At 38.9% G+C, this 115,426-nt stretch overlaps 1 pseudogene; it reads left to right on the forward strand.

Annotated features, from left to right (window-relative positions):
- The first annotated feature begins 9,269 nt into the window (after positions 1 to 9,269).
- Positions 9,270 to 90,382, forward strand: LOC139826553 (uncharacterized; annotated as a pseudogene).
- The last annotated feature ends 25,044 nt before the right edge of the window (positions 90,383 to 115,426 follow it).

Here is a 115,426-nt window from a genome sequence, read left to right on the forward strand (position 1 = left end):
CAAGGGTGCAGTTGGCTTTAATCTTTTTGGGGCAGTCTCAGGATGATATTCAAAAGAAATTACAGAAACTGGAGGGAGCGCAATTACGAGATCTGGATGTTATGTTAGAAACAGCCTGGAAAGTTTATAATAATAGAGAAAAGGAACAGTCGAGGCGTCATCAACAAGACTTGTTGGCCCTAGTCCAAGGACAAGGCAGGGGAGTAGGAATGGGAGTCCGTGGTAGAGGAACTAGAGACAGCCGAGGGCACGGTTTTCAGAATGTTCAGGGAACTCCTCTGAGGCCTGTTGTAAAGCTTGGTTTAAATCAATGTGCTTATTGTAGGGAGGAAGGACACTGGAAAAATGAATGCCCAAACCGTCCGGGTCCCGTGAATCGGGTACCAAATGCAGTAGGAAATGCAGTACAAACTATGGTGTTGGGAGAGTATAGTAACAACAGCTGACTATATGGCAGCATGAAAACAGATGCCCAGAATAAGGAGCCCCTGGTGACAATACAAGTGGGGGACCAGGATGTGAGATTTTTAGTGGATACAGGGGCTACCTATTCTGTGCTAAATTCTTTACAGGGAACAGTAAGTCATAAAACGACGATTGTTGGTGCCACAGGGAAGGAAGAAGTACGGCCATTCCTACAACCATTAGATCTGTGTTTTGGAGAAAAGGAATTAACCCATGAGTTCTTATATGTTCCAGACTGTCCAGTTTCCCTTTTAGGAGGGGATTTATTGACCAAATTGGATGCTGTAATAACATTCGAGGATGGAAACCTGGTAATGAAAATTCCAGAATCTATGGTAGGACAAGTTCTGCTATTTAAAGAAAACCTGGTAGTGGAGGTACCACAAGCTGTGGAGGAGGCTGTGATCCCTACGGTATGGGAGACTGACATACCTGGGAAATCGAAAACAGCCCAGCCCGTTAAAGTGGAACTGAAGGAAGATGCCAGGCCAGTACAGTTGAGGCAGTACCCACTGAAACTAGAAGCTAGGTTAGGAATAGTTCCTCTAATTGAAAAATTCTTGAGGTATGGAATTCTAGAGGAATGTGAATCAGAATATAATACTCCAATTTTTCCAGTAAAGAAGCCCGATGGTAATTACCGATTAGTCCAAGATTTGCGGGCTGTAAACCAGATCACTAAGGACATTTATCCGGTAGTTGCAAATCCATATACCTTGTTAACATCTGTGAAAGAGAAATATAAATGGTTTACTGTACTTGATTTAAAAGATGCCTTCTTCTGCATACCCCTCGACCAGGAAAGCAAAAAAGCTATTTGCTTTTGAATGGGAAAATCCACACAATGGAAGGAAAACTCAATTAACCTGGACACGCCTTCCGCAAGGATTCAAGAATAGCCCAACCATCTTTGGAAATCAGTTAGCCAAGGACCTCGAGGAATGGACTACGAAAGGTCACATCGTGATCCCTCGACAACGGTACCTGTTGCTACAATGCGTGGATGACATTTTGATTGCAACTGAGACACGAGAACTCTGCATCCAGGTAACGATTGAAATACTGAACCAATTGGGAATGAATGGGTACAAAGTATCGAAAAATAAAGCTCAGATTGCATCCGAGACTGTGATCTATTTAGGATGCGAGCTCTCTCAAGGACAGCAAAAATTGGGTATAAACTGTGTGCATGCTATTTGTGCTATCTCAGAACCACGAAACTTACATGAATTAAGATCTCTTTTAGGAATGACAGGATGGTGCAGGCTCTGGATCATGGACTATGGACTTATTGCCAAACCTTTATATGAGGCACAGAAGAATAAGACCTTAGTGTGGGGAAAGCCACAACGAGAGGCTTTCCAAAAATTGAAACAAGCTTTGATGCAGGCACCTGCTTTGGGCCTGCCGGACTTGAGCAAAGATTTCCAGTTGTTTGTACATGAGCGACAAAGACTTGCCTTGGGAGTATTAACCCAACGACTGGGATCTTGGAAAAGACCTGTTGGCTATTTTTCTAAACAGTTAGATCCGGTAAGCGCCGGGTGGCCGGCGTGCTTATGGACAGTGGCTGCTACAGTAGTACTGATCCAGGAAGTCCGAAAATTAACTATGGGAAAAAGGAGAGAAGTGTTTGTATCCCATATGGTGACAACAGTATTGGAACAAAAGGGGGCCATTGGCTTTCCCCAAGCAGAATGATGAAATACCAGGTAATTCTGACAGAACAAGATGATGTTGTTCTAAAAACTACTAACTTAATGAATCCTGCTGAGTTTTTGGGTGCAGGTACTGAAGAAGGAGACCTGGAACATGATTGCGTGGAAGCCATCGAATACACCCACGCAAGTCGCCCTGATTTGAAAGACGCTCCGCTGGCAGAAACTGGCTGGGAACTTTTTACTGATGGCAGTAGCTTTGTGGAAAGTGGAATACGGTATGCAGGATATGCGATCACTATTGCCAAGACAGTAATTGAGGCTAAACCCTTACCACCAAACACCTCAGCACAAAAAGTGGAGTTAATCGCCTTAACCAGGGCATTGGAACTCAGTGAAAACAAGAAAGTTAACATATGGACTGACTCAAAATACGCTTTCAGAGTTGTTCAAGTGCATGGAGCCCTTTGGAAAGAGCGGGAACTGCTCTCTTCACAAGGAACAAACATTAAGTACCAGGAGGAGATACTGAACCTGATCAATGCCATTCAAAAACCATCACAAGTTGCTGTAATGCACTGTAAAGTTCATCAAAGTGGAACATCAAAAATCATCGAGGGAAATCGGCTTACTGATCAAACAGCTCGGTCAGTAGCATGGCAAGTAAGAACAATGGTGGGTCTTGTCTCCCAGAAGGTAAGAGCAATTGATTTATTACCTTCAGAACCACCTAAATACTCTACAGAAGATGAAAAATTGGCAAGTCTAGTGAGAGTCAGCAAGAATAATTCTGGGTGGTATGTAACCACCAATGGACAAGTTGTGGTACCAACTATTATGAGAGGAATACTTCAGACGGAACACCAGAAGTGTCACTGGGGTGCAGAAGCATTGATAGCTTATCTAAGAAAACAAATTATCTCGGTCCAGATGTTAACAATGGCAAAGTCTATTACAGCTAAGTGTGAAATTTGCTTGAAAAATAATGCTTTAGTAAAAAGAAAAATAGAAATGGGGAAAATTAAGACAGGCGTACAACCTGGGGATTATTGGCAAATAGATTATGTGGAACTCCCCAGAACTCGAGGATTTAGGTATATACTAGTTGGGGTAGATACCTTTTCAGGATGGCCGGAAGCTTTCCCTTGTCGCACCAACCAGGCAAAAGAAACTGTAAAATGGTTACTAAAGGAAATAATCCCTAGATTTGGGGTACCACTGGGGATATCATCCGATAGGGGACCGCACTTTGTTGCGCAATTGGTAAAGGAAGTCAGCAGATGTTTGGGAATTAAGTGGGAGTTACATACCACATGGAGACCCCAGTCTAGTGGACAAGTGGAGAAAATGGATCAAACCCTAAAAAGGCAACTTAGCAAGGTCTGTCAGGAAGCAAAATTCAATGGCCTCAGGCCTTGCCAATAGCATTGTTGCGTATTAGGATTAAACCTAGGAGTGGGATGTCAGTACGTCCATACGAGATTCTGTACGGCAAACCATATGAAACACCAAACCCAAACCCAGAGGTACATGTAAAAGGCAATCAGGACTTGTACAATTATGTGTTGTCTCTTGGCAGGACATTAAATCGACTCAGTTCCGCACTAGTGTGGAATCGTCCACTAGCGCTTGAGAATCCGGTACATGATATAGAGCCTGGAGACATGGTGTATATAAGAACTTGGAATGAAGAACCCTTGAAAGAGTGTTGGGACGGACCCTATCAAGTACTCCTAACTACATTCACCACAGTCAAAGTTGCTGGAGTAGACTCCTGGATGCAATATACCCGAGTAAAAAGAGTCCCAAGGCTGTGACAATCGCAAATAGTGGGTCCTACCATGCTCAAGATTATATCGCAGTTATGTCTGGTTTGCATTACCGAATTGTCACATCTGCCTAATCACCAATCAAATCATAGTAAATAAATCAATAATTGAAGTAGTTGATTGAGGTGAAAATGCATTGTCTAAAAATAGAAAAGCATTTTCAAAGGGGGAAACTGTTAGTAACAGAATCAATTTTACAAGATGTTCCCTTCTGGAACAGGTGCAAAACTGATCTATGCAATGCAAAACTGATTTATCCTTTGCATATTGTGTTTTATCTAATAAGGGATTTGAGTATATTCTTATCTTATCAACCTAGCATTTATCTTAGCCCAAATATGCAAATATACAAGGGGGTGGTCAGTAGATCGAGAGAGGTCCTCCTTCCCCTCTACTCCGCCCTGGTGAGACCCCATCTGGAATATTGTGTCCAGTTCTGGGCCCCTCAGTTCAAGAAGGACAGGGAACTGCTGGAAAGGGTCCAGCGTAGGGCAACAAAGATGATTAAGGGAGTGGAGCATCTCCCTTATGAAGAAAGGCTGCGGGAGCTGGGTCTCTTTAGTTTGGAGAAGAGGAGACTGAGGGGTGACCTTATTAATGTTTATAAATATATAAAGGGTGAGTGCCACGAGGATGGAGTCAGGCTCTTCTTAGTGGCAAACAATGATAGGACAAGGGGCAATGGGATCAAGCTGGAACACAAGAGGTTCCACTTAAATTTGAGAAAGAACTTCTTCTCAGTGAGGGTGACAGAGCACTGGAACAGGCTACCCAGGGAGGTTGTGGAGTCTCCTTCCCTGGAGACATTCAAAGCCCACCTGGACACATTCCTGTGCGACCTCACCTAGGCGTTCCTGCTCCAGCAGGGGGTTTGGACTAGATGATCTTTTGAGGTCCCTTCCAACCCCAAACATACTGTGATACTGTGCCTAGAATGAGAAGAAATATACAATACACAGTATCTCTGGAAATTAAGCTAGTCAGCAGTTATGCAATTATAGAGTAGTGCGCATGTGCAGTACCCAAAGGTGAAAAGAACAGAAGCGATGAAGACTACTTACTTCATCCTGAAGACCCCCTGAAAGACCACCAGGGGACACTGCGAATGATCAAAGTAATTCCAAGGTGTTGCAATCGATGTTGCAATAAATGTTGAGTAACTATTACATATTTTAATGATCCTAAATGAATATATGAATATGTATGTGAATGGACTGTATAAATATTGTGCAACTTAAACTGACCGCTGAAGCCAGCTTTGGGTGTGAACCCCTGGTTTCCCAGCGCTGAAATAAAGCACCGCATATAACTACACCCGTGGTTATGTGTCCTGATTGCTAACAGATCTGGCTCTCTTTAGTTTGGAGAAGAGGAGACTGAGGGGTGACCTTATTAATGTTTATAAATATATAAAGGGTGAGTGCCACGAGGATGGAGCCAGGCTCTTCTCAGTGGCAAACAACGATAGGACAAGGGGTAATGGGATCAAGCTGGAACACAAGAGGTTCCACTTAAATTTGAGAAAGAACTTCTTCTCAGTGAGGGTGACAGAGCACTGGAACAGGCTGCCCAGGGGGCTTGTGGAGTCTCCTTTCCTGGACACATTGGAAACCCGCCTGGACATGTTTCTGTGCGACCTCACCTAGGCGTTCCTGCTCTGGCAGGGGGATTGGACTAGATGATCTTTTGAGGTCCCTTCCAATCCCAAACATACTGTGATACTGTGTGATAGAGTCTGGAGATCACTTAACCTCCCTAAGTCTCAGTTTATCCAAGAGAGGAATGGAGTTTTCGTTTCTTTGCCTGGCAGAAGTATTCCTAGTACTCCTACTCATCAGTTTAATTAGATACATGCAAATGTATATCAAATATTATTAATTTGAATTAGAATCTGTGAGATGTAGAATCAAAAGAAGAGTCAGGCATGATGAATGAGCGATTTGACTGATATTTTGGGAAGGATTGTTTTAAACAGTGTAAAAGTAAAATGATACTCTGAAGTAATATAGTTACTTATATTGTCCCTGGTTTCAACAAAGTTGAGACATTGTTCAGCTGAACTGCAGTGTGAAAATTACCCTGGAAAGCAGAAATAGTTCAGAAGATATATGTAAGTTTAAAGATCAGGATACTGAAAGAACTGTTACCTCTTACAATAAATCTGATTCAGAACATCTCAATTTGAGACTGGGGACTTCATTAGTAAAGAAAGCTATAAATAGTTTCCTCTCAAAATAAACCTTTCTATTATTTTATTTGATTTACAAAGCTCTTTCCTGCTTCTGACGCTAAATTCCACTCTCTTTTGTAAAGTAAAACTTTTACTGGATTCTACAGCAAGTATATTTGTCTTTAAAGGCATAATCTCTGGCAGAAAAACTGCTTTCCAGTTACTTAATTTTTCCAGAGTAATTAAAGACACAATCCTGTCACAGGCCCATGACAAAATTCCTTGCCAGCTTTAGTGAGAGTCCGAGTAAAAAAATGAGTGCAAAATTAAATCTATAGTTATTTTTTTACAAAATGTGTTTCAGAGTTTGATTTGGCTTTGGATTGGTACATTCAGCTCTTTAATTGGTTTAATTTTGATATCATCTGCATAGTGATGGACACTCTGAAAGCACAAAAGGTAATCCTGAGGAACAAACCCAAATATCTCAAAAAAGAAGAATAAACAGAAAAGCTAGTAAATAAATAAAGTCTGTGACTCCAAGCTAAATGGTAACCATCCACCTTCTGATAATATGGAATCAAATAATAAATGGACCAGTTTCAAAAATTCACATATATCATAATAAATGATAAGCATTTCTTTTGGACAACTTCTGTAGAAATGTATTTTCAAACTGCAGAGAACATAACAGTTATGCACACCAGCTCAGGAAAGAAGCTGATTTATTATATATGTGACTCCATCAAAGCAAGTATAGAGATACTTTCTGAAGAAACAGAGATAAGCTGTCAAGGCTGACACCATTCCCCATCCTTTGCCTCCTCCAGTAAAGAAAAACAATATAAAGCAGAAAGAGACATAGTCTGTATTGTAAATAACAGAAACAAAGTTAAACAAAAATGAATGTATGCTGTGTCTTTTGTTATCTGCAATTCTTTTTTGAGACACCTAATCCTGTAGAATCTTTCATTATATGTACATAATCAGCAGTAAATCTTAGATAGACCCTTATAATTATCATGCTTTAATGAAGCAAATATATCTCCTTGGATGGCTCCTTAGCATGTGCACTTTGAACAAAAGAGTGTTTTCCAACAGATAGCCACAAAAGGAGAGCTTTTTTTGCCATTTAGCTAGCAAATTATGTTTTTAAAAAGTATGTTTATCCCATTTGAAACAGAAAAGCAATAAAGCCCACTACACTCCACTGAAATAAATTCACAAGTTGCAAGGTAGATGAGAATAGTCTTGTCTTGAATTCTAGAATACAAGATTACGCATATCAAAATTGCAGTAAATTGGCACTTATTTGGCTATCTAAGCTTTGCTATATGCTCCTAGTCCAAGGATCTGGGAAACTGTGGCAGAATGCAAACCCCCCTCTCTCCCCCCCCCTCCTTCAGTATGGAGGGAGTAGGCACATCTCCCTCTCTCTGCTACTTGAGGCTAACATCTTCTTTGGTTTGGCCCAGAGCACCCTGGCCAGGGCCATTAGGAGAAGGGATTGCCGAGGCGCCAGTGAGCCGCTGGGCACCTGTGACCAGTGTGGGGGATGTTTGGAGGCTTCAGGGGCACCCCACACACGGTGTGGGGGTGCAGAGAAGCTTCTAGAATGCCTACAGTCAGGTCTGATCAGCCAGTATAAAAACGGGACTCTCTCGTCGAGACTGGACCCATTGTCGCCGGTCTCTCGGAGCACGAGGAAGATGCTGCCGCCGAGACCCCCCCCTCCCCGGGATGCAGACCCCGCTTGCCTTGCCGCCACGGGTGTGAGTAAAACCCCTCGCAGGATTGTGAGTAGATTTATCCTTTCCGTGCACATATGCACGTGTAACTTCCCGTGCTTAATACAAGCACGTATAAAATTATTTCCTCGCACAATCGCGAGTGTATTTACCTTTATCTCTTTAAGAATAATCCCGCACCGTGTTCAGGCAAGTGTGTACTCCTCTGGGACTCGGGGATGGTTCCGGCATTGTTTTGGGTGAAGCCACGTGCATGCACTCTGTGGACCGCCTGTTGTACTAGTTACTGCCCCTTAATAATTTTCCTCAACTGATACCCGAACCTATATTTAAGTCACTTTTGGAGTGCTAAAACCCTGTTTCTCACCGGTTTAATAAAAGTTGTTTTGGACCCTGTTGTCCCTTAAATTAGCCTCGGGGTGCCTCCGTGACAATTTTGGCGCAGCGAGCAGGGTATCAGAGATGGAGGAATTATTTAGAGGGTTGAGTAATATTTCTGCAGCAACTTGGCATCTCGTGGTGTGTTTCCTTCTGGCCGTTTGCTTTAACTTGGCGTGGGATGTGCGTAAACTTGACTTCCAAATAGAGGAAGAAGTTTTGCGGCAAAACAAACGCGTGGGCTTTTTGAGCGAACGCCCCTTCGCCCCCCCGCTTCTCGACACTGAAAACAGTGTTGATGAAATAGAAAGAGAGGATGAGCGACCTCTCATTGAAATGGAGACGTGTACGTGCTTTGTTTGTGTTGTCCCGTGTGCCGAGGATGATCGGATATTGTTGGATGATTCCCCACCCTCTACCGAGGGATCCGGTACTGGTGGCGCTGCGACCGGTTCGTGGGAGCCTTGGTGGATTCGCTATAGCTGGCCGCTCCCTTCCCGACCGGCCGGTCCCGACTGCCCATCGCAGTCGAGACCGCGACCTGTCCCTAGCCGCGGTGCCCAGACGGTCTCTCCCCCGTATCGGCAGCTCGGAGGTTCCGGCATAGTAAAGCCCGACCTCGGGAGTGCCGGCGACCGCCCCGGGACTGGCGGCGCGAAACGGGGCAGCTTGAAAGAGCCGCTAGAAATACATATCCGGTACGGGCGTGACCCAAAAAACGGAGGCAAACTTCCCCCCGTAAAGCTTCTACAGCCTGTCTGCACATCTCCTCCCGGCTGGCCCCCCCCACCGTTCCTGGCATCCAAGTGCTGGTGGTGTGGGTCGGGACAGCCCGACCTCGCGGGCTCTGGCAGGCAACCACCTTCCCCGGGTTGGCCGCCTCCCCCTCCTCGCTGCGGGCGGCTGCGCCCCCCACTCTTTCAAACTGAAGAAAAAAAGCCGCGGCTTGGGACCAGCAACCCTGCCCCGGTTCAGTGCTCTCTCTGAGGTTCAGAGGCAGCTCGCATTAGGACCCGGCAATATGCCTCAGCACTGCTGCTTACTAAAAGTAGCTGCTAACATTACTTGCTATCAAAAAATTAACCGACACTCCACTGCAGCTAAATGGGGCATTATGGAGGCCATTAATGATTTTGATAAAGAGTCAATAACAGGCAACGACTCGATAAAGACCTGCCCCCAAAACAAAAGGTCCAGATATTTTCTGCTCAGAACCTTCTGAGCTAGTTCAACATGTTATTCCACAGAGGTAGTTTAAGCACACACAGTGCAGGCTTGTGAATGAAACATTTTGACCCAAGATGAAAACAAAGGGGAAATACAAGAAAGTGCTTGGGGACAGTCACTCTGGGTTTTGATCAGCTGTAGTATTGAATCAAACATCCTAGTCTGGTGTGTTTTCAATCAGTGGATTTTGTTGAAAATGTACTTTGCAGAGATTCTAGCTTCTTTTGGTCTCTCAAGTCTAGCAAAAAATCCAAACTACTGTGAGGCTGTCATATGTAACCAGATATTCTTCCTTGCTTATTGTCTATATTGTGATTAAGGTCATGACAGCTTTGCATAATGGAGCATCCTCCAAATACCTGTCAACCAGCTAAAACAGTACAGGTTTTTTGGACTGAGCTGTGGAAAAATTGATTGAATATCTGATCCACCCTATCACCCCAAAGAGAACTATTCCCTGTCTCCCTGCTTTGAACTGAGCACAGTTTCAAGATTCACAAAACTATACTTAATTTGATCGCCAACATTAGAGTCCTGGCTCATGTTTGGTGGTAGATTTAACCATAAGACACACTGTGAGTGTCTTCAATAAGCAGTCAGGAGCAGGGAACCCTAAGCACAGGGTGTGTTAGTTCATTTCCCACTCTGTTTCTCAGCTCAATGCATTAGCACAGGTCATGGTTGGTGATGGTTCATATTAATTCAACAGGCTAAAAATTTCAGCAATGCACGAGCTGGATGTATGTTGTCCTTCAGTATTGTGGCACTGCTGTCTTATTTTCTTCTTGTAATGCAAAAAATGAAAGCCCGGTTCCAAAGGAACCGAGGTCTGTTTTTGTGTTTTCTTGCAGGGCAAAGGACAATGACAAGGTGGAAGAGGATCCAGATGCCTTGGAAACGAAACGACACCAGCAATGACGGGGTGGAAAGGGATCCTGCTATCACCAGCAAGGGATGGAAGAGGATCCAGCTAACACCACTAAGCCATTCAGAAGGAAGGCAGTCACAGGAATGGAAACACTAACGAACTGTGACTGATGTTTGGGACTCAATAATTACCTTGGGCAATTGTTGATTGTTCTAATTATTTCAATTCTATTGTTGATTGTTATTAATAACTGTGTTGCAGGGGTAAGTCAACCCATGAGATATGGTGATCCACAGTGGACATTAAGGCTCACCAGCAGAAGTGTCCCCTTTTTACTTTGAAGGCAAGAGGTGACTGCACCACCACTCCAAAGTATCAGACCATGACTGTAGTCACGGGGTGGATTGTGGCAGAATGCAAAGCCCTCTCTCTCCCCCCGCCTCCTTCAGTATGGAGGGAGTAGGCACATCTGCCTCTCTCTGCTACTTGAAGCTAACATCTTCTTTGGTTTGGCCCAGAGCACCCTGGCCAGGGCCATTAGGAGAAGGGATTGCCGAGGCGCCAGTGAGCCGCTGGGCACCTGTGACCAGTGTGGGGGATGTTTGGAGGCTTCAGGGGCACCCCACACATGGTGTGGGGGTGCAGAGAAGCTTCTAGAATGCCTACAGTCAGGTCTGATCAGCCAGTATAAAAACGGGACTCTCTCGTCGAGACTGGAGCCATTGTCGCCGGTCTCTCGGCTCTTCTTTGGACATGCTCAAGCACTTTAATGTCTTTCTTATGATGGGGGGCCCAAAACTGAACACAGTATATGAGGTGTGACCTCACCAGCACTGAGTACAGGGGAATGATCACTTCCCTAGTCCAGCTGACCACACTATTCTTGATGGATGTCAGGCCTTTTTGGCTACCTGGCCACACTGCTGGCTTTTGTTCAGCCCACTGTTGATCAACATCCCCAGGTCCTTTTCTACCATGTAGCTTTCCAACCACTCTTCCCCAAGCCAGTAGCGTTGCATGGGATTTATTGTGACCCAAGTGCAGGACCTGGCACTAAGTGAATCTCATACAACTGACCTCAGTTCAATGATCCAGCCGGTCCAGATCTCTCTGTAGAGCCTTCCTACCCTCAAGCAGATCAACACTCCCACCCAACTTGGTGTTGTCTGCAAACCTACTGAGGCTGCACTCAGTCCCCCATCCAGATCACTGACAAAGAGACTGAACAGAACTGGACCCAATACTGAACCCTGGGAACACCGCACATGACCAGCTGCCAAGTGGATTCAGCTCCATTCACCACAACTCTTTGGGCCCAGCCATCTAGCCAGTTCTTTACCCAGTGAAGTGTACACCCATCCAGGCCATGAACAGTCACTTTCTCTAGGACAATGCTGTGGGAGATGGTGTCTGAGGCTTTACTGAAGTCTAAGTACACAACATCCACAGCCTTTCCCTCATCCACTAAGCAGGTCACCTTGTCATAGAAGGAGATCAGGTTAGTGAAGCAGGACCTGCTTTTCATAAACCCATGCTGACTGGGCCTGATTGCTTGGTTGTCCTGTATGTGCCATGTGGTGATACTCTGGATGATATGCTGCATAATATTCTCCAGAACTGCAGTCATACTGACAGACCTGTAATTTTCTGGATCATCCTTCTGACCCTTCCTGTAGATAGGTGTCACATTCTCCAACCTCCAGTCAACCTCCCTGGTTAGCCAGGACTGCTGATAAATAATTGAAAGTGGCTTTGTGAGCACCTCCTTCAGCTCCTTTAGTACCTCTGCACTGATCCCCTCTGGCCGCACACACCTGTGTGTGTCTAAGTGGTTGAGTGGGTCATGCCTCATTTCTCCTCGGATTATTGGGGCTTCATTTCGCTCCTCATACCTGTCTTCCAGCTCAGGGGGCTGTGTAGCTGGAGCACAACTGGTCTTACTGTCAAAGACTGAGGCAAAGAAGGCATTAAGTACCTATGATTCTGTGATTCTACTTAAACTGTAATTGTGCTGAGGCTGTATGTTTTTGTTGATAGAATGTTATGTGATTCCAGAAATGAGTTCAAATACACAAAAAAGCCTGGACAGATACTTAGATGTTCAGAAAATCTTCGTTACATAGGTACTTTAGCTGAACAATTTTATTGTAGTCAGCCAGTAGAAGGTGGTCTAAAGTTGTTAATATGAGTCTTTTAATTCAGGTATGTTGTTTTTTTTTTTTTGTTTTTTTTTTCTGTGCGTGTCTGTCTCTTGCTACAATCCATTCTCAAGAAGAAACAGAGTAAATATATTACCTTTACTATTTTCTGTTAAAGAGGTAGTATCTATTTGTGGTTGCTGTGCAATAAACTACATTATGTGCACAGAAGTCTGTATATGTGGAAAGTGCTAGTTAAATGTGAGAAATTATTTTTCGAACAATTTTTGCCTAAATCACTTTCCATTTTGTTTTCTGGATCTTCCTTTCATACTGTCTTTTAAGTGATTAAGAAATTTAAAATGTTTGCATTTTGAAGGGTTCTGTTCTCTGTTTTTATTTATTCTCAGAGCATCAAGTATAATACCAAGTTACTCTGGTGAATCATGCTTATGTGACTACACTGAATGATACCAAAGACAAAATTTGACGCACATTTTAATTGAACTTTGAAAAAAAAAAAAAAAAAAAAGAGATAGGGATCAACAGAGAAGCTTTTCAAATGATTTTTAAATCAATTAAACCCCCCAATTTTTAAAGAAAATCTCATTAAGCTACCATGAGTGGCATTTACTTTTTTCATTCCACGTTTTCCATAGCTTACTCTTAATGATCTTCTATTTTTCCCCCTGCAGCTTCAGTAATCATATTGGTTCTATAGCCTTCACTTCTCTGTAAAGCTGTTTAAGCAGCAGGACAAAAATCAGTCATCCTTGACCTTTCCTTGAATCTTACATCATTGGTTGAACCCAGCTTCCATCAACAAATTGTTATCTCAAAAAGTGCTAACATGTACAGTCCAGCTTTCCCAAAATACGAAGGGAAACATGAAAAATTAGATCTTTAGAGGTTTAACTGGAATCCAAATAATCTGCATCTATCAAGCCCAAATGCATAAAAAACCATGTCCCCAAACCCAGAAGAACTAGTTACAGGAGAGTCATGTAACATTGTTAAAATGAAGCGTCTATTTGTCCTGCAGTGTGTGCAACATTTGTGATTTTACGCCATGTCCTGCTTTGATCAAGTGGACTTTTTTGACGTCATTGTAATAAAGGGACATTTTAATTACTGAAATAAGAGATACATGGAAGAGAAGTGCCCTAATTTTGTAATAATTTCTTCTTGTCATAATCCAGAATGATTCACAGAATCTAAATGATATTCAAAATCAAGGAGTGTGGCCTATTTTTCTTATAAATATAAATAAATAGGAATTTAATGTGCTTCTCCCAGTAAGCCCCTAAATATTCTGAGTTCCTTCTATTCTGAGTTGCTAAGTAAAACCACATTGGAGACTGAGTATCTGTAACACATGATAAAAAATGGAGGCTGATCAAAATGCCTAGCAAATGTATTACTTGACTACCTTTTCCACCATAATTTTCAAAACAAAATTGAAATTTCTCAATTAATGAAGAAAACCAGTGATGGTTTAGTGAAAAGCAATTAAAAGTAGTTCTACAAAGGAGATTAATCTCCATAACTATGAAAAATTAGAAGAATATTATCCATCCCCAACCATGAAGAATTCTAGTATCTGTGATTCTGACTGTATCTATAAAAAAATCAGAGATTCTAGAGGTAACTTTTTATACATGAACTATTGCTTATGCACCTGTGGGGTCACTGTTTTGTGAGTAATGAAAGGAAGTATACATTCTGATTTCCTGTGCTTTTGTTGTTTTCCTCCACCCTTTGTCAGATATGAACAATGACACAATATTAAGGTAGGCAAGTGTAGTTTTAAAGTATTTACTGTGTTCTGAATGTCCAAATTGAGGTAACAAACCCTCATTCCATTACCACATCTCTTAATACCTATTGGCCATTTAGAACCTGTGCCACACTTCATTCCAATTCCACTGCTAAAATTCACCACTTTGTAAGAATAATTCATTTTAGAGTGGTAGCTAAGTAATTTTTAATTACTTATTAATACTTATTATTTGAAAAGGAAATATATATTCCTAAATACTTCCAAAGATGTACTGGTAAAAAATATAGATCTAAGTTATTTCAATGTTTCTTGGAAATATTACTTCCTCCCATTCGGTACTCATTGAAAATATGTATCTGAAGCTCCATAAGAGAATCATAATTGTTCTCTTGAGAAATTACCCTCTACACTCAGTGAAACATGGTGAGGCATGTATTTTTTCACTGTTGTTCATACACATATTTTGCACAGAGATGCTAGCTTTGCTACATTAAGATGTGAAGAATAAGAACATAGAAAAGTACAATTAAATGTTAAGTACTTGTTAAATTGGGCTAAGTAATCTTCAAGCAACTGGCTGTTAGTAATGCAGTCTGATTTAACATGATTCCTTCAGAACTATTCTTTTCTGTGTGACAGAAATTTCCAAGGCAGGTCAATGATATCTCTAAGAGATTATGACATATGGATTATGGATTCAAACAGATGTGCCTTTTACATGACCACAGATAATGAAATAGCTTTTGATTTATAGCCATTTTATTCTAATACCCATTTCTCCATATATATATGTTCACCTAAAATTAGGCTATCCAGGTGTATACATTCTCCATATTTTTCCTTGATTCATCCAGGAAATTATATTCTTAATATTAAATAGTACCACTGCTTAAAGGAAATATGAGATGGAGCTAGTATTACAGAACCAGCAGAAAGGGTCATGATAGACATTACTAATAAACAAAGTGTGGGCTGCAAGACAAGGTTTGAGATGGAGGATACCGACTTTGCAATTGAATTTGGAAATACATCAAATGCCATCTATTGAAATGTTTTGCTTGAATTTGAGGTCTTGTTTAGTTGATATTTAGTTTTTAACTAACAGCATTCTTATGCTTTTGTTAGCTTGTGCAGTAGCTATCAGTGTGGATTATTCTGTATATTCTAAAACTAGCATGGATGGGCAACTCAGGTTGAGTGAAAAGGGACACAAAGAAGGCAGGTGTAAAGTTTGGAAAGCAGTGGTCATTTCATGTCTTTGCATGTATTTAACAATTAAATAATCTTGTCCTGTTAATATTATCTTGATAATGCAAAGCCTTTAAAAACTTTTTCTCTCGTAAACTTTCATGGCATTTTGTGCATGTAGAGGTACATATGTGCAGATGTACTACAAAATTTTCTGTTGAGATCCTTAAGAACTAACAAGCATCAGAGGTGTCATTATGAGAGGGATCATTATCTCCTAACCTTCTACTTGCAATTTCTCCCTCTTCAGGCCATGCAGACAACTACTCTGTGCAAGACTTGCCTCACACATAAAAGTCTGAGATTTTTTCTTACTTTGGAGTAACTATTTTTTGAGAATCTCAGCAGTTGTTATCTTTCCAATGTCTTCAAGAGATGGCTTGGAGATTTTGGTGATAATGTTGAGTCTGAAATTCTTATACTTTCATGAGAGAAATGAATATGTATGTGAGCTCTTGTTGGCATAAAATATCCTCTTTAGGCAGGTTGATGTTAAGAATTTTGTAGTGGTCCTACTGTTGTACATCCAGGAGTTAGTGATACACCTGAGCAGACACAGGTCTACACTTTTCTGTACTGTGCCATGATGTACTGTGCACAGTACTTAGCACTGCACTACATATACCTCTTGTTGTGGGATAAGCTTGGGCTGGCTAATCATAATGGAAAACTCTGAAGGCAGTACCCACTTGGCACTGATGATGATGCCAATGGCATGTTTTTATCATTAAGTGAAGCAAAGTGTATTCATATAAACATTCTTTTGCTCAATAGTAGAAAAGATGAATAGAGTTGCTTACTTCTAAGAAAATTCTATAAAAACTCAACCGCAATGCCAGAAAAACTCACCACACACAATAACTGTGGAGCATGCTGTGTCCTTACCAGAGGTCCATTCAATGCTGGATCATCTCAGTGTTCCCAATATCAGAAAACATGTAAAATTTTATAACGTGTAGTCAGTTTTTCTCAGAGTTTAATAAAGCCTTTCTTGAGAGTGCCCTTCTTGCTGGGATTCAGAAAGAAGGAGAATCTGCTGGTGCAAAACAAAAGTCCTCCTAGAAAATGGATTTTCTCTGTACTTCTCTCTTCTTTGAAAAGCAAAAGGTACATAAAATTTCCATTGAAAAGTACTGAGGGAAAACAGCTATCTGAAAAGTTTGCATTAAAAATTAAAGTAGAAAATTTTAAAGGTTCTCTCCTATTTCTTTCGCATATTTATTATACATTGTTGACCAAAATTTTCTGGATTTCTGGCCATAAAACTTCCTCAGATTTCAATCAGTTCTCTTTTGTTGTTGTTGCAAGGTAACATTTTGCAATTTGATATGAGACATCGGCATCCAATATTCCCACATTCTCAGGAGAGAACATGACATAGCTGCAGCTAGAAGAAAACTCAGGTGTTAGACATTATTTCCATAGAGAAAAATATTTTAATATACAGTTGGAAGATACAATCAGGCAAAATATTACCCAGCATGACTGGAAAGTTGTTACGCTAGCACACCGCTGTTGTATCTTCTCTACAAAATAGCACATTTTGTAATCTCTCTCTTAGTGACTTACCACCCAGCTCTTCAAGTAGATAAGAAGGTTTAGTGAATAATTCAATTTATTTTGTTGATGTGGAAAAAACCCAACAAAACAAACCCCTTCCTGATTTTCCCGTTAGAGTAAGTTCATTTAGGAACGTTTTGGGGGTGGGTTTGCTAATTTTCTAAGTAGTTAAGTGGTAAAACATTTCAGTGTTAAATACTGAGCCTGAGACATAGTTTACAATAGGGAAAAAAGTAGAATACATTTATCAAGACACAAACTGAAGGCATGTATAAACATAAAAGCACTCTTTTATATAAACAGTGAGAATAATTTTAAAACAGCATTAAGAAAAATGAGTGATTTGGTCACGCAAAGAGCAATTCCTAAGACTGGCTGTATAAGGCAATGTTTCAAACAGAGGAAAACTAGACATAGATGAAGTCTAGAATGCTCTCTCATTTTAAAGGCAAAAGCATTCAGGAATATGTTTATATTTAGGCTCTGATTTTTCTGTCATTCTTATTTTGCCTTTCAACAGGAGAGATGAAGTGACAGTGTATGAAATTTAACCTATTTAAAAGTGGCTAACTCCATGATTTGTATAGAATTTATATGAGGAACAACCCCCTCACCCCAGATTTCATTATGAGCATAAGTTTTCATTTCTTTCAGATGTATTCTAAATGCAGTAATCTAGAGTCCTTTGGGGTTTTTGGGTAAAAGACAGTGCTAGACATTTTTCAGTTGGAATTTCAATCATTTTTGGAATCTGGTAGAGGTAGAGAGGAGTGAATGATGTCCTGGCAAAGCAGCCTCTAAGCAGTTTAAGATGATGAGATAGCCTGTTTGACCTTATGTACTACACAGGACTAAGAATAACTGTATTTTCCATCTGAGTTCTAGCAATTAGCTCATTCTCTCCCAGTTTGCTTTCCTGTACAAATCTTAACATCTAGTTTTAAGTGATAGATTTATTGTATTTTCCTAATCTTAAGAAACTTCACAGCATTAACCTTTATGAGTGCACAATTTTGTTCAAACAATAAAATATAGAGATTATGAAACTACTTTTTTCTTTTTTTCTTTCTTTTTTTTTTTTTTTGAATTAAAAAAAAATGCAACCTAATACACAGATCTATAGATTTGTGTAATTTTTATGCAAGAGCTGACAGGATACATTTGCAAGTATTTGACAATATTTTACAGGAAAGAGACATTAAATATATTCTGGTGGTTATCTGTATTCTTCCAGAGCTTAGTCAAACTCTACTCAGGAGATGCGTGTCTCAGTTGAAGCAGTGTATGTTAGCTAATTATACTTGCAGGATTTTAGTACTTTATTTAAACAATTTTAGGTTTTGGTTCTAAAAGTAAATTGAAACCTGGATCCAAGAAGTGATAAGCAGTGAGTAAAAGGAAGTGAGCAGAACAGGGTTCTACTCACTATAGGTTAAGTGGAAGGTTTATGGTAAAGCTAAAAGCCTCACATAAATATGAATGAAGACTTCACAGGCCTCTGGTCTAACTTCAAGTAGAAATCAGTAGACCATTATCCTTGTCCTGGTTTTCTGTAATGTTATGATCATAAAGAAAGGAGGGCTGTTATTGTTTTGTAGTATGATTTTCTCAGTTCTTCCTTGTCTTTACACCTTCCATCTTGTCTGTCACTGTCACTTGTTATTTCATTTCCTCCTCTCTGGACTAAACCTCCTTCATTTAGGTTCTTCTGCTTCAGAATGGTCCAGGACACAGACAATTGATGATGCATCATGTTTTCTTGAGTAACTGCTCAGATAGATGTGGATAAGGAGTGACACAGCCCTTCCTAGTGCTATTTTTGTATCTGGATGTGAAAATGTCATGTAACTCTACAAGGGCAATTCTTGCTTTTGCTGACATCTCTTTCCCATCTTTTGAGATAAAGACAGTCATATTGTTCTGGTTTCACTTGCAGTAAAGGGTGGGATGTCAGAGGTGGAAAGTAATGTTTTTTGCTGATGCCCACAACAGAATACACAGATCATCTTTTTGCTGTTTACTAGTCATCTGCTTAGTTTCTTCCCTTAAACCTGGAGATGATCTAAGATCTCTTTAGTTCTTGTGGTACACCTGTGAGCTGTCTGACAATTCCCTAAAAGACAGTATTTTCTTTCTAGTTTTCTTGAGCAACTAAATAGTTAGCATTAATAGATACTTTGATAGAAATTTTGTTTTTATTTTGTTCAGCTCTGTGTTCAATACCTATAAATTTCTTATCAGTATTCTTCCAGGATCTCTTCAGATTCAGACTCTCTATTGCACCATGACATTTTTTCTCCCAAAGACCTAACCCCTACCCAGTTAAATAAATTTGTATTAAATGTATCAATTTCAAACCAGTATTTGATGGTTTATCCATATCTTCTTCATTTTGTTTCTATTATCACCTCCACACCAGAAGTTGAGAACTTGTTAGTTTTCAAAAGAGGTACTGATCAAAAGAATTAGAGCTAAAGAAGACATTATTTCCAAAACAGAAGACTGAAGAAAAGTGCTGAGACTGCATATCGGCTTCACCAAATGCATTTATTCCCTGTTTGTTTATATGTTCTTCCTTGATTTGACCAATCAGAAAGTCTTGCCTTGTGTTTTCAGCTCTGGGAAGTCATAAAAGCTGATTCATACATCATTAATCCTTCTATTTGCTGGATAGAATGTAATAGACTACTTTGAGGTTGTAAATAGGTAATCCTTTTTCCTGTAGTTGTTAACTGTGGTTCTTTGTTTACGATTAAAATATCTACAGATGACAGTACCATATATCAGATGTGATGAGGATCTAAGGACTTGTGAAAACCTGTCTCCTAATTTCAAGGTACTGAATAAAGACATAATGCAAAAATAATATATAGAGAATAGAACCCTATCATATCACATGGTAGTAAAACTAACACCCTCCTCTACAACAAATTTGCCTGAAGTATTTTTTTAAACTGAGTGCAGTAACTATGTGTGAAAACCACCATGTACATAACTATGTCTTGTTTTCATCTGTAATAAAATACTGACAAGCAGTTTTGGCCTCAATCAGTGACTCCCTTGTAATGATGAATAGGAAGGGAAGGGTAAGATCCATTAAAAATGGATAAAACTTCTGCTCACGTTACAAAGAATTACATGTTTCTAAACATTTGAGAAAATTTGGACAATTATTTTATATTGAAAAGTCAAGGGCAATATAACTTGTTGAGGGCAGGAAGTTAAATTCTCAAGAAAAGACAAGGGCAATATTTAATTTGAAATATAACAGCACTCAGAAGACTTCAAAAGTGGACTTATGAAGGAATAACTGGTGTGAGATTCTTGCCCTGTGGATTTGTTTCAGGTGATGACAGTCAATTAGGAAAGGATGGTTTCATTTCCAGAGCACAGGCCATTTTTTTACTGATTAAAAAGAGCAAACAAGAAGCGTCTCCAAAACTTCTTGTCTCTAAACTGCACAGATAGTGGCTACACTAAATATAAGTATGTTAAGTCTGTTTTTACAAAGTTACTGGCAGGATCACGAGTAAGGAAGGGTCAAATCTGATACCACTGAATTCAGTATGGCCAGGAGTTTGCTCCAAGTAGGAGTAAGGAGATGAATGTTGAATTCATTAGTCAGTTGTTTTTCCAGCAGGTTCCACCCTAGAGAGAATCCAACCACTAAGTTTCAAAGATCTGTGATATTACAATAAAAAGAGGCTAACCTCAAAGGTACCAAAGTAAATAACCTCAAAAGAGTGGAACTGCTGTAACATGAGTCTTAAATCACGGTGAAATAATCAGTACTAGCAGAATTTGTATATTTGTTCTCTGGGTATTTCTAGATTTCTCTTTCCATACAAAATTCACCAGCTCTGGCTCCACAGTTGCAGCTTTTAATGGAAGAACAAGGGGACAGTGCAACTAAAAAGAGGAACATTTAAAGTTAAGTAAAAAAAGCAGACTATTTCTAGAATGGTTTTCCATTTCTCACTTTTGATTACACTGAACTTGGTGCTTACTTGCATCTGTAGAATTCACTGGCACATGAGTTAGTGACGTTCAAAATCTGATAACCTGATAAGATAGGAGATACTTCCTATATGTTTGCCTTATAAGAATATTTAGAGTTATACTATGTGTATGATAACAATTCTGATGCATTTCTTTACCTGCTGCAGGCAAGGGGGAATCTAGTACTTTGGACTTTGTGTATAGAAGCGTTCCTGCAACTTCTGATGTATCTGCTTAAAGAGAAGATTCTGGTCTGTCCAGCCAATCAATTAGCCCTTGTGGGTTTTTTTCTAAGTTCCTGTAGAAGATGGTATGCTAACTCTGCTTTCTTTCAGTGTCTCTGTTTTGGCTCTTTTTCTTTTCTGTTTTAGTTTAAAAACAAGTCACTTTAATGTGATGGGAAACCTGTTGCTTTCTGTGTTTTAAAACAGTTCAGTTACAACTGAAAGGAAAATAAGTCAGTTAATTTAAGCACTGCTTCTCTTTTATATTCTGAAACACATCTACGTTAGAGTTATGCTGCAGTGAAATCTAAAAACAAGTGGACTAAAAGTAAACTCTAGTCAACTCAGAAAGCAATAACAGTTCTGCTAGTGCAGTCTGGCACACAAGCAAGAATTAATTTAACCTGTTACCTGCAGCTGAAGTAGTCAGTACTGGACTCCAAACAGAGCTGACAATCAGATGAAAGGTTCTGTATGGACATACCCTGTGCTAATTTAAATATTATGTAGAATTTGTAATAGTAGGAATGACAAATTTTGAGATATATTTATTAATGAGTTGATACATAGGCGGTACCTAACGGAGGATCTTCGGGCACCCAATTATTACACATACTGACAGGAGGAAGAAAGATTGTAACAGGGCTACTGGAGACCTTCCTGATTGTAGCGGAGAGCTATAGGTGTGAAGTTACTGCTTTTCAAAGTTTATGAAGATGACAAAATAATCAAGGTAACCTCAAGTACTTTTTCAGTCTTCTGCTTTTGACAGTGTGCTAAGGTCTGTCTGGCCTATGTTTCTGTTTTCCTCCAAACTGTTTTGTTTGTTTGTTTGTTTTCCAAAGGTGGTAAGTGTCTGTGTACAGGTTCCTGGAATACACTAAACATGTAATGCACAGCTTCCTATCATTCCTGCATTTGTGCCTATACTTAAGTTTTTAGACAGATTTTCTCTGTAAAATGGAAGGTCAGACAAATTAGAGCTATTGATAATACTTCTGGTTATAAATGTTCTTTCTCTCCCTGCCTTTGCTTTTAAAACTTGTGTTATTCTAGACAGCAACGGGATGAAATTCGTCACCCCTTCAGAGACTGATCCTTTTGCAGAATGCCTTCCCTCTTCAAAAAGAATGATCTCTTTTAAGTCAGGAAACTAGTATGCATGTATCACTTCTCACATCTTATGTATGATCATGAACTTCTCAATTACTTTCGTGACCTTTATTCTGTGATGATGTTTTCTCTTTTTCATATGCAGCTGTCCTTACTCTATTTTCGCAAACAATGTGAAAGTCAAACAGGAAACAATGTCTTCAGTTCCCCAAGCAAATGAAAATGTCATCTCTGTAGCGAGTTCTCACTCGAGCAGGAAGTAAAAAATCACCAGTTGTGACTGGGGAATCTTGAAAGATTCAGAGTTTTAGTCCAGGTGATTTCATAGGACTTTTCTGAATTGTCTGTCTTCATGATCATTCTTTTCTCACCTAGAACAGCTGTATTCCAGAGTAACATAATTGACCTCTTCAAACTATTCCTTATTTTTAAAGACGTAAGATAGGTATCAGGCCTGCATAGTGCATATATGTGCTGAAAACCATAATATATTTTTTTTTTCTTGTTAGTTTTAAAACCTTTCTTATCATGAAGCAGGAATGCGGCAAGAAGCACTTCTATTTCTGAACCCGAGTGTCATAGGTTGCTCAGAGCTCTTTGGAAATGAAAGAGAAAATTCTTTCAAAACAACATTGGAATGTTTTAAGTGAAGACAAAAATAAAATCCTTAGTAAGGATTTTAAGATTTTTTTATTTTTCCTCAACAGAATCTCTTCTTCAACTCTTGCCCTTTTAGTTCAGCCTAAACCTGCAATGGGCTCATCGTGTAAATTCTTAATTTTCTCTTTAAATATACAAGGACTGTGCTGAGTTGCATGACCTTCAAAATATTTTCCTGTTGCAAAAGATGCAATATTTCCTATCAAGGAGATTAAAACATCGTTATTGCATTGCTTTGACCTTTTTTTCTCCTTCACCTTTAGCTATGTTTAAATCTGCTAATTTGATTAATTGAGGAAACTACAAGTAGACAGAGCAATGTCAGTTATCCTGTGAATACTTTTATTACTGCTTATGGCTCTGCTTTAACAAGGAGGAAAAGGCAAAAAAAACAACAGAGAAAGTGAAACACATCTTCTGGTAATGCAATGACGAACAACAGTAATACAGCCTTACTGTGGGACTTCTGTCAGGGGATGACAACACTAAGTAACAAAACAGGGAGTGACAGGAACAAGCAACAGTAAAAAGAAAGGAGCATGTGAAGAAGATAAAGGGAATGATTCCATAAATTCGAATTTAAGTTCATACTTTAATTTCTGTAAATTGAGATCCCCATGGTAAATATCTGTCAGAGTATCAGCTTTTGCTATTCTCTTTTATTAAAAACTCTTAAGGAGAGATAAATTTACTATTTTACTTTTTGGGAACTGACTCCAAGCCTTTGCATTTATTATTTAATTTATATTCCAAATCAGATCTTTTGTGACAGTCTTTAACAGACAGTATAAACTGCAACAGAAGAATCTTCTTTTTACAACATTATTAAGCAGTGTATTTAAGAACAGGACAGATTCTTATAATTTCTGTAGACTTTAGGATTCTTGCTGCTGTTAAGTGTAAACCAGCAGAACGGCTGCCTGCCTTTGCTGAAAGGAAAAAAAAAAAGCAAAAGCTTTTGACACCTCTGTGTCTTTCTGCTCTCTAGCCTCATATTTGTTTAGAATTTGCTCAACTATCACTTTCAGCATGAACTCGAATACCAAAACTATTTATACAGGGATTTTCAGTGATCCATTGAAGAGATATGAATTGTGAAGTTCACCATTTGCTTTATTTGCAGAGCTGCTTCAGTCTGAATCATTTTACAAAGATGTCTTTTCCTCCCTATCCCCCTGCCCCAGTTGCTCTGTGAGATGTAATGTATGCTTGCAGAGGTAAACATTTCAATTTCTATCATCCAAGCGCTCCTCTCCCATAGTAGTATGGGAGACTCATGGTAGGGCCTTGTTAAGATGATTATCTGGGATCTACATAATTTGCTTCTGGGTGTGAGATAAACTAACAAATGGAGAATTTTACAAAACGTACTTGCACAACTTTTCATATCTTATCTGCGAGACAAACAACACAGAAATGGCAATCCTTTGAAGACAAATCAATTTCCTCTCACCTGTGTAAAGGGCTTCTCAGCTGTAGAAGTAATGCTGCTTCCCAGCATGAAAAGCTCTGTGTTAATGGTGAAGAATACAAGAATTTGGAATGAAACAGCTAAAGGAATAACATTGGCTCTTTTCTTTTTATTCTTCACAACAGACCCCCCTCTGATAATAAGACCAGGGACTGAAGTGACAGCAAGTGGAAGGGAAGGAATGATTATTCTGTCTGTGTCTTCATCAATGACATGGACATTATGATTGATTGCACCTTCAACAAGTTCACGGTTGACACCAAGCTGAGGGGTGCACCTGAGGGGTGGGATGTCATCCAGAGGGACCTGAACAAGCTTGAGAAGTGGGCCCATGCAATCAACAAGAACAAGTGCAAGGTCCTGTGCCTGGGTTAGGCAACCCTCAGTATTAATACAGGCTGGGGCAATGAAGGGATTGAGAACAGCCCTGTGGAGAAGGACTTGAAGGTACTGCTGGATGGTACTGGACAGGAGCTGGCAATGTGTTCTAGCAGACCAGAAGGCAAATCAAATTTTGGGCTGCATCAAAAGGAGCCTGGCCAGCAGGTCGAGCAAGCTGATTCTCTCCCCTACTCTGCTCTAGTGAGACCTCACCTGGAGTATTGCATTCAGCTCTGGAACTCTCATTACAGGAAAGACATGGACCTGTTGGAGAGGATCCAGAGGAGGGTCACCAAGATGATCAGAGGGATGGAACACCTCTCCTATGAGGACAGGCTGAGGGAGTTGGGGTGGTTCAACCTGGAGAACAGAAGGCTCTGGGGAGACCTTATTGTGACCTTTCACTACTTAAAAGGGGCGTATGAGAAAGATGGGGACAGACTTTTTAATACGGCTTGTTGCAAGAGGACAAGTGGTAACAGCTTTAAACTAACAGAGGGGAGATTCATGCTAGATATGAGGAAAATTTTTTTTACAATGAGGGTTGTAAAACACTGGCCCAGGTTGCCCAGAGAGGTGGTAGAAGATGCCTCATCCCTGGAGACATTCAAGGCAAGGCTGAATGGGGCTCTGAGCAACTTGACCTGGTTGAAAATGTCCCTGCGCATTGTGGGAGGGTTGGACTAGATGACCTTTAAGATCCCTTCCAGCCCAAACTGTTCTATTATTCTGTGATTCTATGATTTCTCTTTTGCCTGGCACTACCATTGGTGCTACATCCTCTACTCTGTATTCAAACATCTGACCATCAGCTCATTCTATATGTATTTAACTACTTGTTGAATGAGTGAGATAGCAATATTATCAGATTCCCGTTTCTTTATGCCTTATATGGCCTATGGGGCTCCCAAAAGTAGCTGATTGGTTTCTCATGTATGTAGAACAATTACAAAAATACCAGTACTACTAACCCATGTCTTTATGCAGTCCCGACGTTAGTAGAACATCCATCTGTTAGGGCTGTGCTAAAAATTATTTGGGAAGAGTCTTAAAGTAAACCTCTCTGCACACTACTTTCCACTGTTAGCTTCTTCTTTAAGAATGCTTATCTTGGAGATTTTCAACTGTGTGGTTGTTCAAATGAACTCATGTCTTAGGGTGCATTTGCCTAGGACTTGGGTCTGCAGAATACATTTCCTGAAATGCTCTAAACTTCCTGTCCTTGAGAGCTTGCTTTCATTGTGCTTTCATTCTTCATCAATACGGTGTTAGCAACAGTGTTGTTCTGCCTTCTACAAGCAAGTTAAAGAGAAAAGTTGTACTAATGAAAATTAAAAAATAAGTGTCTAATTATAGTTAGAAAAGTGAGTGTGTTTTTTTTGTTTGTTTGTTTCTCTGCATCTAAAATGTGTGCAGGGAAAAGTTGTGATTATGCCTCAGTAGTTACAAAAATCAGAATAATTTTCAAACCTATGTCTCCATTCATGAAGTGTGGAATCCGTGGTCCTATGTATGAATGTCACAGTCAGTGTTGCACGGTTGTTCTGAAAATTTGAAACTGGCCATGCCAGACAAGGAGAGGGAGTAGGAGGCAAAGTATAGAGCCACAAGAAGAAATACTTATTCATGCACATGTGGAGTTTCATTCATATTGAGGCACACTGAATGTGGTTTTACACAGGGTTCTTGTGCCCTTCAAACACTGAGGTACAGCATGATTAGATTAATCACTGACACCCACATTAGTGATTACTGACTGTAGGAAAACTTTGCTGAGCAACTGTGACAACCTTGAAGTTCTTCCCGTCCTCCATCCTTAGCAGAACAAAGGACCTTGTTATGCCTGAAACGTCTGGTTTTTGTTACTTTGGGAGAAAGAGATAGACAACACCTCATTTTATCTTTCCTGAAGTTTTATGGCCATGCAGGTAGACACCTTGGAAGATAAGGACAATTAACAGTGTTGCTGTGAAAGGCCTCATGGCCTAATTGGGATGATCGACGTGAACCATCTGTCGGACAACCAACTACCAGAAGAAACCACGAACCAACAGCTACCCCTGACGGGCAAGACAACTCACTTCTGGTCAATATCGTGAACTTTCCCCTAGTTTGAAGACCCCAGACCCATTTTTAGAAGAGTCTTCCTAATTAGCATGAAGAGCAAGCAGAGGGAAGAGATGAACTGCCCACTGTAAATGAACTGGGTTATAAAATGACCCCATGAATGGCATCAGGTGTGGTGTGTATATGCTGTGCAGCGTGACCAAAGTCTTCAACGCGTCCACCCTCCCTTCACCGGACCTCGCTGGATCGATAACCTGTGGAGTGGTGGTATCTTACTCTCTCTCTCTCTCTCACATCTTAGTTTATATCTTTCTCTCTCTCTCTCTCTCATATCTTAGTTTTCCTTCTCTCTCTCCTTCTCTTTTGTTTTTTCCTTTTTTCTTGAACATATAAACATAATATCATTTTAAGTTAAAGTCTTGTTAAGTTTTGTATTATAGTTACTAATTGTTGCTAATCCATCATTTGTAGAAGTACTTTTGCTGCCAATGTATTGATAAGTTTTGTGATATTATAACATACTTTTGCCAAGTCACTAATCACTGTAATTTGTATTCCACTATGTGCTTTTAGTAAATTTGTAATTGGACGCCCAGAGTGATTGTTTGTCATTCACTTCACATTGCCGCACAGAATTACCCGGAGTTAACTCACACTTGATCTCATCTATTGAGTCAGGGCACATGTTGCGTTCAGAGTTAGCTCATCCCTCATCCCATCTGTTTAGATGGGACAGCAACTATGTTTTTGGAGCATGCCTGCAAGCTTGTCTATTGATCCAGATGTCTCTGGGATCATTCTTTCTGTAGTGACTAATCTATGATGCCACATAGTGCTGGTAGGATTTTAGCGGCCTGTTACATGGGCTAAAATGCTGACATTATCTAAGTCATCCAGGGGTACACTTTGTCCCTTACGGACAACTCTAAGCTTCCAAGAAGCAAAGTCCTTATTTCCAGAGACAGGCTGTCTTTTAGTTTGTTTTACTTAAGCATGAACAATATCAAAGTCTCCAGTAAAGTTCCACTAACTTATTACATGGCAGTATCTGATGTGAACTAATACATATATTAACAAAGTTAACACATATTCATCCTATAAAGAGTGATTGATATAATAGTTAGGGAAGAGGACTTTAATAACACTGTAGAAAACACAGCTCTAATGAAAAAGCAGAAATATACCTCAGTAGATTGATATCTTTTTGCCTGAGATTATTCTTCAGTTGTCACAGCTGCTGCCACTGCATTTGTACTTGCAGGATATTTTTGTACCTTCCTAAAAAAAAACCCAAAACATCTTAAAGTCTACATTCCTCATTTCTGCTTGGCTTTGCAACAAAATTAGAGTGATTTAAGCTGATATTTAATTCATGTGGTTGCAAAATTCAAGTACAAATTTGATGGATAGGTCTTAAAGAAAACATATCATGAGGTGATTTACCCAAACAGAAACAGAAAATCTGTTAAAGTACAGGGTACAGTTTGCACCACCTAACACCAAAGACTTGTTTTTACCACAGTTTCTTGAAAAACAAGAGAACAAGGAAGGAAGAGGATTGTAAGACAACAATAAAGATGGCAAAAAGATGGATCATGTGAAGAAAAGTTAAGGAGTTTAGAAGCGAACAAATAATTTCTATGAGAAAACATTAAAAGATCTTAATATAAGAGGTTTTATTTTATTTTATTATCCCTTATGGATTTTCTTTACTCAAGATTTTCAGCTGTCTCCACTGTCTAATACAAAATTTCATCTCTATTTTAATATCCTTCAAAGCTGTTTGCATTATCATGCTCTTATTTTAAAACCTGTTTCATACCCTTTTGATCTACTAATTGGTGTTTATGATTCTGATCTCCTTTGTGTTTCCTCTTTATATCACTGTTTTCTCCTAATATGCATTTTTTCCTCATGTTTCTTCTTTCTTTCATCTTTGAATTGATATTGTGTCTCCAATTCTTCTTCTCTTTGGTTAAGCTTCGTTTTTATTTTATTTTATTTTATTTTATTTTATTTTATTTTATTTTATTTTATTTTATTTTATTTTATTTTATTTTATTTTATTTTATTTTATTTCTCTTCCTTCCCTGAAAATGACCCATGACCACAAATCTATCCTTTATTTTCTTTTTCTGTTTCTGAAGTGTATTTTTAAACTTACTTTTTCTTGTCCTTTTTTTTTTTTTCCTTTCTTATTTTTCTTTTCTCTTTTAGCAGGCATGTGTACATAGGACTAGCTGTTTTTCATTGTTGTAACTCAGTCAGCTCCAGAAGCACGTGTTATTCTGGTTGAAAAAAAAAATCAAACGGAATAAGAATTATAGGCAATCAAGTGCACTTTCTGGATGAGGAACTGCAGTAATTGAATTATTGCATAGCCAGTGGGTAAAGTGAAGGAATACAAAGTACATGAGATAGGACTAAGTGGAATCACAGAGTTGGTTAAATTGGATTTGAAGACTTAGCTAGTGAATAAAACCTGAAACACATTGAAAGCTCTCCTTGTGAGCTACCTGAAACAATTAGCATCATGTTTGAATGTTAAGTCTACACTTGCCAAGTGAGATCATGTATTGAAAAGCATCCTTATGAGAACTGTTCTGGGTGGCCATCTATAGAAGAAGACAGATCCATGTAAATTAATTTTATATAAATGTAGTGTCTTTTAAAGCTGTTTTTAAACAACACTCGTAAGACAATATGGAGAGCAGCTGTACTTTGAAAACAATATGGTCCACTTTTCCTGAAAATACTTGAGACAGTGAAAACACTTTAAAAATACACAAGAAAGGGTTACAAAGACTTTCAGTCTGATAGTCACACTCCCAGCCTTCATATGGAACAAGACATAAGGTCCACTGAATGCAGAACCTAAGAGCATTGCATAAAGACACAGTAAATCTGCTTGGGAAGTTCCAGGATCATCCTGTGGGCTCTTATTTTATGTTTAGTTCTGGGAAGTGTATGCAGATGTCTTTGCTGAATGTCATTTAGTAGAACCATGCATATGCATAGAAAACATATTCTGACATGACTTCAGACAGCTAAGGGATGAAAAATAAAGGGCTCACGGTACTGATCTTCCAGTGATCAGGTAGCTGGTTTTATGCTGAAATCATGTGACATTTACAGATATGTAACATTACAGATACTTACAGACAACCAGAATCAGGTGGAGAGTGCTTTCTGAGGTTGTTTCATCTGCACAGATTTTATGTATAATGGCCTAGATTCTGCAACTTGATGAATGTAAAAGATGCTGTCATTGATGTAACTAGGATAAAGGCCATTAAAGTGCTATTTGGCCAGACCGGAAGGTCTGGTAACGTGTTTAAACTGCTGTGCTCTTTACAACACAGTGAATGGAAAATATGTGACATATAGCTTTTCTAGACTTCAAGGCTATATTTGTCACGGTGACACCACTCATTTAAGTATGTTGTCAAAAATTTGAAAGGACACACAACAATGTTATGATACATATACAGCTATTGAAAGCAGTGGTTTTCCAAACAACTAGAAAGAAGCAATGAGTTTAAATTAATTGTCTAACATGTAATTGAATGAAATGGGAAGATTTCTTTTTAAGGAAATAAAGGAAAAGCTCAAGGCAGTTATGACTTCAAAGGATGATGAAATAGTCAAAGTTGAAAAGCAGCAGTAAATTGCTCACATATCAGGTCCAGCTAGAGGTAATCTCAACAGAATCACAGTGGGAGTAACATATCATTTAAAATACACAAACTTTCAAGCTCGAAAGGTCTTTTTAAAATTTATTTAAAATTGTTAAATACTTCACAGCATTTGTAGAACATTAATTCTTCACATTTGTGGGTAATCTGTCTCAAGAGAAGCTTTAAAATGGTTAGGATATTTGCTTGTTCAGAGCCCTTTGTAAACAATGTTGTTTTGCTGTCATCTTGTAGCTGGCTACAACTACTTTAAGTATTTAAACTTGTGATACCATCAACATGGGTTGCAAAACAGAGCATTTAGCCTAAGAGTTTGCCCTTCAGACAACTTACTGGTGTCATTACATTTATAGTACTTCATGTGTTCAAAGGAAGGACAGGTGGTTCAGTGCAGGGTTCCCTAGCCTACGGCTGGCTTCTATCAAGATTGTGTTGGTTTGACTAAAAGCGAGGTAGTTTTCTTCATGAAGTTAAAAACGTTTCTTCTTTTCATAGCTAGCATGGTCATTGTTTGGTTTTGGTTTGAGAACAAGATAAAACCCCAAGACTGAGTTAATGCTTTTCTTCAAGTAACTTTCCAGTGTTTTTAGGTTGGAACACAGAGAATATAAGAGCTTACTGTCATCTTAGTTGTTGTTGTCTCAGAGCCAAGGTCTCCGGGTGCTCTCTCTGCAGGTGTGAGGCAGCTAGGAAAGGGGGCATGGGTGGGGCAGACCTTGACGGACATCCAAACTGAACAATAAGAATATTCCATGCCACTGGCATCATGTTTCACATTCAAAGGCAGTTGGACTTTACAGCTAGGAGTACTGACATGGAATCAGTGACCCATTTTGGTTTCTGCTCTGTTTTGGTGGAGTTCTACTTGGGAGTTCTTTTAGTTCAGCCTTTTGCCATCCTGCTGTTTTGCAGTGGCCTCTGGACCTTTCTGCCTTTTTCCCTCTTTCCACAGGATGAGCTGTTCAGGACCAGGGTTCTCACTTCCTGGGACTGGCTGTTTGGTGCAGACCCAGTTTGTGAGGAATTGCATTGAGTATCTTTTACTTTATATTCTATTTTTAATTTTTATCCATATTATTAGTAGCAGTGGTGTATTAGTACTACTTTGTTATTTTATTAAACTATGTTTATCTCAGCCCACAGGTTTCTCTCAGGTGGCAGGGTGGGAAGTGAGTGAAGCGGCGATTGTGGTTTTGAATTGCGATCTCGAATTGAGCTGTGACAATACTACATGTGAATTCTTGTTTTACTGCAGCAATGTCAGGCAGCAACACCTTTCCGCACCAGCCAATGCAGTCTACAGTCTATTTAATAGCTTTCACCTGGATGAATCTTTCGCAGCCTTTCACAGCTCTGTGTGAGTGTGGTATGGGCTGGTCCCAGTTGTCTCAGTTTCTGGTTTTCTAATAGGGTTAATCCTTCAAAATGCATTGGGAGCTAAGATTTATTACTGACTGTGAAGTTATGAAGGCATGGAAATAAAAGATTGTACTGTATTGAACTAGTTACTTACCTTTTCCAAAGAAAGTTGCAAATGCAAAATGAATAGTTCCACATTTAGTTGGAATCATAGAAAGGCAGGGCTGAAAAGGGCCACAGGAGATTGTTTTGGATAGGTAGGCCATTCATATACATAATATTTTCCATTAGTTTATAGACTTCATACAGTACTAGTTTGCAGAATATAAGGCTGTCATACACTTTAGGATCTCTGGATGCCCTTTTTTGATGTGGTCAGGGCGAAAAGAGTAGACATTGTGTCTACATTGCATAAATACAACGTCCAGGACATACTCTACACTTTCCATGGGAATTTCCTGATGAGAAATGTGGGAACGCCTAACAGAGAAAGGTTGGCAAGTGCTGGCAGTGCTAGAGGAGTAGAAATTCAGTAAGATGAAGATCTTGTTGGTGTAATGAAAAGAACTTTAAATCATTCAGAGCTAATTTAGAGTGTACAATACTGCTTGTAATTTTCCAATTACCTCCTCCCAAAGAAGGAGAGATTAAAGCAGATGTAAAAGGTAAGAACACTGTAAAGTCTGTTCAGTGAGAAGTGCAAAATCTTGCCTTTGCCTTCTTGCTCCTGGAATACACATTCATGCATAAGAAAATCAGACAATAGTTATTGTCTGTTCTTATAGAACTTTTTTTTTTTTTTTTTTTTTTTGGTATGGTTGGAGTATTCAATTTAATGATGACATGGATACAGAAGAGAAGCGGATATATCAACATAAGCGTGGGGCAGACAGACATGAAGTAAGCCTTAAGCACAGGTCTCCAAAGGTGAAAAGCTAATGAATTAAAAACTGCTGTTCTTCCTGTCTTCCTGCTCTGACTGTTAATTGCAGAGATTTATTCACGACCTATACTTCAAGTGGGCAAAAGGAAAGTGAGCTGGTAAAGTGGTTGACAACAGTTAAAAATTACACTAAAAATAACCCAATCCTTTTACAATATATTATTTTCAAGTGCCTTGGGACATCATGTTACATGAAAAGCGCTGTGCTAATTGAAATTGCTATCTCCTTTCATAATAAATGACTTTCTGAGTCCCTTTCCTCCCAGCTGCTAGAAAGTGGAGGAAAAATAAGACAGTAGCCTCCCACTTCTTGCAATCCAAAAACAGGGAAAGACAGTGAGACAACTCTCTTGGAATACTATGGGGCAACATTAAATTTGAAGAAGTTACAGGCTGCAGGCACACATATGATCTAGATTTGTTAGATTCTTTTTGGTGGGTAAGAATTCAAATAGTAAGAGTGGCTAAGTAGAGCTGTAAGGATAGAGGCCCCTAGGGCATATTATGGGACAGTCTTGTAATTTTTAAAGTATTGTCTTTCTGGGGTCGTGTATGGTTTATGTTACTTAACAAAAAATCTTCTGTGACAGGTGCTGGAAAAGATAAATAATATCAAAAAGACATATGACTTCATTTGTAATCAGAGATGGCATTGGGATGGAGACCTTTCCCACAGTTGTGTTACAAATGTGTTATTGGGTTGAGAAACAGACGAGAGGAAGTTACATCATGGATGTATGCCCAGGACGGACAGCTTATTACAAAACTTACTTTGGTTCAAAGGCCAGAAGAGGAGGTTGTTGGCATGCATTTATTTTTATAAGAACATCTGCAGCTAATTTATTCATTTTTCAGCAGATTTTTTGGTCTTCTTTCATCTCAATCACTAAAACTAACCAAATGTTAAGAAATTTCTAAAGCTTTCCAATTCAAATATTGTGGTCAGAACTTGTTTGCTTGAAGAAAGGATCATATGTCTAAATGCCTCTCTTTAGATAACATATAAACACATTCAGTTTTTAAGCTAAACCAAATGTATTTAAGATACATTGAAGAGACAGTGAAAAAGGAGTGAGCTGGATCTCTCAGAAAGCTTTATTTTACTCAAAAAATAGGAACTGCATTGATAAACCACTATATTTATGGAGTAGTCTTTTAATATGTGCTGGTTTAGTTCCTGTGGCGATAGATCTCATATACTTTGTGTGAACTCAGTCACTCTGAGTTCTGGGTCAAATTACTCATACTTGCTTGAGTACTAAACAAATTTTAGTGCTACTTCTAGGCAAGGAAAAAGCTGGTAACATATCCAGTGTCAGATGTCTGACACCATTTGAACCTTGCAGAAGGTACTACAAAGCCTTTCCTTATACTGTTTGAACTACTGTTTGAACTGTTAACTGTGTTAGGATTTCTGCGAACATTATAAACTCTGTCAGTCATGACCATTTTGGTAACAATGTAATTTTGACAGGTGAATGAAAAGGAGACCATGGACACTGTTAAAATTGGTCGAATGATTAAGAATCTGAATTTTCTTTTCAAAATGTACTAACTGAATACTGAATACAAAAAGATAAATGTTATGGCTAAATCTTAAGTATTTTTAATCACTCAGGCTCTTTAACAATACTATGTGGCTTACACACCTAAACAGTAAACTGTCAGCCTGCTAAATAAGCTGTGATATTTTCTGGGCAGCAGTGAACATAGCAATGCCATTTAAATACTGTATTGTGTTCAAGAACCTTATTTAGAAAAAACATGCTCTTGTACAGTAAATCTGGGGATTTATTTTTCATGTTTTGTAGATGGGATTTGTGATAATAGCAAACCTGTCTGTCCATAATGAGCTATTGAAACAGAAAGTAGAGCATTTTTGTACTAAGAAACTGCATAAGGTGTAAGAAAAGGGTAGCTGCAGATCATTGTAGCTCTCAGCTAGCCATTGTTTGCTCAGCATCCAAGAGGATTTTATAAAGGCTTCGGGGCTTCTGAGATTTCGTACATATAGCTATAAATAATTCCTGAAGAAATGGAATGAAAGTTTCGCAATGCAAGTGTAAACTGGTTTGTAGACACTAATTTGTTTAAGCAGAACAGTACATAATTTTATATGACAAGTTCTTGTGAATGATCAGTATTTGCTGTACTTCGAAGTTTGTTGCTGTCCTTTACACATATTGGGCATCAGTTTGCTTCAGGTTAACTTCAGCATGTTGACTATCAGACTGACTATTACTCTCTTATTGATTCTTAGTAATTTCCAGATCTGTTATCATCTCTTGTCTATGCAGTATGTTACCTTTCTGCTTGTAAAGTACTGGTGTAAGAGGATTCTGCCTCAGGATTAGGGTGCTGACATGATACAGTATTGAAAGTATTTAAATAGTAATAACAACAGTAAATTACAATGGATAAAATTCCATCTTACAGATAAAGAAGAAAGATTTTCAATAACATAGGGTCATAGGATCCTAGGAACAGGTTGGAAGGGTCCTCAGGATCTTATCTATTCCAGACTCCTGTTCAAAACAGGGTTGGGAGACGTACTGGGCCTGGCTTTTCAACGATTATTTTATGTACAGCCATGGTGTTAACCATTTTAGCTTCATGTTACAAGAAAAATACCAACTGGATAGACTTTTTTTTTTTTTTCCCCTGGAGTAATGGAAATTACAACATATGTGCACAGCCATATGTGCAGGGGCTGCAGGCTTGAATCTGGCAGGTTTTGTGTGCCTATGTGTTTGTGTGTGTGAGAGTGTGTGAGAGTGCCATTGTAGCTTCCTAAAAAAATACTTAAGGGAATTCATTCTGTTTGCTCTCTGTTATAGGATCACTCTCAATGAAGAGTAATAGAATACTGTCTTATTAGTTACACTTTCATCTTTTCTTGGGAATAATAAAGTTAAAATGCATGAGTTCTGTGGTGCTGAATAGCTTTCCTGAGCTTTCTGTTTGCAGGATGTCTCTGACACAGGAGTTCTTCAAGTATATCACAGTTTTTGTAAAGAAATATACTGTAGCTTCTAACTTTAGGAAACTTTCAGAAACTGCAAATCTTCAAGCAGCTAGCCATTTTTATAGACCAAAATGCTTTGAGCATCTAGGGAAAAAAATGCTGATCTTCCTATAAATTGTTTATAATTATTAAAAAACTGGGATAGATTCAAATGCTGGATTTTCTGTTCAAGTCAATAATTCTCCAGTGTGATAGAATGAACAAGCAGTTGGGTGATATGTGCTATCCTCAAATTTAGGGGAATGCAAACAGTACTAATTCTACTTTTTTTTACATGATTGCTATGTTTTCAAAATGGCATTTTAAAACATTTATGATACAGTTTAATGAAATTTCCAAACTACCACATTTTAAAAGCATGAGAATAATTCATTAAGAACTTCATACTTTCCAACTACTCTTAAACTGAAAACAATATGCTACTTTTTGATGGTGCTTTTGTGAAATGCATTGTATCATGTGTACACGTGTACATGTGTACGCACACACTCTTCTCACTCACTTATATTTCAGTGTTGTAACTGTTTTGTGCCTTCAGTTCCATGTGTGACCTTTACATTTGTGGCAACAATTTAAGGTTATCAAGAGCCTTTGGTGAATTGATCTGTCAGAAAACAAGAGTGATTGATTAATTTCTTGGCCTCACTTTCTGGGGGAAAAGTCCACTTCTTGAATTACTTTCTAACCATAAGATTTTCTAAGCTGTCAAAAGCTTACTAGGAAAACTGATCAAAAAGTGTGAGAAGTAAAAGAACATGTACTGAATAGTTCTTTAGATGAAGAGAAAGCAGGTTTGTATGAGTTTATTTGCAGCCTGTTATTTGAGAAATCCCTGAACAACATGCCATATGGTTCCATTTAGGCAATTAAAGAGTTATTTCAAGGTACTGTTTGACAGAGTCTGTAAAAGACAAAATAAGCACACTAGCAAATACTGAATCTCACAACTGTGACTGACTGTTCTGTAGAATGGTCAGCTGCATGGAAAAATATATAATTCCCAAAACTTAGAGGCTTTAGATCAGAATTAAAAATTATCTCACTCCCAAGTCACAGTCAAACCTCTAAGCACCCTCAGAGCTGAGCAGAGTACAACTCATCTAGGTTGTGTTTGTTCTGATTGGTTTTTGCTCAGTGAGCTTGCTTTTTATTTCTACAATTAAGTAGCTGAAACTGCAGAACTCTCATTTCCTGTACAGCATATAAAAGTTAGCCTCTGTGCCTGTCTCTTTGTGTGCCTTCTATGTTATATCTGTATTTACTTTTACCCCATATTTGTTCTCCTTCACATTCTGACCCATCGTACTCCAAGCCTATAGAAAGGGTCATGCTTCAGACTGAATTCAGCATAAGAGCTGCATGGAGAAAACAGATAAAAAAGTTTTGAAACTTATTTTTAAAGACATAGGACATTTTAAAGAGCACTTTTATTAGAAATACTGTATTTGTAAGTTTGTTTATGCCTCGTGCAAAATAGTTGTTTGCTAGAAGATGAATGTGGACATTTTTCTATGATGCCCAGGACAATTAACTGTGAAAGGTGGGAAAGCCTGTATCCTTAGGGGTAGATGCTTAAAAGTGTGTACCTATGAGAGTATTAAAAGAATACAATCCCAAACCACACAAAAGCTTCATTACAAAAATCACCTTTATCTTGTAATTGTGAGGTAGGCTGCAGTGAACACCAGGAAACGTAGACACCTGTATGCACACACATAGAGACATCAAATCATTCGTCAGTAATTACTGGAGATCCTGCTTTGCTGTTTCCTGGTTACTGCAATTTAATTCATAGACCAATACTGAAAAAATAACTCAGGTGAGAAGTTGATGGCAAGCACTGAATTTTGGAACTAAACTTGCCTGGTTTATGTTGTAAAATCCTTCCTACTCACTGCCCTTAGTGACTATGTCTGTGATGCTTCTGGACATGAATGGTCCTTGCAGGGATTATAATTACTATGCTGTAAAAACAAAGGTAAACTACAAAAGCTGATTTTCTGAGTACCACTGAAATTACATTTTACTTACAGGCTTCAGAATTTACTGTAACATTTGGTCATGAAGGGACTGAATTTGCTTTCAAGTACTTCTATTTGGTTCCAAGAGTCAAAAAGACATAACTTTTGTTTGATGTGTTATTATAACATACAACAGTGAATAAAAGTTGTATTTTAAGCTGCAGCATGGAAGAGACAAGACTTTGATTTCAATGCGAAGACCTGGAAATCAGGAAACTAAACCTTTTTATTAAGCGAAAACATGCCTCTTAGGTTAGATATCTTAAGCTGGATCATTTGGAACAGATAGCATCTTTGAAAATCAGAGGTTACATTGCTTGGAGAGACCTAGGAATTGCTATTGCATATCAGATGAGTTCTTCAAATAGTGCAGTTTCCTATGTCTCACAGCAGCCAATGCCAAATACTTTAGCAGAAGTGTATCTACAAGGAAAGTTATGCCTGAAGGATGAATACTGATCTTTCCACATTTTCATGCTTACAAGGAAGAGGACATTTCTTATTAATTTAATGTCCATATTTTTTCATGTGTCAGCTGATTTCTTGGGAGTGAAGGACTGCTGAACAGGCTTTTCTGCAGCTGCAGTTCGTAGTTACTGGAGGATGACCTGTATGTCTGCGTTATGCCCTTACTCCTCACCTGGAACAAAGATCAGGGAAATGGCAGTAGAAAGGACATTTATGCTCAAAACATATATGACCTTGTGGCAGGATGCAAACCCCCCTCTCTCCCCTTCCCTCCTTCAGTATGGAAGGAGTAGGCAGATCTCCTTCTCTCTCTGCTACTTGAGGCTAACAGCTTCTTTTGTTTGGCCCCAGAGCACCCTGGCCAGGGCCATTAGGAGAAGGGAGTGCCGAGGCGCCAGTGAGCCGCTGGGCGCCTGTGGCCAGTGTGGGGGATGTTTGCAGGGTTCAGGGGCACCCCACAGCCAGTGTGGGGGTGCAGAGAAGCTTCTGGAATGTCTACAGTCAGGTCTGATCAGCCAGTATAAAAAACAGGACTCTTGTCGAGACTCCGCCCATTGTTGCGGGTCTCTCGGAGCACGAGCAAGATGCTGCTGCTGAGAGCCCCCCTCCCCACGATGGAGACTCCACTTGCCTTGCTGCCATGTGTGTGACTAAAACTTCTCGCAGGATTGCAAGTATACTTAATACTTTCCGTGCACATATGCACGTGCAACTTTCCGCGCTCAATATGAGCACGTGTAAAATTAATCCTCACATAATCGCAGGTGTATTTTTCTCCCGTGCTTCCACGTAAGCACATGTAACTTTCTGTGCTTAATACAAGCACAAGTAACTTTCCGTGTACATTTGCACACGTACTTTCCGTGCTTAATACAAGCACGTATACTTTCCGTGCACAGTTGCATGTGTAACTTTCCATGCTCGATATGAGCACGTGTATTAATTATTCCCTCGCACAATCGTGAGAATATCTTCTTCCCGTGCTTCCACGTAAGCACGTGTAGTATTCCGTGCACATTTGCACGTGTAAGTAAATTAACCCTCGCAGGATTGCGAGTGTATTATAAATTTACCCTCGCGGAATTGTGAGCGTACACTTTCCGTACTCACTACGAGTACGTGTATCTCTTTAAAAATAATCCTGCACCGTGTTCAGGCAAGTGTGTACTCCTCCGGGACTCAGAGACGGTTCCGGCATTGTTTTGGGTGAAGTCATGTGCATACACTCTGTGGACCGCCTGTTGTATTAGTTGCTGCCCCTTCATAATTTTCCTCAACTGATATCCGAACCTGTATTTAAGTCACTTTTGGAGTTCCCTTAAACTAACCTTGGGGTGCCTCCATGACAGACCTTCAAGATGGGACACTAGCCAGAGTTTCAGAAGTCGTCTCAGTACCTTATATGAAACCTCGGATCAGTTGTTTAGCTTCTCTGGGCCTCAGTATGTAATTTTTAAACTGAAGATAACAGCATTGGTATTGGATCTTTGGAAGGATATTTTGAAAGTTAGAAAACTAAAGATTGAAGAATGCAAGGAATTTGCATAGTCAGAGTTACTACATGACCCATGACCTAGGTTACACAGATGAATGCATATTTTTGCATGATATTCAGTTATTCTCATACGACCACAGCACTTTTATTTGAAGTAAATAATTATTAAGCAAATGTATATTCTGATGACACAACATGTCAGACATTTTTCTTGTCTGTAAGAGTTATACAGCAGGCATATCTTAAGTCCTACATAGCTAAATTTGGGTTTATGCCATTTTACATGTTCCTGAGCATGGATGCATGTTTCAGCTTTAAAAGGGCAGATCCTGTTGTAGATGAAAACATGAGAGACTGATGACTTTCTGCCTATACAAGACATCCTTGTACAATTGTTATTCACGAAACTACAACAGTAATAGAAAATTTTAGGATAAAGAGTTCAGTAAAAAAGGGTACAAAAGTTGCATGACTACTTGTTCCTGTACGATCAGTTTTTGCAAGTGGAAAGGGATATCAGTTTTTCCCCCAGTCAGACTCCTTTTCAATTCACTGTGAACAGTCTTCTCCAATATGCAGTTATTCAGATACCAAGTCATTGATGACCCTTAGACTTCAACCAACCCAACAGCTATAAACACCCTTCTGTGTGAGGAATTGGGTTGAGCCTTTAATCTTTCCTATGAAAAGGACATCAAAGGAATGTTAGCACTCAGTGAAAAAAGGGAAACTCAATTTATTCTTTTACTGTTAAATTCATATACACAGTTATTTCACATATATGGAATATATATAATGATACATAAACTATATATTAAAAACTCTATGTAAAACTATGTATAATTCATATATATATACAGTTATGCCATGTTACAGTGTGAGGGTTTTGGAGAGTGGAAGAAAGGACAAAATCAATGAGATTAAGAATTTTTGGATTTCTATTAAGCTGGGTAAATGTACATGAAATATAGGACAAACGGAAGAGAAAAAGCACATATTACACGTCACATAACTATGTATTATTCTATTCTGCTGAACAAATTGAAGATTTATGATGTGACACATACTAACATCTGTCCATAGTATGTCTTTTGTCCAAATGCTCCTTTGGTAACTGCGGACTAGTAAGTAAGTAAGTAAGTAAGTAAGTAAGTAAGTAAGTAAGTAAGTAAACAAACAAACAAGTCATTGTTTTTAATTAATCTCTAAAAACTGAATAGAAATTTGTCTGAATTACTATCCTACTGTTATATACAAGACCTGTTGTGAAACAACAAATTCTTCACTCTTTTTTTGTTTTTTTGGTAGAGCAAGATCATATACTGGGACTAGTATGTGAGTGATAGGAATATCTGTGGTTTTTTTGATAAGTATGCTTGATTTATCATTTTTTCACTGTCATTCAATCAATTCAGTTGCCATTACTGCAGAAATAAAATCTGATAATTGTACTAAGAGAGGCCAACAGGACCAGGAAAACACCAGTGAAATGCTTCAAGGAATTAAGCGGTGTTCCTCTGAGAAGGAAGATGAATTGACCAACAGCCCAGCTGACATGTCTCTACACCAATACACAGCACGGGCAACAAACAGGAAGATTTGGAACCCACCATGCTGCTAGAAGGTTATGACCTCGTGGCTATTACAGAAACTTTGTGGGATGGATCCCATGACTGGAGCGTGGTAACTGACGACTACACGTGGTTCAGAAGGGAGAGGCAAGGAAGGAAGGGTGGAGGGGTTGCACTCTACATCAAGAGATGGATAGCATGTGAAGAGCTGTCTCTGAAGAACAGCCATGAGCAGGATGAAAGCTTATGAGTAAGAATCACAGATAAAGGCAGGAAAGGAAATCTTGTGTTTGGCGTCTACTACAGAATGTCCAATCAGGGGGAGACTATTGATGAAGCCTTCTTAGTCCAGATACAGGAGGCATTGTGCTTACAGGCTATTGTCCTGCTGGGGGCCTTCAAACACTGCAACATCTGCTGGAAAAGTAGCATGGCAAACTGTAGGCAACCCAGGAGACTCATGGAGTGCATTAAGGATAACTTACTAAGCCAGGTAATAGACAGGCCTACCAGAGCGGATGTGATACTGGAAGGCCAAGGTGCAGCTGACCTTGGCAAGGGATGCAAAGAATAACAAGGGCTTCTACAGGTACGTCAACCAGAAAACGAAGGTCAAAGAAAGTGCACTGCCCCCAACGAACAAGACTGGTAAACTGGTAGCAACAAACAAGGAGAAGGCTGAGGTACTCAACAACTTTTTTGCCTCAGCCTTTACTGGCAAGCTCTCTTCCCACACTTCTTGATGGATGAACTGCAAGGCAGTGAATGAACTGGTGGGGGCAACCTGATCTAGTTGAAAGTGTTCCTGTTCGTTCTGAAGGGTGTGATTAGATGACCTTTGAAGGTCCCTTCCAATCCCTATGATTTCTATTCTAGCAATTTAGTAAGGCAAAACAGACTGCACTGCCCAGGCACAGGTCAGACAAGCATACTGACTAGCACACTATTCACACATTTTTATTCCCTTATTGCTCTTTTCCCGCTCTTGTTCCTCCTCAAATCAGCTAAACACCTCCCTTGTCCCATGTTTGATTCCTCTCATAAAAATCCCATAATAAGTCCAGTGTGATCTGCAACAGCTTTCCCACTGCATCTCATAATGTGTCCAACCTTTAGGCGGCAAGTCTTGTTAGTTTGAAAGGTGATTCAGAGAGTTTCTCCCGGTCACTCGTGGTGATGGGTTTTACACCTGAACAACAGGGCTGAGACTCTGCTGGGATAACCCTGGGAGGTGACTGGACAAGGTGGTGGTTCCTTTGGAGCTCTTGACTGGTTTTCCCACTTGCTATCCTGTTCTCCTCCAGGCTTGTGTAGATGGACCTTTGATGGGATGATGACTACTGTGATGGGCCTGGCAGTAACCCAGCAGGGTCTTATTTGGGCTCCCCCACTGTGTCTGTGGGTGTGCAGAGCAGCTTTCATCACATACCTTAACAGACAGTACCTCTGGACTCTATAGTCAAGGACATGGAAAGTGGTGCTTCACTTCTGTTATGCTAAATGCAAAATCAAAAGCGAGAAACTGGAAGACTGCAAAACATTAGCTAATAGTATTCCCACATTTAGCAGAGTATCAGTGTTTGCACTGACGAAATCAGGCTGAAATAAATTGATGGGGGGAAGGAGTGGAATCTTAAAACCAGATGATCTTACTCAAAACATTCTTAGGTTATTTGATTCTAACTCAGAAGAACATAGAGTAAGATGTATCCCATAAACAGCTAAAATAGAATTAAACATTGAAAAAAGCTTCTAATTTATTCCAGTGTATATGTGTGCAATTACTGTTTGGAACATAAGACCTTTCCAGGTATTTGGGCATAAATGTTGAAGACAGGAAAAAATGAAAGGGTAAATGGACAGAATCTAGAACTTAAACAACAGAGACAAATATATTGAGCAGTGCACATTAAGAGTACTCATCGGATCAGCTACATCAACCTTAACAGAGATATTTTATGCTGGCTAATGTCCTGTTGAAAGTACTAAACAAGAACAGGGAGCTTTGAAGCAATCCTTTGGATCCCGTTCTAAGGATATTGCTGTTTTATCAACTGAATGACGAGTGCATACCTGTCTCTTGTAGGAGTCAAACGCACAAGTGGTACAAAGCCAAAACACATTCAAAGAAAAAGCTTGGTTTATTTGATGTATCTTGTAACTGATTAATGGGTATATTTGAAACACTGATGTGTTTTTGTTTTGTTTTGTTTTTTTTTTTTTTTTGTGTGTGTGTGTGTGTGTTGTGTTTTTTGTTTTTTTTAAATGAAGAAAGACATGGAAAATAATGATATTTGGAACACAGTTTGTTGTATTGTGTCATTTCTGAATCAGCCGTTTTTAAAAATTGTGACCACTGTGGCTGATACTGCAAAGTTTTTGAACAAAATTTCTGTTTCATAACTACAGATACTTTATTTGTTAAAGCTACGAAACTAAAGCTGGTTTCCAAATATTGTACATGTTGGTTCCAGTAAAAAGGAAACAAGAATAAGTCTTTCAGAATTTTATCTATGACATAGCTTTTTTGATGCAGAGTTTGATAGCCTTCTCTGTAAGCAAAACAAGACTTTATTGGTACCTGGAGGAAAAAGAAAAAAACAAAATCAGGCTAGATCCTCAGCTTGCAAGCATGTTTTGGGAGAAGAGAACCAACACAGAGTGACTCGGCTGATTGGAAATAACATATCCTGAGGAAGAGACAATAAAAATATGAAAGCAGAAATTGTTTGGCTACAGGGCCAACAAAGAGGTTATCTAGGAAGATATGGATTTATAGGTGTGATTTAAACCTGAATTTCAGATAAAACTCATGGAAATTTACTTTGATGACTCTGTATCATAGACCTTGAATATCATACTTTTCCAACTACACTGCTTACAACCTAGCTTTTCTGAAAACAAAAAAACCCTTCATGTAACACCAAAGATGTGAAAAACAACTGTTTAACAACAGAAGATAGAAAATCTACCATTTACCAACACCTAATTACACTGTTTAAATAAATGATTGTGCTCTAATTCCAATTCATATTTGTCTTTGTTCTATCCCTGGGATTTCTGTTATGGTTTTCAGTGTTTTAGGTCAAGCAGCTTACCTTAAATTAGCTCTTGCTGACCCGTATTACTTTTCTGTGTTTGGTTGAAGTGAAGCTGCAAATTCATTGCTGGGTCATGGACAGTTACCAGTTAGAATTTTATCCATTTCACAGGTGATAAGAATGGGAGAGATATAGCACAGCTCCAGTTGGCATAAATGCCCTGAACAAGTGATGGTGTATGTACACACATACATTTTTTACACCAGAATGGCTTGTCATCTCTGTACTAGAATGACAGCTAAAGGTATTGGTTATCTGATTGTAAGTAAATAGTATGTTCTGCCCAGTACTAGGAAACAGAAGAAGCAATTGATGCATCAATTACAGAGCTGAGAACACAACCACATGTATTGTAGTTATTTCAAATTTCCTACATAGAAAAATATCAGTCCTGCAATAGGTGTGATTATTTAGTACATGTAAGAAGGAAATGTGAATGTTTTGCTGTTCTAATACACTTGTTCAGGGGACTGAGAGAGCTATATGGTATCATGGCGATTTTCATAGGATAAGTCACTAAAAACAGGATGCAAATTTCTGTCTTCATTAACCAAAGTTATCTTGGGCCAATCCCTTTAATTTCTTCAAATTGTTTATCTATAAGCTTGGTTCAGGAAGATTAAATGGCTCAAAAGGTACCTATGAATCAACTTAATTCCCGAACAGAACTTATTTTGCTAAATATTAAAGTCTGTCTACTGTTTGTGCATTTGCAAGTATTACAATTGTTCCAATACGACTTATTCCATCTGGCCACTTTAGTCTGAATGTATGTCACCAACATTTCTACTGAAAACAATGTAACTGTTGGATGGATTTGTTGACTTTCTATGATTTGGATTTATTTAGACATATGCTAAGAACATTGTTTAATATTAATACTGTTCTGTTACTGGGAGTTTCTAAAAATGGGAGCTTCCTTATGCACTTACAGATGTAGCCACTGGATTTATGTCGCCTAGGCAAGTAAATGCAATAGTTCCACAGAGCTTTACTTTTTAGGGATGGGGTTCTCTGGTGTAATTTTATGTAGCTAAACTTTTAACTTACTGGTCATAAATTCAGAATTCATGAGCAATTCTCACTAAGCTTGAGGTCTTTTATCACATTTCATTTATCCTCAACTGCAAAGTGTGGGTTCTATCTGCAAGTCACTATCTTCAGGCATTCCAATCCGCCTCTTATCCTTACAGTTTTTACTTCTGGGCCAGAAGTCTCATAGGAAAATGAAAAGTGGCAAAAAGGTCAATGATGTGAAGACATATCTTTGTTTAAGTGCAGTAGTGCCTACTAAACAAAACTGATGAATCCACAGTACATTTGATATCTTCTTGTAGGCTACAGAAATAAACAGGAGTTTTGTTCAGCAATTAGAATTGCTACTGCTATCAAGGGCTTTCTGAAAATTGATGAAATGCAGTAGTGATAACCTGTTTTGTTTACTGATGGTATATGAAGGTAGTTCATAAATACGGAGGCCAAAACTATCTACTCATGATCTGCTCTTCTTGGCACTTGTGTGTCTGATTAGGAAATCCGTTTTAGCTGATCAGACTAAACTAGCTATGTACATTAATATCCTGAGAGAACATTTGAAATGAATGTAGTAGCAGCTGTCGCAGGCAAGAAGGTAATCTTCATCTGTTAAACTGGGAAAGCTTAGTTGTAGTCATGTTTTTATCTACATGCATGCGCAAGGCAAAATGGGAGGATCTGGGTTATTTTTTTATAGCTTAATTCAGCAATAATTGTCTTTATTCTGTGAGCAGAAGCCCCTTGTAGTAAAGATCATGAAGATAAGACAAAAAAATATATTTGAAATCTTAACTTTTACTTCATTGTAGTAGAATGTGTAATTTGTTAGGAAGGGATGTTTCACTGCTTTCTCCTGAGTATGAAGTAAAAGCAATAGTTACTGTTGGAGTAGCAACAGTTTTGTGATTAGTGACATCATAATAATCCTGCTCAGTGTCATTAACATTTCTGTATAGTCCTTACAGCACATATTAATTTTATGTGTTATGAAATACATTAACAGTTTATGATCCACTTCATAAACAAGTAAAAGCCTAAAGTCTATTTTTCACCATCAATCTTTACTAAAAACAGAACTGTTTCTAAGACGTGTAAGCATAGGCATAACTATAAAATCCAGGCCTTTCTAGCTATTAAGCATGTCATTATTTTTTTTACTACTGTGACAATTGTGACACTCTAATAAATATCTTAGCTATAGTTTATTACAGGGTTACTGAAATACATGATGACTAAATACTATATTTGCCAGTTCAATGCTTCCATTACCTAGAAATGGCAGGAGTAAAAGTTACATCCGGAGGTAGAAATAGTACTACGGATAAGTTGTTATACTTAATGCGGAACGTTTGGACTGGCCTGGTGTCACAGAGGCACCTCAAAGTCAGTTTTAGGCAGACAACAAGTCCCAAAACAGACTATTCTAGCCGGAAAAGTATAGCCAATAAACTGACAAGAAACAGGGTTTATACAATTATTTAGCACTCTGACAACATAAAATACAGATTCAGATATCAGTTGAGGAGATTCTTGGGATATGACTACACAAGAATAATGAGAATCCACAATGTGCACACATATACTCACAAGAAACAAAACTAGAGGCCTCTTGCACTGAAGGGTACCCGGAAGAAATAATCACTTGCTCAGGTTAGTCAAGGGCTCATACTTGGCTGGGTTAGCTAAGAACTCACTCAAGGATATATCCAGCAGAGAAAAACAACCACTTAGTCAAATGAGGAGGTGAGGCACATTCAATCCCAGGAATACTGGTGGGATCAAGCTCTGGCCTCCCAGGGGCAGGTAAGACCACCGGCAAGAAATGAAGACAAAGGGATTCCTGTATCCTCCCCTTGCTTGACTGAAGAGGGCAGGTCAAGGGAAAGGGATGAATACAATAAAGTCCAAACTCGGGTGGCAGGAGAAACACTCCCCTACCCATCCCATCTTCTCAGATGCCTCTGTTCAACAGGTGTGAGGCTCTGCAGTGACTTGAGGAATGGGGGGAAATGACAGCATGTTTCTGTCTGGTGTAGAAGGAGGAGAGTTCCTGCTGTGACCACTCGACCCTTCCTGGTTCCCTTGCAAAACAGGTATAAGGCCATGCAAGTGGGGCCAAACAATGCGAGGGCGAAAACTCATGGACTCCACACAATCCAATATGAATTCAAGTGAAGCCATTTATTACAGAAACAAGCCTCCTTATATATGCAGTTATTTCCTGATCACACTTCCACGCTCCAAGCATGCATTAGCTGATTGGATATTGTCCATGTTCACGAGCTGCCCATGTGTTGAAGTCTCACTGCTGATAGGTCCGTTGATTTACACCACATTGGCGCCTTGTTATTTTGGAGTTGCTTCTCTCCCACGGCAGGTTCTGTTCCCAGCCTTGAAATCCCGGCTGGTTCAGTAACAAATCTCCATCTAACAGCAACCCCTCCACAACTCAGCCTCAAGAAAATCCCTCACATCTCCCACAAACAACATTGAAGGAGGTGGTTTGACTAAGTTGGAGGTGCTGCAGAGAAAAAGTCAACCTGCAGCCTCCATCAAAACAGGTCCCACAAAGAACAAAAGGAGGGTTGTGGTCATAGGAGACTTCCTTCTAAATGGAACAGAAGGCTCTATATGCAGGCCAGGCCCACTTCTTAGGGAAGTCTGCTGCCTCCATGGGGCCAGGGTTGAAGGTGTGAAAAGAAAATTTCCTGCTCTTGTTAGGCCATCAGACTATTATTCCCTAATAATTTTTCAGGTAGGCAGCAACGAAAATGAAAAGGGAAAACCGAAGACAATCAGGAGGGACGTCATTGCCTTGGGACACATGATCAAGGGATTAGGAGCACAAGTACTGTCCTCTGTCCCCGGAGTTACAGTCTATAACAAGGAAAGATGCAAGAAGACCCAGTAGATCAATACCTGGCTGAGGGCCTCGTGTCACCGGCAGAATTTTTGGTTTTTGATCATGTGTTGGCTTACACGTCACTCAGGATGATCTGTTCCATGGCCTTTCCTGGCACTGAGGTCAGACCGACAGGCCTGTAATTCCCTGGATCCTCTTTCTGGCCCTTCTTGTAGATGGGCATCACGTTTGCCAACTTCCAATCAACTGGGACCTTGCCAGTAATCAAGGATTGCTGATAAATAATGGAAAGTGGCTTAGTGATCACCTCTGCTAGTTCCCTCAGTACCCTTGGCTGGATCCCATCTGGCTCCATAGACTTGTGTGTGTTCAAGTGGTGCAGCAGGTCACCAGTCATTTTCCCTTGGATTATTGGGGCTTCATTCTGCTCCCCGTCCCTGTCTTCTAGAACAGGGGGTTTGGTACCTGGAACACAACTGCTCTATTAAAGACTGAGGCAAAGAGGCCATTTAATACCTCAGCATTTCCCTCATCCTCTGTCACTGTGTTTCCCCCCGCATTCATCATGGGATGGAGATTCTCCTTAGCCCTCCTATTGTTGCTGATGTATTTATAGAAGCATTTTTTCTTCCCTTCTACCGCAGTAGCCAGATTCAGCTCTAGTTTGGCTTTGGCCCTTCTATTTTTCTCCTTGCAGAACTTCACCACATCCTTGTAGTCCTCCTGAGTTGCCTGCCTGTTCTTCCAAAGGTTATAAGTTTTCTTTTTATTCCTCAGTTCCAGCTGAAGCTCTCTATTCAGCAAGGCCTGTCTTCTTCCCTGCTGGATCGTCTTTCAGCACATAGGGACAGTCTGCTCCTTCACCTTTAAAACTTCCTTCTTAAAGAGTGATCAGCTTTCCTGGACTCTTTTGCCCTTCAAGACTGCCTTCCAAGGGACTCTGCCAAGCAGGCTCCCAAACAGATCAAAGTCTGCCCTTCGGAAGCCCAAAGTAGCAGTTCTGCTGACCATCCTCCTTACTTCTCCAAGTATAAAAAATGCAATCATTTCATGATCACTATGGCCAAGGTGACCTCCAACCCACAAGTCCTTCTCTATTCACAAACAACAGATCCAGTGGGGCACCTTCCCTAGTTGATCCACTGACTAGCTGTGTCAGGAAGTTGTCTTCCATACATTCCAGGAGCCTCCTAGACTGTTTCCTCTCTGTTGAAGTCCCCTATAAGAACAAGGGCTAGCAACTGGGAGACTTATCCCAGCTGCCTGAAAAATGTTTTATCTGCATCTTCATCCTGGTTGGGTGGTCTATAACAGACCCCCACCAGGACATCCACCTTGTTGCCCTTCCCCTTCATTCTTACCCATAGACACTCAAACCTATCATCACCTTTATCAAACTCCGCTCAATCAAAACTCTCCCTTACATACATGGCTACTCCACCTTCTCTCCTTCCTGGCCTATGCCTTCTAAAGAGTTTATAACCATCTAATGCAGCACTCCAGTTATGAGAGTCATCCCACTATGTTTCTCTGATGGCAATTATATCGTAGTTTTTCTGCCTCACAGTGGCTTTGAGGTTCTCCTCTTTGTTACCCATGCTGTGTGCATTTGTATAGATTCAACTACCTGTTTCCAGTGAGAAACCCTGATTTCTATGTGGCTATTCTCAGACACTTCTTCGATATCTGTCACATCTGTAACCCTCGTGTCTCTTCTACCACATGGGTCTCAATCATGGCCCCGGGAGGCAGTAGACTTCCTTAAGAAGTGGGTCAGGTCTGCATATAGAGCCTTCTGTTCCCTTTAGAAGGCAGTATCCTATGACCATAACCTGCCTCTTTTTCTTTAAAGCAGCTGTTTTGATGGTGCAGGATACCTTATCTTCTGTGGTAACTCTTACTCAGTTGGACCACTTTCCTCAATATTGTTGTTTAGTTCCACTTGCAGAACCTTATAACTGTTTTGCATGTGAACCTGGGAAGGTGGGGTAGTCACAGCAGAGATCCTCCTCCTTCTGTGCCAGGCAGAATCATGCTGCCACTGTCTCTTATTCCTTGGGTCAACAAGTTCCACTATGCAGAGATAGGGTAGGAAGTCCTCTGCACCCTGTGCCCTGTTTACCTGCTGGGGAAGGTAAGGTGTGACTCCATCTCCCTATCTCCCTCTCAGACTCCCTGAAGCTCCTCAGTCTACTCACCTCCTCTTGGAGCTCCATCACTGAGTGGAGGAGTTCCTCTATCTGGGCACACTTCCCACAGCTATGCTTGTTGCTGACATCCAGTACTGGTGAAAGAGCAGGGCACACCCTGCAGCCCGACACCTGAGTGGTAGCATCTCCCCAGTGGGTCTTGGTTTGGGCCACTGCATCACTTGTGGTGGATGCTGACCTCATGGATGCAATGGTTTTCTGCCAGATGGACACCATTGTTCCCTGGTCCAACTGGCAGAGTTGCTCCATGCTTCCTGCATGCCCTTCTGCATGAACTGCGGCACAAACTGCCACATCCCCCTCTGCTTGCCTGCTCTGGTCACTTGTGGTCCCCAGGGTCCCTTTTGTAGGTGTGGTCACTGTTGCCCCAGCAACACCCAGATCTCATCAGCAACTCTGGTGAGAGCTGGTGGCTACTAGTGCTGCCCTGGTGGTCCCACACAGCATGCGAAGCTCTCAGAGAGAGGTTCCTTTTTGGATAAAAATAAGTACATTTTACACCATAGAGATAAGATGGCATAGGACACCACAGCTTCAAACTGCCAATAAGTGTTGTTAATTTCTGTTCTTCATCTGTAACAGCCAATGATGATCATGTTTTCTGTTCTTTCAGACCCATTTTATTTTCCATACTCCTTCCACTTTTCCAAGTTGCTACTACTGTTTCTTGGTTTTGCAGTTATTCAAGGCAGCTCAGGATGTCTCTGCTTTCTAGGTATGGCAGCTGTACTTCAAACAGGCCAGCCACATTTCTGAAGGATGTTTCTGGTTCCAAAGCCTAGTTCCCAGGCTCACAGCTCCCAGGCTGGGAGGGAATTTCTCGTCAGTATTTTTCAGCAGATATGTTCTTCTATTCACTAAAGTTTCACTTCTAACCAGGACACCTTTATGGCTGCTCAGATCACATGGTAATAGGGCTGGGAGCATTCTTTGGCCCATGAGCGAAGCAGAGTTTTCGTGCCTACAGCACTGCCTCCTTGTCCTTGCTGATGCTGTGCTACTGCTCCTTTTTCTTTCTTCACACTTAGCATGGAAATAGAAAATGGATGACAGTTCCAGCTTGTAAGAATCTAAAGTAATTTGGAAATACTAAAAGAAGCATGGGGAGAATGATCTTCTTAGCCCTCTGGTTCTTTACTATTCAACAGATCTTCTCTGCTCCCTGTACTGTGATGTCAGGCATAGAGGATGAAGAAGGACACTAGAAAAAGAAAGAAGAGAAGTGAAAACACAAGGCATTGTCTCTCCCACTTTTGGGGAGAAAATAAGATAGGAATGAAGTGAAAACACTCCACAGGGTCCCAATTTTTGTCAGCCTTTCCCAGGCCAATGAAATTCCATATGTTTTAGTTACGAGCTCATTAACATGTGAAAGCAATTTGGTTAGAATGAAAATCTGAAAAGAGGAAAGAATATGAAGAAAAGACGGTCCAGACAGGCATAATAAATACTAAGATATACATACAGTTTAGCACCAAAAACATCTATAAGACGATCCAAGAAAAAAAAAATCAGGTTTTAGCACAAATATACACTGCCAGTGGAAAAAAACAATCTAACAAAAACCCCCAAAAACTAAAACCAACACAACCAAACCCTTTGATTCAGACATTACTGTGTTTTTAGTAGTCTTTCATTGTTACCAGAGTTCACAAGAAGTTTTTAAATAGAGGTGTTTGTCTTGTTGATACAAGATCAGTCTCAATGATACATTTGAATGAGATAATAAAAATTCAGATTCCACACTGAATTAGTGTTTTGTGACAGACATCACCCTGTTGTGGAACTGCAAAATAGCCTGCAAAACTTAAAGAGGTGGAGTTCTGGATCCAGTTAAGTCATTGGTCCAACCCCAACAACAAGCCCAATTTCCAAAATCTTTTCTATCTTGGTAATTTGGTCTTATTTCACAAACAGAAAAAGTGAATTTTGATTAACAAATCCTTTGTTATAAATAATTCACTAAGTTCTGATTTAGAGTCAGGTGGCTTTTTCTATAAAAGGGAAGAGGGGACAGTAGACAGGGATTTGTATTTGTGTTTTTAAAAGTTTGATACTATCTCTTTGTTTTGTCCTTTGTTTACTCACCATTATTTTCATTAGCAGACACCACGCTGTCTTGCCTCTGGCCATGAGCACAGAAATTAGTGCCAATGCCTTATTTACAAAGGTTGATCAATTCTTCCTAGTGTGGGTATAGAAAAGGTACAAAGCATCTACTTTTGCCTTCAGGAAGGTAAGCATGAATGCTGAGCATGAATCAGATCACTTTGTCTAATTCCCTACTCAAAATTAAAAAACAAAACAGAACAAAACAAACCTTCTCTCAAAGCAACATGAGAAAAGTTTTATTAGAAACGCAGACTGTACACTAAAATAGGGCTGAGATTGTCTTACCTTTTAAGCATATTAGTAATGTATCAAATGTTCACATTTCCTCTGACCTCTGGATAAACAGAATGAACAGTCTGGCCAGCTACTCTGCAGAGTTTGGAGTGTTAAAACAAAAGAAGCAAGATGCACTTGTTGTGTGAAAATGACAAATAACTATGGAATGCATTTGGCCAATGTGATACAAAAGTTAAAGTCAAGTTAGCTACAGGAGTATTTGCATTTTGACAAAGTAAAATAATTACATATTTCTCAGTTTCTCTATTGTGTATGTATAACACCCAAAATTGCTTACATATAAAAATGTTAAGATTTCAAGGTCAGCTGCCCAAGAGCTGGGTAATTCCTGAAAAAGAATCTCCATAACCTTAAAAAAGCCCCCTTCTTTGAATGCTTTATGGCACAGTTTTCTATTAAAAGTTACTTTCTTTTTTTGACACGCATTGGAGCATGAATCTGCCAATCTCAGGCAAGAGATGTCTTTTTTGCTACAGGAATGTGCAGACATGCACAAGTCATGGGCTCAGTTTCAGCCTCCAGAGAGGAAGGCCTCCTTCCACAGGTTCTCAGCCCTTCTGCTCCTTCTGCCATTTTTTCTTTCCCTGCTCTGCTTCTCTTTCTTCTCTCATCTGTCTGTTTCTACCTCCATTAGGTATGAATCACTTTTTTTTTTCCCCCTCACCAGGGATTCCTGTCTGTTTTCCCTCCCTTCTTCTCTGTTTGCATTTTCCTTCACAGTGCTTTTTACCTGAGTTCCCTTTTTGCTGTTGTTTTAACCTCTCTCTCACACACATCACCCTTTCTTTCTCTGTCTTTACCTTTACTACTGTATGATACTTTGCCGAGTTATTGTGGTTGTCTTGGGGGTCAAGTTATCACTGTATAATACAGTTCCTTCCCTGCTGAAAGAAAAAAAAATGTGCTACATGTTTCTCTACTGTTTCTGTCCATGAAGGTGATAACAGTGTGAAGAAATGTCAACGTGCAACAGGGTCACTGATACCAATAAAGAAACAGAACCCTCTACTGGTTGCATCAACCTGTGAGTATTGTTTGGTATGAAGGGAGTCCCTCCATACATTATGGGCTGGAAAACACACTTTTCATGCAGAACCATGCCACAACGTGAGAAAAGGCATCAGGTAGCAAGTGTGTTATCTTTTCTTTTTTTCACATTGATTACATTATTGGTAAAGCAATCTATTGTAACACCACTGCTGTCTGTGGTGAAACCTTCCTACCAGGTAGACAGACAATTTTTAAGAAACACTAGCAGCTCCTGAGATCTTATCTCATAGTGATGTTTCTGATTTGCTTTTGCACCTCATTATCTATCTCATTTATCTTGGATATCTGGTCTGCTATTAGATTTTTGCTTACAGCTCGCTGAAAAGGTATTTACTAGGTGACTTCAGTGGCTTGCTGTAATACTAGCCTGTAATTCACTGATGCAGATCTTGATCAGAATCAATGTTTCAACCCCCTTTTATCAAAAGACAACTCTTATGAGTCACAGTAGTGGGAATTTAGCATGGGATTTTTCAATTTCTATAGCAGTGAAAGCTACTGAAAGTGCTCGCTTGTGTTCTGCTATAAGGTTGCCATGTCAAGTTTGCCCCTACTGGCCACAGCAAAATGAGGTAGCTTTGTTTAATGTTTTTCTCCTACAAGTAAAACTTCAAAACTACATCTAAAACTTCAGGGAAGGTTGGAGCTTTATTTTCTGTTTGCATATGACAAATTCACATTGTTGTTGTTTTGCTTCAAAAGCTCTACAACCTGTATGCATCTGGTCACTTGTTTTTTACACCCATATATTGCACTGAGAATCTTCGCCAGCACTGTAGAAATCTCATTTTCTTCTTAATGGCTCTTACTCTCTTAATGTGGTCTCCTCTATAAAGGCAAATCTCTTTAAGTTACCAGTTCAATTTTGTGATTGAATGTGGCACAGCACATTCATTGGGCATCTCTGTGTTTTATTATTCTCAGATGACTGGTCTGGACAAGAAGTTTATACTTCCAAGGAGCCCTTTCAGCTCTTCCTTGCCCGTGCTAGTAAGCTGTGTGTTGTGTTGGATCCCCCTGTACACCTTTGTTGTACTAGCTAGTGTTAACACCTTACTGTATTAAATAACATCTATGGTAGGTCTATATTATGGATTTTTTTTTTTTTTATTTTGGTCCAAGAGCTCCACTTTTTTCTAGATGTGTTTATTGTGTCTGCTTATAGACATCTACTGTTTTTCTTTCAAAACTAAAAATGGAACTTCAGTGAATTTTGCTGCATTTTGTACAATTAAAAAAACTGTTATGTTTTCCTGTGAATTACCTTGGGTATTATTTGATGAAGCTGTTCCCCAAAACAGGTGTTGGAAGTCTACAAATGCAAACCTTGTTTTTCTGTTTCATTGCCCAAAACCCCGCTGATTCATGAAGCCTAGAAAAATACTTGGCATGGAACATCTCTTCGAACATTTTCTGCTCATAGGTAGAGAAAACAATTTTGTCTTTTCACACCTTTATTTAGCAACATTTTAGCATATGTACAAGTCAAAGCTTCTTTATTTTTTCCTCATTACTTGCTTGCTTTGCTTTCACTGGAGTGATCAACTAGTATAGAAACCTTTTTCTGTTTGTGATTTTTCTGGTGTGCTATTGTGGTGGTGGTGGTGGTGTGTTTTTTTGGTGTGTTGTTTTTTTTTTTTTCTGTTTCATTTTGTTTTTGTTTTTGTTTTTATTGTGTTTTTTGTTTTTATTGTTATGTGCTCTATAGTTCCCAGAGAAGTGAATCTACTGAGTTTCTATTTTATCTCCTTAAGATCAGAAAAATTTTCACAGGGGCAGAAAAACAGATCCCTTAGACTTTATTCTGTATTTTATTGACAGCTTCCATCTTTCTGAGAGCAACTACTTTTTGAACTTGTCCACAGTTGAGGAGTCAGTCCTACCAGTGAGAACAATCTCTTGCAAAAACCATGGACATCACATGTTTTGAATCCAGTTATTGGTACTTTTTCCTCAATGCTGTTATAAATTGAATACATTACGTTCCTCAAACATTTGACGCAAAACTCTCTTAGGAAAGATAAGCCTTCAAGCCTTGAGTTTCACCCATTTCCTTCCTACTGCCCAGTTTTGTGTGGGTGTTTGTTTTTCCAGTACTAATTCACTATTACAAACATAACTGTATTCACCCATGCCAAACTTACTAGACTGCTCATTCTGTTTCAACACTGCCTGCAGCTTTTTTGAAGAGTTCCTCTGAACTAAAAGCTTTTTTGTTATATGATTTGTCCATGCTGTGCATGCTTAGCTATGGTCTGCAAAATGATGTGCTTCACAGTATCACTGTTAGCAATCAGGACACATAACCACGGACGTAGTTATATGCGGTGCTTTATTTCAGCGCTGGGAAACCAGGGGTTCGCACCCAAAGCTGGCTTCGAACAGCTGATTCAGACTATACCTTCTTATACAAGTTAGTCACATACATATTCATTTCACTCTTGACAACCATTAGCATATTCCACACCTATTCTAACACAAACTTTCTATCTAAAAGATGCTGCAATTATCAGTTATTTTCTACGGTACCAACTTTAAAAGAATATATCGTAAATCTATGTCCACCTTAAGAATAAGGCTCGGTTACAGTTACCTGCCTTACAAGAATATACCATAAATCTATGTCAGCTTTAAGAACAGAGTTTGGTTACTGATTACAAGAGTTCTATGGCTACAGGGCTGGTTGCTATCCTAAGGTTAAACCAACTGTACACAAATTCAGCGGCCAGTAAAGGCCTAGTCCTGTTCTTCAGTTAAGGCCTGTTCTGTTCCGAAAAGCCCAGTGAAGGCCTGTACTTGTTCTGTTCCATGAAAGAAGACATCTTGTAAGGTTGATTACTATCATTTGCTATCATCACCAGTTCTTTCATCTTTCTCCAAATACTGTGTATTGTCTTGGCTGGTGATCCACATGCAGATACATGTATTGTCATTTCGTGAACTCTGATTCTGAGCATTGCATGATTTTTGTCTCTCCTATCTTTTCTTGTAGTATTTGGATTCTCTACGGTTGCTGTTCTTCCTAAAGGATAGCCTGGAAGAGGTGGTATTTTTGAATGGCTTATTCTAGATGGTTTTCCATAATTCAGTTCTGTATTTTCTAGCAGCCACACTTGGGCTGTTTTGTCTTAGATCCAAACGGGATTTGTGTTTCTTATCTGGGATTTAGCTCTGTGAAATTGCAGCACTGACTCTTTGGCCTCAGATTATTCACAGTCTTCTGTGTTCTTTTGAGTGTTTCCTTCTTCATCAGACTGCATTGTTCCCTGAGTGTTCAAACTTTCTCCATTTGTCCCTAGTTTGTGGGTGTCAACTCAAAGGGACTCTAAATTCCGCCATGTGGCAGTTGCACATCCCCTGACAAGATCCCATCCCAGAGGCTTCAATAAGGTAGCTGATGGCTCTCTAGCACCTTTTGTGTCTCACTGTGCCTGTCCTCACATTCACACCTACATCAGTATCCAGGTGCTGATAGTCACACCCTCTCCCAACCTGGGGCATGGTGACTCCTCACCCTTTCCTTGGGCTGGGAAAGCAGGAGGGGTGGGACCCTCAGCCAATAGACAGGGTCCTCAACAAAGGAAGGTGCCCAGAGAAGCTGAAAAGCTTCTGGACCCTGCTCATAATGACCACAGCCAGCTCTATCCAGTCTATAGAACAGGGCCCTCGCTGAAGAGCCCCTTTGAGTGGTCTTCTTGGAGCAGAGGGTCTGTGAACAGAGCCCTCCTCTTAGACTGGGATGCTAAGGACTGAATGCCCTCACCTCCTCTTTGGTGAGTGGTTTTCCTTCTGGATATATTATTGAATGAGCCCTTGCCCACTCTAGGCAAGTGATTATTTTCTGCTGGGTACTCTTGAGTGAAAGAGGCCTCCAGTTCTGTTTTTTGTGAGTGAATGCATGGATACGGTAGATCATTGTGGTCATACATAATATTAATATCGTCAGCTGGTATCTGAACCTGTGCTTTATAGTGTTGTTGGAGTGCTAAATAATTTGGATAAACCCCTTTTCTAGTACTTTTTTTGGCCAAACTGTTCTGACTAGAACACTGAGTCTGGAGCTTGTTGCCTGCCTGAATTGACCTTTGGGATGCCTCTATGACACCTCATGATTCCATCCATGGTCTGCTTTCTTTACCCACTTTATTTTGGTTTTGGTCCAAGCAATGTTTAATGATCATTAAGAGTGAAAAGTGAGAGAGTGGATTTCTTCCTTTGGAAGTCTGTTCCAACTGTATAGCATGAAAGACCACACTAGATCCTTTTGTCTCTTGGTTTCATTAAAGGTACATGTTCTTCATTATAATCTTTCTGCTTTTGAGCCTGAAGTCTGGGGACATGACGGCTGTGGAAGATGAGTCCATGCCAGTTTCCTGGAAAGCTGGTTTGGTATCATCCTTGTAGGAAATAGTCAGAGTAATTTTGGGGGTCCCTTACAAGATCACGGAAATATGAGAAGAATGAGAAGACCTAACAACAGGTTGTACCTTTCGAGTATTCAACTGCCTACCTGTAATTCTTAGAAAAGAATTTATAAATGGTATTTGTAAATGCTTTTTTTCAGATGCTATTTCAGATATTGATATTTTTGCCTAAAATAACTTTCAAATGTTGATTATTTGGCCTAGTATGGTTATTATTCATGTAAACAACAAAATGCACTTTCCTGGGCTTGCTTATACTACTACTAAGCTCAACATATTTGAAGCCATTACATAAAATTAGATGATGGAAAATAATTCCTCAAGCTTTTAAAAACATTTTATACTTTTTAAATAAGGCTCCATCAAGAGACAACTATGATTAATATAGTTTGTATTTGCACAAAAATGATTGCTCCACTTCTATATAGTCAGGATGGATTTCATGCAAATCCTACTAAAAATCACCTTCAAGAGAATAGAAAACAAGGAAAATTTGTTCAAAGAGAACAATTTTCAGAATGATATGGCTGCCAAAAATGCAGGTTAAGAACTATCATATAAACATGAAGCATAACAGATCTGTAAGAGGCTGATGAAATAACTAGCATGAATTTGCTCAATTTCTGACAAACCTAATAGTGGGCTGTTATAAAGTAAGATTTGTAATGAGAGACAGCAGAGGAAAAGAAAAAGCAAAAGCTAAAATCATTCTCATAGGAAAATAGAGTATATTATGAAATTATAGATTAACCCTAGCAGAAAACGGATCCTCCCTTCTTGCCGTTCAATCCTTTTATTATTGGTACAAATGAAAAAAAATCTTTTAATGGGCTGGAACTTCTGTTGGAAGCTTTTCCGTATCTGAAACTGCAAACCATTCTGGTTACTTACATTAGAATGATCATCCAGAGTTCTTCTCCTCCCCCCGCCCCCGAAACTTGTTTATCTGTACTGATAGATCTGAAGACTAGGATCCACATGACTCTCATTATGCATGATGCATTATTATTAATAAGAAATATCAAACCAATGCACATGTGTGTGCTTGCATTTCTGATCCTTGAAGCAGACAATCCACTGTATTTGTACTTGTCACTGCTGATTGTGGCAAGTAATAATCCTTTCTTTGTCTCTAATAGCATATTAATTGACATTTTCAATTCATTCACATATTCCCGTGATCAATATTCAGGGATTTTTATGTTAGAACAAGATCTGTTAGGGCATGAAAACTAATAATGAAAAATATTAAATAATGTCATTATGTAAGTAAATTGCTTACCATTAGCTGGAATCTGGTCTACAGCATTTCATCCGAAAACACATATTCCAGATAGGGTGAAGCTAAGGCCAGATAAAATCATGGGATAATGAGGAAACACACATTAAAGAAAAAAAAAAAAAAGAAAAAGGGGACAATTCTCCTCTTGAATTCTCCTCTTGAGAATAACCCTAAAAGACAGAACAAAAGATGGAAAATAATGCATGCTAAAGAGCAAAGAAATTGGATCCCTTTTTCTATCTGTTTTATTATATCATTAATGTATCTAAAATGAAGTAATTTCAAAAAGAATGAAAACTCTTTCTAGCAATGCCATTATTTAATTAATATATTTCATTCTGCAAGTAATGGTGCTTTAGAATTAAAGTGGTCTAAAAAAAAGGGGGTTCTAGGTGGAATAAAGTCCCACACTCAAGAAAGTAGGTCAGCCTTTGCTTCTTAGGGTGGAACTTTAGAAACAATTCTAGAAAATTACCCTTGTAAGAGGTTTTCATATCCTCATCAGAGGCACCTAGGGGTGGCCATTACCTGGCACAGGATACAGTACTAGGTGGGATATATGTGTATTCCTAAATGGAAATATTTGTATTCTAACATCATCATCATAGAGAATGGAAAATTTTAGTTGACTTCAGTGGGTTTGGGGTTTTGTCCTCAGTTTTGAAATTATCACTATTTCAAAGTTTTCTTAAGGAACATTTTCACATGCCTATGTTTTCAGAATTGTAAGTTCCAGACAGGGCGGGAAAATGAGTAACACATTCCTCCTTTTTCTTTCTCCCTGTTGAACTTAGCTCTCTCCATTGTGAAGTCTGTTAGCATTTCAGCTGAGTCTCTGCAGTTCATGTATCTGGCTCTAAAGAGAACTGAAAGTCTTTCATGACAACAAATGTCTCTTTTCTTTATAGAATTAGGAAAATAGATTATTCCCTATGACTTATTTCAGAATTATTGGCATAAACGCAGCTTCATACTTTGTCTTCAAAGTTTCAAGTTTTCTGTGCTATCTTCTTTTTAATATATGGCTCTTTCTACCATCAGCTTAGTTTCTTTTTCCCCCCCTTTTTTTTTTTAACCTGTTTACCGATAGCCCTCCCCTTTTGGTAGTGCTTAACTGGCTCAGTCCTTCAAGGTATTCTGTTGGAAGTTCATCATATTCACCAGCAATTGCATTATTACTGAGAGTCTAATCAATCAATGGACCTTTCCATTGAAATAAAGTATCCATATTTTTTAAAATTGGATGGATTAGGATAGATATTTGGGATGACTATTTAGATACTTACTGAAGTGATATAACTTTTAAAATTTTCACGTATTCACTGTCTCCCAGTAATTTCTTGAATGTTCTCATAAGATGTTCTTGGCCAATGATTTTGTGTTTGTCAAAGAAAGCAACAATAAGAATCTGGTAATTCAAAATCAAATCAAGGTAATACAGCAGAAGGAGGCCTGTTAATCACTTTGCTTCATTCTGATATCAACAAAATCTTGAGGCTGCTGTTTCTTGTGATCAGGCTCCATTTGAACCTTAAAATTTTAAACGCAGACTTGAAAAGATATAGGTAACCAGATGGCAGTCAGGAAATACTTGAAAAACTGTCCTGTCCCACCAGGTGGGATTAGGAATGAGTTAACTCTGAAAAAGACACATGTCCTGTCTCACCAGGTGAGATCAGGTGCGAGTTAACATTGGGTATTTCTGCACGGCAGCGATTAGTGACTTGGCAAAAGTATATTACTATATTACAAAACTTAGGAAGACTTTAGCAGCAGAACTTAAGATGATGTTACCTTCATATATTCAAGAAGAAGGAAAACAGAGAGAGAAGGAAAACTAAGGTATCAGAGAGAGACAGAGAGAAAGATATCACCGCTCCACAGGTTGATCAGTCCTGTGATGTCCTCTGGAGAGGGGTGGATGCATTGAAGATTTCGGTACATGCCACCACCTCATGCCACGTGTGAGGTCATTTTATAACCCAGTTAATTTACATGCAAGATAGGAGAGGGTGGTTCGTCTCCTCCTTCTGTTCACTCTTCATGCTAATTAGGAAGACTCATCTGGAAATGGGCCTGGGGTCTTCAAACCAGGGGAAAGTTCATGGTACTGACCAGAAGTGAGTTGTTTTGCCTGTCAGGGGTAGCTGTTGGTTCATGGTTTCTTCTGGTAGCTCGTTGTCCAACAGGTGGTTCATCGCTATCATCCCAAGTCAGCCATGAGACCTTCACAGCAACACTGTTAATTTCCTCTATCTAAAAATCTATTCTGCGTTTCAGAAAACCTTGGGAAAGAAAATACAAGGGTTCTGCCTCCACAGCCATCTATCTTTTCCACTCAAAGTATCAAAACCTAGATGTTTAAGGCATAGTATCATTCTTTGTTTTAACTGGGATGGGGGAAGCATTTCAAGGTTGTCACACCAAGAAATCTTCATAAACTGTTTTCTTGCTGAATGAACAATGTGTCTCTTCTTGTAGCTAATGCAGAGTTCAGTTAGTGAGTTTACAAACCTTAACTAGGGTCAGCAACCCTAATTCAAAACTTAAATAAAAAAATATCCAATACATAATAAAAAAAATTGTATTATGGGAAAAGAATTTTAGGGGCTTGACCATCCTATTAAGATGACGTAGTTGAGCAAACTGATAGAATAGAATGGTTTCCCTGTAAACAGTGAAATCTCTTATCACACTTCATGTAAAGTTTACAAGTGTTTTAAAAAAGGAAAACAGGAAAAATGACTTTTGATTTGTGAATCTATGTATATCTCTTGTGTTTATTTGGCAATACAAGGTCTACAGGTGAGGTGCTATTTAGACTCCAGTATTGTTGCAAATTATCATCATTAAGAGAAAAATTACGCAGCTTAAATCTTAAATTTCTATGTCTTTAATAAAAAAGGCATTAACAGATAAATGAAACTTCTCCCCCCCCAAAAAAAAAAAAAATTGTTTTAACAAATCACAGCCCATTGTTAGTAAATTTTGAAAAGTAGCAGTATGGAACAGCTATTTCTTATCAGTAATATTTCTGAAAGGATTCACTATAAAAAAAAGTTAACATTGCTGTCCAGAAGCTTGCTGTTCATATTACAGTAAACTTGGGTTATTCTGTAACTTCGTTTATATAAACATTTTGATGTTGTAATATAATTCACAACTGTGTGTTAATAGTGTTAATAAAGATAAGTTAGTTCATTTTTCATTCAGCCTATAGTAACATTTTCATTTCTGTTTGCAAGAAGAATATGAATGCATGAGAACATAAAGGCTACCCTCTGTTCATACAATTATTTATAAAGCAAAATATACCTTTCCTGATTCCCCCTCTGATGGCATGATCATCCTACCACAAATTATTTATATTCAGTAGTGCCACATGTTATCAAGAATGGAACAACCAGTGTCACAAAGTTACATGTTTTCTTAAGCTGATAGAGCTTCTGCAGTAAGGGGAGGAAAAATTGAGTATTGGTATTTTTTTAAGATTTTGTTTCTCTCCTTACTTCAGAAGGATTATTTTTTTGCACTACGTGAAATAATTACAACTGGAATTTTTCTCATCAGAAGTGTTTTGAAGTAAATTGGAGATGAAGTAGCCTAAATATAACACCTAGGATGATGATGATACCTGTTCTAGAGGCCTGATAGTAGGTTATGTAAACACATGGATGATTTTACAGTTTTATGTCTAGTGACTCCAGATGATATGTCTATATTCCAGTGATGTGCTATGTGTAAATCATCACAATCACGATCAATGTACACCCAAGAGCATTCTTTTTTTTTTTTTTTTTCCTGGTCATATGTATTGACATCCACTTATTAGGCTGTTTTACAGAATAACTCTGAATTAGCATGATGAGAATTTGCCAGTGTTTTTTTGATTCAGCTTCCCTGAAGCTGTCATAAAACATCACCCTTTCCCCTGTCTCCTGTAAGCTTCCTTCCACATAGATACTATTACTATCTCTTGGCTTTCTGCATATTCCTTCATGTGCTCTTGCATACATAGGGACAGAGTGTCAAACGGTAACACCTGGCACTTTGTAAGGAAGCTTGCAAAGGAGTATGTTGTGCATTGATGTTACTCTGTCAATATCAGTTCCACAATACTTATTCAATCTTAATAAGCAAATCAAACAAAAAAAAAAATTACTGTTCACCAATAGTAGAGGTTCTAATCTGGACTCAGATTTCTAACTGAACCTATTTACTTCGTGGCTGATACTGTGCTTGTATAACTGCCAGCACCAAAATTGTTTACTTAATGTGCGAAAATGCAGATCCATTACTGACACAAGGCTTATTTGGCCAGACTACACATATTATCTTACCGAGGAAGTAAAATTTAGCTTTTCAAATAAAAAAGTCCCCTTTTTTGTGATTTATCTAAAAACTGTGCTTAGTACAGATATGACTACATTTCTTTGATTGTTAATTCTTGCACAGCAGAGTAGTTTTCCACTCATGGGCTTTTCTTTTATTAGTATCTTGTAGTGAAGGTCATCTTGATTTTGGCAGTGGTGCTCCAGACTCAAAAGAAACCCTGCAGTTTTGGTGTGGAGCAAGCACTGGAATGTTCTGTTGCTATGAAAGATGCTCTGAGGAAAGTGCAGCAATTAGGAACAACGCATACCAAAATGCAGACAGAAATTCATGTAGAGGCAGAGATCTTGTTCAGGAAGGAGCGCAGAGCCTGGCCAAGCAGAGAGATGACCTAGGCCTAGGCTGCTTTCTTACTCACCACTGACAATTTACAGGATTTACAGGTACAGGCCTGGACTAAGATGTTTACAAAAAAGGTGCTTTTCCACTAATTGTTATTAAGAACACACTAAACTCATGTGATGCTTGTCTCACTTGTTTTTCCACTCATTCACAGATCAGGCCCAAGGACATTCACGCATCCCATGCACTTGGGGGCCGTTATCCGGTCCGAGATAACCATTCTCATGAGTCTGGGCTATAACTTTTTACAATTGCGAAAAACATACTTCAAAGTAATCTGTCCAAGGCCCTTTATATATTATTATGTTAGTATTATGTCTTCGACCATCCAGATGGTCATGTTCTTATTGATTTTCCTTTATCATTCAGGTGGCTGGAACCACACATCTTGCTTTCCCACATTTTACTTTCCAACAGAAAGTTATTATCAATTAAAGATGTTAAACATTCAAATGCAAATTGAACTTCCATGAACACCGATTTTAAGGCTTATGTTAAATGCAGTAAGGTAGATACACAGATTTGAAAGCTTTAAACTGCATAGGCTACTGAGCTGATTCATTCTGTGGCAATGCCACTGTTCGCCTTCCGAAGAATTGTTAAGAGGCAATGACCAACTGCATGAAGTTTAACAAGGTAAGTGCTGGATTTTACATGTGGGACGTGGCTGTACATACAGACTGGGGAAAGAGAGACTGGAGAGTTGTTCTGTGAGGATGGATCTGGGAGTTCTGGTCAATGGCAAGTTGAACATGAGCCAACAGTGTGCCTTGGCAGCCAAGAGGCCACCCATGTCCTGAGTGCATACAGCACAGCATTGCCAGATGGGCGAGGGAGGTGATTGTGCCGCCCTACTCCACACTGGTTTGGCCTTACCTGGAGCACTGTGTGCAGTTTTGCGTGTCACAGTATAAGAAGGATATAAAGCTGCTAGAGAGTGTCCAGAAGAGTTTCATGAAGTTGGTGAAGAGTTTAGAGGGGAAGTCGTATGAAGAGTGGCTAAAGTCACTTGGTTTGTTTAGCCTGGAGAAATGGATTCTGAGGGGAGACCTCATGGCAGCTACAGCTTCCTCGCAAGGGGAGGAGAAAAGGCAGGCACTGATCTCTTCCCTCTGGAGACCAATGACAGGACCCAAGGGAATGGCAGGAAGATGTGCCAGGGGAGATTTACGTTGGACATTAGGAAAAGGTTCTTCACCTAGCAGGTTGTAGAGTGCTGGAACAGGCTCCTCACGAAAGTAGTCATGGCCCCAAGCCTGGCAGTATTCAAGAAGTGATTACACAACTCCCTCAGACACATTGTGTGAATTTTGGCATTGTCATTTGCAGGAACAGGAGTTGAACTTGGTGATCCTTGTGGGTCCCTTCGAACTTAGGACATTCTATGATTCCATGAATATCTCTCTGACTGGTCTGAATACCTACAGGAGATTTACACAACTTTCACTGCCTTTCTTGATTCAAAACATAGATTAGATGCCTTTGTTGGGCTCTGAGGATAGATGTGGCTACATCTTTGACCCATTACAGTCATTGTTCTCTTCATAATCATAGTGTAGGACTGCATAAAATACTGTATTTTACTGTGAAGTAAAAGGAGTATGCTACAGCACTATTTTCATGATTTTCTGTAGTCCTAGGTACAGCTACTTTGGTCTGACAAAGCAGAATGGGTTAGGACTTTCATGGTCCTATGAGCAAGGGAAGAGTCTTTCGAATGTAAAGTAGGTAGCTGTTTTTAAAAGATGAATGTTAATTCAAGAGTCACTTTATAGAATTTCAATTTCTGGACTTGTATTTGCTTGCAACCTTGATAGTGGCTTTTTGTATTGATACTTTCTCTCTCATCAGTTAATAACAGGTTAGTTAATTAAGGCTGCATTAAGGAATCTCAGATATAATGTAACTGAGAAAGCAGTGAGCTATATTATCAGCCTCTCATTTCTTCTGACATGAAATAGCTTTCCAGACACTGCCTGTTACTCTGATTTGCCATGTCAGAATCTTCATCTTCGGAACAGAGAAACTAGTGTAGAGGAAGGCAGGTTTATTTATGAGGAGTACATGACAAATGTATTAATTTAATCACAGAAGGTTTGTCTGAAAGTTTTTCCAGCTAGAGATGTGTTATGTATGGTCTCTCTATAAATATTGAAGGATAGCTCAGGTAGGTAGTATAGCAGAACTCAAATAATGAAGTCAAATCACAGGACACAACACACATTATAAAATATCTATCATATGGATATGTGAAACAAGCAGGAAAAGCCTACACTAAGATCCTTATTTAGCAGAGTATGTGCTAAGTCAAAATAGTTACCACTTGTAAGCTTTATACGTTATGCCTTTATTTTAATCATGACAGCTGTTCTGGATCAGTTGTTGCAGAGTGCAGGCCAGTGATGGTTCACTGGCCTATGTCTGAACTGTGGACCTGGGAGTGCTTCCCAGTCTCAGATCCGTGTGCTCAGTTGATCTGCTTCTCGAGTGCTTAGGGCAGCCAGGGGAGGGTGTGGTCCAAAAGGATCCCCAGGCTTGGCAAAGTTTCCTGGGCTGGAGACTTAATCAGTAGGGCTCCTGGACAAATGTCAATAAATCTTCCTGACCAGGAGAAGAACTCAACCTAATGCTTAATGTTAAAAAGTATAAACCCTGTTCTATTAACTCTTGTTTATTATGCCCTCTAATTTTTTTTTTTTCTCATGGTACTACAGCATTTGTCAGGGAACAAACCTAGCTATTATAAATCTCTTCTGATGGACAGCCAGTGCCAATTAACAGATTAAATTAAAATTAATATATACATCCTTGGGCTTCTTAGGTAAGAGGTATCTCAGTTCAGTTTAAATAACAGTTTAATTACAATATTTAATAGGAAACAAAAATCTCTGTGTCAATGTCTGTGTCCATGCTGTGTCTGCGCTTTTATCTTTATGTATGCATTCCAGGGAGCAGTAAATATCTTAAGCAAACAAAAAAAACCACATCCCCCCCCAAGATACTACTTCTATTTTCACTATTGGCTCTTTTAGAAAGTGGTTATGATACTTTGTTTATTAGAGCTGAACTGTAATTTAAATTAAATATTTTGACTCAGCACAGAGAACTATGCGTTGTCTAGTGAACTTAGACTAGTGAACAATGCGCTAACACTGTTTTCTGTGAAGTTGTGTATGTGTGATTTGAAAACAGCACAGTTTATTGATTTTTTTTTTTTTTTGCATCACACAAGACATGGCAAAACTGGCAATTATAAACAAGCTAAAGATTTTCTTCTTGTAAGTAAAAGGAGAAAAAAGTTTTAATTTAGTTTAAATGTTTTTGATTTGGGCACTGCATTTTGATAGTTCTGGTTGTCTACTTGATTAGTGTAGCTATCTGGTTTATGATTGAATTTGCAGTACTTGGAAGATGTTTATAGTTTAAAATCTTATTTTTAGCCCAAAATTTCTTCAGTCCACAGAAACTGTGCAACTGAATGGGACACAGTAGAGCTTACTTCTCACCAATCACTAGCACCTGTGTTATTTTGGTTTCAGACGGAAGCTCTTACAAAAGCAACAGACAACGTGCTTTTAACAGGGCATTAGTAAATTACATAGAGAAATTTTATAAGGACTATTGCCATCTTAAAAATGTGTTCCTTAAGATGACAGTAATTAATATTGACTGTTGCTGCTGTTTGATTTGCTGACACAATATTTTATTCTCTTGAAGGTTTGTGAAAATTATGCCCAAAATTCAGTTCCTGTGGATTCCTGAATAAAGTACACCACTGTAGAGAGCTCTCAGTCCCTAGTAAGGATTTGTATTTATCAGCATCACATAATTTGATCAGCAAAACTAAGTCTGAAATGAGTCCTTAAGAGATGATCTGACTGGAAGACAACTTCGAGAGCTGTTATGTAGCTGGACATTAAGGACATTCAGAAGAACACAGTCTGCCCCACAAATTCTGAATGAGAAAGGAGCAGGAACATTCCTGTCTCCTGTGGAATTTCTGCCAGAGAGCAGGAAAATGCAGGCAACTGTCCTATGGTGGACCTGAGACACTCCTTTATTAATTAAAGCATTAAGCAAGTTCACTTTGGACTCTGGGATATCCCTGATTCTAGAAAGTTATGCCTTGTATTTCAGTACTAAAGTCAACATTCGTGTTTGTTGGTGTCCCCCCCCTTTTTCCCTTTTTTTTGTTTTGTTTTGTTTTGTTTGTTTTTTTTAAATTATTATTTTTATTTGGTTTTGGTTGTTTTTAATTGTTTTTGGTTGTTGCTGTTTTGTTCTGTTTGTTTGTTTGAATGAGTGGGAGAGAAAAATAACTTTATGCCTGTAAGAACACACTAAATTTAACAGCAGACAATATACAGAAGACTGCATTTTTATTCTCTAGATTGGGGTATCAAACTCATTTTCACAGGGGGCAACATCAGCCTCGCGGTTGCCACCAAAGGGCTGACTGTAATTTTAGGACTACATAAATATAACTACTCCTATACTTAATAGATGTTCTAGATGTTGTATTCACATAATCAAGAACACCTGGATGTGTTTTTTGAGTTTTCAGTAGAGCTGGTGGGGAAATGTAACGAAGGTACCACAGTGAAATTCAGTCTAGCTGGAATTCATGGTGTTTGGATCCCTGAAAGACCAAATAGCCAAATATGGGGAGTTCTATTTTGACTTGTATAATCTAGGAAGTTTCATCACCTAAATATTATATTTTCTTACTGGTATTAGTAACTTGTCATTTATTCACATGATAGAGGTTTAGTACTTAAGGGACTGGGGTGGCCTGACCTTGGCTGGCTGCCAGACCCCCACCCAGCTGCTCTCTCATTCCCTTGCTTTTAAAAGATGAATGTTAATTCAAGAGTGACTTTATAAAATTTCAATTTCTGGACTTGTATTTGCTTGCAACCTTGATAGTGGCTTTTTATATTGATACTTTCTCTCTCGTCAGTTGATAACAGGTTAGTTAATTAAGGCTGCATTAAGGAATCGCAGATACAATGTTGTAACTGAGAGGGACAGGGAGAGAAAATAAGATGAGAAACCTTGTGGGTCAAGATAGAGATGAAATCGCTTACTAGTTACCATCATGGGCAAACCAGACTTGATTTGAAGAAAATTAACCTACTTTATTAGCAGTTAAAATAGTTGGATGGTGAGAAACCAAAGAAAAAAACCTGAACCCCTTTCACTCCCTCTCCCTTTCTGCTGAGGCTCAACTTGACTGTTTCATTCCCCACTTCTCCACCTCATCCCTGGTGCAGGGGCATGGGGAATGAGGTTTGGAGCCAGACCATAACAGCTCAGCACTGCTGCTCCTCCATCCTTGTCCTTCTCCCTGGTTCAGTTTAGTTCCTTTCCACAAGCTGTGATTCTTCAGGATAAACCAGCTCCTGAGTGGGTCCCCCACTAGCTAAAATGATGGGTCTCTGTTCTATGGTGGTCCCTGCCACAGGTTGTGGGACAATCTTTTCTTCAGCACCTGGAGCACCTCTTCGCCCTCCTTTGCGGGGAGTTCCCAGGGTTCCTTCTTGCACTTGTGCCCCCTTTCTCCTCTCTCTGATGTGCAGCATTTTTGCCCTTTCTTAAATATTTCCACAGAGGCACCACCACCTTGGTTGAGGGGTCCAGCTGTGCCTTCTGGTGAGTCCACCAGAGCCAGCTGGAACCAGCTGTGTCTGGCACAGGGCAGCCTCAGCCTCTTTTCATAGAGGCCACACTGCAGCCCCTGCTGCCAGAGCTTGGGCACGTGTACTCAGTACAAGGACTAAGCATGTGGTATGGATATTGAGAACTCAGATTCCCAAAATACCGAAGTCTCTCTGCTCTTCACTTTTCTGTCTTCTCCATCTCCCTCTTTAAAAGGGACGACCTACATTAGATCTACACAGCCAGCCTGCACAGCACAATGTAAGGACTAAGATGAAGTAGGGAACAAGTACTGACAAGAAACCATTAACCATGTCATACGGAAAGAGAGTTTAGAAGATCAAAGCCAATGGTTAGAGATAACTCAGACACAGTACAGCACATGGAAGAGTTTAGGTGCTAGGCATGGGAGACCTGTTGCTAGTTGGATCATATTGTGTCTTTGAACTGTATTAATGAAATTATACTGATATTGTGCTTATTGTTTCCCTTGGTTATTTCTTTGTCCTTGCAATCTTGTAGTCAGCCCTGTTGAGCTATGGGATGTGGCACCATCTGTAGCTTTGTTTATACATGTTAAAGGACATCATAAGGGAACTGAAAGAGTCACCCACAAAAAAGAATTCACTTTCTGGATCTGTGGATGTCATCATCCACCAGAGGTCACTTTTTCTGCTCCAGAGGTAATAGTTATCTCCATAAATGTAGAACTCTGATCTGGATGCGTTTCATTACACCTGTACTTAAGTTCTCTGACTTACCTGTTCTTCAACTTCTTTCAGTCACTATCTGCTGAGAATCCTGAAACACTAACAGATATCTTAAAATAACATGTTGTACGGTTTTTGAATGTTATACTGAAATTGTGTATTTTGTATGAGGCTGGCACATTCTCTCTTCCTTAAGAACATAGCACATTTTAAAATTTTATTTTCATATAACTTTCCTTTAGTGCCCTGTGTTATGTGCATGTTGTTAACAGGAATTTATCAGGAACTTTTTCACAGTCTGTGCAAAACAGTTAAGCAGACTTTCCGTAACATAAATAACATGCTAATCAAGAAGGTTCCTCCACCTTGACTTCTAGATTAAATTTACTGGTAAGATTGTTTAACACTACTAAATCCTGACTTTTTTAAAAGGAGGTTATCTCTTTCAATGAGGAACTAACCTTTAACTAACATACTCCATTCTGCATATCCTCTTTCTACCCTGGAGAAAGGAAATGTCACTCACTATGGCCGGGACTGGGATAATTCTCTGTTGTGAATGTTCCTTCGCAACTGAAGCTGTTTATCCATGAAATGTTCATTTCTTCCCTGACAGCTTCTGAATTCCAGCTAACCACACAAATGAGGATCTCAGCAACATTGTCTTAGCCTTTTTACAGACTCAAAAAGTCAGCCTTGGAATAGGTCATACACAGGCTAAATCCTTCATTGTAATAGTTGCACTCACAGAGAAAAACATTTAAATTTGGTATTAAAATGCAGGTTAATTTAGTCTGGAAAACAAATGCCATTATGCATTAATGAGAATTATGTAATACCTCTATGGCAATGTTATAGGCACAATTAAGGGTTTCATTTATCTAAGGATTTCGATAGTTTCCTCTCTTTGGATTTGTTTTACTTTTACAGGGTACACCTATATTCCCTGGGTTTGTAAAGTTTTGGGAAATAATTAGGCTATTGTTTTAGGATTTTAATGCAAAATTCTGAGAGTATTGGTTTTGTACACACACAGATTTGAGGTTTTAAATAGCTGGAGTTCAGGTGAATAATCCAAGCAGGTAGGAATAAAATCAGTGCTCACAATTACTCTTAAAGACTAACAGATACTCGGCACGGCAAGAGTGAGGAACATATATGAATATTTGAGCATTGTGCTCCCAGATGTTGCCATCTGTTAGCAACAGATGCTTCAAAATGGGGGTGGCAAAGAGTTCATTGACATCAGTGGAAGTGATATGGTGAACAAAGCACACAATCTTACTTTCTTTTGTGTGCATATGGAGTGAAATAGATGGCTATGTAGATTGATTTAAATCCCAGAATAGTGCCTGAAACAAAGACACTCAGCTGAACTGCTTGTCTGGCTGAGAGGAAGAGGTGATCTCTGAGTGGTACTTGAAGCCCTTTCTCTCAGTATTACTGTTACACAGAACATTTATTAACTAAATCTGCCTCATTGCTGTCAAAATCAGTATGCTTCTTCATGCTTCTGAAATTCTCCATATTTTCCCACAGGGAGAGGAGATAGAATTACGTGATATGTATAAACAGGGATTAATTTAATCTTCAGTCAAATCCCCACATCGACTTGCAACTGAAGTTTGCATAGGATTACGAAGGCAATGTAATTACATACAATTAGACATCTTGCTTTTTGAAGCTACATATATTGTTTCTAGCCTTTTAAAAAGATTTATTCATCATATCTCCTGATTCAACATCAGAAAGAGATTAAGAACAAAATCAAGTTAGCATTATATTGCACAAATCTGGGAAACAGAGCAGATTTGATGTAATTCTAAAATACCTCTCAATCCTCTTTGCAAAATGGCAATTTTCTTGCCCAGAGACATACGGTGAAGCAATGTTCATGACTTGGGATATCTTACTTGTTTTGATTCCTGGCACAGTTTGTCCCTTGATCGAGTGGCATTTATTCTGCAACAGCATGTGAACTCCCGAATGAAAAAATTAAAAAATTCTCGAAGCCATATCTCACACTCCCTGTCAAAAAACAAACAAACAAACAAACATACCCTTCACATTCTCCAAGAGGCTGAAAAAAACCTAATAGGGTATCACATGTGACAAACTATTATACGGTCATTTTAATTTTAATTTTAAGATATGTTTCTGTGTTTTTTTTTTGTTGTTGTTGTTGTTTGTTTTGTTTTTTCCTTTTTTTTTTTTTTTTAGATGACAAAATAAGCAGAGTACATCTGTTTTGATACATTTTTGACTTACAATTATTATAAATTTTAAACCAAGGAATGTCATTTATCTTATCTCCAAATACCTAAAATCCTTCAGAACACATATCTCCATGGCATCAAAAATTTTGAAAAAGTCAACCATAAAAAAGAAAAGAAACTCCAACCTATTACACTCTTGTCTCAGACATAGGATAAAAACAATAACATTGTACAGCTATCATATCTCCTTCTGGAATAGCATGTGTGTTATCAGAAAAGAAAACTAAGATGAGTTTTCTTGAAACCGCTTGTGAAAACTTTATCAAATATCTGCCTGATATCTGGCCTTGAATTCTAGGATGAGAATTAAAGCTATCATATTACTGATAAAACTAGCCTTGAGAAAGAATGAGACTGAGACATGTAAAATCCAAATTTAACACCTCAATTAAAAAAAAAGTGGTAATTTAAGACGCAAGCCTGACTCTTCTAAAATCTATGGAAAAAAAAAAAAGTATCTGACCTTTTACTGAAAGTAAAAAAAAAAAGGCAGCTCATATCCTATTATTACTTTGCTGGTAACTACAGTTTCATTAGTCTGAATTCAGTACAAATGTGTCATTTCTAATTAAATAAATACAGATACATTAAAAATAAGGTAATATACATTCTCTATTTTTCATAGATAGATTGTGTAATGCTGTGATAATCTGCATTTTAGACTAAGACAATAGTCTAGCCTGTCAATTGGGCAAGTATTTACTATGAGATCACTTCAGGAAATTTAAAAGTACAGAAGCATTGTCGACAAACTCTGCAGAACTTAAGGGCCTGGTAAGAAGCAGGTTTAGGCTAGATTTATCTGTGTTACTAAAGAAGCTGGTCATGGGACCAGTTTCCTTTTCTCTTTACCCAAATATCAAGTGGGAATGCGTCAATGTGTCAAGAAGGGAACAGCTTGCATTCTGTGATTGGGATTGGGATGATACAGAAAGATCTAAAGGAGCCTGTGGACAACAAAAGTAGAAATGAAATGAAATCAAGCAGTACTAAATCCAAAGTTCTGTTCTTTGTGACTAATAAAAAATTATTCCAGAAGCTGGAAGCTCATCAGTTAAAAACGTCAGAGAAGAGAGCACTGACACATTAATCAAGTGCAGAACGATTGAAGAGATGAAAAGCAAATGGCAAATGCAGTCTTAAGATGTCTCAGATATTTCCAGCAAAGATATGGAAGTATTAAAGCCATTCTACAAAGTACTGATGAGGTTTAATTTTAAATACTATATTCAAGAAACATTAATTCAATCTCAGTTGATGAGAGGAAAGGGAGTCTATTAGAAAGTAAAAGAGCATGCCTTGCTTAGGCTAGAAAAACAAAGGCTAGGAAGGGATGTAACAGATGTTTATGAATACAGTGGGAGGGATAAATAAACTCTGCATAAATTGAAACTGGGACTTTTGTAACTCTCCGGGGAATGAGATTCTGAAACGATCTTTCAATAAAAGTAGTGAGGACGAAACACAAAACTTCTGTGAAAAGGTAATAATTATACTGAAATACAGATTGTTATTGTCTGTGATAGCAAAGGACTTATACTGATGACCTAGGAAGTCTCCTTTGATCCTGTTTTTTTTCACAGAGCCAGAGAATGTAAGTACCCCCCTTAGACAGGTTTTAGCATGAATGTCAAGGACCACACGCTATTTTCAATAATGGATTCACGGTCTCTATATTACTTAACCAAGCACAACGCTGTTTTAGAGAGAAGAAATTTAAAATAAATAGCTGCAATCTAAACATAATTATTTCAATAGTATCACTATACATCATTGTGTAATAAAGAAAGAAATAATTTTAAAGTTGATTAAAAAAAAGAGAGAGAAAAGAAAAAAAAAGACACCTTACCTGCCTCCAGACTCCAAAATTTCTCTACCAAAATAAATAGACTGTTCTGGCATATGAATTTTTTTCACGAAGTATGACAATGAATACTACAGCTTTGCTCTCTACACACATTCAACCCACCTTGTGTGCAAAACAGCTTTCAGCATGAAGAACAGAGTTGATTTCTATTCTGTTGCCTGATCTGTTACTCTGGACAATTGGGATTTTAGTGATTCTGTGTTTTGTTCCATGTATGTCCTATCTATGCTCACGTGTTGAATACAGCTCTCAAGCTTAAATGAGTCTACTGAGAAACTCTTCTGAATGTCTTTAGGGTATAGAGACAGAAGATACATCTGTCAGTGGAGGCCTTTTCAGCTTTGGTGATTGCTTGTTGCAAACAAGAAAATCTCCCTCTACCTGGAAGAGCTTTTCCCCCTGGTTGGCTGTTGCCTTCCAGAAGTAGTTGACTTTGAACATATATTTATCTTGCACAATTATTCAGCATCTCAGTCAGCATGGGTTTGGGAAAGGCAGATTCTGCTTGACCAAACTGATCTCCTTCTACGACAAAGTGAGGGATGACGGAAAATGGATGAGGTAAAGGCTGTAGATGTTGTGGACCTAGACTGCAGTAAAGACTTTGACACAGTTTCCCACAGCATAGTCCTGGAGAAGCTGGCTGCTCATGGCCTGGATGGGTGTATTCTTTCATGGATAAAGAACTGGCTGGATGGCCAGGCCCAAAGAGTTGTGGTGAATGGAGTCAAATCCCATTGGTGGCTGGTCACAAGTGGTGTTCCCCAGGGTTCAGTACTGGGGACAGTTCTCTTTAACCTATTTAACATTCTGTGATTCTGCGATTTATCAATGTTCTGGATGAGGGGATTGAGTGCACCCTCAGTCTGTTTGCAGACACACCAAGTTAAGTGGAAGTGTTGATCTGCTGGATGGTAGGAAGACCACACAGAGGGATCTGGACCAGCTGGATCAATGGGTTGAGGCCAATTGTATGAGGTTCAACAAGGCCAAGTGCCAAGTGCACTTGGGTCACAACAACCCCAGGCAGCGCTACAGGCTTGGGGAAGAGTGGCTGAAAAGCTGCATGGCAGAAAAGGACCTGGGGGTGTTGATCGACAGCTGGCTGAATATGAGCCAGAAGTGTGCCCAGGTGGCCAAAAAGGCCAACAGCATCCTGACATATATGAAGAATAAGAGTGACCAGCAGGACTAGGGAAGTGATTGTCCCTCTCTACTTGGTGCTGGCGAGGCTGCACATCAGATACTGCGTTCAGTTTTGGGCCTCTCACTACAAGCAAGGCATTGATGTGCTGGAGCATCTGCAAAGAAGAGCCACAAAGCTGGTGAAGGGCCTGGAGCACAAGTCTTAGGAGGAGCAGTTGAGGAAACTGAGGCTGGTTAGCCTGGAGAAGAAAAGGCTGAGGGGAGACCTTATTGCTCTCTACAACTACCTGAAAGGAGGTTGTAGCATGGAGGGTGTTGGTCTCTTCTCCCCAGTAGCAAGTCATAGCATGAGAGAAAATAGCCTCAAATTGTGCCAGTAGAGGTTTAGATTTGATAGCAAGAAAAAATTATTTACAGAAAAGGTTGTAGAAACAGGCTGCCCAGGGAAGTGGTGGAGTCGCCACCACTGGAGGGGTTTAGGAGATGTGCAAATGAGGTTTAGTGCCAGTGTCGGGTTAAGGGTTGGAATTGATGTTCTTGAGGGTCTCTTCCAACCAAAATTACTCTATGATTCTATGGTTCTATGATTCTATTCTCCTAATGAATGTAGCTTTTTTTCATTGAATTCATCTTTAATTGTATGCAATCTCCCTCATTTGCAATTCCAAGCTGTCCTCTGTTGCTTCATTGCAGTTCTCATTTTAGTACCCCAGACAAGAACATATCCCACATGTCAACAGGAACTGACATTATATCCCTCTGGTTTATTATGGACTATTTTAGTCTCATCGTTTGATTTGTTGTTTTATTTGTTCAGTATACATTGTTTGGATTCAATAGCAAGGGTGATCATTCTATGTTTATCGTTCCCTGATTCTACGTCTATTTTTTTGCTGTCTGGTCTTCCTTCGGGAAGGATTACACAGTCTCTGGAAGTGACAGTTCAGACAGCTGAAATGTCAACACAGCATATGCTAAAGAAAATAAGTAAGTACAGAATACATACCCTGACTGGGGGAGTCATACTTCATTTTTTAACGGGCTTTGGGCTGCTTATAGTGTGCTGCAAAAAAATGCAAGCACAACTGTGCTCTATACCATGCTTTATCTAGTCAGATCTTTCCTGCAATATAAGCATAGACTTATACTCAGTATTTATGGGAAGCTCTCATTTGAAGACGTATTTTATCATTTATTTCAAAAATTATCGTATTTTTTTTCTCTGGTTTTGAATTCCAGAGCATGTATATGAGTTTAATCCCAGAAATCAAACCAAGTTTTTCTTCCAACTTTACCTTGTTTTTGTTTTGAATTTTGGGGTGATTTTTTTGTGGTGTGAATGTGGTGCATCTTAGCAATTTATTTTTCCTTACAGCTCATGCAGGTAGCAGTTGGGAGAAATGTTAAACAGGGAAGTGAAACAGAATGAATAGACACCCTTGATGTGGTAAGACTCTTCTATGTCCATTTTCTTCCTGTTTCGGGCAACTTAACTGTGGGCAACAAAAGGGATTTCCTGATTTCCTGACTTTTCCTTAAAGGCAAGATGGACAGCACAGTAAGTTCTGTACAGCACGAGAAGAGAATTCTCTTCTGCTGGATAAGGCTTAACATTTGTGGTCTGAAAAAAGTTACTACAGCAATACTGAGAAAACTGAATCTGAATTATATAAAAACAAGAATGAAACATTGCTTTTATTTCTTTGAGGAAAAGTGTGGCATTATGGATAAAGAACAAGGAATTTATTTTCTTCTTCAGAAAACATTTTTTTTTACTAGAGGAGTATACTGTTCTAAAAGGGTGTATAAGTATCTCATGTTACCTGTAGTTTTACAAGATCAGGCAGAAGTTTTGTCCAGGTGGAAGCCTGCAATATTATGATTAGATACATTTCTCTTTTGACAGTGGAAGATTGTCTATCTTTCTCATATTATCACCTGAGGTATATGTTTTGTATAATGTCTTCATATCACACAGAGGATGTCTTTCCAGTTGCAGTGTGGGTAGGTGACAACGAGGGAAGGCGGAGGTTTGTGAAAATGAGTATTTATCTAGGGAACTTACACATTAATCAATACGATACTCAGATTTCTTCTGCTACAGTAATTATAGTGGCTATTGATGATGGAAAACAAATAGCTTGGTTTTGTACCAAATTAATATTTTCTAAATTTAAGTGATTTTGAGCTCATAAAACATATTAATTGTGCAAATTATGGAAAACTACTTGTATTTTCCATTTGCAGCTTCATTCTTTTCCATAGGCTTAGATGTTACACTAAAAACATCAGTAGACGTCCTGGAGGCAGGATGTGAAACTCATTTCAATTTCAAACTACATTAGTTCTGAGTGAAATCAAATTTATTCTCACATTTATTAAGATAAGCAGGTCCTTGTGAAAAATTGCAGATTTTCAGTGGTTCCATTCCATTCTGACAAACTCATAAATCAGTTGCTGTCTTTCAGTCATTACAGATTTCTGCATTTATGTGAGTAAATGTGACAGTTGAATACTGCTGAAACCAATACAGCAATATCTCATGAGAAGTACAACTTGGACTCAAAGATGCACTGTTTCATTTGTTGAGACTTTTGGTCTTTAGGTTTGTTTTGCTTTATTTTAAGCATGATTCAGACTATAGGAAACAAGAGGAAAAACCAAGCCTGAAAATTGTTTTGCACTCTCTTTCCCTCCCTAACAGCACAGTCAATGATAAACACATTATCATCATGTGAACACTTTCAGTGAACACTTAGCACAGAGACTAAAACATAACTTTGTTTAAGGTATTATTTGTAATAGATAGAGGAAGGAGAATAAATATTATTAACTTCAAATATTTAGATAAAAATCCAATCCCCAGCATCTGTAGGACTCACCATATTTGTAACACATGGAATTTCCTTTTCTTGTAGTGAGGACCACATGGTAAATAATTTTATATTCACTAATGGCATGCCCTAAGTGATTTATTGGAGCATATACAGCCTTCAATGCTCACAGTTTCTGTGGGCTAATTGAAAATATTTGATTTTATAGAAAATGCCTTGCTGCTTGTTTTGTTGGATTATAAATTGTGAGAATGCTTTCAATAAATTATACATGCCCACAGCAAGGAAAAAAGTGCAGAAAAAACGCTAATAAGGGTGCAATCAAACTAATAAGGACAACATTTAATGTCTATAATTTTGCATTGACAGAATTTTTCAGAAAGTGAATTTTGAGAAAGACAAAACAGTGAGCTTATTTGAATGTCTCCAAATTTATGACAGTATCTAAACACACCTTTCAAGGCTGCTGAATAGTACTAATTTGTGTCTATTATTTCTTACTGCCACTCATGGAGCTTTGTAATTGAAATGGTGAATAATAGCTACCCTCCTTAATTCTAATGATGCCCTTTATCATCTTCTTCTTAATGCAGTGTCTGAACTTCAGAAAGGTTGTTTTCTGCCAACTGTCTGTCCTTTGCATGGTGTAGCAGTGGAAACTTTTTTTTTTTTCCAATCCATTTTGTGAAATAAAATTAAGGTTGCTAAATGTTTGGCTCCTGTTTCTTGTTTATTAGGTTAAAAAAAAAAAAAGAAGAAGAAAATATATCAAATAAAACTAGTACGTTTGTCCAAATATTCCACTGATAACAGAACAAACCAAGGCCTTGTTATTAAATTTAGAGGGAGAAGAATCCAGTTAGGCACCTTCTATTTGAATAAAAAAACAATTTCATACAGAAGGTGACCTGTTAACAAAGATACAAAAATTAGTTCATAATTGTAAGTTGGTGTTGACTTCACAATGTTCAACATTGCAGCTTTCATTCAAATCAACAATTTACATCCAATCCCAGTTTAAAATGTGTCTTTTTCTCTGCAGAAAAAGCCCAATAAGCTTTATGGAGATTTATCCTAGTATGGCATCACATCGGCAATCTCTGTTCTGCACTGGTATTTGCATTACTGTGTCTGCATTGAAGCAGTAAGTACCTTGAATTAGGCAAAAGCTTTAATAGGAAAGCCAACAGAAGAGATTTTTTTCTCTTTCAGTAAAACTTTGGTGCTGCAGGGGTACATAACTGTGGAATGTTTTTCTGTCCTCTCTGTTCTGTCCACATTACGATTGCTTTCAGTCCATTTGGACTTTAGTGTAATGCATACTAGCTACTAGACTGTCCCATAAGTATAGCTACTTCAGGAATAACTAATGGCTTGTTCCTATCATAGAACTAACTGCGCTCTACTTTTCATGCATCAGTTTCGAGAATGTGAAGAAAACTTACTTCTTCTCTCCAAGACACAAATTTAAATGTCCCGTCCCACTCAGTGGGGTGAGGGCAGAGTTAACTTTTAAATACTCTGCGTGGTAATCAGAAGTAACAACAATTACTTGAGAGGTTAAATTAAATAATGAATTTACTAAAAATTCAGTGGAATTAACAGTGAAAAGTGGCTTGGCAAAAGCTTGTTAACTATATCATAAAACCTAACAAGTCTTTAACAACAGAGCTCACAACAATGTCACCCTTATGTGCCCAGAATAAAGTTAGAAAGAGAGAAAGAGAGAGAAGAGAGAGATAGATTAAGGTATCAGAAGAAAGGTAAGATTTCATCACTTCAAGGGTCTGTTGATCCAGTGATAATCTCTGTAGCTTGCTTGGTGGTGGGTGCGATGAAGCTTCACTCACTAGTGTCCCAAGTGAGAAGTCTTTCATACTTTAGTTTATTTGTATATGAGATAGGAGAAGGTGGCTCATCTCTTCCCTCTACTTGTTCCTTATGCTATTTAAGAAGACTGTTCCAGAAATAGGTTGGTAGTCCCAGAAGTGCCCAGAAGTGAGTTGACTGGTCCTCTAGGGGCAGCTGGTGATTCATTATTTCCACTAGATTGTCTGTGATCTCTGAATGACCCTGTCTTTATTTGAGCCCAATTAATGAGGCCTCAAGGAAGAGATACCATTAATGAAGCCTTCATTTTTGTCTTTAGCTCGAAGAGTGATGCCTTTGTTTTGCAAATAATAGGTAGGCCTCAAGGAAGACATAAGTCCTGTCTCCAGAGCACTCATCTCTTCCTCTCTGCCAGTAGCTGCAAAAAACAGATGTTTAAGGCAAAACAAGGTGCATGCCATGTCCATCACACACCATCTCCAGGTAAAACAAGAACTCAACCAGTTTCTCACCTCTCATTTCATTGGAATGTTCTATTGTAAGCACCTAAAAAAAAATATATATTTTTTTTTCTCTCTGATGCTTGGTGGGAAGATAAGGAAGACTTTGAGGGGATGCCAGGGAACAGCCTCCTTGAAAATGATAGCTGACTATTTGGAGGAATACAGAAGAAAACACATATCACCTGGACAAGAACTGTGTGATATTAAGTGTCTAGAATAAGAACAAAAAGCTCATAAAAACACATTGCTCAATTCCTTCCACAATTCAAACATACTACTTATAGATTTAGTTCTGCTCTTGACACAGAGCTAAATGAGAAGACAGTGTGGGAACTCTTGGTTGAGCAGTCAGGCCTTAAATCATGTCCTAAGTGTGTCTTCTTGGAGTGCTCACCCTGCAGATTGCTCAGGCAACCTTCATATCTTTAACAAGTGGATCTGAATAACTTCAAATGCCAAAACATTTGGTGTGTGCAACAAGAAATGTCCACTACAGCTTAAGAAAGTTCAGCATGAACACTGTCCTGGCTGCTCTCCTCAATCTCCTTTGGGCAGCCAAGTTAAGAGACAGCTGTGAGCACTGCCTCATTCCCCAGCTTTGTCAATTGGGAGGGACAGAGGGGATCGAGTAGTTACAGCCACCATGATCTCTGTCACTCTGATTACAGTCTTTCCCAGATTTTGCATGGGCTGCCAGCCCAGTGGCTAGTTGTGAACTGTCTACATTTGCAGCTGACGTCTAACTAAGCTTCTCTACAGAAGGATTATGCATGAGTCTCATGGGACAGGGATATAAAAGGGAGAGGAGGACTGTCATGACCACTCATCTGTAAGTGAGTCTTGCAATTACTTTTATTAATATATATGTTAGTTGCCGTATTCCAAAAGTCTGCATGCTAATCTAAATCTCAGCCGCCACTTCTTCCAGACCATACATTGCTATGTAAAATTTACCCATGCCCAAACACTGAACTATACACCTGTAAAAAGCAAGACCCATGCCATTTGACAGCTCTCCTTCCAGACTTCAGTTTTGACTGTCTTTTCATAGATGGTCTTGCTTTTGACAGAATGATATGGTGTGAAGAAGATGAAACAGCAAGCATGAAGTAAGCATTGGCTAATGATAAAAAGGAAAATTCATAAGCCTTGAAAAGCATCTCTTTAATGTCCAGAATAATCTTATAAGGTCTCACTAAAATATTAAAAATTTGAGTCCAAATCTCCATAGCAACTTGTGCAATATGATTAAACAACAGATGAAGAATGTTCCAGCGTGAGAAGAAGATGTTGGTCGTGCTTCCTGTATACTTTACACTCTGCTCATGTTCAAACAGCTATGTAAGCAGCAGGGAGTGAGTTCTCCATTATTTTAAACATGTTTGTCTTTGATAATATCAGCTATGAAATTAGACAGCTGAGTTCAGTAAAAAGTTCAATAAGCAGATTCCAGAGTGTATTAACTATCCATACTAATAACAATACTGTGTAAGAAAAGTTAATTCAATGGCAAATACTTCTACCAGAAGAAAAATTTTCTCCTATGAAACCAAATACCTTGATTTCACCTGGAGACTCTTTTCCTTTGAAAATGTTATGATCTGTAGATATTATTGACTGAATAGATGGCAACTGAGAAACTTTTGGAGCCTTTTTCCTAATCCGTGCTTCAGTTTGCATTATTAATGATGAAACACTATTATTTAATTTTAAGCCCTTACTTTTGCAGAATGGTATCAAAACTGTGTGTACCATACAGTTTCAGTACCTCATAGCTTGTTTTGAAAAGCTTTCCAAACAGAGATGAAGGAACTAAATAAACAAAAGTTCTCATTTGCTAGTACATTTTTATGAGACTTAGAATGTCTGAAACTGCAAAATCATATGAAGTTCCACCCTGCTTCAGTTACCTGAGATATTTGTGTCTGTTTGCCTGACAAATCCTTAAGGGTTAATACTTTTATGATGTTGCTTGTACTTTCTGAAAGAGTTTTGAGCTGTAATGGAAATGTGAAATCTTTGAAGACACAACCTTTGCAAGGCTGAATAATGCAGTTCTTATTTTTTAAGTACTGGATTTCAGACTGAAATCTACAGTTCTGCCTTAGGCTTCCTACGCAAGAAAAAAAGCCTTCCCAGAATGGGATGCACAATGATCATGCACATTTAGCAGGCCAGTGTCTCAAATGGTATTAAGAGATTCTACAAATATGCCAAAACCCCTTCCAATCTCCAGCAATCAGATGTCTTTGTCTGGGCTGTATAGAAATGTGCCTTCCTGTCTCCTGAGGAAAGATGCCTACGTCTCTATTTTAAAGATAAGAAAGTAAGTAATGAGCAAAAATAATGCCCTGCTTTCAAAGCAACAGTGTATACAGTAGCCTATTTGCAATAGAAGAAACAGAAAGTAAGGTATTTAATCCAAGGAAGTCATTCAGATCCATCTTCCAAGAGACTGTGTATCAGGCCTGATTCTCCACTCTTCAAGTTGGAGGGTCCTGGATGGGTAATCAGAATATGATGCATCTATATCCACTAGATAAGTTTGTTTGTTGTTTATTTTGAAGAGTTATGGTTTAAGTGTACTCCCATATCAAAATTACACCAGTCTCTGAGCCACTTTAACTTACAATGTGTGCTGATCTAAGGACTTAGTTCTATGCATATCACTCTGATCTTTGAGATAGATGTAACTCCAAGAACTAGTGAATGTTGCAGACGGAAATTAGTATTGGTAAACTGATTTTGTTCGAGATAGTACAACCAAACTCCAGAAGTACACCAGAACTCCACAACTTACCTGACTTCTTATGCCTGCCCCAAACAATGCCACAGATACCAAACTGAGTCTCAGTGTGATGAGAATAGTTCCTACACTTGTCCTCACCACTGCTTAACAGAAATGCTAGACATGTTTTGTTGTGCTCCTTTATGATATATAAAACAATGAAATTATGTTTATGAAAAATGACTCTTTGTCACTTTACCTTTAAATTCAGATCTTGTGTATTTTAAATAAAAAAGCTTGCAGTCAAGGTGTGTCAAGGAGTAAAAAGCTAAATAGCCATAAGGGAAATTGAGTTCTGTTCACACTTCTGCCAATTATTTATGAACTCAGTAGTCTTCTTAATTTAACTACAGGGAAATACATTTTTCTTTGCAAAGGAGAAGGTGTGAATCCAAAAACATGTTTTGATATCTTATTCCAAACTTTAACCTGAAAAACACCAAACCTTACTCAGCTATACCTGGGTCTTCTCACTCTCTGCTGAAGGACTAGCTGCAAAATTGCAGTCAGGATCTCACTGATCACATTAATCTTTCATTCCTTTGTGCTGGTGCCCAGTCTCTGCAGCATCAGTAAGGTATGTTTTTCCTTAAAGTTGCTAGCAGCCTTTCAGATATCACACTTTACTGAGAAACAGAGGTTTAAAACCTTACTGCTGGAACAATGACTCAAAGCTAAGTTTTTGACTGTCTCTTTTCTTCACGACATTGTATGAAAGATAGGTAGTGTCAGCAGCTCTCTATCAACTTTACTTGGTCTTTTGAAACAGAAATGTTTTCTGGCTTCTAAGAGTATGTCTGTACTTTAGATCTAGCATGGTTACAGGTGACTGAAGCTCATAATAGGTGGGATTTCAAAGGTCTTTTAGGTTACGTATTTGTGGTACTGTTCTAAAACATTAAACTCCTGTATTCGAATTCCATTCAGGGAAGCAAGTGATTAAAAGTTTGGCACAGCCGCACCTAATTTATGGATGGTTAAATCCTTTCTTCCGTTTAGTGGTAATCCTTCCATAACTTCAGTAGGGGTTGACAAAATCACTACTCTGCCTATTTCACCTGTTTAGCAAATATTTCAAAATTATTCTTTGAGAAAAATCAACCAAGAAAGAAAAGAAGTATGAAGAAATCCAATAGTAGGCCAAATATTCGGGTTTTTTTAGGACTAAAGAAAGAAGCATAATCTTGCAAACTACTGTTCAGGTCCACTTTAAACTCAATATATAACTTAAAAATAACTCAACTGAGGGTTAGAAAAGGACCTAACCAGCACAGGTGGACACTATTTTTCTGAATGAAGACTTAACTCAGTGTCTTCTTCATCGCGAACGATATGGCTATTACTTTTAAACAACTCAATTGTAAGCTTTCAACATGCACCAATTTACTTTGAGAATTTGGTCTATAGTCACAAAACAGTTAATACAAAATACATTAGATGAACATTCTGATTTCAAATAAGATTAAGACATTGAAGATGTGCAAAAGCTGGATTAAAAGCCAGGAAAAAAGGAAGTTCCCTTTCCAAAGGGAATATTTTAGTAGAATTTCCACCTTTTATCATTTTTAATATACTACCCTGTGTCCGATATATTTAAACAAAAAATTCATATACTGCTGCAGCAGGGGTTTTCATGTTTGGGGTAATGTTAAATTCTCTCACAAATCATTATTAATTTAAAATTATTCTGATTAGTTTCAGATGGCTGGAAAAGGTTGCAGGTGGAATAAATCTAGATGTCTTCTTTGCATTTTCAGCCCAGCAATGCTCTCATTATTGAAGCATCGTGCATAGCTTGTGTTGGCAGACTTTGCTTTAAAATAGAAGTCTAGGCTACATGTGAAGAAGGATAAATAGCTACCTTCTCATTACATGAAAGTTTCATGGTACTTGCAATGCAGGATCAGGAGGCAGTCAAAGAATAATGTCCAAGCACAAAAACTGCATCTGTAATACATTATCAGGGCACCTGGAATGCTTGTGTCATTATCATCCTTGGTTCTTTTTGACAAACTATCAAAATATACTAAGACTTATAAAGCCACAATTAATATTTGAGAACTGAAAGTATTTCTGTGTGTTATGTTTAAGGACCTTTATGTTGTTATAAGTGTTACAATTGTCAGACTAATGAATCTTGTATTTTGCTTGCTGGATCAGAATTGCTGCAAGCATTGAAAGTGCCTGTTAATTATAAATGATATTTCTTCGTTCTTTACAAATATTACCCAAATCTCCAGTAGTTTTACAACACTTTATAGGCTCATAACATGTCTTGGAGAGATTGTAAAAGATGATACACTGTAAAGAATGACACAACTTTTAGAGCAAGTCCACACAAGAACTACAGTGAAGATTGTCTTCCTGTCTTTCCTCTCAGTTGGGAGAATGTATAGATATAAGTTATTGTGCTTAAAATAATTTATTATTTGTTCATTTAAAAAAATGGCAACATAGGTTCACTAGTTTTATAACTAGGTGTCCACCCGAGGAAAATATATAACAAGCAGAAGAGATTTTTTTTCTTTTTTACTGTTTTTAAACACAGGTGTGGCAGCTACTGAATGTTCAGGGGTCTGGTCACATAGTTTTGGGTTAAAACTGGGGAGTCTGCTGAGAGTAATGTCCAGTCTCTGGCTGTTAACTGGACTTATGTATAGAGAAGGTAGTCATTCTATTGCTCTGCACAGTCTAAACTGATGTGTTTCTGTATATGTTCAGGGAGCAACTCCTTAAAAGACACAGAGCTCCACTGAGTCAACAGATTCAGGAAGCAGCTGAGCAGGGTGTTTCAGGCTCCTAACTTCGAAAGTTTGATGGCCCTCTTAGGTAGAGAAATGCTTTCTAATGTCCAGTCTAAACCTACTCTGGCACAGCTTTGAGCTACTCCCAGGCATGCTGTCACTGGATACAAGGAAGAAGAGATCAGCATCCCCTCTCCACTTCCCCTCTTCAGGAAGCTGTAGAGAGCAATGAGGTCAGCCCTCATCCTCCTTTTCTCCAAAATAAATACCCTGTTCTTTTTTAAAACAAGATCCGTTCTCTTTTAGTGAATTTTCCTTTCGACTGTGTTCTTCTAAATGGTGACACTAGACAAACCCAAAGTCCTTAGCTGCTCCTCATAGGACATTCCTTCCAGCCCTTATATACAACAATAACACAGGGATAAATAGCAAATAAACTGATGGCTCTGGTATTCATGTCCTCAGAATGCAGTGATGTAGAGACATTAAAGGCACATAGAAGTCAAAGTGATATACAGAAATAATCACATAATATCAGATAATTCCAATTTCCAACTCATAGCCCATTAGATATCACAAAGATTTTTTGCAGTTTGGACACTTAAGTAGCTAGTTATAACATCTAAAATTATCTTGGATGATGTATCTCTGTTTTCAGACTGGGGATATATCACCACAATTCCAGATATTAAGTTAGTATTGTAAATAGTTCCTGACACTGAATAATAATTAGACAAATCAGAGAGAATGAGCTCCTGAGCTTCTGCATCTTAGAACTATTTTCTCTTCTGTTAACAGATACACAAAACTATGGATTGACTGAAAAGTAGTGAATGGGTTAAAAGAAATAATCCCAACCAAAGAAATCACAGTCACAAGAACTGCTAGGATAAATTGTAGGACAAATTTTTTTCCTTTGTGATGATTTTACTTCCAGTGTTTTCATCTAGCTTTTTATAAAAATTAATGTAAGCACTGTCACTTTTTTTGTCAGAAATTGGTGCAGTAGGGCAAGAGACAGTGGTACTTAACTCACGGTGTGAGTGTGGAAGGCTGAGATATTGTGAATTATTGTCTCAAAGCTTGCTTGCTGAAATAATATGCTCAAGGCCTGCCTGTTCTGAAGAAAGAAGACAGAGAAATGCTTGCTCACAATGCTTGCTTGATTGGACCTGCTGTAAGTGCTTAAATACAGTGAGTTAGAGCAGAAAATGCATGATCACTGTGAATTGCTAAAATTCAGGCTTGAAGCCTGTGTAAGCTCAAGCAAAGCTCTAGTGATATCAGCCACCAACATCTGGGACCAGGCCTGCAGTCTGCTCAGTCAACACCCACCTCCAACTGCCATAAAATGCCCAGGTTACGACTTGTAAGTGTGGCCACACACCACCAGCACCAAAACCTGTCACCTGGGATCAGGGAATATGAGACTAGAGCGCTGCCAGCACTACTGGGACCTGGACTCTGATACTGGCATGACCAGAGACCTGCAAACTGCCAGTGCTACTGGGGCCTGAAACCTGAGAGCTGCCTGATGGAAGATGGGGTTTGAATCCCTTCCTGATCTCTTGCTTATCTTCTTACATACCTGCTTAACTTTCGTCCTAATTTCTTCCCTTCCCCCCAGCTCCCCTTTTTCTGTCTACTCTAGCCTTAGGCATACAAATAAAATAGATTGCTTAGCAGCATCTGACCTTTTTTGTGTCTTAATTTCACTCTTGGGATCATTTTGGAACCTTCCCAAGACTGAAACTGGACCGGGACTCCACTTTTTTTTCTTGATGCATCTTTCCATTTATGTAACCTGTAGATAGCTTGTATGTGTGTACCTTTCAAAAACTTAGGGGTAAAATTTTGCAGAATTAATACTTACATGTCGTCTCCCTGAAGACAATTGCCCCCCGTATGCTTACCTGTTGTTTGCTCAAACATGTGAGACTCTCGGTGGAAGTTAGGTGTAATATTTTGTAATAGTACTTGTGTTGCCTTCCTGGGATGATTACCCTGCAAATTGAGTATGGACAACAATAAGCATACTTGCCATATGTTTTGAAAAAACATAATGCCTGTCCTTCAGTATCGGGTGCAGACTGGGCACAGAAAGATTGGTGAATTTGCAAAGTCTCATGGATCAAATCTGTGCTTTACAAAATGATGCAAGATTTTGGTCCAGGAAAAAATTGTGCTGTATTGGGTGCTAGCCTAGCTGCTGCTGTGGAGGCTCAAGAGAGGAATCCCATATTATACAGTCTTTCTGAGAGCAAATTTGAAGTTTAAAAGAACAGCTGGAGAATGAAAAGAACCAAATGACTCATTTGAAATTCATTTTAAGGATGAAGCTCCTCACCGGTGGGGACAGTTCTCCACTCCCTGAGAGGAGAAACTGAATATCCTAGTAATGAATTGGAAGAAGCAAAATTAAGGTTGGACAAACTGGATGTCCCTGCCTGTTCTCCATGACCTTTAATCAAAACTGAATTTCAATATGAGAATAGTGAACATGAATCTCCCCAGGTTACTGGCAAACAGGTTCCATACTTGGCTACAGAACTAGAGTTGAAAAAGAACTTTAGCCACACTCTAAAAGAAACTGAGACAGAATACATTTGGACAGTTTCACTGTCTGGAGGACATCAAATATTATTGAATGAAAAGGAGGCCAAAGGTTATTGGGGACCAGGAGTGTTTTTAACCACTGGTGACCACCACTCACCCTGGTATTTAACACAAAGAGTCACTTATTGGGCAGGCGTTCTAAATCCTTTGGAAAGAGGAGATCCTCTCGCTATTGTGCGGATAGTCGACCAATTGGTAGAAAATACACAAAAAGCGGCATGCCTGCAAAAGATGTATGACCAGCAACTTAAACAAGAGTCCCAGTGATGATACTGGTTGACCCAGAATGAATGACTCCCCTCATATGAGGCCTCTCAGACTCCTGAAAATCTACTGGTATTCAGCTACAGAGGCAAATACATGCAATACCTCAAAGTGAAAGAAATGTTGTTGCAGTAGGAGTAGTATTCCCTGGTCATAGGACCTAAAACTTAAAAATATGGACCTGGGGAGAGGTTGCCCAGGCACTCTTCAAAGACAGATGGAAATACAGTCCAGTTAATGTTCCACCTAAAAAAACTGATCTGAAAGGTCTGAGACATACCGAGACTTACCCCAAACAGTAACAGTAACAGTAAGAGCATGTCTCTAACCAGACCTCCCAGTGGAAGAGATATACTGAACAAATGTAATAACTTGTGGACCATAGGATGGTGAAAAGGCATTCCTGGAGATCTCATGAATGGGCCATCAACTGATAAACTCAATAATTTTACGATGGTCCAAAAAGTCAGTCACTAAAATAGAAGCATCTGAAAGCTTAATTCCTAGTGTACCTTTGTCCCCTGCTTACCTGATTGATTTAATCACCTCACAGAAACCCCAGGGAAACTAGGATCTCCGCCCCTTTGTACTGAGTCGAGGTGGGTGGAGGGTGGATGTATATTAGACAGCTCACTGAAAATTACCAAGGTGATTTACTTATTACTTGCTTTGTGGGACCTAAGTCGATACCATTAACATCCCTGATAGACACTGGAGCTCAAATTTTGGCTGTTAAGATGGAAGATGCAGTACAAAGTGGCATCTCTCTGTCAAAACAACAGTGGTTTGTTGCACACACTTTTGGTAATGTACACCCAAAGAAACTGGCTAGTTGGTCTGTGCTTACCTGGAAATGATACATCTACCCCAGCGATTATGGTGGCAGGACCCCTCCCAGTTAGTTTTTTAGGGCTTGATGTTGCTAAGGGTAGAGCATGGACTGACTGATAAGGAGGGGAGGAATTGGTCGTTTGGTGTGACAGCTCTAGATATATGTCTGCTACACCCCATGCCTTTCCTCCCCACCTTGCAGCTAACAAATGTTAAACCTTACCCACTGCCCTTAGGGGCAAGGAAAGAGAGAACTCCAGTATTAGAAGAATTAAAAGAACAGGGGATTATAGTATCAACCCACTCCCATGACAGCTCTCTGGTGTGGCCTGTTTGTAAGCTGAACCAGAAATGGGGGCTACCTGTAGATTACTGGAGACTTAATGCTAACTCAGGCCCTTTAATAGCCACGGTACCAAATATTGCTGAGCTTATAGCATCCACCTAGGAACAGGATTGCCCGATGATGGCAACCGCTGATGTGAAAGACATGTTTTTTTATGGTCCCCTTACAACCTCAGGATGAAGAATACTTTCCATTTACTTGGGAGGGACAATCGTTCACCTTTATCCAAGTTCCTCAAGGATATAAGCATTCTCCTCCTTTAACCCACCATGCCTTAGCAGGAGAATTAGAATTAATTGCTCTGGAAGAAGGCGTGAGAATCTATCAATATATTGATGATGTGCTAATATGGGGAAGTCAGGGACATAAAGTGCATGTGATGAAGGATAAAATTATTTCACCCTTAGAAAAATTTTGTGTATCTGCTGGAAAGGAGGAAAGACATGCATTCCTCAATGCGGCGATTAGGAACGACGCATACCAGAATGCAGACAGAAATTCACGCAGAGGCAGAGATCTTGTTCAGGAAGGAGTGCAGAGCCTGGCCAAGCAGAGAGCTGACCTAGGCCTAGGTTGCTTTCTTATTCACCACTGACAATTTATAGGATTTACAGGTACAGGCCTGGACTAAGATGTTTACAAAAATGTGCTTTTCCACCAATTGTTATTAAGAACACACTAAACTCATGTGATGCTTGTCTCACTTGTTTTTCCACTCATTCACAGACCAGGCCCAAGGACATTCACGCATCCCATGCACTTGGGGGTGGTTATCCGGCCCAAGATACCATTCTCACGAGTCTGGGCTATAACTTTTTACAATTATGAGAAATGTACTTCAAAGTAATCTGTCCAAGGCCCTTAATATGTTATTATATTAATATTATGTCTTTGTCCAAATGGTCATGTTAGTATTGATCTTCCTTTATCATCCAGATGGCTGGAACCACACATCTTGCTTTCCCACATTTTACTTTCCAACATTTCCCCCTTTTTTGTTTTAAACATCAGGTTCTCAATGAGCGCAGTAAGGATCCTGGCTTTGCTCTTCTTTGCATTCTGTATCATTCTCGAGATGATTCGAAGGACTACAAGAAAAAACATCACACAAGCATATCCAATTCCCACAAAAACCCATATATGCAGATTGAGAGCTGAAAATGAAGTTTTAGGGTCTAATCACTTTATGCTATTAGATAATGTTAGCCTTTTTGTCTTACAGTCCTAATTTTTACAAACTATGTAATTATTTTGCAGGGTACTGGCTAAATCCTAAATCAGGCCTTGCACATTAGTTAAGACTGTTCTTTTACTTCATATCACTCATAACACTATAATTCAATTTCAATGGCATTACACATATTTAGCACTCTGATAACAGAAAACACAGGTTCAGATATCAGCTAAGGATATTATTTAAATACAGTATCATAAAAATAATGAGGATCCACAACGTGCATGTAGTCACTCACAAGAAACAAAACTAGAGGCCTTTTACTTCAGGGTACTCACAATAAATAGTCACTCACTCAAATAAAGAAGTGAGCTGTCAATAATCCCAGGAAGTTTCCTTAGACGCTGTTCCTGTCTAAGGAAAGGACTTGAGTTTACAGACCCGCAGCTCCGAGAAGACCACTCACAAGGGTGTCTTCTTCGGGAACCTCGTTTCACTGTTTGACCAGATGTGGCTGTGGGCATTACAACATAGTCCAGAAGCTTCTCAGCTAGTCTGGGCACCTCCTTTGTTAAGGACCCTGTGAATTGACCAAGGATCCCATCCCTCCTGACCCATCAGTTGGTAGAGGTGAAGTTTATTGACAACACCTTGGTACCATTCTAGGTGTATACATGTGGGGACAGGCACAGTGGGGCACGTGTAACTGCCTCACAATCCAGCCTGTGACCACGGTCATCTGACAAACTACTTTGGAGTGGTGGTGCAGTCAACTCTTGCCTCCAAAGTCAAAAGGGGGCATTCTGTTGGTGAGTTTTAATGCCCACTGTGGATCATCATACCTTATGTGTCATTTTCTTGTTGCAAATCAACTTACAATAGAACAGAATAATACAAATTACAATGAATACAGTTATTGCCAAATATTGGAGAAAGCTGGTTAGCCATACTAATAAGGAAAACAAATGCATTGAAAGTTTTTTCCCCAGTTAGTCCCCAGTCCAAATAATGTAAATCTGTATCATTCTGATATGCTAGTGCCTCTTCCTTTGGTCTCTTCTGTTTCTTTGTTGCCCTCTGCTGCAGGGACAGATGCTGTATCTCTGGCATTAGGTCCTGCATCATGTTTGTCCAACTCGTAGAAAGGTTTAACACATTTTGCAGAAAGCCACTTTGGTCCTGTTGGAAGAAGAACACAAGCATACCCACTCCTCCAGATAATCAACTCTACAGGCCCTTGCCACTGACTGCTGTGCAGTGGATCCTGGGATAAAACCTTTGGTCTCTGAGAAAATGAATCTGGAACACGGAAGTGTTTTTCTGCTGGTGCGATAGAAGAGGGAGGCACAGTACAATTCAAAAAATTTAAAGCATATATTGCATTGTCTAATTGTTCCTGAGGCATCATATTCCCCCTTTTTTGTTTTAATAACATCTGTTTCAGCATGGAGTGCACCTGTTCAATAATAGCCTCTCCAGTGGGAGAATGTGGAATACCTGTGACATGTGAAACACCCCATTGCTGTAAAAAATATTGCGTGGATCTAGAAGTATATCCAGGACCGTTGTCAGTTTTAATCTGTTGTGGCACTCCCAGCATAGCAAAACAACGGGTCCAGTGACGCTGAACATCTCTGCTTGTAGGCGCTGATGCACAAAGCGTACCTGAAAAGGTATCTACAGAAAAATGTACATATTTCAAACAGCCAAAAGATGAAATGTGCAACATCAGACTGCCAAATGTCATTAGCTGAGAGCCCACGAGGTTTAACTCCAAGGGAGGGTGAGCTTGTAATCAGACCTTGACATTCTGGGCAAGAGCGCACTATGTCTCTCACTTGCTCGAGAGTGAGACCAAACATCTTTTTTAAGGCAGCAGCATTCTGATGAAAGAAAGCATGTGAAGCCCTGGCAGACTGGAAACGGACCGTAGATACAGTATAAGAATCCGCAACTGCATTGCCTTCAGTTATGGGACCTGGTAAAGTTGCATCAGAGCGTATGTGAGTAACAAACAGTGGGTGTTTGCGAAGCTGTAATGCAGTTCGCAATGATGCAAACATATCAAAAAGTTGCTGTTGTGAGATTTCTTTAAGAAAAGTGGAGGGGATGCACTGTAGGACCTTGACTACATACTCAGAATCACAAATCAAATTTAGAGGTTCCTCCCTAAAAAGCTCTAAGGCATGCAAAACTGCACCAAGTTCCACTAATTGGTTTGAACCTTCAACAATTTTAACAGAATGATGCCAATCGTTATCTTTACGCCAGACCACTACAGCTTTATGAGACTTCCCTGAACCATCAACAAAAACTGTGCGAGCATTTGGGATAGGACCGAATACAAGTATGGTCTGTGGTCTGATATCAAAGACATGTAGATTTTGAAGCAATTTACATTTAGGCATGCCAAAAGCTATGCTGTTAAGAAAATCAGCTAGTGCAATTTGCAAGGACAGAGGTTGTGAATAAAAAAAGTCAAAATCTGCTTTCACAAAAGGTACACATATGACAGATGGATCACGGCCTACTGAAGCCTGAATCCGTTCTCTGCCTTTCTTGATCAGAGTAACAATCAATTTCAGGGACCCAGTAATACCTTTCTCATCATACCGTCCCACAATAGCCACAGGTTGTTTCTATGTTGTAGCTATAAATAGACAAATCTGTAAGTCCAATCAAATGCAGTTAGCTTGTAAGGTTGTCATAAATTTATTCATCAAAGTTTCTAACTCTATTTTGGCTGTCATATTTATTGGATATTGTCTTCCCTTACCAGACTGAAGTCCTGTTTCAGTTCTATGTGTTTACTTTACCAATACTTTGGTTGCCCATACTAGTGGAAATACAGCATCCAAAATTTCCCTGGAGATTTCTCATTTGCAGCAAGCAGATCTGCACCATCCAAGCAGCTTCTTGTGGGACATGCAACTAAACAGAATCCTCAGAAAACATTATTTGAGATTACAATTTACTTAACAAATCTTGACCCAAGAGAGGTATAGGGCTTTCTGGCAAATAGAAGAATTCAGCTGTTAAGACTTTGTTCCCAATTTAGCATTCCATCGGTTTCAAAAAATGATCTTTCTTTCCCACAATCTCAAAATCTATGATGGTGAATTCACTAAGAAGTCTTTTACAACTAGTTACCACAGAATAAGTCTGTTAACAACTTTTTGGTTTAATTTCCCATTTCATTCCAGCCATAATACACTCCATGTGCAATTCTAATTAGCTGAGCAATAGTTACATTCCTCAACCCCATGTACCTTTTGCAATGTCTTACAGATGTCAATGAACAGCGTATTAATTATCAGTCGATTACTTTAATTTTTCTAGATCCAAATCGACACCTTGAGATACCCTTTCCACCTTAGATCAGATAAAAATGCCTGAAATGAAAAAGGAAAAAGAAGAAAACACATTCCCCATTTTTCTGTCATTGCAAGGCCTTCATATGATCTACTATGAAAAGGAGAATGCTCCATGAAGAAGCAGTACAACTGTTAGCATTTGAAGCTGCTAACCATCAAGCCCTGGGCCCAATTCATCCTTCTGACCCAGTGCAAGTTGAATGAGGATTTTCCCCATTAGGCTTATCAAGACACTTTTGGCAAAAAGGCCCTGAAGGATCTACTGGTCCTATTGGTTTTTACTCCCGCAGCTTTAAAGAAATGGTATTCTGCCTGGGAAAAAGATTTGTTTGTGGTTATCTTAGCTCTGTGAGAGGCCAAGCATACTATACATAAACAACCGATAGTGCTCAGAAGCCCTTTTAAGATAATAAAACCCGTGTTATCAGGGACACCACTCCTTGATGCGGTGGCGCAAAGAGAAAATTGTATGCTCAGACAGTATTGTATGCAGTGAGAAAATTGTATGCTCAGATAGAACATTACTGTAGTACCTTTGACCTTCCAGAGGGTGCAGCTAAATTTTTAACTATTCAAGAAGAGACTACCTCAATACCTGATAATTGCAGCCTCTCCTCTGTGGTGCAATTCGTGCCCGCCCCACCCCCCATTCTCCGAGAAACGGCAAAATGTTTGGTTTACTGATGCCTCTGCTAAATGAGAAGGCAAAACATGGAAGCTGTTGCCCTACAAGTAAAAACTGAACAATAAAACAACATATAAATAAAGACTGAACATTAAAAAATTACCGAGGGTGGGGGGCGAGTGCTCAAGATGGAGAATTGGTAGCTGCACGGAGTACTCTTCAACATGAGGCACAATCTCTTTCTCCTGTCTATGTCTACACTGACTCTTTTGCTGTATTCAAAGGATGCACTAAATGGCTCCTGTTTTGGAAACTGAATGGGTGGGAACTCAATTGAGTACCTGTATGGCAAAAGGAAAAATGGCAAGACATACTAGCACTCACTAAACAATGGAACTTTGCAGTCGCATGGGTAGCTTCCCACCAAACTAATGAAACTCCTGCTAATCAGTGGAACAGTAAAATCGGTGAACTAGCTCGCTTTGCCACCTTGCACAGCGAACCAATAGCAGAAGACTAGGAATGACTTCTGGAATGCCTGCACCTCAAAACAGAACATACTGGAGCCAAGGATCTCTACAGAGAATCCCATGCTAGAGGCTGGCCGGTAATCCAAGAAAACGGCCAAACCTGTATCTCAGCCTGTAACCAGTGTCACTGCTGTTTAGACAGACACTCTCTAAAGGAAACTCCCTTGCACCTAAGACAGGGAGAAGGATTTTGGGAAGCCTGACAGAGAGATTATATTTGTCGTTTTCTGAAGTCTGATGGAAAACATGATGCATCAGATTAGTTCAAACAATGGCATTTCCTTGAGCAACTGGAGAAAACAATCACTTCAGATTGCTGGTTTGGCACTTTTTCGCTGCCTCAACCTATCTATTCAGATAATGGCTCTCATTTTACCTCCAGAGAAGTCCAAAATTGGGCAAGCAAAGAGGGAATTGTGTGGGTTTTCCACACTCCCTATCATCCCCAAGCTAATGGGATAGTAGAGAGAAGTAATGGCCTGCTCTAACACTTCCCAAATACACAGGAAACTGGGTGGGCAAACCACCTGCTAGAAGCTGTAGCTCAAAAGAAGTGAGTGTAAACCACGAGAAGCTGTAGCTGGTATTGTAAGAATAGATGCCCCAAAATTACGGCACTCTGCCTGGAGCCACTGACCATAATCCCAGTTCTTTCTGGTCCTGATCACTCCAGGAATCCCTCCTACTACCCCAGATATAACCCGTGTTAGTAGAACACCCCACAGTGGGAGAGGTACCACTAGTACTTAAAGAGCCATTACACAAATACACATGGAAGGTAAAAGCTGGTATTTGAAAAGAACACAAAATTAACACAAAATGGATTCTCCTGTCTTTTTAATAATTCAAGCCCAGTTCTCCTAAGATGAAGTATACTCTCTTTTGACAGACGAAATCTGTGAGATTAAATAAAAACCACCACTGCAAAGGTTAATGTTAATCTCAAATAAGCTTTGCTGGTAATTGTCAGGATGTCTAGCAAACTATTACAGATACTGCTTTGGTTAGCTACTTTCTGTGTCCTTAGCATCTCAGCAAACCTGCAGTTTCATGCCTTGAAGCATGAATGGGAAAATTAATTTATAACTTTGGGTCACCAGGTGGCTCATACGAATAACCTCACCAACTGCTGGGTATGCAGAGGATCACTGGGCCTGGAAAGCTGGCCATGGACCTCTGTCCCCATCATTCCCAAATTGCTTGTGAGCAATTATAGTATAATTGGCAATAATACGTTTTGGGAAGGAAGTGCACCATCACCCTGGCTAATACACTATCCAGCTCAAGGTCAATATTGTCTAAATTGAACCCAAAAGGATGGTGTTTCTATGGGAATCAGTAAATGGAATCAGATTTATATGCATGACGATCATTGTATTATTCACAGCTGTGTGTCAATTGACTGTTCTAATGTAAACTTGCAGTCAGTGAAAACTCCCAAGGGGAAAAAACAGTATTGTAAGCTATATGACAGCAACAACAATTCCATATTACCCCATATATGAAACGGTCTTGGGTAAATGCAGCCAGACACCAGAGACCACTTGCCACTTACTGGTCTTCAATCAACAAAACAGCAAATTGTGGGGGGATTAGTATTAAATGTAAATGGATGGAAGAAGACTGGTACCTAGTCTTGCAAAGCCACAGATCTCAGCCACAATCAGATCATTCTACAGTCTAGTCTCTCAGGAGGACCTGACTCAGTTTACCTTCAGAACCCACAGATCGCCACAGGTCTGTTTGAGAATGGTGCTTGAGCCTTAAAAGGTTATTATTGGATTTATGGTCAGTATGCATACAAACTACTGCCAGCAAATTGGACTGGTGTATGCTAGGTCAGAGTAACCCGTCCCTTCTTCTTTCTACTCCCCAGAACTGATGATAGAGACCTAGGTGTCCCATTGTACAATGATCTCACAGAGGGCAGAAGATCCATTAACACCACTTTAATGAATGGCACTGGCCAAAAGTGGTGGAAAGATGACTGGACCCCTCAATGGATCGTTCAGTATTATGGGCCTGCCACCTGGAACCCCCATTAATAGTTCAGTGGTGCTCAAGAACCTATTTATAACCTAAATTGCATTATTTGGTTACAAGCCATTTTAGGAATAATTACTAATGAAACTGGTCACGCTGTGAACCTGCTGGCGGACCAGGCCACACAAATGCTAACAGCAATTCTGCAGCACCACATGGTTCTTGACTACCTGTTAGGAGAAGAAAGAGGTGTTTGTAGTAAATTATTCAAGTTGTTTAAAAATTTATGACAACGGTAAAGTTGCTAAACAAATAACCGCTGGAATAAGGAAATTAGCCCATGTCCCCATCCAGACCTGGAGAATTCAAGAATTTGATCCTTTTTCATTGTTTCCACATACCCCATGGGTTTGTTTTATGTATCACATGGCTTAGCAATGTTAATCTTTTTACCATGCATTATTCTGTGTTTAATACAACTAATCCAACTCATTGTAGTTAATTCACAGCTTGTAGCCATGTCATTGCCAGACTATGTCAAATATGTCCAGTGGGTATACCAGGCAAAATCTTCAACTGTTGAGATCGTGTAAGCAAATCCCCTTCTCCTACTTCACCATCCTCTCCTTCTATCACTGCCTGAAGACCACTGGGACAACATTCTGCAAACAAGACAGCAATCTTTGAGCCACAGGACCGTGTAAGAGACATTGCCTCTTAACACACAGTGTGAGTGTGGAAGACTGAGATATTGCAAATTATTGTCTCGAAGCTTGCTTGCTGAAATAATACGTCCAAGGCCTGCCTGTTCTGCTTGCTCACCCTGATTGCTTGATTTGGCCTGCTGTAAGTGCTTAAATACAGTGAGTTAAAGCAGAAAATGCATCATCACTGTGAATTGCTAAAATTCAAAGAATTTCTGCCACCAACATCTGGGACCAGGCCTGCAGTCTGCTGAGGGAACACCTGCCAGCAACTGCCATAAAATGCCCATGTTATGACTTGCAAGTGTGACCATCCACCACTGGAAGCAAAACCTGTCACCTGAGACTGGCAGACCTGAGAGCTGAGCGCTGCCAGCACTACTGAGACCTGGACTCTGATACCCGCACCACTCAAGACCTGCAAACTGCCAGTGCTACCGGGCCTGAAACCTGAGAGCTGCCTGATGGAAGACAGTGCTCCTATCCCTGGTGGTGATTATCTCTTCCTTATCTTCTTGTATACTTATTTAAATTTCCTCCAAATGCTGAGCCTGCACCCCTTCCCCCTCCCTTTATTCTGTTTTTAGGCATAAAAATAGAACATATTGTTTAGCACCTTGTTTGTGTCTTAATCTCACTCTTGGGATCCCCTTCCTGACCATGAAATCGGACCAGGACTCCACAAGCAGTAATTGCCCAACTGTCCTTTTTCTTTTTTTCTTCTCCAAACTAGATTATTTTGGAGGAGGAACGCTTATTGTATGCTCCCGTGAAGAAACATTGGCAGCACTTTTATAACTAAAATCGCTATTTATTTTTGATGTTTTAAAAAATTAGCAGCAGTAAATAATAATAAAAGACAGTTCAGTCTCCAGCTGTCTAATTGGCTGAAATCAATTTTATGCTGTATAAATGAGGAGTAAGGCAAATGGAATTCATATGTGAATGCATAATAGTCTTCCACAGTAAGTTAAATGTCAAGTGAGTAAGTACTGTAAGTAAAATAATATAAATGCTTAGGTGAGGCTGAGACATCTGTTTTCAAAGCAAGAGACCATTTTCCAGTTTAATTCCACTCTCACTGTTGCTATTATCTGAAAGGCTAATGTTATGAAATCAATTAAAAAAATGAAAGTGGCTTTGTGTATCCGTGCAAGAGCTATCTGCGCCAAAATCCTGCATTTTGATTGTCTCAAGCTACAGGAATCTTCCCCATTCCATACATGCTGAAGCTTGTTTAGTTAGAAGTCAGAAGTATGAGAAACAAAAACTCTGAGGTGAACTTCAAAGCAGTATAAATTAACTTTCTGGGAAAGGTCCTTAGATTAAGTCTGAAAGTTTTTCAGAGAAGGGAAAAAGTAATAAATTTTACAGCAGTAAGAGCCAAATCCAAGAACAGAATGTATCATCCAATAATTAAGAAAGGTGTCATAGAAGGAGCCCAAACCGGTGCAACATACATGTTGAGAGAATTAGCAGATGTCAATACAGATTCACTTTCAAATTTTAAGTCAGAAAGTGAATTAGAGTCTTAATAAAAAACTTTGTCAGAAAACACTATTTTTAGCTGTTAATGGGTTCATGTGTGGACACTGGAATTTTAAATGCATGTGTTAATGATATAAAGTCATCTAGAAGTCTTTCAGTCACTAGAGCAGAGTGAACAAAATACATTTTCTTCCCATTTGTTCTTTTCCTGCTTAAGCTACTGCTGTGTTCCTCTCTTCTCACCCTAACCACGAGGTGACCTTATCTGGTGACAGCTTCAGGAGGAAAATGCATGATATGAGGCACGAATATGGCCCTACTAAGGGGAGGTTTTGTCTCTGGTTGAGTGGCGCTGTCTCTCTGTAGCTTCCTTCATGGATTTTGGCCCAGTGCAGATGTCCTTGTTCAGGGAATTGGGCTTCTCAGTTTTTATGGGGCTATTGACTTCAGAGTACATCTACTGTTTAACACTGTCTGAAAATCAATTTCCTGTGTGAGGATATAGAACCAGTTTGCTGCTCCTCAGGGTTGTTATAGTTGGCTGGAAGCCTCTCCAGCCAAATAATAGTGTGATGTTTGAGCACGGAACTATATATTAACCTGCATCTAACCAGGTTGAGAAATTCTTCTCATAACTACATGTTTTTCAGAACAGGGTGTACTTGAATACACATGGGATTGCTAGCCCATGCTAGGGCTTTTTCATTCTGTTTCTAGAGCAACTAAAGCTAATAACACATATTGACTGTCCAGGCCTGAAGGGCTTTAGTGTCAAACATGTTTCAAAAACTTGCTAAAATGTCTTTCTACATTTTATATCACAGGCTATTAGGCATTGTGGAAAATGTTATCTTGTTTTTACTGCTTTCAATTGGTCAGTCTAGAGAGGAGAAATGGAAGTTAATCAGAAACTGTGATGTGGCTTCAATGGGTCTTGCAAAGGTAACAGCATTGGTATTGAGAGATATCAAGTGACAGTGATACAGGAAGTTTGGCTTCCATTTTCATCTGTGTCACTAATGTGCTTTGCCATTTAGCCTTTCTGTGCTTCAGTGTCAAAATACAGCTTATAATTATTGTGTTGGGATCTTCAGGTAAAAGGCTTTATGCAATTGAAAATGTCAATCTGGTGAAAGCAGTAAATTATACTTGTTAACAGAATGCTTTTGTGTGTTTTTTAAGCTACCCACTTGTTCCTGCTTTGTGATATGAAAATAACTGACAAAGAGTTTTTTATTTCATTAACACATTTATGGCAATAAGAGTTTTAGTTCTGATTGTATCAGAATATTTTATAGCCAGATGCTTATGCATAAACACAATATTATTTTATTTTGACAAAGACTGGTAAAGAATATAAAAACAACTCGAGGAAAAATGTATCTTTCAGCTTAGAGAAGAAAATCTGCTTTTGCTGACTTTCTTGACATTTTGGATTCCACTTGGGAGATGTTTCGTTTCTGTGTGTTGATCATGAAGCAGTTAGCTGAAAACACAAAGTACTGTATTTGAGGGGAAACACAGAGAATACGAAGAACACACATTGAAAGCAGGGAAAAGGTTAAAGTGGTATTTTGAGTGGTCAGTCTTCTCTAGGAAATACTAAACCAACAGCTTATTTAAAATATCACCAAGTGGATCTTTTTTGACAAAGGTACAAACTTTTTTTTTTTTTTTTTTTTTTTTCCCCGTGAAAAGGGTTCATTTCATTGGAAAAGGAGTGGCACATCAGTATCAGGAAGATCTGGGAGTCAGAATCAGTATTTTTGACGTTTGTGTTTTTGGGAGGTTTGTAGAATAATTACTGAGGAGGAAAATTACTGAAACTACATATTGCAAGCACATCTGTTGAGAACAAAGTTCTATCCACATCCTTAGCACAAAAGGCAGCTGCTCAGCATGCAAGGAATCTACTGTCAAGATGCTCTCAAGTATTCCATTCCATCCAAAATGCTAGTTGCTGAGTTAGCCGTTGTGGGAAAATCTATCCTGTGGAGGAACTCTGGTCATTCTAATCTCATTTTAATACCAAAACACACCTCCATCCCAAAAGATACATGCCTCCATGCTCCCTTGAGCATGCTTTCTGAATTCTTCTAAGTCTATACCTTTAAAGTTGAGGTGAGAGAATTTTACACCAATCGATAACAAAGGGATGTATGACTAGAGTCACTCAAGCTCCACCTTAACACATAAAATAGTAAAAATATCCTCACAATAGGGGAAAGTTAGGGAAGACAACATCACTGGGAAGTCAAGGAGACAGTATTGCAGACTTCTGGAATCAACTGACAGTCTGAACCTATATTTCCCCTCATAGGGATGCCTTTGGGTAAAATTTGCACACTTGGTTATACCAAGTGTTTCCCTGGGAAACTTAGACTTCAAGCTCGTATTTGTAATCATATCAGTAGTGCTATATACTCATCTTAGAGTCCATATATACTTGGTACCAAAGTGTGTTTTTCACAACTAAAGTATGTTTTATCACTGGCAATCTAAAAGAACTTGTACCTGTTGCTTTTATAAACCTCATTATCTGTGGATCTGGTTGTTCGAATCTCTCATTGGATGAGCTCGAACTCACAGTGTATATTAAATTATTTGTGAATCTGTGTAAGTGCATAAATTCAATGACCATGACTCAAACATTCACTATTCGTGAATCTGTAAATGTGTGAATTAAATATAATGCTGTACCGGCTGCTGAGCACAATCAGATCCATTGTGCCAAAGTGAGGACATTCTGGTTTAATCAAGCAACACTCAGAAGCTGACTTCAGCTGCCCTTTTCCCCCAGTAATATACTGAGCACAAGCTGGAATGCAAGGGAGTTTGGTTTCTGCCAAATTACTCTTTTAATGCCACAAAGTTTTTACACTTTCTTTTTTTTTTTCCCCTAACTACAATATGAAACCATTTCAAATGAGCTTGTGATTTTGTTTTCTTAACCCCCACTATGTATTATTTGGGTGCAAGTCTCCTGAAGAACTTCATCTTTGCAGTCTACTAATGGTTTTGGCTTTCCTTCCATTTGTAAACTTAAGCTTGGTGTAACCTTCTTCTCTCTGAAAAGGATTTGGCTACTGTTCTTGCAGCTTTGGCCAAAAAGAAACCATTGACCTGCAGCCAAACACATCTTTTATTTCACATGATGAGAGCAATAAAACCAAAAAGAAGAAATATTAATTGGAGAGTGCACACTCTTTACTTCCTATGTAACAGTTTGCATTGAGCTGCAGAGAATATTGTAACCTATTTCTGGAAAAAGCAAAACACTAGAAATGTAAATGTTCAGTAAACAAAAAAGAAAATCATAACAAGCACAGATACACTTTAAATATTTACAGATTGTGTCTGAAATAATATATCTAGTGGATCGTATGAGTTTCAATCACCTCTAGAGTCATGCATTAAAATAAAATGAAATAGATTGTAGAACTGCTGTAGGACTTCAGGGTCAATTTTTAGCCTAGGTTTCAATCATGAAATTCCATTAGTTTTGTTTCTTTTCTTTAAATTTTTTTTTTTTTTTTTTTTTTTTTTTTTTTTTTTTTTTCCCCAGAAGTTGGTACCTTGCAGTGAACACTCGATTGAGGTCCAGCTGTGTGGAGAGTTTCTGGCTGTGTGCTGTGAACAAGCCAGAGCTTGATGTGGCTGTGTTACATGGAAGGATTTCCCTGAGACACACAAGATAGAAGGAAAGTAAACAGAACCTGGTCTGCCCTCAACCCAGGCTGCAGGAGGGGCATCGCCACTGCGCATGAACAGTCTGTGAACAGTGCCCTGCAGCTAATCACCATAGTGGGGGGGGATGAGTGACTGTAAGTGTAACCAACTGTAGCCTGCGCTTGTCGCATGGCCTTTTGGTATAGAGTATGTAAGGCTTGGAAAGACGTGGTCTCGGGGACATTGATATTCAGTGTTGTTAAGAGTTCATTAAAGAGTACGGATGATAAATTCATATTGAATTAGACTCCCTACTCTCGCCCAGCCCGCCCGTGTGATCAAAGAGCTTATGCCGGCGTCTGCATTTATCGAATTTATTATTACTACACAGCTGCTTTTATGTCTACTGTGAGACATGAGGTAAATCATATCATTTGGACAGTCCTGTAAACAGCCATGGTTTACTACAAAAGCTTTTCAGTTAAAGATTATGACTGAGTGAAACTTCTGCTTCTGGTTGCTGTCCCTGAAGTTGTTGTTCTTCTGCTGCTTTGTTTTGACCTGTCTAGGAATATTAAAAGTGTTACTTCTACTGTTATCAACGTAAAACTTAGCTTAAATTTGGTACCAAATTTTGAGAATGCCATTTGCCCTCTGCTGAAGGCTTGAAGTGAACATATAGTTCTAGCAATAATTCACATAGGAATATTCCCTATTAGTGATCTTCATATGTATAGCCGCATTCCATTCCCCAAATTGGTTTTGAATTTGCTTATAACTGACTCTAGTCACTAGAGCAGAGTGGAAAGCACACTTCCAAAGATCTGTCTCACTTCCCAGAATTGTCCATTTACTTTTTTTCTTCCTTTTAAACAGCGAAACTCAGAGCTGTATGCTGTACAGTTACCTGTGATCTACTGGTCAAACTCTGCTTGATTAACACTTCTCTCCCCACCGGCAGAGTGCTTTCTCATCAAGGTTACAAAAAGGATTGGTTTGTGCTCTTAAGCACATAATCTGACATCCCCATTCTTAAATTAATCCAAAGGACAAGAAAAATAGTCAATGAATTCTTCCACATTAGGAAGCTCTGGTGTTTACTCTGAAGTAAAAGAACCTTTACAGTGGGAACTGAGATGCACCTTTAACTGTCCACATAGTGGCTTCTGCAAGAGCCATGTTATTGGGTCATAATGATTAGGACATGGATTATTGTCTGGTTAGTTTGTTTAGATTACTGTGATAGTGAGTTAAACTGTCTCAGAAAGACATCTTAGTATCTCTTTTCATATCTCTCATTTATAACTGCTAAATAGCCGCCGAGTGAGTGGGGCACTACCATCCTTAAAGGCTTTTGTTCGAAAAAAGGAATCATTGAACAAAATAGGAGATGCAACTACAAATGTAAGAGATAGAAATACAGGGATAATGATGCATCAGGGCTGACAGTAAAATACATTATATGTCTAGACAATAGGTGAAATGATGGAAAGAATAAACATAAAAAACCCAAAAACAATCGCAACATAAAACCAGTACCTGACATAACATGTACAAGTAGATAAATTATTCTCATCTGTAGTTTTAGTAAATGTATAGATAGGTTCAGTTGAATTCCTATTTCTTAGAAATGGGACTGTGAATTAGGAGGGTCCCTCATGGGAAATGGACCTCTCTCTTAGGAGTGGGACTTCGGAGCCATATTAAATCATTTGTTGATTAATAAAAAGACACAAAAGGAAAGCTGTGCCCAAGACTTTTGAAGCCCAACTCCAGAAAAACTACTGTTTTGATGGAAAAGAATACACTAGGTATGGAAAGCTGTTATGATGACTTCCTTCTTCATAACCATCAGTGCTTCATGAAGATACGAGTTTCAATTTTGGAAGCAATAATTGTCATGGAAGCTATATAATTCTATCAGTAATCTGTTCTACCTTTGATAGAAAAATGCCCCATACTATTTTCAGGAAATGCCATTTTGACACGTAAATGTGTCAAGGTGATCACAGAACACTTTGTGTTGGAAGGGACCTTCAAAGGTCATGTAGTCCAACTGCCTGCAATGAGCAGGGACTTCTTCAACTAGATCATGTTGCTCAGAGCCCTGTCCAGCTTGGCCTTGAATGTTTCCAGGGATGAGGCATCTACCAGCTCTCTAGGCAACCTGTTCCAGTATTTTACCACCCTCACTGTAAAAAATTTCCTCTTCATGTGTAGCCTGGATCTCCCCTCCTTCAGTTAAGTCTTCCCTGAGATTCGGTTTTAAACCACTGTTGTCCTTCAAGGTTCTGATTTTCATGAAAATTTTAAAAATTTTGCACTTGTTAGCAATTGTATAGGGCTAGACATAGTTTTTTTCTAATGGCACTGTATTCTATGTTCCCACCCCTGTTTTCACCATGAAGATATTGCATAGTATGTGGGAGATAGCTGAATGCTGAAGAACCTAATATAGGAACACTTCACACATAAAAGAAGGATTATTCTGAACAGCCCTCTTGACCTGAGTAGAAAAAGTGAGACATAACAGGATGTTTTGGCATTCCCCTGTTGCCTCTTGGAAACTTACTAATAAAATAAAAAACATTTTACCTTTAGTGAAGTAAGAAATTCCCATTAACTCAGAAAAGGTGAGGATTGTAAGTTAAATATCTTACAGGTTCCAACGCATGAAAAAACTAAGACATATGCTAATTGTTCATACTGTTTAATAAATTTGGTATATTATGCTCTAAAAATTCTATAACAAGTTTAGTTTTATTCAGTTTTATTCATTTTGGAAGAGGTGTTCACATTTTATGGCTGTGTCTTACCAGCAGATTAGAGCAATAAGTATCACACAGGCAAGACCATAAGGCATATTATGTTTTATTCAGACAATATAAGGATAGCAGTTTAAACATCTATTTGAACTGCCTCTGGTAAGTCTATAAAATGTCATATCAAGCATCTTTAAAGCAAAGAAAGGAACAAGATACTACATATCTGCAAGAAAATATTCTCTTCCTGGATAGAAAGTCTAGGAAGAAGTCAGCTGAAGAAATTTATTATGTAGTAAGATGTTCATAGTGTGTGTTATGCAAACTCTTCAGAAATTGCAGCAGAAACAAAAATACCTTAAGTACATGAAGACATATACCAATTGTTCAACATTTTTGATGTGGAGCAAGCTAGTATAAGAAAATGATACATAAGTGACCTTGATTCTCTTCCTCTGCCTTGTCTCCGCTGTCCTGTTCCCTGCAGAAGAATGTTCTGTGGCTCTTCTGTAATATTTAATATTCAGAAGAGGTGAATAAAGTCTTGTCACCAGACTTTGGCTCTTGTACTTCCCTAGAGATGCACTGTGTCTTCTGTGTTATATGGCAGTGGGTAGATGACACAGCCAAGTAATCTCTTACCTACACTGTTCTGCAGTCAAATCTTTTGTCCCTGAACAGTATTCTCATGCTTCTGTGCCAGAGGGCACCATGCATATTTGAAATTCCAGAATGTGAGAGTGATGCGATAGTATGTAGAGAGAGCCATTCATCACAAAGAAGGAGAAAGCAGTTGGCCAGTGTTCTCCTTCCATATATTCTCCTGTGATTTGCTTCTTAATGAGATCTAAATAGTAATGGGCCAAATGCCTCCTGAAACCCATCTCATGTTTTTTTTGGGGGGGATGGAAATAATTTACTGAATGACTGTTCAATTAATATACCTTAGAAGAACGGTTTGACTTTTCTTCTTCTTTTGCAACGAAACTCCCACTGTGTCCTTGTTTGTAACTTCTTTTGAATTCTTTGCTGTTCAGTAATTTCAAGGTAGAATTATGCTATGAAAATGTCTTAATGGAAGTGACATGGTTTATTTTTTTTGCACTTCTTCAATAGTCTGTGAGAAAATCAATGGGCATTGAACCAGCACTTAAGGAGAGGAGAGTAAAAAGGGGGATACAATGTAGGTGGCAATGGTTTTCTCTCATAGTACTTTTTTACCAGAAAAGAATGCTAAACATTGCATATGCATTTTATTTGCTACTGCTCAGTAGTAGTAGGGAATAGTAGCAGGGTCAGCCATTTTGGGAAACACAGAGGAAAACTATTTTAAAAATCTGTTTTAGAAGTAGGAAATCTGTATGTTATATTTAGCAAGACTCCGAAGACTTGGACTTAAGCATAGGTAGTGGAATGAGAGCTTGGTAGGAAATTTGAGCTTCGATAGCTCCAGTTTTGGAATCAACTAGTAAATTTATTAATTTTTGGTAGTGTGGTTTCTAACACAGAATTTATCCCTCACTGCCACCATGTGACTTGATACAGAAAGGCATGTGCTCGAAACAACCATAGAATCATCTTAGTTGGAGAAGACTTTTAAGATCATCAAGTCAAATCATTAACCTAACAGGGTCAATTACACCTCTAAACTATGTCCCCAAGAACATCATCCATGCACCTTTCAAACACCTCCAGGGATGACGACTCCACCGCTTCCATGGGCAGCCTGTTCCAACACCTGACGAAGTTTTCTGTGAAGAAATTTTTCGTAACATTCAGTCTAAACCTCCACTGGTGCAACTTCAGGCCATTTCCTCTCATATCTCTTGCTACTTGGGAGAAGAGGGTATTCCTTTCCCTCCCTTTCTCTTCCCTTCCCCTTCCCTCCCTCTCCCCCCGCCCCCCCGCCTTCCTTCCTTCCTCCCTCCCTTCCTCAAAATCGAAACAAAATAACAAGAAAAAAAACCACAAACAAATAAACAAACAAACCCTCAAACCCACAAATGAAAACCAAAACATAACAATACCCCAAAACAAACAAAACCCAACAAATGTAGGTAAAAGAATGGACCAAAACTTGGTTGTGCCTGTAGTTCTGTTTTTCAGGTAGAAGTTGGAGTTCAATGGACTTAAATCACAGTAGTGTTCAGTAGAGGAAACTTCTACCTGTATGTTAATGTCACTGTACAGCATTATCAAAAAAATACAACAGAAAATTTATCAGTCATTTAAATTGTATGTTATTTTTTAAGTAACTTTGCAGTAGTTACCCCAGTCACTCCCTCCTATGAAAACACATTCTACCTCATCTGGCAAGGTCAGCATCCTTGTATAGTATGTGCTTTGAGGAGAAGGAATTTAAGAATGTGTATCTGACCAATGTAAAATGTTTGTCAAGTAAACAGTACAATTATTACACTGAATCAACATTTATTTCAGTGTATTTAGCATACTTTTTCCTACACCAAATTTCTTTCCTCTTCTCTTGTCACAATTCTTCAACTGAAACCAATAGATTATGTGCATACAGGACAATGGCTGAATAAGTAATCATGGCTTCAGATGAAATTAGTTTCTGTACAATGGTATTTTGATATATTTTAATCACAGAGATGATTCTACTTCACTCTGTGCCTATCTGATGCTCAACAACCTGTAAGCCTACTCTAGATATATATTAAGCCAATTCCTCTTCTAGGCTTTTCTGCTAGGGAGTTTAAGAAAATTTAGAACTATCATTCTTACTTTGGTTGAATGCGTGTCTTTGTATCTAACAATAATACAGTTTAAATTTAGTCTAGACATAATAAATCTAAATTAGTTATAAAATTCACTTTCACCAGATTAAAATGTCATGGGCACTCTACACTATCAATCTAGTTATAATTTATAAAGAGATTTTCTTTCTTTTAATCTTCCTTATTGACTTAAAATTCAGATCTTTCCTCACTGAAAGAGCTTCTAATCTTCATTTAGGTGGTGGAATGACAGTGGTTACAGCCACATGTGACAGTTCACATGTACCTGGTTTTAGGTTAAAACATAAAAGTTTTGTATACTTTTCAGAATAGAAGAAATGGAAGAGTTCCAATAACATTTTCTGGTGATTTTACTTAAGCTTGAATCTTAACAGTAAACCTGAGAGATCTCTACTCATCTCAAAGTGTAAGGAAATTGCCAGCTTTCAATGCAATCAATGCAGTCTAGTAAGAAAATCCGTATGTTTACTATAGTAATTTGTCCTACTCCCTTCCTTCTGTGAAAACCCCTTCTATCCACTGAAACAGACAAATACCCATATATAGGGTCTCTTGCAAGCAGGAGGTAAATGAGAATGTAAATGCAACTTTTTTTTCTTATTAGTTCTTGTTCTGTTATGACAGCATCTGCCGTGTTCACTAGCTCCACCCATGCACATTCTCTGCAGGGAAAAGAAGTGGTATGAACCTTTTCATCTACCACATGACCCCTGTTTTAATGAACATTCAGATATATTCTGAAAATACTTGATCTATAGCTGTGCTGTCCAAAATTCTGCTGTGTGGATTTTGGTTCACGTGTATACTTACCATGAACTACTTTAGTAGATGGACCTAAGGTAATACCTTTCAAAAATAATCTCTGCGGATCTTTTTTGTAGATTAATTTTTGTTTTAAATGTAAAGAAAATACACGTTTCCAGTGAAAAGAAAGATCCTAGGCAGCAGTAGAAACTTTACCTAATGTCTAGCTGCCATTTACTGTAATGGCCACAAAACCTAATTTTGGCGAAATAATAGTATTATCAAGGCTTATTTTGGTTACATGTTATATAGCCTATCACTCCTAAAAGTTCAATATATTTGTTTTGTAGTTTATATAGCAAGCCACTGGTCTTGGTTTGCTCTGAAGCCGTTGGTGATGTAGGGTACTTTTAATTCCTGATGCAAATCATTACCAGGTACCTTTATTTCACCAGTTATTTCAGCAATTTTCTTGTAGGCATGCTGTTTATTGGTCCCACAGTCTGGGTGCTTAGCAACATCTACTGAGTCAAATTAGTTTTCCTATCATTGCTACTGTATTACCTATAGAATGAAGCCAATGGCAGGCCAGAACTTTGAATATTGCTACTACAATATAATCTGCAATTGTTCTGGCTCTTCAATAACACACGTATAGGCAACTGGAGCCTTGAGCATTAGGAATTTCTGAAGACAATGAATTTCATAACCTTACTACCTGCTACATGAGAAATAATGTATTTGTGTTTCATTTGTTGTTCTGAGATTTTGTGGTGGAAGGGGCTAATAAGCAGCTGAGCTCTCTCTACTCTGTTCATGACATTTGTCATTGTGCCCATTGCTCTTCTTCAAATGCTTTCCAGGTGTGGGTGGGCCAAGGATTTATACTGACAAAGTGACATTCTCTGTCTCGTTTGTCTTGCAATATGACTTTTTTTAATCACTACTGGCACTATACTGATGTTTTCATACCAAAAAAGTCTAATTCTTGAACAGTAATGGTCATCTCCAAGCCATTTTTCTGTATGTGAACTCGGAACTGGGTGGAGCAGTGTTCTTTTGTATGTTGCTTTATGCCGATCCAAATGGAAACCATATTTCCCCTTTACCAAAATCAGAACAAGGTCACAATTGACTATGAAACAAACCATTCAGTACATTGGAGACTTGTGGAAAAAGCAAAACAAAACAAAATTTAACAAAACAAAAAACACACAAACTCCAAAACAAAACAAAAACCCCACAGACAAACAAAACAGAGTAGTACTTGACCTTCAGCCTTTCTAGCAAACAGTCCATGGACATAACTGTAGAAGCACAGATGTGAAACATCTAAGAGATCTGAGTTTTAGTGCAGTAAATCAGGATCTAAAGGTTCTATATCTTAATTCCAGACCGTGCAGAGGAAATAACCTGTGAGATTTACTATAAAGATGTTTACAGTGGGTGTTCTGTGAGGTCTGCTTGCTAATAAATACTGTTTCTGTAACTACAGTGTCTTATTGTTAGCTATATTCTGATAACAAATTTGAAACAAATTTAAGATTTTTTAGAAAGGAAGTTGGTGTCCCCTGTGAAGGTTGTGTGTGAAAGGGATCAACCCAATTGTGAAAAGAATGACAACAGATTCAGTCTGACTTAATCTGAAATATATTCAAGACATGAATGGTAACTGTAAAGAGGGCTGTCCTGGTTTCAGCTGGGATAGAGTTAGTTTTCTTCCTAGCAGCTGGTATAATGCTGTGTTTTGGATTTAGTATGAAAAGAATGTTGATAATACACTGACGTTTTGGTTGTTGCCAAGTAATGTTCATACCAAGTCAAGGAATTTTCAGTGAGAAGGCTGCAGGTGCACAAGAAGCTGGGAGAGATCACAGCGACAACAGCTGACCAAAACTGGCCAAAGGGATATTTGACACCTTATAATGTCATGTTCAGTATATAAAGCTGCAAGAAGAAAAAGGAAGGGGATACATTTGGACCTATGGCATTTGTCTTCACAGGTAACCATAATGCATGATGGAGCTCGGCTTTCCTGGAGATGACTGAACACCTGCCTGCTGATGAGAAGTAGCGAATGAATTCCTTGTTCTGCTTTTGTTGTGTGCACGTGTTTTACTTTATTAAACTGTCTTTATCTCAACTCATCAGTTTTCTCACTTTTACTCTTCTGATTCTCTCCTGAATCTCACTGGGGTGGGGAGTGAGCATGTGGGTGTGTGGTGTTTAGTTATCAGCTGGGGATAGGGCTAGACCATGACAAAGGTAAGACTTTATTACCTAGCACACTTGAACATTATATTGCAGTTCAAAAGTCAGTGTTTGTTGTTATTCGTTCTCTGATCAGGAAATATAGATCCATGAAAGTGTACAAGAAAATAGTATATTGTGGCTCTGACTGACACTTGAACATTTCAGGCTGTACTCTTGCTCCCACGGTTAAGTGAATTTTCCATTGTCAACTGGCACGTGCCAGATGAAAAGGTTTAGTTAGAGGGCTATGCTCGTTATAAAATATGCAATTAATACAAAAGGAAAAGTCTAAGTACATGCAAGCAAGTACTGTAATCCTGAGTAATCCCATACTGTGCCACTATATAGTGTCACTGTCGGTGATAGGTGCTGTAAGTCAGAATATTGATGAATAACAAAAGTAGTGCAGAAAAAGAATGAGCGGACTTGACAATGAAAGGCAAGAGGAGAGAGATAGAAAGGTCTGAAGGGAAATCCATATAGACTGAACAGTCTTTGTGATACTCTTCTTATCAAAAAGGAGAAATGTGTTATAACCAAATATAATAATTTTGTTTTGGAGAAAAAATCTATTTCCAGAGAATGGGAAGTGAAATGTTTAGGTAACCACTAACTAAGGTATTAGTTACGAAACTGTGACACATAGTCTTTATTCAGCAGTGCAGCACCATGCTGTGCAAAGAAATTTAAACACATGAACACTGAACACAGCAGAAAGAGACTTACAGAAAACTGATTGAACTCTAATAGCTTTCCACTGTTGGTTAGTGGCACTGTCCGCTTATATGAACAATGACAGAGACTGACCAGTGAATAATGCTCATGTCAGCTAGACAGCACTTAACGATTCTATTAATATACGTGGGGTAGTATTGTCTGCTGAAGTATTTAAAGCCCACTAATTAGTTGATTCACTGAATCCCATCAGTAGAATGGACAGTCTATTGACTCCATTTGGGAGGTGACAACAGTGGAAGGACCGCCATTTTATTCTGTGAACCAAGTCATTTGCAGGTTGCTGAAATGGCATACTAAGACCTGTCATTATAAATCTGTTTGTACATAAGAAACAGGTAGTAGTCAGTAGCACAATACAAATATGAGGACTCATATGCTAAAAGCAAACAATGTCAGCTGAAGGGGCAGCAATAAGCTGTGTGATTTGTCTCCCTGTGAAAGGCAGTTACATTAATTTCTCCTGACATACATCACTTCTCACAATGTTTAAAGCAAAATATCTTTCTGTTCTTACTCTGAAAGAATTAAGTGGTTTGACTGCAAGGCTGTCTTGTCGGGTTGCCTTATATACCCTTCTTCTGGTCCTAGCTATGCTACTGTAATTTCCCTTTTGTAATCACTGTAATCACTGAGAATGTGCCTTTCCTGGGCTTTCAGTAATAAGAAATGCCAGTGCTGAGTTCTTGGTATGGACAGATTTGTCTTGGTAGCTCAGAAGCTCTCTAATATTCTGTTCTGCTGTCAGTTGCCCAGTTATTCCAACTCTGCTGATCATTTCCTTTCCCCTAAGCATCACACAACAGAATTTAGCAGACACATAAATAACTCACTTCTAAACAAGTATCTTGATTTGATACATGTGATTATTTTATCCAGTGAAATATAAATGGCGAAACCCTACAGTGAATGGAAGAAAGAACAGTCTTGATGTTACTCTAAGTACCTTTTTTTTTTTTCTATTTATAAAAATGTAGATCTGGTGAAAAGTTGAAGAATACTAGGGATTTTGGACTCACAGCCCAGATCAGGAACTGGTTCTTTTAAATCATTATTGCACAGATACACGAAGTATTTTGATTGATGTTGTTTTATTTAGCTTTTGAAGCTTAGAAGTTTTGAAATTTTCCTTAAGTATCAGACTGGAAATATTATTGTTTTTTCTACTTTCTGCACCACTGTAATATGCTGTGTTTTCCTTTCTTAGAGAATTTCCTAGATGCTAGCATGCCATCTGTTTTGTGAAATCTTACTCATCAAGCATTAAGATTTGTTTTCAGCACCTTCCTCACCACCTTTTCTGGATATCGCTGACCGGCAGTGCTGAGATGCAGCATATCATCCCTTCCACAGAACCATGTGCCAAGTGCAGCTAGTTGAACACCAAGGTGTTACATGTATCAGCTGCAATGGCTGTCCTGAGGCCTGGAGGTATGATTACAGTGTGTCTACACTCCTTAATAAAGCAGCCTTTTCTCATGAGACATGTAAGCAGAGTCAGGCCATTTTATATACCCTTGTATGTGGTGTTTTTGTAGGCCTGG

Source organism: Patagioenas fasciata, chromosome Z (assembly GCF_037038585.1).
Source record: "Patagioenas fasciata isolate bPatFas1 chromosome Z, bPatFas1.hap1, whole genome shotgun sequence".
Lineage (NCBI taxonomy): Eukaryota > Metazoa > Chordata > Aves > Columbiformes > Columbidae > Patagioenas > Patagioenas fasciata.